The sequence below is a fragment of the Indicator indicator genome, chromosome 11 (assembly GCF_027791375.1).
Source record: "Indicator indicator isolate 239-I01 chromosome 11, UM_Iind_1.1, whole genome shotgun sequence".
Classification (NCBI taxonomy): domain Eukaryota; kingdom Metazoa; phylum Chordata; class Aves; order Piciformes; family Indicatoridae; genus Indicator; species Indicator indicator.
The window spans coordinates 7,670,608-7,814,786 of record NC_072020.1 but is presented as its reverse complement, the minus strand read 5'-3'; the positions used below and the strand labels follow the sequence as shown (position 1 = coordinate 7,814,786).

Here is a 144,179-nt window from a genome sequence, read left to right as displayed (position 1 = left end):
ATGGACTGATCTCACCTCTCTGATTTGATCAGGTTTAGGCAGGAGTATGTGGGTGTGAATCTGTATGCAACTTTTGGATCAGAAATGGTGCAGTGGTGCATCTCACAGGTAAAAGAGAAGGGCTGCACAGCTGTTAGACCAGGTAGAGGCAAGGCATGGGAGAGAAGAATTGAGCCCAAAAGGCCTTTGAAAGATGTTTTAAAAGAGCAGTCCTTGCTTCAGTGAGTTTGCAGTCTAACGACATGTATTAGTACTCTGCTCTGGTGAGATCCCACCTGGAGTACTGTGTCCAGTTGTGGAGCCTCTATTACAAGAAGGATCTGGAGGTGCTGGAATGTGTCCAGACAAGGGACACCAGGATGATCAGAGGGCTGGAGCACCTCTCCTATGAGGAGAGGCTGAAAGAGTTGGGGCTGTTCAGCCTGGAGAAGAGAAGGCTCCCAGCAGACCTTACTGTGCCCATCCAGTATCTGAAGGGGGCCAACAAGAAAGCTGGGGAGGGACTTTTTAGGATGTCAGGTAGTGATAGGACTAGGGGGAAGGGAGCAAAACTAGAAATAGGTAGATTCAGATTGGATGTTAGGAAGAGACTCTTCACCATGAGGGTGATGAGAGACTGGCACAGCTTGCCCAGGGAGGTGGTAGAAGCCTCATCCCTGGAGGTTTTTGCAGCCAGGCTGGATGTGGCTGTGAGCAACCTGCTGTAGTGTGAGGTGTCCCTGCCCATGGCAGGGGGCTTGGAACTGGATGATCCTCAAGGTCCCTTCCAACCCTAACAATTCTACGATTCTAAAAGCAAGCTTCCAGTGGTGACAGAGGAATTCTGCTTGATCTTTGCATCTCTGGGTAGCAGAACAGAAAAAGGTAATAAAACTCAGCTTTGAAGGGTGGGACCAAAGGGATGGAATATAAGCAGAGTAAATTGCAGGGGTGAATCAACATGTTTTGTTAATTTCAAAATGCTGTTTTAGTGTCTTCTATGTATGACTGCTATTGTAAGCAGTGAAGAGAGAGTAGAGCAGATCAGATGGGTGGATGTTACCAGGAGAAGGCATGTTTGCAACAAGATTAGGAAGAACTAAACAATGCTGTTTGGCATGATGTAAGGGATATCACATGCTGAACATGGGCAGGGGTATGGAGAATCATCAGGAAAAAGCCCAGAAAATTGTGGGTTCACAAAGAATGACAAAGATGAAAAAAATCCTGAAAGTACCCTGAAGAGCATTACATAGAAGTTTTAAACACTGGTGTAGTGAGAACCATGATACAGGCAGGCAAAGCAACCTATAAACATTGAAGTGATGGAGATTCAACAGGTTGTGGGACTGTGTTTGAGGAGCATAGGATGGTGAGCACAAATAGAGAACACAGCAGAGAACTTGCTTCGATAGCACCAGAAAAACTCAGTCTGTGGTTGAAGGAGCTGGTAGGAAACTGTGGCAGGTGTGAAATGTCCTGTGATTGTGATCATGTGAACTTCAGTTCATTTCTCCTACCAAGCATGTAACACTATATTTTCTGACTTAATCCCAATTCTGTTTGTATATAACTTTGGCCTTTTTTTAGGGGAAAATGTAAAAATTCACGTGTTTTAATGGTTAACCCTTTGGGGTCTGGCAATTCTTTGGTTCTGTTGATTATCAGATCACCATCTTGTTTGCCTAGAGAATATTGCACTATTTTTTTTCCCCACATAAATATCTAAAATGCCATCAAAAAAAGTCTGTGTTGAGCTGGAGAAGAAGCTGAAGCAGCTTTTCTGATAGAAAGTTTTGATTGTGTGTGTCAGGTATTACCAGTGAGAGGGCCATTCAGCATTAGTTTACACCAAGTTGGAACTTTCTGTAATGGAGGCTTTCATTGCTAGGCACACTTGGTGCATCATCTACTGCTGAATTAGTTAACAAAGTCTCTTGGCATTTTAATGTCTCTCAAAGCTCATTTCATGGCACAATTAATTTGACAGCTGTCTGAGTTACAACAATGTGTGTTAATATTATGTTTTCTTAATACTGGAACCAAAGTTTGTCTTCCAGACCAAAATGACTGTCTCAATCTGTACTTCACAGCACTAGCTTTGGCATTGATAGTCTGATAAATTGCTCAAAACAATTTTGAACCAGTCAGAGCACATACAATTTTCTTCACTTTGGATGAATATCAAAAGTGTTTAGATCCCCATCCAACTGCTTCATCTTGCCAGCTATTACTTGATAACACAATGTCATTTTGTAGTGACAGACCATAATTTTGTTGGTATTCCAAACATTGCCCTTTACAGGATAGAGAAGCAGTGTTCAAATGCTAAAGGTCACTTCACAATTCAGGATCTAAAATAATGTCATAAACTTGCACCACGTAGAATATCCTAGTGAAGGGTTATTTAAAGAGTAGTTTCAGAATATGTGGTGCATTCTTATGCCTTTTAGATCCAGTTTGTAGGTTATATAAATTCCCAAGAAAGAGCCAATCAGAGAAGTTGAAGCAATGGGGCAAAACTCTCAGGATCTGGATTTTGGTATCATCTGGTAATACTGCACAGGGAAAATATTTTCTACAAGTACAGCTTATGTGAGGCTTCTGGAATTAATTGGCAGCACTAAAGATCATTAAATACATAAATATAAAGGTCAGCTGTTGTTAATTTATTCTATGCTGGACAAGCATGGATTCCCTGACATCCTATCAGATGCATTTTAATTTCAGTCCTCTGTGTTAACCAAAATACTGCGATCCTTCTGTAGGAATCAAAGCACAAATTCTCATGAAACTCTTGCAAATTGTTGACATTATGAAATCAAGCCATATCATATACAGTTTTTAAAAAATCATTTCCCGTCTTTTATTTTTCTTCTTGCTTCCCCTTTTTGTTTTCTCTTTCATTTTTGACTGATGTTGCAGCTACCCCCTGGAGGCCTGTATGTTTGGAGGCTGATGACAAGAGAATATCTACACAGACAATTTTCTGAGCACTCTAAATATGGATGGCAGGATGTTATACTACTTGGCCATCTGACATTTCAGAAATTTGAAATGGATTGGTCTTCCACAGAGGGGGAAAAAAACCCAACATAGAGTAAATGCAGCTGAGTCATATGTAAAATCATGCTAATATATCTTAAGAATCCATTTTTCCTTCCCTCTCCAGAATTTTCTTTAAAATACTTTATCTCATTTATTTAATTTTCTATGCACAGGAGACAGTTATAGGTCAGTCTTTTGAACAGTTTCCACTGCTTCATTGTGTTAATTGACAAGAGTTTACTTTGTAGCAGCTATCATGGGGAATAGCAATTTCTTAAATTTTGTTTAGGATCAAAACGGGACATTGGTTGGCTATACCAAATCCTATAGGGCAAATACTACAGGGTAAGGACAACACTGTGAACAGAGGGTAAATTTTTAGGACTTGCTTTCTGTTTTTAAAGAAAAAGATGCATAGCAATTATATAAAAAACAGAGGGGGGAAGTTCCATATAACTATGATGCCTTTGTATATCATGCCTTCATAAAATACTCACCATTCAAAGGGTCTTTCTCTGCTGTTCCTCCATTTTGTTGTCTTAGTTACAACAGTTCTTATTACAGGTAATTTACAGAACAACTTAAATAGGAGGTATTTGTTAGCAGAAGTTGACTGTTAACCAGGGTTGATTCTGTGCTTAAGTGAAATGGAATGTCTCGCCATGACCTGTTCCTGTCATATACAGCACAAGCATGTAAATAGCTTCATACTCATATTACTTCACAATATCTTGTTTTATAAACAGTTTTACCCTGCCTCTAGAGATGACTACATAGACATCCTGTAGACCCAGGAGTTTACTTTCAAGGAACAGGGGGAATACCTGGAGGAAATAGTATGTACAATTACTCCTATTACAGCAGCACAAATGATCAACATTCTTATGCAATCAATGTTTTTATATACATGAGGGTAGAAAGAGTTTCTGTTTCAAACAGCTTCCTGCCTAAACAAGCACTGGTTGGAAAAATTAAGTATCACTGACAAGAACTGAAGAAAGAGTAATTTACTCACTAGCTTTAGGTCCTGCAGGAAGCTGATGGTAGTGCTGTTGATTGGCTGTAAGTATTCTCAGCTCCAGTGCAGTGCTGTATTGAAAAGAAAGTCCTCATTTGTTAAACATCTGAGCAATATGTCTTGACATTCTTTTCTCTAGAAAACACTCTTACTGCTAATCTTAATCTTAACATTTTTTTTAAAGACCCATAAAGCTTTGAACTTATATTAAATTCTTGGAAGAAAGACTGAGAAGTGATTAAAAGTTGTATATATATAACATCTAAAATGCTCCTGGGAGTCAGTTTGGTTTTATTGTGTTTAGTCTGCTCAGTCCAATAATATATATCTAGTTGCAGGTACTTGCTGCTTGTCTCAGTTTGTATATTGTTGGTAGGAAGTTGGCACCACAGATATTCTTTACAAGAAGGAATGATGTATGTTCCTACATAAACCAATTTTGAACAGCTCACAGAAGCTGAAAAATGCCAGCTAATTTTCTCCTTAGGTTTCCTGCACTACTGAGAAGCAGTTCCCAGGATATTTGTTGGCTGATCTCTCAACCTGGAAGATCCTGGTCTGGTGGTACTTCTTGCAGACCATTTGACAGCCCAAGTTTGAATGTCTTATAAATATTTGAATGCCATCTGTATGTGCATGCTAATGCAATTCTCTGGTCTTTTTCCTTCATCCTGAAGTCCCTATGGTTTTCCTCCTGTGATTTGCTGAGAACATGATAGCAAAAGGATGATGTTAAAGGGGAGGGAGCAACTTTGTCTTGTCCCCATTTCAGCCTGAAGAGACATGTCAAAATGCCATTCAGCAGGCACTTTGTTGTGCAGAAGGGGTCCAGAAAAGAGAAGCTGCGCTCTGCCTCAGTGTGTCACCTCATTTACACATCTTTTGTTTATGAAATGGAATATCCCATTCAACCTGCTAAGACTTTTACAACGACGAGGAAGAAAGGGCTTTCTGCCACCAGACTTGATATGGAAGATACAATACTTTCCATCAGGTTAGCATGGGGAATTTCACAGTCAAACCAACTAAATTGGAGAATTACTAACTCTGCTGTTAGCCAGGAGCTGCCACGGAACACAGGCCCTGGCAGCCATAAAACATTTGTGTCTATTTTGCAAATAACTGAAAGAACCAAATTGAGAACTTAACACTCTTTTGCCACCTTTCTGATGCAGGACTTCAATGCAAGGGAAATTTAGTGGTGGATCTTGTAAGCTGGATTAACTCTGTTTCCTGGAAAGGAGAAACAGTCATTCATGCCAGTCCCATGTTTGACCTCAGCACTGGAGAGGTAAAAAGTTGCCACAGACTTCTGCCTGGTTTAATCTAGTTTTTTTTGATGTGCTGATCATTGTGTTATCACTTAATAATGTGACAGAATTAGTAGCAACTGCTATATAGGTGTTAGCTGAAGGATTGTAATTCTGCCTTATGAATAAAACAGGAAGTAATGCAGGTCAATCTCAGTTACTGAATTGTAGTGAATTTGTAGGTTTTCTTGTATATATATGAATATAAGACTGCCCTTAGGACAGCAAGGATATCTTGAAATACTCTATGAATCTGCTTACAGGTACTGAATTCAAAGTCCTGATCCTTTATCTCTATATTTTTATATAATGAAAGCAAGCTGTCTTTACAATTTTGAGGAAATGTTATGATACCACTGTATAAATCCACATTAGGCTTAGATCTTGAATGCTTTAAACAGTCCTGGTTCCTCCATCTCCAATAAAATTTAAAATATCTTAAGAAGTTAGAGAGATGAATAACAAAAGTAATAATGGGTATTGAAAAATTTCCATAATATGAAGAAGTTAAGTATTCTAACACTGTTTAGCCCAGAGAAAAGTTGACTAAGGGACAATGCACTACAAGTCTATAAAGCCTGACATAAAGAAGGTGAATAAAGAAACTGTTCATTGTTCTTTCCAGTGTAAAACACAGGAGACCTCAGATGAAATTAGAAGCTTCACAGCAAAAAAGGGCACTCGTGTGTGTAATGTACAGTTCAGTAAAGAAAGTTACCATCACGAGGTGCTGAAAACTTTTATGATTTTATGGAGTAGTTGACAGATTCATGGAAGAAAAATCCACGGAAGGCTGCTTAGCAGAAAGCTCTTACTTCTGCCTCAATAAACTGCAGGAAACTGGAGCAATGTTGTGGGTAAATATTTGTTTTCTTTTTCTCTGCTCTAGACAGAGTGGTACTGGGAAGTGGCAGAGTTGATGGGATGGCAGATCCAACATGGTCCAGCTATTAATTCTATTCCAGCATCCCAGAATCAGTATCACTGCTACAGTTAAGAAATGTACTCTGATTTCCAGGTAAAGAGCTCTATTTAGATACAAATTTCACTTTCTAAAAATAATGCCCTCATGAAGACTGACTTTTAAAAAATATTTTTATAATATATATAGCTAATTAGAATATCCATAGCTGTTGAATGGTTGTAGGAGAAAGAATGGCAGAACTTTGAGAGGCTAGAGCTGAGCTGTACAGGCACCTTTTCCAAACACACTCCTTCAAGTGTTTTGTTGTTACACAGTTGAAATGTAATTTCAAGGTCCTTGTGTCCCCAGCCTGGATTTGCCAAGGCACTTAGATGTTGTTTGACCTTCTAGAAATCCTTGCCTGAATGTCTGTGTGTGGGTGCTGTGTCTGCAAATTAGAATCATCTTATTTGGAGCACCTGTAAGAAAACCTGGCTTGATATCATAACAAGGCAAAGATTAACATTCATCTGGCACACACACTCTGGCATAATGAGTGCCTCTTCCTCACAGAGATACAGATCTGAATAGCAAACACTTTCTCTTTTGTTTGGATTTGCTATTCCACCTCTACTTTGATTTTACGTTCCCTAAAGATAATCCAGAAACATTTTCGTCTCTAATGACTAGCTAAATATAAAGGCAAGACTAAATCTTAAATCATTCCTCCAAAACCCTAGCTACCTCTCTGAATATGTTTCTGATTGAATAGCTTTTTAGTCCTAGGATTCATTTGTTTTTCCAGTCCTGTTAAGCCTTTTGTAGCAATTCTACAGGTACAGCTGCGTGATACGCCTACCCATCGCTCATTTCCTACAGGGCTGAGAAATGTCAGGGATTTACTGCTGGCAATAGCTTTGGAGACAAATTCATATATAAGATAAAAAGAATCCTGGTTTATAATTGATTTTACTGAAGTAACTCTTTCTAAGGCATCATTACTGTATAGAGTAGGAAATAGCTACAGCTGTTTCCTTAGAATAAAACAATTTGTGTGGCTTGTCATAAAATACTGAGAAAATACCTTCTTTACTTCACATCCCTTTTAATTACCTCCATAAAATTTAAGGAATTGCAATAAAACTTGGGAAAGTGCTTTCATCGGTCTGTTTGACAGTACTTGGGAGACTACTTGCACGGAAGAAATTATTTTAAATTATTTCTTTTTTGCTCCCTCTCCATTTTTTTAAGCTTAAAAGATCTCCCCCCATCTGTCTTTCTTGCTCTCTCTCTCCCTCTTTTTAAAATAGAAAAAAGATCTTTAAACAGTTCGCTACCTCCTTGGCATTTCTTCATTCTGCTTTTCATTTCATGTGAAATCTCCTGGGCTCTGACCAGTTCAAAAAGCAACTTTGTAGTTTTCTGTGGTAAATGACTGACAGTATTGGCAACTGTGCTCTTTGTCTGATAGACAGCTGTGCTCACACTGCTAAGCATTTCAACTGAACTTGTAATTTAACCCTACTGAGATCTTTTTCTCCTTCTCTCAGCATTGTCTGTGTTGTGCTTTCTATTATGGCAATGCTCTTTTCTGGTTTTGAGGTGACTGCATTCTTTCTGTGATCCTAAATGCAGATTTGGTACACAAGTTGCAACCTAATGAAGATGTGCTTTGTGTATGTGCTGCTGCATATATGCTAACCTGAGCCGTTCATATCAAATCTAGTTAAAAGGTGGCCCATGCTAGTAGAAATGAAGCTTGGTACTCTGATAGCTGGTGGGTGGCTGATGTGGTGTCAGCCTGTTTACTAATAAGTGCTACTAAGACTAGCAGTTTTGCAGAAATTGTAAGATAAACAGATAAAGAATGAACACAGTTATAGCTTGAATAACTCTCGTATGTTAGTGTCTCTGTGCCAAAGCTGTGGCATGTTGATGAGGTAGTTTGGGAATTTTTCAATGTACTTTAAATAGATTCACAGTGTCCCACTTAACAGAGTGCTGTACATAGGGCTAAGTAGTCCACATGCTTAAAATTTCACATGTACTTTGGTGCTGCCAGCCCAAATGCAGCAAGACCCTCTGCTGAATTTGTGGAGGGGATGGGGGACTGTGGAATGTTTCCATGAGGCTTTCTGCTTCTTCCTTGGAAGAGGTGGGGACTATCTATTGGGGCACCATGTGTTACTCTGATGGTCTGACACCTGCGCCAGGACAGGGCTAGAATCTCAACTGTGCTAACTAGCTCCATCGGAAAGGAGGACAAAGTATGTGCGTCCCTCACCTATGCTCAGACTAGGATTTACTGCCTGGATGCATCACAGAGACATCCCAACTTGTGAAGAGGTTCTCTGACTGAGATCTAGCCCCAATAATTGCTGTTTTGGTGTCAGTCAGGTCTGAATAAACGATGCTGGTGTGTAATGAAGTAAAGAGCACAGTCCTTGGTCCCATGGGAAAAGTACTGGCAATGAGTAACCCTTCAGGAGTAATTGATTCACTTTAATAATTGGGGAATGTGAAAAGTCAGGAACCTTTTAAATTAACCCAGTGATGAAATATTTGTGCATATATAAAACAGAATAAATTAGTACCGTGCACAGACAGCATGCAATATTTTCATTCCAATATAGGAATTGATGGCATTTGAAAGAAATTCTGTTACCCATATGTCTCTTTTCTACAGCATTCAATTTCAGGATATACATGCATTAGAATCTTAAGTCACTGTATTATTTGTGTAAGTTTTATCTATGTAGGTTGCAAGTGGGTGTATAAATGACTGCAGAATGTTATCAGTTATGGATCATCTCTTGCTTTGAAACAAGAAGTACTGCATTAGAAGTTTGAAGTTCTGTCCTGGGTTTGACTAGGTTGGGGTTGATTTCCTTCACAAGAAGTTGGGTGGAGCCATACCCAGGATGGCCAGCTGAACCAGCCAGTGGGGTATTTGATACCATACAACCTCAGGCCCACTGTATAAGGAGAGGGGTGAGTGGGAGGAGGTGGATTTCTGGAGGTGTCCATTTAGTGCAGCTGGCAAGCATTGACAGTGTCAGGTGAGCTGGTTGCCTTTTATATCACTCCCTTTATATGCTACATCATTTGCATCCCAGTTATGCATGTCCTTTAACAGTCCCTTCCAACCCAATGCATTCCCTGGTTCTACAATTCTTTCCTATGTTCTTTGTATTGTTTATTAAACTCTCCTTATCTCAAACTGTTTTGCATTTTGCTCCCATTTCTTCTTCCCATCCTGTCAGGGGAAGGTGTAGGGTAGAGGGAAGTGGTGTGAGCGGCTGTGCGGTGCTTGGCTATGGCTGTGTCTAAACCCACAAGTTCAAATACACAGTCCTCAGAATGTGATTTCAAGATGCCACAAACCCCATTAGAACTCCAGCTTTACTTTGCTTATATATCTTCTTATCTAAATGCAATCTGTAGACCAAAAATCTCACATTTATTCTTGCTATATCAGATACATTTCTAGTATAGATTACAGAATACCTACACAGTGCCCTGCAGGACATGTATTTCCTTTGTGTTAAAAGATGTCATACTTTGCTTCTACCTATCTAGCAATGAATTACAGACTTGGCTATCCCCCAATATACCATTCTTTTATAGTCTAAGGATGAAAACATATTCTGCTATACTTGTCTGTACTTGCATGGTATACAGAATGATTCCATACTATGCTGTAATTAAGAAGGAAGCTCAGTTTATCTGGAGATGCCTTTTAAGCATGAATGATAAATCTTCTCAGACTGTGGAATCCTCTGGTCTGCTTGAGATTCAGGGCTCTGTGAGGAGTCAAATGGCAAGAGGTGAAAGCTTGAAACTGTAGATTAGATTAGTATCAGGAACACCCTTTCCAAGCAAACATGAGCAGCTCAGAGTAAATACTGATGTCTGGAACTGGGAGATACTGTATTCGTATGCATACTTGCAATATAATAGAAAATATATTAACTATATTTATCATATATTAACCACATTAGCTATGATATCAGCAGGATATAGTTGCCTCTTCATACATAAGCCTGATAAAGACTTGAACAAACAGATATTTTTTTTTCCTAGAAACATAATTATAGTAAGATATTCGACCAAATAACCAATAAATATTTATTAATCATATAGAGCAGGTGGAGGCTACTTCCTTTTGTATGCAGCTGCTCTCATGAGCCTTCTGGACACAGAATAAGAGTGAAGATCATTAAAGAGCTCACAGACTGCTTAAAAGGATATAGCCCTGTTTCTGTAAATTGCCTGATATAGAGCTCACACACCTCAGACCACGCTATTACTAAATTACTTATTGATTCTGAATAAGACACATGAACACATCTGTGAGTCTGGTTTTATTTATGGGGTGGTTCTGAAAGAACAGCACAATTAATGCATCTATTCAGGTCAGTGGAGAAGGCTTGCAATTCTATATTACTTTCTGTAATGGTTTAAAATTCAACAGTGTTTTGGATTGTTTGTTTGCTTATTTATTTACTTTCGCATTTCTGCGTGTCCCGGTTTTCAGCTTCAGTCAACTAAATATGAACGTGAAGAATGTCCCTATTCACCCTATCTTCCTGATCTCCCAAGTAACATGATTTACTGCATTTGTTTTCTAAGCAGCATGCTACAAAAACTGCCAAAGGTATTGGAGATTTGAGAAGGTTCATGGGAGCGATGATAGCATTTTGTAGAGTTAGCCTACAATTTATTAGGTGTAAAGACAGTCTGAACTGAACAAAATGCATGGATGTGCATTAATTTTTAGGAGAGGGATATGGTAACTTATTTTCTGATCCTATGGGCAGCTTTTTTTCCAGTACTGTGCTCTCTCTGTCTTCCCACTTGTCCTTTCTTCTCCAAGGTGTTCATGCTTAATTTCTTAGCTTAGGCTGGGTTTTGTGGACTTTGAAAAGCAGAAACATTTGTTAGGAGAATGTGGCAGCTGCTCTTTCTGAAAACAACTACAAGCTGAGAACTTGTTTTTGTATGAGTGCCAAAAGAAAACATTCTGCAGAAGCCAGACCCTTGGGTGTGCTGAGACCTCTCTTTATATGGAGCTATTTTTAGTGCTTTTATGGGGGGATAGTTTTAGCTTGTGTACAGGGCTGAATTCTATTGGTTAAGTGGGTAAATGGGAAAGACAAGAAAGGATGAAAAATCAGTTACTTCAGGCAATAGAGAGATTCTGATAGGGACTTTGGGGATTTTGGGACTACTTCTGTTAGGGACACCCTGAGATTCTGTTATAGATGCTCTGTAATGCTGGGGATTCTGTAATGTTGTTATAAAGGACTTCTGAGATTCTCTACTCTCTGCATTTCTGGAATTCTGTGGTGGAGCAGCAACGGGGTTTGTGCATCCATTCGGCATAAATGGCCACTGAACATGGATCACAACAGGAAATTCAGTTTATAACAGGAGAAGGTATGGCAAAGGACAAAGATTGGAAGGAGAGGGTATTTCAAATAGGCAAAATTGCATGGGAAGCAAGTATGATGAGACAAGGAAATGAAGTTTTATAGAATTTCTTCACCTACGGCCCATGCTCGCTCCTTTTCATTACAAAATGTTAGCACTTTCTAGCTTAGTCTTCCTGAGACAAAATCTACCAGTTCTGGTTGATATCCATCCTGCTCCTTCAATCCTCTGCAACAGTGTTATTGATGTCATTGATGTTTACTCAATAAAAGAAGAAATATCTTACCTGTCTTCAGTTCTCTCCATTCAGCATGTGGTTGCAACTGGGCTTGGCATGGCTTTGAATTTGTAGCTTCTCTGGCTCTTATGATAATTGCATAGAGACTGTATTTTCCTTTCCTAATAAACAGGCTCATACAATCCCTTTGTTTCCCCAAAATCTCATATTTGCCTGCAGTTCAAAGACATAGCTTTTTGATAGCAGGTTGCAATGTCCCTTTCTGCGCAGAATGCAGTAGGATTAATCTTTTCCCATGCCCTAAGAGGTAGGTACCTCCTTGTATAAATATTGTGTCACTTCTGAGTCACATTCAGCTTGCACCTTGCTGTGTTCATGGGAGAATTTGCAAGTGGAAATAGAGCCCAGAGCCACATTTATTTCTCTTTGTTGGCTTTGACAGTTGTTGGCTGTGCATATCTTGTTTTTTCTTGTAAAACAGTGAAGCTTTTGATTAGCGTTATTACACCAGGTAGCTTAGAATTATTGTGATGGTTTTAAGACTGTCTTTTTATTTTTTCTTCACAAAGTTCGAGCAGAGAAAGTGAAAGAATGTAAATAAATCATTATTGGGTGTAAGAAAGCAAAATAATGATTATTCTAAACACCTCCATTGGAGAGAGAGAGAAATGTTTAAGAAACACTACTAAAAACAAGGTCGGGCAGTCGGACACTCTTGCAGTCTGTCTTCTCTCAGTCTGCCTGCTTCTTCTTTTCTGGCTGAAGGTAACACCCCCACATACTGACCTTGACAAGCTAAGTCTAACAGCCTCTCTGCTTCTTGACTCTCTGCCTTCTGCCAGGAGGGTCTGGGGGGAGTCCTTCTGGCTGGAGGGGGAGGCCCCTTGAGGAAGAAGCACAGCCCCTTGAGGGGAGGGGGAAGCCAGGGGGCTTGGTTGTGTTTTTCTGTTGATTGTACATATTTGTAATTGTTTTGAGTACTGTATATTTGTACATATTCATTGCATTTTATCATAGCTTGTAGTTTTGCCTGCAAAATACAGCTTCATTTGCTTCCAGACTGAGCCAGCCTGGTTATTGTCGGTGTGGGAGGGGGATTTCAGCTTACCTCTACAGTGAATATGTGGAACTATATACAAAAACATAGAGACTGTGTTTTATTATCTTTATATCCTTCCATTTTTGAAGAAAAATAAATGAAAGGCAATGAACTTCCTTTGGAAGGCCTAAGATGCTCATATTCTATGGTGAAAAGGACTTACAAATACCCAGATAGCATAAAAACACATAGCTACAAACATTTCAAGAATCTTTTCTAAAACAATAGCAACAGCACGTTATTTTTAATGCTAATGAACTGTTGAAGGTAATTTTGTCATATAAACTTATATATTGCTACCATTATGCTTAGGAGAATCTTGATTGATTCTAAGAACGACAGTTGCTAATTCTGTATTCATAGTCTATGAATGTTTTCATTAGCAATTATTTCATGGCTTGTTTTACCTGTGAAAGGACAGCTTCCCTGCATTTTCTTTCTCTTTCTATCTTTCAAAAAACACCACTATGGAAATACATCATGTTAAACTCATGGAGATTTCTGTCTCCTCCTGATTCTGCAGTCTGTTAGCCAAGCAACTGTGATTTGGAGGTCATGTTGTTAATACCCTGTTGCAAAGCTAATCTGCATGGTGCTGCAAAGATACTGACATCTGAGCATGAAGGTCTGCAATGTACTGAAATGATGTTAACAGAATTGCTATGAACACTGATTACTACATTTTTGACAGAAGTTAAGGACAGAAGGACCAGCTGACTGTTCAAACTTGAAATTAGAAGATTTCACCTCAACACGAGGAGAAACTTCTTTACAGTGAGGGTGACAGAGCACTGGAACAGGCTCCCCAGGGGAGTTGTGGAGTCTCCTTCTCTGGAGACTTTCCAAACCCACCTGGATGCATTCCTGTGCAGACTACCCTAAGTGATGCTGCTCTGGCAGGGGGGTTGGACCTGATGATCTCTTGAGTTCCCTTCCAGCCTCTGATATAGTGTGATACTGTGACTGGCAGCCCATGTAAATGTGTGTCTTGTTTTGCCCAGGCATCTCTTATGGTGGTTCATGTCCCAAGTAAACAGAGATACACAGCACCAGAAGCACCTAAAAGGAAGCACATCAAATGGCTTGCTGAGAAGTTTATGCAGGGGAGGATGTCTGCTATTTCCCTTTGGTGTGAGTTGGGATTTTTCAGTGGCAACAGTGTGGTGAGAGAACTGTGGGTTTGCTTTGGTTTGCTTTGGGTTGGGTGTTGTTTTTTTTGGTTTTTTTTTTTTTTGCAGCTTATGTAAGCAAGTTTGTTGTAACGAGTTGATATTTGCTAACCCAGAGGGCCAGCCCTTGTAATTTTTTCTAGGGTGGTAGGTGGAAGCATACTTTCCCTTTGTTCTTTTCCTTGATCTGAGTGGACTTGTTACCCTTGCCATGTCTTCAGCACTGAAATAAAGTAGTGTTCACTGATGAATGATACTGTCTTATGCTGGAAATTTTGACTCTTTTTAATTGGTTTTTTTCCCCTGCCTTCTGTCTTTTTTAATCTTCCCTTGAAGCAAGAGCAAATATCTGAAACATTTAGCTGACTGGGATTACTAATTTTTTTTTTTAAATGCTATTTCAAAACAGGTTCAGTGGCACATATGTGCAGTATATACCTCTGGTAAACAGAAATGGATCATCTACATTTCAGCTCATATTTCTTTTTCCAGCAAGGAGATTTTTGAAGGCTTAAAGAGTTGAAAAGAGCAGAGTAGGCAAAGCAAGAGATTGTTTTATCAATCCCTTTCACGCTTAGCATGTGATGTTTTTCTGTGCAGTAAGAAATTTGTTTTCAAAAGACATTGTCAAATTCACAGAGATTTGTTGACTCCCAGCAGCAGTGTAAGCTTGAGACAGCAGTAACAAGCTTTCTACCAGGACACAGCATATCACACAAAATAAGCTCCCTTCAACAGAAACGATATTTGAGTTACAGTAGCACTATGAAAATCAATGGCTGTTTAGATCACCCAAGCAAGAAGTATGCAGGATTTCTGATCAGTCATGTACAGGTCCTTTCAGCTTTGCTGGTGATACCTTCCACAGGCAGTGTTTGTAAGGGGATTGCTGGCTGCCCCTCTAACCTGTCCTTCCAGAAACTGCGGAGAGACCAGAATGGTGAGGCAATACTCAGGCATTAATTATTTTTGCCTGAAGGGGTTTGTTTGGCCTTTGATTGTGAACTAACAGTTAATAGATGGGGGAAGGGTGGCAGTTTCAGAACTGGGTGTGTTTTACAGCACTTAGAAAATGACTGCATAAATCACAGGTGCTGTTTGCAATTGCAGTGATACAGAATCTCTCTGTTTACTCTTTATTCAGGATACGTGTCCACAATTAGAAGATATATGTTCTCAATACAGTGGATGGGGTATTTGCATCAGTAAGATAAACTTTACAGGAAGTAAAGGGGTAAGTGTTATTATCATTGCAGTACAGGCAGGAACTGAGTTTGCATATGGCTGGCAAGAGGTATGTCTGCAGGGAGGAGCAGCCCTATACAGCTCTGTATGGTCTGTGTGGGTAAAGAGCCTACAGTATGGTCTGGGGCAGACGGAACATGTAGGGCTGTGTTTATACTGCAGAATCACAGAATTGTTAGGGTCGGAAGGGACCTCAAGGATCATCCAGTTCCAACCCCCCTGCCATGGGCAGGGACACCTCACACTACAGCAGGTTGCTCACAGCCACATCCAGCCTGGCTGCAAAAACCTTCAGGGATGAGGCTTCTACCACCTCCCTGGGCAACTTGTTCTAGTGTCTCACCACACTCATGGTGAAGAGTTTCTTCCTAACATCCAATCTGAATCTACCTACTTCTAGTTTTGCTCCCTTCCCCCTAGTCCTATCATTACCTGACACCCTAAAAAGTCCCTCCCCAGCTTTCTTGTTGGCCCCTTTCAGATACTGGAAGGGCACAGTAAGGTCTGCTGGGAGCCTTCTCTTCTCCAGACTGAACAGACCCAACTCTCTCAGTCTGTCCTCATAGGAGAGGTGCTCCAGCCCTCTGCTCATCCTCGTGGCCCTTCTCTGGACACCTTCCAGCATGTCCAGATCCTTCTTGCAAAGTAATGAACTTCTGGGGCTTCTGATTGTCCCTCCTGCTTATAATGGTTTGCAGCCTGGCAGTGTTCTGTGTCATCGGGATCAGGAAACAATATCCTAGGATGCTTTGCACCTCCAAGGTTTCTGCTACACCACAATGTGCAACCTATAGCCTCAGTTTTGTGCTGATAAAAGGTTATTTTGACGAGTTGTGGCAGAGCCAGCACATTATTCAAAATGCTCTGAACCAAGAATAATAGGCAGTGAAATGTTTATGCTTTCAGACTGTAAAGTGACTACAGATGACCAAAGGAAAATCCTGGGCCAAACATTCTGTAGAGTGGCCAGGCAATACCACTCAGGGCCATAAGCTTTTTTTAGCAATATGGCTAAAGTCCAAACCCTTAGCTTAGTGTATCTGAGCTGATACAAGGTACTATCTGTTATGAATTGTGTTATCTGTGGTTGTTTTATATCACTCAAATGATGGTAATACAGTGGGCAAGTCAAGGTGCTCACTGCTACTTTTGAAAATACACTAAGAGTTAAGCTGGAATCTCATCAACTCATGTGGGAGCAAGAACTTAAATTTAGGACTTTCAGACTCCCAGTCCTTGTGCTCCTCATTTCCAGAAAATGCTATACCCAAATACAGTAAAAGAGGGGGAAAAAACTCATCCAGACAAGGTAAAATTATATATTATTGTTTCTGTCATCTCAGTTCAATGAAGAAGTTCAGCATAGCAGGACTAGGTCTGCTCTCTGGAGCCTCTGGGAGCTCTAACTTTATTTGTAGTAGAAGTTGGATTGAATTCTGAAGTAGTAAGAAATGTAAGTCAGATGTGTTACTAAAATTATGTGTTATTGATGCATGAGGGATTAAAGAATTTAAAAATAATGATTTATTCCTAGTCAGCCTTGAGGATCAAAGCTTTGGCTTCACTGCTGTCTCAAGGTGGATTTAGTACCTCATGGGATAGTTTCATGGCTCAGTGCAACACAAGTAATTTGGCATTCAAAGCTGTCAACAGCGTGGATTAATAAAGCATTCACAGTATCTGTAAAGTTATTATTGCAAGCCAGCCCTCATACCCTTCCTGAGAGCAGCTGCAACTGTTTGTTTCTGAATGCTGAGAATCTCCTTACTTTTTTTTTTTTTTTTCCTTTAGGGAAAATATTCTTGAAAAGATGGGGATAGGTGATTAGAACCAACAGGAAACTTGTAGGGCAATTGTCAGTGCTCTAATCAGGGATTTAGAGACTCCAGCAGGGAAGAAGTATTTTATAAATTTATTATAAGGGTAAATAGTATTCTCACCATTTTGCAAATCCAAGAACTTAATCAAGATCATTATTTGCAGCCCAGGAGTTTTTGGTGTTTCTTTTCTTAGCATCAAGGCCCTGTCTCCAGCAGAAAGAGCAGGAAGACACATATAAACTGAACTTCTTAGCTGGGATTATCTCATAAGGCAACCTTAAATTTTTGGCAGCAAGTCAAAGGTTTATGGCACATCAGCGAAGGAAACATGAGGATGGTTCATGGCACTGCTATCAATTCTCTCTCTATCAACTTCCAAAAAGCAGAGGTCAGAGTAATTATCTTCTTGTCACTTTGGGGGTCTTTGTAGCAAATGAGGTAATCAAACTGGGCTATGGAAGAGCGTTATAATGCTTGGGTGAGTTTCAGCACAAAGCAAAACTCCTTTGCAAGGCTCCATGGCCCACACAGCAAGCTCCTGGCACGATCTCAGCTTGCAAGCAAACTATTCACTGGTCAGTGCACCTGGTTCCTCTCACTCACCCTTTTCCAAAGTGGGAAGTATTTTGTGTACTTCCTTGCCATGTGCTTGCTGAAACAGAGTTCCAGTCCCTTCAAATGGGCCTCTGAGGAGATTAAAGCACCATTTACTGAACACCTAGACCTTGTACAGATTTAGTGCCTTAAGCAGAAGAGTAACTGAGAGATGTTGTATGGATAAAATGTAATTGTTAGCTTCTAATGTGCGTATGAAAACTTGGACAAGAGAAAAGGTAACGTGAATACCTAACTATTATGAAAAATGTTTTGTACAATTATGACTATATTAAGCCTATTTTAACTGTCTAATATGCAGATCTCATTCAGGAGAGGTTAATTTGTGATAGGAGCCCTTAAGATACATAATTTTCTCTGATTGAAGATGCAATACCAAATGTGGCATTAACAGGTTTTGGAAGTAGTTTTGCTCTGAATCCATTCACTGAATATGCTAGGCAAAATGTAAAGCACCCCTTATTCTAAGCAATTAAATACTCTAATCCCTGGATTTGACTTGCATCTATGTTTTGTTTCTTTGAATTATTCTACAAGTGCTGTTGCTGTAGCAATAGCCAGTTCCGTGATGAAAGGAAGCACACTCCAGGCAGGATCAGGCAGGGTGCTTGTTAAAAAACACCTCATCTTTTCTGTTTAATATTCAGCACCATTTTTTCTCCATAGACTCACTGGTCATCACAGGGCATGTCTCTGGGCACTCTACTGGGAGCTGTGAATTATTCACTGCCCCTCTCCTCACCCCAGAGCAGAGGAAGTACACTTTGTGCATCGTGCTGGACCCAGCAAGTCCTGTATTTTGTATTTGCTAAGACACAAGGGAAACTGCAAGCTCCTAAATTCCATTGACAATGAAACAGTTACATTCATTCAAGCTCATAAGATTCTGACCCAGATCCAAAATTCATGTGCAGTGTGGATGCCCTTGCAAATGGAAGTGTGAAGTAAGGCAAGAGATAGACAGATTATTAAATTACAGTATCTCAAATGCACATGATAAAAACTGTCTATGATCAGTCTGATTGGAGAGCAACTTTTGTTTCTGCACACTATAAGCCAGTTTCATTCCAGGCTGGATGAGGCTCTTGCCAGCCTGATCTAGTGTGAGGTGTCCCTGCCCATGGCAGGGGGGGTTGGAACTAGATGATCCTTGTGATCCCTTCCAACCCTGACTGATTCTATGATTCCATGATTCATTTGCTATAAGCACAGAAATTACAGATGGATGCCAGCATACATGCTGTGCAAATTTACCTTATTACTGTAAAGTCCTGGTTCAAACTTAAAATTAGAAGATTTCACCTCAACACAAGGAGAAACTTCTTTACAGTGAGGGTAACAGAGCACTGGAACAGGCTGCCCAGGGGGGTTGTGGAGTCACCTGCTCTGGAGACTTTCAAACCCCACCTGGATGCATTCCTGTGCAGACTACCCTTAAGTGATGCTGCTCTGGCAGGGGGGTTGGACCTGATGATCTCTTGAGGTCCCTTCCAGCCTCTGATATACTGTGAGACCGTGGTATTAGCCAAACAGGATTCTATAAAAGCTCTGTCCAAAATGCCTAACTATGTGCAGTTAACACAGACATTAAATGGAATGCTCCTTTTGCCATTACAAATGACTGCTTTGCTGTCATTGTCAGCAGAGTTGTGGCATTCATCCTGTCACTAAGATGACCATGTGCATTTCTGCAGAGTGATGGCTACCCAGAGTAAGTTCCATAAAATAAAATTATGGCTTTGTGCTTTGCTACAGCCAATACATCATGAGCAGGTCTTGCACTGAAGCAAAACATGAAAACTAACATTTTGTGGAAAGAGTCTTTACAGGCTATCAGCTGAGCAGACACTTGAATTGTAATACCCCCAAAATGGGAAACATGCAAGGGTGATAGGTAATGACCTGTTCATGGGAAATTGAACATGCTGGGTTGTCAGGGACACCAGCAGATACATGTCAGGGAAAGGATGAAGGTACACTGGTGATCTTTGCTTGAACAATGGCAGCACATGAACACAAGCTATGAGACCATTTTCTGATCAGCTTCCATTTTCTGATCAGCTTCCATTTTCTTCCTTCAAGGTGAATCTCCTCAGTGCTAGTTCAGCATATCATTCATTTCCCTATCTCTGACCAGGGCTTTTCTCCAACAGCCTATTCCTTTAGCCTGAAAGGCTATCTCCTGAAAAATCAAAGCAAGTCAAAAAGATGGCTTCAGTGACCCTGTGGAGGTGGTATAGGCCTCCTTTTCAAGAGTCTGAAAATACTGTATTGGAGATTGGGATTCTCTGACCAGACACATCATTGTGAGAACTGCAAATATCTTATTTGTCAAGCAATAAAAGGCCTTCTCAGTGCTGGGTCCCCTAAAATCAGCTGAAATCTTAACAGGAGTTTTTTGTGTCCTAAAGCAGTTTTTTCTAAAGGCAGATGATTCCTGCTTTTGTTTCCTTTCTCAGCCTACTTCAAGAGAGTGATTAAAGCTCTAATGCTTTCTTCCCAATTTAGTTATCTTGAGTAGAGGATGCATTACATGCATGGCTTTGTAAATGAACAGAAATAGGTGCTAAATGAAGATGGAGTTAATGCTGTGGAAAGTGGGTATCTGAGTGTTTTGACAGTCAGCTCATGAATATTTATTGGAGTCTATAATATAGTCAGATATTTTCAATATCGTAGTAAACTAAATTATCATTTAAAACCATTTTATTACATTAAATGGTAAATAACAGTTTAAGGATGAATTTTGATCTGAATTTGTTAGGAACAGCTTAAGGTGTCTCTGATGAAAATGGGTGTAATACAGATCATACTGTGACTCCAGACATTCAGAACTGCACTCCTATCTATTTCTCTTTCAATTTTACAGTCTGTGCTTAAATACCATGCTGATTGTCATTCAAGAAATGCCTCCAGGTGGATTTTCCCAGAGGACTCAGCATGATGTCAATGGGAACAGCGCTTTAGAAAACATCAGCTTGAAGTAAGATTGGAAAAGACAATAAGCACCAGAATTCCGGTACTTATAAAAACTATTAAATGCACTCTGGGGGGAAAAGGGAGAGTAGGGGGCAATTCTTTTCCTGAATGTTCGTTTATTGTTAGACTGTATTTATTCTCTAAGGGACCACTAGATGTCAGCACATATCTAGGCTGGCACAACTGGAGGGACAACCATCTGGTAGTGAAAAATCCCCCTGCCCTGCAATGGTGTCGTTCAATCTTGCACTCAGTGGCTAAAATAGTTTCGTTTGACTTTACAGAGGTTTCAAGTACCCAAACTAACAGTGACATGAAACTAAGGAGAGTTTTATGAGTGTTACTTTGAGTACTTGCTTTTGGTTTGCAAGCAACGTTCACTATGATTTGTATTCTGTCTGTGGTCTCTCACATAGTACTTCTCACGTGGAGGTCTACCAGATGCAGCGTTACAGTGAGTATGGCTGTTGGTTATTTTATGCAAAGGCTTCGTGGCCAAATTTATTTTGAACATGAACATGACAGCTAATTCTGTTGAAAGCAGGGAAAACCACATATCTGAATAAAACTTCAAACACAATATTCATAGCATAATGATTAGCATGTTCTGTGAGATCAGGCAAAAACCCCTAGTGTATTCTGATTGTGCTCAACTCACCTGTACTGCAGATAAGAAATATTGGGGGTGGAAGGGAATTATACATTCAGCCTATTCAAAAAGCAGAGACACACTTCTCTGCTCCTGTTATTTTAAATTTAGATCAGAATCTATCGATCAAAAAATTGATCAATTTTGTCACTCAGTAGTAAGGCTTAACATTTGGCTACATATATATGTGTGTGTGTATATGTATATAGATATAGGTATAAAATGTTAACATGCTGTGTATTCATTAGTTAATATATTAGTTAATTAACATATATCTAGATCCAGTGTCGAAACAGGGAAGAGTTTGGGTAGTTTTTGCATAGTTTTGACCAGTAGTCTATTTTCCCTAAACCTTCAGGATAATTGGATATAAACTGGAAACTGCTATTTAAACAGTTTGGGTGTTGGTTTTTGTTTTTTTTTTTTTTTTGTTGGGTTGGGTTGTGGTTTTTGTGTGTTTTGGTTTTTTTATATTTTTTTTCCTAATATAGTGGAATGCAGGGTCCTTTGCTATTGTAGCAATTCAGACACTAGTACAACTGCTACTAGCAGGGGTTAGAGGACTGGATGTCCCCGGTGTATCAGGTTGTAGCGAACTGCAGTGCAACCCCTGCAGTGCTCTCACTAGTTAGTTACCAAGAAAGGGCTCCATGCTCCTGCTTCACTCACTTCATTAGAGACAATCAGTCGAAGGATGTGTGATAGTAGCAGAACAACTTGCTTCCCTTGCAGAAACTACCTGAGCTGCCTGCTGTGAAGGGCAGGTACAGCCAGAGCCTAAGGGACCTGAAGTTAGTTGGGATGAATCTGGGCCCATACCATGAAGTTAGTATGAAATGCCTTGTCCCTTGGCTCATGAGTCAGTTACTGGCATTAAAGTCCTGGTTTCTCTGATTTATCATGTCTGTGCTGTGACAGTGCTGGTATGCATGTTCCTTGCACTGAGTTAGGGAGCCCAGTGCTCCTGTGTACCAGGTATATGGAGCTGGAGAAAAAGTGGAGAGGCTTTTCAAATGGCTTTGGGTGTCCCTCTTCAGCCTGCCCTAGGATGTGACCTGGTTTGAGGGGGTGTACTCTCACAGCAGTTGCAGCCATCTATTTGCATTTAGCATGTTTTGCCTCATTTGTCCCAGTAGATGCCAAGGGTGTGTACTGTGTATTTTCAGTGCAGCAGAACGTTCAACAGATTGCCAGGCTTCAAGTGCATTGCAATAATCAGCCTCTTCCATGATGGCTGTGTTGGTAAGAGCATCAGCCTGCATAAGGTGGTGCTTCCTCCTTGCAGAGTTTCAAAGCTGATAAACAGCTGACCAAGTAGAGAGAGGGAGAAATGCAGACTAAGGAGAAATCTGGAGTCAAGAATGAGATCACGTCTGCTTTCAAATTTTGTTCATGGAAAATATAACCCAGTGGGTTTTTCTCTCATTTAGGATGAGAGGAAATGGCCTCGAGCTGCATCAGGGAAGATTCAGACTGGATATTACAAGAAGCTTCTTTACTGAAAGGGTTCTCAAACATTCTATAGAAGGGAAGGAGTTGAATCATCATCTCTGGAGGTGTGTAAGAGATGAGTAGATCATAGATTCTTGGATTTGTTAGGGTTGGAAATGACCTTTAAGATCAAGTCCAACCATTAACCCAGCACAGCCAGGTCAACATTAAACTATGTCCCTCAGCACCACATCTACACAACTTTTAAACACCTCCAGGGATGCCGACTCCACCACTTCCCTTGGCAGCCTATTCATGGGCTTTCAGTGAAAAAAAATTATCTAATCTCCCCTGGAGCAACTTGAGGCTGTTTCCTCTTGCCCTGTCACTTGTTACTCAGGAGAAGTAGAGGGAAAAAATGGCCCCAGTGCATTGTCCAAACATTTCCATTTTCTACTTTCCTTTTCAACTTCCTTTTCAAATGGAAACCACTCAAGGTCAGGCTGGACAAGGTTCTGAGCAACCTGCTCCAGCTGAAGATGTCTCTGCTCACTGCTGGGGGGGGAGCAGGACCAGACAATCTCAAAAGATCTTCTCCAACCCAAACCATTCTATGATTCTGTTGGATCTATTTAATTTATCTTAAGGTTTTTGCTGAGGTCAGAGTGTTGATATAAAGATATGTGTGACCACAGAAAGCATCAGGCCATTGGGGTTTTTTTCAGTGTACATACACAACTCTAGATACAGTTTGTGGTGCTAAAGGATGTTGTTTAGCACCTGACTTGGTAGAGTTAGATAATAATTGAACTCAATGATGTCAAAGGTCTTTTCCAACTGAAACAATGCTATGATTCTACAAATCTGACTAACCTTACTCATACTGTGCTTAAAGCAGGTTGCCTAGCAGCAGAGATCTTAGCATGATTTAGCCACAATACATTGCTGTCCATGTGTCATCTGTTAGTGAAATTTAGATGCATAGGAATTCCAAAGCCAAAGGTGGGAGACAGCAAGGTACAGTCCCTCTGGACCTCGTGCAAGCAAAACAATGCAAACCTAGATAGACTGGCTTTCTTGCTCCTGGAAAATGAAGAGTATTTGGATTGCACACACCACCTCAGCTTTTTCTAAAGAGAAATAAAGGAACTGATCTGTTTTGGTTTGGGTGTTTTGTTTTTTTTTTTTTTTTCTCAGACAGATTGCTATAAAATCTGTGTATCTGAGCAGGGTAAATAATGGTGAATAGTGGGAAGGAGCTGAGGGGGTTTAGCTTGGTTTAGAAGTAAATCACATTGTGACTGCTTTCTGTATTCCTATCAAGTGAATACTTGAGAAATCTGTGAGGAAACTTGCAGAATAAATGTGACTGTTGGAGTCTGTTAGAAATACTTTGGCTGCTTGAGAGAAAAATCAATTACTTGTGTAATCATCTTGATTTGGCACCCTGATCTATATGGCTCTTGTTTCTTATTACAACTCTGTTCCCTGGCCCAAAGAAGGGGCTGATTGTAAGCAGTGCTAATGAAGAAAGGACAGTATCTCTTCAGGTGGCCATTGAGGAAGGTAACATTCAGCAAAGGCAGAGTAAGCCTTGCAATCTTCCAATACATTTAGGAAGTTCTTCTACCTCTCTACTCTGCCCTGGTGAGACCACACCTGCAATACTGTGTCCAGTTTTGGGCTCCCCAGTTCAAGAGAGACAGAGACCTGCTGGAGAGAATCCAACGGAGAGCCACAAGGATGATTAGGGGACTTGAGCATCTCCCCTGTGAAGAGAGACTGAGAGCCCTGGGGCTGTTTGGTCTGGAGAAGAGAAGACTGAGAGGAGGTCTCACCAATGTCTATCAATATCTGAGGGGTGGGTGTCAAGTGGAGGGGGCCAGGCTCTTTTTGGTGGTTCACAGTGATAAGACAAGGAACAACGGGTTCAAACTTGAAATTAGAAGATTTCACCTCAACATGAGGAGAAACTTCTTTACAGTGAGGGTGACAGAGCACTGGAACAGGCTGCCCAGGGGGGTTGTGGAGTCTCCTTCTCTGGAGGCTTTCCAAACCCACCTGGATGCATTCCTGTGCAGACTACCCTAAGTGATCCTGCTCTGGCAGGGGAGTTGGACCTGATGATCTCTTGAGGTCCCTTCCAACCTCTGATATACTGTGAGAGTGATATACTGTGATTTAATACTCCCTGTCACTACAGTATCAGCAGGATGAACTGGCAATTTTTTTGCTCGCCATTTATCATTCTCTTTCTCAGATTTGATCTTTCTCCATGGATATCTTCTATGGAGAATCATTGGCTTCTCAGAGTAATAAATTCATGCAGATAAATAATGCTCCAAAATGTTAAGACTGCAAAAATGTAGGATGATAGTTTTTGGTGTTAATGTGGTACCTGGAAGCATTTTATTTTGTCTGGTTTTAGAAGATAGACTCTCCACTGGTAGTAGCTCACAGCATAGGCTGCAGCAAAGATATGCAAATTAAAACTGGCAGATTATATTGCTGAATATCTGTGTAAAGTATTGTGGTATAAAATACATATATGCATTGTTTCTTACTGTTGAATTTTAGACCATGAGACAGTATCATCCTAAAAATCAATTCATATCTGCCCCTATTGTTGAATCAGGCATTTTCCTTGCTGAGGATCTGTGAAGTTTTACTCTGTAGCACTTTGGTACTTGAGTGCTGTGTTCAGCTTTATCCCATTTTAGTGAATAATTGTTGGTTAAGAATAAAACCAAAACTGAGGGTGGTTTTTTTTTTTCAGTCATTCTGTTTTACCACTTAGAACAGAAAATATCTTTCTTCCTGAATGTAAAAAATTATGGAAACTGATTTCACATCCACATCTGTAATGAGATGTCTTTAGTTTGGCTATAAAGTATAGATGACCAATATGAGATATGTAGGGATCTAACTTTCCACTTCCTGACATCAGTTGTTTTTCCTGCTATAGCTTGGTGTTTACACCTGAAGGAATCAAAAAAGATAATGATGTAGCAGTTATCCATGATAGTGGATGCTGGGATTCAGAGAAATAAGGGCACTGTTCTTACAAAGAAGATAATGAATCATTGGAAATAATTTATATAGAGTAGTGGTGGGCACTTAATAATCTCTAATTTTTAAAATCAGGATTCAATGTTTGCTTTTGAAAGATCTGTTCTAGTTTAATTGTACACAGTCACTAGACTTGATGTAGGAATTAGGAAAGAGAAATCTTATGCCTTTTAGTATAAATATTATATATATTTATACTAAATTTATTTATATATTATATATAATATATATTTATATAAAATTATATTATATCTATTTATACTACATTTATTTATTATATATTTAGTATAAATATTATATATTTACTTTTTGAAATTCATTAGCCATTAGTCAAAAATCATCAGTTCATTGCTAACAGAAAATACTCTAGTAGCAGTCAGTGTCCAGTGTCCAGTCCTTGCCTCTCCCTGCCAAAATGTTACTAAAAGGGAATTATAAGATGAGATGTATTGATTAATTATATATGATTTTTACAAAATTAGAGCATTCCTCCATGTAGATCATATTCTCTTTGTATTTATGGCATTTTATTATTGTATGCATCTTGCAAAGAAGCTTATTTGCTCATAATAAGGCTAGTTTTGATGAAACAGACATGAAGGCCACATATTTTTGGACATGTCTGTTTGGATGCAGTGTGCTGCCCTGTGTATCTATAAACCTTGAATCTTTGTGTGTAATGACAGTTGTGGGCTTAGAGTGCTTTCATGTCCTAAACCAGCATAGGAATTCTGTAAGCTAAATAACTGCACTGGTGAATCCTTAGTTATGAATTCTGGAGCAGCACATGTAGCTTTCAATGATGAATCAGACAGCTGGCCATTAGAGTGCACTTGATGTTAATTGAAGCCATGACTCATTCATTTGCATTTTTTCCTTCCACAAAGAATGTTTAAGTAAGACCCTTTGCTCCTCTTAAAATTTCAAAATTTGTCTCTAGGTATATATCAGTGAACCCACTGATCATAACGGTTGATCAGAGGGCACTTTAATCTGGCATTGTGAGTAAGTATTGCCATTCCAACTCCTTCAACTTGAAAACTGAGCAGAATGTTTGGGCAGCCTGCCTTTCTGGGGCACAGTTGTGGGATACCATAGCCAAGGGTGGGTGGAATACTGAGATAGTGCATGTGAACAGGGTCTCCTTGCCCAAGGCCTACTGGTCATTCTAATTTGCTCATCATGCACACACTTTGCAAAAGTAAAAGGCAACCAAAGTCAATTTTCCATGTTGTTTTTTTGGTGGGGTTTTTTGTGATTTCATTTTTTCCCCCTCCTGATGAAGATCAAGTTACAAAGAGCACACCAGTAAATACATGCAGTAACTGACAGTCCTTGGCTCAGCAGATTTTCAATTTAAATTGACCAGGTATCTGAAGAATAGGAAGGGAAAACATTGCAGAACAGTGATAGAATCCATTGTACATTACCCAGCAGCCAGGGACCAAATAGAGATCCTGTCTTCACCAGGCAGGAATAAACTGGCTGGATTCCCTAAACATGAAAGTCTTGAAACAGGAGAAACTCTTCATAAAGAATGTATCCTCTTTCATACTCTAGAAAAAAAAATCATCCTGTAGTATTGTAGGATATAATTTTCAACCATGTTCTGCAGCTTGCTCAAATGATCTTCACAAGGTTTGTTTTGTTTACTTTTTTCCTGTTTCTATTGAATTCCAACAGACTCTATAAACTAGGGATTAATTTGGCCCATTAAATGCTAAAAGATTAACACTCTTCTAATATTTCCCACAATTTAGGAGTGAATTATGTAGTTGCATTAGAATAATTCCACTTAATTTTACTTTTCATGTCATTTTTCTCTCAGCATTAATTTTGTTCATGTTCCAGCATTCAGCTCAGGACATACCTCACTGCAGCCCATTATCTGAGCAGTTGAGCCTGCAGCAACAGGGAATCTTACTTAATTGGAAAGATGCACTGATGCAGAAAATGGACATATAACTTCTTGCACTGGCTATACTTTTAAAAAGATTACAAACTGCTACCTATTTTTTGATCTGAAAGATTTTCAGAAGATGCCAGAGTCAGAAAGTACAAGGGCTTGAAGCCTAAAACTCCTTCACTGTTGTGTTATGGAATGGATATGTAAGGGATTACTATATGGGAAGCATCAGATGAGAATTTTTAGAAGCCTTTTGAAACAATCAGCAAAATTTGATTGAAGAGTACCACTTCATTTTGTGCTTCGTAGTGTTCTCCAGATAAACCGTATTCCAATGTGCACCACAAAGTTAAATAACACAGCTACTGAAATAAATAACAGCAGAAGGAGATGGTCACAGCAAGTTACAGGCTCGAGAAACAGCTGTTTGCAGCAGAGATTTAAAATGAAATGGCAAAATTACTGTGCCTTCTTATCTACCACAGAGGCCAGATGTTTTCAACAAACTCCACCACACCTGAAAGTAGGCCAATAATAGGCAAAATTAATCAGACCAGAGGAGTGGTTGGAAGAGTTCAGTAACCTGAGCTCTATTGCCCCAACTTCATCAAGAGCAACCTGACTGACATTGGACTGTGCTTAGCAAAGAAGACACAGGGTATTGTGACATTAATTTTCTTCTTTCCGACCTTGCTTGACTGAATGCACTGGAGCACCTAATTCTTATATGCTCTCATCAGAAGGACCTGATGCAAGTATAGAGGTTGCCAGTCCCTTCTGTGACCTGTCCTGTAACTCAGTGTGAGCTCAAGCAGTTAATTCCTGACATATGGTCCAAGATCTGAGTGTCCTTTGTAGCTGGCAATTGTGGACTCTGTGTAATCTTATTTTACTTAATCCCAATACCACAGCAGGTTTCTGGGTTATCAACTGCAAGAGCAGCATGCTTCTGGAGATGGAAAGCAAACAGCCTAAAAAAATACAATAGAATTACCTCAATTTACACCTACTGAGAGGCATGCTAAAGCAGCTGTAGCTGATGAGCCTCTACGTTCTTAGGTCAGATTCAAATCACAATCAGAGACAGTTTTAAAATGTTTAACAGCACCAGGAGAAAACCATGGAGAGATATGCCATAATATTTCATCTGAAAAGGTCTTGTAAGTATAGTCATCAGCTGTTTAACAGTCAGTTTCTTTCAAAACCTATACACTTGAGATTTGACACACTTCAGGCAGAGAGGTGATATTGCTACAATACCAAGTCTCAACCCTGAAGAAACACAAATAATGCTATAAATTGCACACATTATATCACTGTCTCTCTCTTTTTTTTTTTCCTGCAGAAATGTTGATTTTGTTAGAACTTCAGCTGTCTTTTCTCTATAGTACCCTTAGCAAACCAGTAACGAGAGCCAGCTGCTTTTCCCAGCCTCCATTTAATACTTGATCAGGAGGAGTCTTGCTGTGCCCAGCATTACTTGGGCTCAGGAGGAGGAAATGGGAATATTTTTAGTCTACTTTTTAGGGTTTGCCTAGGAGCTTTGGAATTCACCCAGAGGTTTGGAGCTTGTATGTGTGGGCATTGCTCATCTACAAGACAATTTTTAAGCTATCCCCCCCAGTTTTCTCCTTCTACCACAAGGAAAGAAAACCACAAGATGCACTCCATGGAAATTCAGCGGGGGAAAAACCATTCCAGGTATGATCTATGCTCATTTTAGAGCCTGATAAATGTTGAGCAAGGCAAAGTAATCCACAGCTATTTTGCGGGACTATGGTATTGTATTAATACGGATGACTGTAAAGGGAGAAGGATATAAACTTTATACTTGATGAAGGTCTGACAAGAACACCTGTCTTTGTCAAACTGAGTGAGTTGGTGGTGTTAGCTGCATTCTGGGAATCAGAATTTGTGAAAAAGAAAATGATTTTCTGTATGTGTTGATCTTTTGGAAATGTTGACTCCTAAAGCATGGCAGTAAATAATTCGAGATGGCTTTGGCATTCCTGCAGTAGAGTCTTACTTAGGCCTAATTAATTTTTGGTTTAATCTTCCTGTGTTTGAAAAGATGTATGGACTGAATTTGGCTTGTCATCCCTCCCACTTAGCTACTTATTTCAGGTTTGAATACGAACAAGAAATCACTTTTGTACAAGAAAGATACAGTGTAATGACAGAAAATACTGTGTTATACAGGATTATTATTTTTTTTAATATTAGGACTAAAAGGATGACTGCTTTTCAGAAACTTGCTTAAAATTATTATGATATAAATATTCTACTAGGATGTAATTGAAATCAAAAGCATAATTTCAAGGGGATAAAAAAAAAATCACTGCAATGATAAAGGGAAATGCCTGATGAATTTACAAGGAAAGACATTAGCTGTATGCTGTCTGACACAGCTTCTCATTGCACAGTATCTCAAAGTCTAACTTAGGAAAGGTATGAAGAGATGGAAAATATTTGTAACCCATAAATTGTGAGGATCATTTGGGTTTATCAGAGGAGACAGAGAAACCTGATGCACTGTAAGAAAGAGTCTACTGAACTGGTAGGTGGCAGTAAGCTTTTAATAAACATCTGTCAGCAAGCACAATGTTGAAATTCATATAGTGGTAAGCAGTTTGCAATCCATAAATCTTTCTAGGCTGCATTCCTATAAACTAATTAAAACAGTTTTGATGTATGTTTGACTGGATAGCATTTGGTCACCTGTAATGTCATCTGCTTTAAAGCATTGATGTTGACATTGCTAAGTGACTATATCTCTAAACAAGCACTTATGAGAATTGAATCTAACATGGAACTGTGTAGGGGAAGAGAGGCTTTTTTTTCAAACCATGAATCTTGCAGGAGAGTGACTTTGAGGAGAATAGGATCCCTTTTACATGTCTGTGTTGGTGGCAGCAGTGGGAGGGTATATTATCAGAAAACTGTGATGGTGTAGCTAATGGAGCTGAACAGTGCTCATTGAAGCTAAGCCAAAAACCTTGTTTGTCAAAGACACCCTGTTTGCAAATACTAAGTGGATACTGAGAGCATGGTTGTGAACAATTTGTATTTTTAGCAACAGGAAAGCAGGATAGAGCACTGTGTTGCCAAGATATAATGTATGTAATATACACTTCTTCTGGAACTAATTATTATTTGCTGAAACTACTGCAGATTTGTGTGCCACTGTGACTGAAAATAGAGGGCTTTGCATAATGCTAACATCAGGAGATGCAGGTTCTAGTCACAGCTTTTGATAGAAATTAACTCTACTGGTGCTGAGCCTCCCCACTGACACTGGATTGGCTTTTAGACTGCTTTGCCCTCTTCTAAAACAGGTAGCCAAAGAAGATCAAAGTGTGTTGCGGGAGTTTTAGGAACATCTTTTTTTTTTTTTTTTTTTTTTTTAACTACTGTGAGAACTGCAGCAGGTAAGTATGATAGTTTGATTTTCTAAGGAGTCCACTTGCTTTAATATCTAATAAGATGGATGTCAGCATATGAAAGGAAGAAGAAGCAGAAGTTTTCTATGACACCAATTGTGTGAATTTCTGGATTCACAACAAAATATCAAAGCTTGCTTTCACCAAGTGTTTCATTCTGCTCTGTATATTTTTCTCAGCAAGAGGATTGCATCCCTGTGGTGCATACATAAACAACTAAAGAAAGATCTTCTGTGGATTGTTCAAAAGTGCCCAGATCTGATTTGAAAAAATTGCAAAGTGTGGAATATTTTGTGATCCTTTGAAGGCTGAATATAGAATGTGTAATCTGGAAAAGTGGGTGCTGATATACAGCAACCATTAATTGGTGAATGGGTTGCCAGTGCAGGCTGCAGTTTCCATTATGTTGCTAAAAACCACGCACAGGGAGGGGAAGCACTCAAGAAATCAAACTGACAGTGTGTGATATATCCTGCACCATCAAGGGAAGGTGCCAAAGCAGTGAGCAAACTGATATGATTCCAGCTCCTTGTGCTGCTTGCCAGGGTCTGCTGGATGTGTCAGATGACCAAATATGAATGGGCTCTGATGGGAGGGATGGCCTTTTCCTTGCAAATATTTCTTCAGCACTCATGTTACCCCTCAGCAATAATGGTTGGCTTTTTACAGAACAGTCTGATTCATCGGCAACCTTTAGGTATTTTATTGATTTAACATTTCTTCAGAGACGCAGTGAAATTTATGACCCATGGACAATGTGATTTTTTGGAAAGCTGACACTGATGTAAGGGTTATGTTGCTTCCTTCGAGCTCTGTTGTTTCTGGAGTTCATTAGAAGTTGTTTTACAAATTTTTTCTACTCTGTTTATGAACCACGTTTATGTTTGCACAGTTGGTAAGGGTGCTCTTTTGCACTGCCTTCATTGTGTATTTTAAACCCTTTGCTGAATTGAGGCTTCATGGTGAAGTAAGCTGAATGTAAGAGAGATATACCCCGGGTGGGGGCACAATGGTTTAGTATATCAAACCAATAAAAAGTAAGGAATAGGCTGGGAAAACTTGCAGCATCAATTTTATTTACTACTTAAAAGTAGTGAGGAAAATTGTAGTTGGTTGTGCACTCTGAATGTTAATCTCCTGGCAACTGAAATCACAGTGAAAGGTGATAACAGGCTTTTAAATAATTGTGTGTAGCTCATCTGAACATAAGGCTAGTTGGCAGGATACTGGATCAGAAGGTAGTGAGCAGGCAGGGCTGAGATTTGGTATGTGATGGAAGTGGATTCACCCCATGAGGGCTTCAGAAATAGAAGTGCAGACCTGAACAGCCAAGCTGGTTGAGACACCAGAGGGCTAACTGTAAAAGCTTCTGAGCATGCAGCAGCCACCACTGATCATTTGATGCCAGTGTCTAAATGTAGCTCTACTTTTGTGTTTCTATTTCTGAAAACTCTGCCCCGAGTCTTCAGGGGTTTTTAAATTGTGCTGCAAAGGACAAAGCATGTAGCAGAATTGAGATAATGGTATTCACTGTCCTTTGGCAGATACTTTGTAATACTGGCATGTCAGGCTGAGCATCCTTCAGCTCTTGTTCCTGCACATCTGTGTATATCAAAATAACATGTGATTGAAGGAGATTGTGCTTTCTCCCTCCCCTTCCTCACATTTTATTTCTCCATGCATCTCCACAGATACTAACGTTGAAGCTGCTGCTGTTTAGCCAGTATTGCAGCACAGTCTGATGTAGAGATAGAGCAAGAAGATGGTCTGCCCAGGGAGGTGGTGGAGTCACCATCCCTGGAAGTGTTTAAAATAAGACTGGATGAGGAACTTGGTGCCATGGTTTAGTTGATTAGATGGTGTTGGGTGATAGGTTGGACTTGATGATCTCGAAGGTCTTTTCCAACCTGGTTAATTCTGTGATTCTGTGACTCTTGATAAGCTTAGAGTTGCTCCTAGTCCACTGAAATCTTGAGCCATGAAGCTAGGAGACTATGTAGTATGGGAGCACTTCCACACCATGTGTGGGATGGCACTGAGTTAGCAGGTCAGAAGGCTGGACTCAGTGTGTCTGGCTGTGGTGGCACAGACAATACCTGTTGCTGCTACATGTGATTAGCAAGATGTGGTAATAACCCCGTGTAGAAACAGGCGTTCCCAAAACTGGTAGGAGAGTTTCATGCCAGAGCCAGCACTAGTGTAACACAGACTGCAAGCAGCTGGCCAGTGGACCTTTCCAAAGTCTGGTGCAAGCTGTAAATCACAAGGTTCCCCCTCTTGCATAAGCACACCAACTGTAACACGCACGGCTCATCCCTGAGGACCTCTAAATAGCTCCTCTGTCACTCCAGGTTTCTGCTGACGCCTGATAAAATTACACTGGGATGGAAATGTCACAGTGAACCTGATTGGAGCACAAATGATCATGACTTCTGCATGTTTGCTTAAAACCAGGTGATAACTGGTTCTGCAAAACCAGCAGAGTGTAAGCAAGTCTTCCTCCTCCTGCCCTCTGCAGTGGCCAACTTTTGTGGACTGTATGCACTGAATAGCTGGAAAGGCTGATTGAAAAAACAGCTGTGGTCTGTACCTATAGCCCTTCAGTGTGGGCAGCATATATAAGGCATATGAAAGGCAGCAGACGCTACAGACCCTTTAAAGTGTCTCAGAACTTGCCTGAGGACTTCTTCTGCAGGCACCCTCCCCTTTCTTTCTAACAGTCCTGCTGTCTTAGAATTGACTCTGATGTTTCAATCTTTAAAGGAGGAAGCAATGAGAGCAATAAAATTCAGTCAAGCAGAGGACTTGCTTTATCAAGTAAATGGATAGTTGTGACATTTGACATTCTTACAAGAACATTTTTTCAACATTTGCCTAATTACCTCCCCTCTTTAAAAATTATTTTTAAATTCTAGTTCAGCAGTTCACCATATAACCAGATTCAGCTTTTCCAAAGTTTATTGTTATTATTATTGTTCTTGTTGTTGGTACTGTTGTTATTATTACTGTTGTTCTTGTTGTTAGATCCTAGACATTTCCAAGAGAATATTCTATGTGGTGAAATGTTGTACTGGTTTCAGTTTCCTTTGTCCTTTTTCCTGGACTTCATTAAGAAAATATGTATTATAAGTCATTTCAGTAACCAGGTCTGTCCTGGAGAGCAATGGCAGCACCTGTATCAGAGGCCAGAAAATCTCTGTATAGTTAAAGGAACTTATTTAACTCAATTTTCTGCATTTCTTGGATCAGCCATTTACAGCAACAGAATGTTGGCATTCCAGAGGAGTGCTTTTGGCAATGAATCTGCATCACCTAATCTTAGTAGCCAGAAACCAGATGCTCATAGGGCTCCCTCCTAAGTTAATGGGGGAAGGAATAGCATGTCCAGGAGGCAACTCAACCCTGACATCTGTAATATGTAATTCTAGGATGAATGGAATTACCCTCTGAAAAATCCTGCTTCTCCCAGCTGAGAGAGGAAACAAACAAAATGGATTAGACTAAACAGTCAAGATCTAGACAGCAGAAGTTAGGTAAAATTAGGGCTGCCTGAGGGTAGTGTCATTCCGTACCTGACAAGTTTTTGCAGGTTCCAAAAGTGACACAGCAAATGCATGGTCTAGGAAATAAAAATATATCATCAGTGGTGCCAGAAGCTGTAAATTGCTGGTGACTGTTACAGTGCTTTGGGACAGTTTTTCTACATGGTAACTCTGCTCTTGTTCTCTTCCCCAAGCATTCACTTCTGACCCCTGCCAGAGGATTCTGGAAGGAAGGATCTCTGTTTGCACATGCTGTGACCACTATTCCTGAATTCCATTTACATGGAATCTTTCTTAGTATTCACCTAAGTGTACTCCCAAAGGATAGATATTGTGTGTGTTTTGAGGGTTAGTACAAACACTGCGCATAGTCTGAATTTCCTTTCTGCTTCAGATAGTCCATAGACCATGTGCCAGCCCTCTGTGTGAAGTTGGCAGTCCACAGAGTGTGAACTGGTTTTCTGAATGGTTAAGGCAGGTGGTAAGCCAAAAAAGGGAGTTTTCAAAGCCTATGACTGGAGAATGAAAGACAGAGATGTGTAAAGAAATATTCATGTTATAGATCTAGGCAGATATTAATGAATGTGTCCTAACTGTCATACCAAGGTTATAAGCCCTGCTTATATACAACACACATAGACAAACTCGATCTCAAACGGTGACAGTTCAAACTCCCTCTTAATTAAGGGCATAAAGGCATAAAGATTTATGCCTTTGCCTTTATCCAAAGGAATGAGATAGTAGTTTAGTCTCTTGTGTTCCCTTGCTTCTTGTTCTCATTATCATACAGGTACCAGTTAGAGCTGGTCAGACATTTTGATAATTGAAGTTTTAAAATTTAATAGTGAAGTGAATGTCTTACACTTTGGTTGCTCCATGAAATATTTGTGATCTTCATAATTAAATGAATGCAATGGGGTGCTAAAATACTTCAATAATTTGTCCTTGGGGTTTCCTCATTTTGATCTCCATTTTTGTTTTAGAAATCACTTTCTTACAGTGCAATTTTTTTTCTGAAGTTCTAACAGTGTTACCCAGTAGTTCAGAGATTAGTCCTGAGTCATCCTCAGGATAAGGAGTTGCAGGTGTATGATATGAATGGATGAGATTCCTCTGAATGTGCCAGCATCTCTGCCACTTGTCTCAGGGCCAGTGGAGAGTAAAGGTGCCTCCTTTAGTGTATTGATGGCAGGGCAGCTGGAGGTTTTCTTTCATTCAGAATCTAATTACCCTTTTAGAATTTACTAGTCTGTTGGAGCGATTTCATGTTGAGGCTTGTCTTACAGCTTCCAATTTATTCCAATTTACGTTTTAAAAGTCCAGGAAATATTTTGGTCCTGCTAAATCTGGTAGGAAGAATTTCAAAGGTACTCCAAAGTGGAGCTACAAACCTCTCTTTTCATATACCTCTAGCTTTGTAGAAGAGCTTATCCTTTCTCTTCTTCCTTCTCCTGCCTCCTTTTCAAATACACTCATGTTTTCTTGCAAGCATTTCATCACCTCAGCAGTCCCACAAATGCTTTATGCACTCTGCTGGTAAGTGCCCACTTGGTGGTGGTTTGTTCTGGAGTAGTTTGTTGCTACCTGATGTGCCCTGACAGGTGAGGTGATCTTCTTCAGAGAGAGGTGAAGAAGCACTGCTATCCTTGTACACAGAGATCAGTCACTTCCTTACCACTGAAGCAGTGACTTCAGTCCTCCTTCATTTCCTGCCTACTGAGACTGACAGTTCAGATTGTATACATTCAGAGAGGTCTAGGTACAACATAAAAAGTTCCCTATGCCTTGGAAGTTACTGATTCTGTTAGATAGGCATATAGTGTTTATATGAAGAAAACAAATCAGTATGTGTTTTGAGAATACAACATTGTAGAATGGAATTAATTTCATTGGAACATCACCAATGTTTATAGCAAGTATCTCTCAGGCAGAACAGAAGGGTAATATATTTCTTTTTCTCTTCATGTTGTTTTCCCTTCTCTGTGATCCTGCTGCTATAGACTAAAAAAACTTTGTGCAAAGCAGAGTTCTGCTCTCATCAGATTACTCACTGTCTAGCAAAGCTGGGTTTTAATGGGCACTTGGTGTCATGTTGGGAAAATATTATTTTGTGCTGCTCTCTGGCAACGTTATTTTCACATTCAAATCCTTGAAAATAGTGTGCTTTCATGCTGATTGGATGAAAAACTGGGTCTCACTTTTGGAAGATCTATGAATCTTTTCATAATTGCAATTCTATGTCCAGCAAAGTTGGCATACGTTCTCAAACTAAAACAAGTTATGAATCTCTGTTGAACCATATTTGCTTGAAGGAGACCAGGTAACCCCATGCATGTCATACTTTTTGGACAGTATATCTCTGCTTTGTTTCACCTAAGCAGGCAAATGGAATCAGAATGAAAATCCTCTGGAGTAAATAAAAGAAAAAAAAATCCCATGCAGTTTTGATGGAGTGAAGAGGCACAGCATGAATACCAGAAAGTATCCTGAAGGCATTCCTGCAAGTGGGCAGGCTTCAGAGGAATTCACAACACCTCTCTGTTTCAAAGCTTTCATTAAAACAAATACTTTTCTGCTTACCCATGCAGTTTTTCAAAAGTGTATTCATATTTATCCTAACCCCCTGTGAGGAATTTCAGCTCCATTCAGGAGCCAGGAAAAGGCATTGGCAACTATTTATGTCTCACTTAAAGCCTTATTTTGAAGGCTTAAGGGCAGTTTTCTCCATGGAGATGAATTTTATTCTCCAGTAGTTCTAAGTATGCTGTTAAAATTGCCTATATGTCACACTGAAGGGACAGTTCATCTCATGGTCCCTGTGACGTTCCTTCAACTCTTTACTCTGGGTAAAGGCATTTTATATATTAGAATTGCATCTTGCTTGTTTCCTACCTTCCTTCAATAATAAACAGGCCATGTTTCTTTGGTCAGAATAATTCTGGGATTTGAAATTAATTCAGCAAATTATATTGACTGAAACAAGAAAACAAAGCTACAAAAAAAAAAAAAAAAAAAGGCATTGAGTGCACCCTCAACAGGTTCACTGACAACACCAAGTTGTGTGGTGCAGCAGACAGGCTGGAGGGAAGGGATCCATCCAAAGGGACTTTGACAGGCTGGAGAGGTGGGCACAAGCCATCCTCATGAGGTTCAACAAGACCAAATGCAGGGTCCTGCATCTGAGTCAGGGCAATCCCAAGCACAAATCCAGGCTGGGCAGTGACTCGCTTGAGAGCAGCCCTGAAGAAAAGGACTTGGGGGTGCTGGTGGATGAGAAGCTCAACATGAGCTGTCAATGTGCACTTGCAGCCCAGAAAGCAAATCACATCCTGGGCTGCACCAAGAGAAGCATAGCCAGCAGGTCGAGGGAGGTGATTCTACCCTTCTACTCCACTCTGTTGAGACTCCACCTGGAGTAGTGTGTCCAGTTCTGGAGTCCCTATTACAAGAAGGATCTGGCGGTGCTGGAACATGTCCAGAGAAGGGCCACCAGGATGAACAGAAGGCTGGAGCACCTCTCCTATGAGGACAGACTGAAAGAGTTGGGACTGTTCAGTCTGGAGAAGAGAAGGCTCCCAGGAGACCTTATTGTGGCCTTCCAGTATCTGAAGGGGGCTACAAGAAAGCTGGGGAGGGACTTTTGAGGGTGTCAGGGAGTGATAGGATTAGGGAGAATGGAGCAAAACTAGAAATGGGTAGATTCAGATTGGATGTTAGGAAGAAGTTGGACTGGATGATCTTGGAGGTCTCTTCCAACCTGGTTGATTCTATGATTCTAAGTTCTTCCCCATGAGGGTGGTGAGACACTGGAACAGGTTGCCCAGGGAGGTGGTAGAAGCCCCATCCCTAGAGATTTTTAAGGCCGGGCTGGATGTGGCTGTGAGCAACCTGATGTAGTGTGAGGTGTCCCTGCCCATGTCAGGGGGGTTGGAACTAGATGATCCTTGAGGTACCTTCCAACCCTAACAACTCTATGATTCTATAAATGAAAATGTTGGAAAGCATATTTCTGGTATTTTCCAAACATGAGTATTTCAGAATTAGGGATTTGATTCAGAAAGAAAATGACATCACTTGCAACAATAACAAGGTGGTGATACTTTCATTTTATCCATTAATAGCCCATATTCCAGTGGTTCTTGTTTGTGCTTTAGATGAGGAAGTTTTAAATCCAGGCTGAACCTAACTCACAACAGTGGTTCTCACATCTTGAAACAGCAGATTGACTCTTCCTGATGTAGTATTTTTACTGCACAATAATGCAGAAGCATTTGTTGCAGCAGATAAGAGAGGCCATATAGCTTCCTTTACAAGTAAGAACTGAAATCATCCAGAGTGACTCTTGTTGTCCATCTGTCAGTCAGATGGGGAAATGGGCTTGTCTGCTGATAGGTAGATTGGCAGGCCAGGCAGAGTGCTTGCTTATATAGCAAACAAGCAAAAAAATGTTTTTCTTCTGAAATGAAGAAATGTTTTTTGGGGCAATAGGTGGTAGTCCCCTTTCCAAATCAGGACAAATATCTCCCCTAGCAGGACAGGAAAGAGAATTAGGCTAAATTCTGTAGTAAGTGGAAGGGTTGTCTCTGCCCATAGCCATTACATTAGTTATACTATTGAGGTGTTGTTGGCCAAGTCTATCCTTCAGCTGCATGAGAAAAGTAGAGTCCCATGTTCCCTAGCACTGCTCTGCACTATGTGACAGCTTTTCAAAGTGGCTTTCATTGGATTTCAGAGATGCTTGCAGCTTATTTCAGTATAAGCTCAGCCACTGTCATTGTCTTGTTTTGGAAAGAGACTGATTTTGACAATAGACTCTTTATTGGTGTTGATCTTGTGTGACTTTTCCCATTGACTTTGTGCAACAGTCACTGCAAACAACTTCAATGCCATGGTTATTTCAGTCGCCACTCAGTGATTCATCTTCCTCTGGCTAGAATGGGATTTAAGGAGCATTTAGTGTTCTCTGACATGGACTGATCATTTATTTAGCCCATAGAATGATAAGCATCTTAGACTTACTATAGATAGAGACGTTAGGCTGATGGCAAGGATTGCAACCCGAACATTTTCTGTTTGAGACTGCAAACATCAAACACTGCCTTTGCAAGAACAGAAGTTCTGCATAGGGAAGATGAGGCCACAGTGGTTTTTTTCACGTGGCAAAAATAGCAGAGGAGATGGAAAATATTGGTAAAGCTTTGTTTGTAGAGCGTGCACCAGTTAAATTGCTGCCCCTTGCTGATTGGTCTAAGCCTTTTAATGAAGCTAGGTAAGCAAAAAGGAGGCTGTAATGATGCTGATGACTCAGAGATTCCTGTGTGTGAAAGAAAACAAGCACAAGATGGTTGTCTAAACTATCTAACTCTACAGTACAGTGACTCTCCAGGTGTCCTTTTCACCTGTAAAATGGTTCCTGGATGGCAAGCTAAACAAAATCATGGGTTTCCAGTGCCCCTGGGTACAAGTGCTAGAATACAAATCAATATAATGTAAGAGTGTGAAATTTGTTATGTTTTGGCCACCCTTTGGCTTACAGCATGCATTTTTCTTAACCCTGGATTTGTGCTGGTCCCTTTAAAAATAATAATAATAAAAAGAATTATTCAGCATCACAACTGCTCAAAGGCTATGATCAGCATACAGAGATATTGAGGCATTTTATTTTGCTCTGATATTTCTTGAAACTGCCTTGATCTGAGGATTGGGGGTGGTATTTCTTTTACTCTCCTCATTGAGGGTTTTTTTTCCTTCTTCTTCTTTTTTCTACAATAATTAAGGCTTCAAGGGATAAGCTTTGTATTCAGTGATTCCAGTGAGTCCTGGAACACCATCTCTTTATCAATGTTGGTTTTACTGTTGGTTATTGTAATTTTCATTGCAAAATTTGTAGTCATTTCTGTGGACCAGGAACTGCAAACTCCCTGAGAATTCTGACCACTAGGTGACAGTCAGGTTACTTTCCTTCACCCAATGGGCTTTTAAATTTTTGTGCCAAGTGAAGCAGACTCAGCTAGAGAGATGGTAAGGAGTCAACCAGACAAATACCTATGGCAAGTGAAGGGTGTTTTTTTGTTTGGTTGGTTATTGCTGTTGTTGTTTTGAAGAGGCCAGTGTGTTTTCTGTCACTACATTTGCTGAATTTACCACTGGATCAAGGCACAAAAAGTGGGCCAGTGGTCCTTCTGTTAGCTGTGCTTCAAAAGACAGAAGTAACGCTCTTTGGACATGCTCATAGACCACTACCTGGATCAACCTTTGGCACACCAACTGATCAGACCCAGCAGGGCTTGGCATTCGTTTGCCAAGTGATGTTAAGTATCTCTGTGCAGGGCCAGAAGTGCTTCAGATACTTAGGGAACACTCACATTGACACAACAGTATTAGGTATCTTAGCTTCAGGTCTGAGTGATACATACAGAGACAAGGGAACTGTAGGTGATCTAGACTTTTCCTGCATCTGGTACAAAGTAGTTTTATCACTTGAACAACATGGCCTTCTGCCATTGTAACCTCATGCCAAGAAAAGCACAGTAATCTATATTTGGTACCAGCTGTAGAAGTTACTGTGCAAGAAAACCAGTTAGAGAAAAGTTTAGAAAACCTGAGCAATTTCTGCAGGGGATTTATTTTTACCTGCAAGGCTTAATTAGTAGGACTCCAGATTGTAACAGTGCAGTGCCTGAAAACGTGTTGGATTGCATTGAGACATATGCTTTTTATGGGATGCTTTCATATGCAAGTTTTGATGATATAGTGAAGTTGAAAAAATCCCAACCAGCAATTCCTCAGACAGCTCCAGCTCATCCTGTGATCCTGTGATATGTACTGCTTTGGATATTAGAAGCCATTTCATTGTGGGCCAGAAAGTTTCACATTTGACTTTCTTTTTCTTCATACATTTCTTGCAACAGTTTTAATTTGTCACTATAGGAATCTACAGGACCTTTACTATACTCTTAGACACTTGTAGCAGGCTCAGTACCATGCATGTGCAAAGGTACCAGTTAGGTAAGAATGTCACATGCAGTACTGGACAGCTCTGTGCTTTGCCTGGGCAGCTGTTAGCCTACTGTGCACAAGAAAGCAGAGCAGAGCATGGTGCATAAGGCTAGATGAGCACTTGGTAGTATTTTTCACTTTCTATCAATATGCTATAAAGCAAAATTGTTAGTATACACATTTTTAGGCAACCATTCATTTTTGCACATTGGTAAATACTGTAATTCCCTTCTGTTTGTCAAGATGTGCTACCTACAGGTGCAGGGCTTCAAAGGAGGCCATTTAGCAATGTTATTTTCCAATCTGGATTGGCACTTACATGCCCCCTTAAGAGCGAGTCATTGGGACTGCAATTTTCTACTAAAAGGCAGTGTCTCTCCTGCACTTACTCCTGGAAACCAGTCAAACCAAGGGAATATTTATAGCACCAGTGAGAGAATAAAGTTGATTCCTTAACTGTGAAAGAGACAATTTCAGTCCTGTCAGCTGTATCTTATCTTAGTCAAAAATCATAAAGCAAGTTCCATTCGATGGCTTTGTGCTGCTCTCTGCTGCTAGCAGAAGCTCCAGTCAGTGTCATTGTGTGGTGGTTAATAGACCCTTCTGTCTGTACTGGTTTCAGTTTGTGCTCTTGATCCCTCATCTCTTGCATCTCACATCCATTTGCCCTCTTATAGAATCATAGAATCAGTCAGGGTTGGAAGGGACCACAGGGATCATCCAGTTCCAACCCCCCTGCCAGGGGCAGGGACACCTCACACTAGATCAGGCTGGCCAGAGCCTCATCCAGCCTGGCCTTAAACACCTTCAGGGATGGAGCCTCAACCACCTTCCTGGACAACCCATTCCAGGCTCTCACCACTCTCATGGGGAAGAACTTCTTCCTCAAGTCCAGTCTGAATCTCCCCACTTCCAGCTTTATTCCATTTCCCCTAGTCCTATCACTACCTGATATCCTAAAAAGTCCCTCCCCAGCTTTCTTGTAGCCCCCTTCAGATACTGGAAGGCCACAATAAGGTCTCCTGGGAGCCTTCTCTTCTCCAGACTAAACAGTCCCAACTCTTTCAGTCTGTCCTCATAGGAGAGGTGCTCCAGCCCTCTGCTCATCCTGGTGGCCCTTCTCTGGACACCTTCCAGCATGTCCATATCCCTCTTGTAATAGGGGCTCCAGAACTGGATGCAGTACTCCAGGTGGGATCTCTTGATTGTCTAACGCTTCATGGAAGTTTTCTAGTTCATCTCTGTGTAGGAGATTTAAAGTATATGCTAATTTTATTGTAAATTATTGACAAGATGAACATGGAAAGATCTGTTTGTATAACACTTCTGATACTGGGGAAATCTGATAGGATGTTTTCCATCACAGAAGCCTCTTGTCCTGTTTTCCCCTCCTTGTATGCTTCATTGTGAGTGCCTCCTGCTTAGCAAGAGGTCTGAGAAACCAAGAACTAGTCCCCCAGTGTTCATAGCTGCAAATAGCTGAGAGGTACAATGAAGTTTAGGCAGCTCAGGCTGACTGATTAAGTTGGTGTATGCATGGTTGGCTCTGTGGTGGCTATCACAAATTCCCTCCCTGCAGGCTAGGATGGGGACACCTAGTCAGAGCTTTCTGGAACATGCCCAAAGAACAGTGTTTAAGATGGTTGGATATCATTAATTAAAACTAGTTAAACCCTTTGACCTTTCAGTTATTGTGAGTTATTAGGATTATTTTTAGGATGTTGCTAGGATGATTGTCATTAGGATTAAGGGCCTTTTCCTTCTAAAAGATAATGTGTTCAATTTATTTTAGAGTAAGGAAATCACAGACCTGTCAAAACTCATGACTGCTCAAGAGGCTACTGCCATAGACTCACAACTTTCTCCTTACTTGCCTGTCCTTTGTCTTAGGCATAAACCTACATATATAAATATATAAAAATATATTAAACACACACACACACATATATATATATATATATAAAAACACACCTTGCCCTTTCTCTTGCATTGTGGAACATGACAATGTAGGATGCACCTGGTACATGGGTTTAGAGAGGGAAAAGCTGTGGTGCTACCATGAATCACAGATATGCCCTCTTAGTGAGATTCAGTATTTGAAAGAGACTTCTAGAACTTCTTCAGCAGAAACCTTTTGCCAAGATCCCTCCCTGTTGTTGACTTAGCAGATCCACTCCTCTATCACTCACTGAAGGCCAGTAAAGGCTGTCTGATGTTTCCAGTGCTTGGAATTTGCTGGTACTACAGAGAACGGAATTTCTGCTCTTGATAGTCTTGTTTTTCATTTCTATTTACTTTTCCAAGTATCCATCATGGCATCTTTGGTTTTCACTTTCTCTCTCTCATGCATCTTCACACTTTGCTCACTTCAGGGCATTTACCTACCTGCTGATGTTAAAACAATACAAAGTGTCTTGCAGAGCCCTGGTTCAGTTGTAACATTATGAAAATATCAGTCCACTGCCCTTAGGCCAGGTATTGTAGCCTAGCTAATGACTAAATTATCTTTCCCCTTTCCAACATGATAACTGAGCCCAAATGGCTTAATAAGGACATGCCAGTACTGTTCCAGTTCCAAAACTGAGCACAGGTAGGATGTGAGAGCAGGTGTTAGCATGTGTGAGAACTGGTGTAGGAGCATGATAGCACATAAATGGCATCAATGATCATGGACCAGAACACAGATCAGTGTCCCTGGTCAGGTTACAGTACATAATGTTGAGTTTCTTGAGTATTTTTCTTGAGTATTTTACCTTCCAGTGTTACACATTGTAATGATGATCACTGTGATGGCAGGGGCATAATGATGATGATTATCTACAAGGCTTGCCAGCAAAGAAAATACCCTTTGTCATTAAAGACTAACCATTTCCAGCAACAGTAAAAAAACTTTGTGATGACAAGGTGTGAATACTACATTGGCTTTGAATTGTTTTCATATTCCGTGAAAATGAATATGAAAACCTTTGCTCCCTCATGGGAAAAAACCACGATGCCTTTGTCTTGAAAGTATTGCCTCGACTGGAATCTCAAGTAACCTCTTTGTGGAACAAAACAGTTTATTCCCATAGGAACTCTACACTTGTACATTGCTGCCCTGAGCCAAATCCTTTCAGGCTTTTGCTTTGAGATATTCTGTCCTGTAGAGTTCTGATCATGTAGCCATAATGCTGTCCTTCTGTACAAGCCCTTTTTTTCATTCCTAAAGATGTATGTTTCCCAGCTCAGTTATAAGATGACCTGTCACACTTACCTCCTGTAACCCCAGCCCAGCAAAAATGACAGAATTTCACTCTTCCAGCTGCAGGGAAAAGAATCAGAAGTTCAACCCATGGCATGTCAGGGATGGACAGAGAAGCACAGGCCTGATTAGCATTCCCTAGATGATTTTCATCCAGGTTGTGGTTTGTTGTTTGTTTTTTGTTTTTTTTTTTTTTTGTGTGTATCTTAACAGGATAGCACTTTTTTCATAGATCTGTGATCTGGAAGTCATAAGTGTCTCAATGGATCAGAGTTCTCTTCCTTTGTGGTGTGACTATTATCCTAATTTGGTTTTCTGCTTTTAGAAGATTAATGATCATCCACTTGCTTGGGTTAAAACATAAAGGCATCTGGGAATTCCATGCTGTGCTTTTTCGCTGGAAAATTGTAGTGAAACTATTTACTGATAAACAATGAAATTGATAATATCTTTGGAATATGTGAGGTTTTTAGTAATATTTAATCATTTGGAGGTAAGTTTTATTTAACCTGGAAGAGGTGTGAGGAAAGATCTTGTTATGGTACAGGTTTCTGCGTTTGTTTTCAACCTCAATCCTGCAGTTTGACCTTTCCAGAGGGACATTTCTGAATGCTGTAGAGAGGCACTCAAAGTAATAGAAGATGTTTCTGTATTATGTAAAGAAACTCAACACCTAGACCTCTAGGGTGCTATTGGCCTGCACTCACATATGCAGATGTTGCAGTGATGATGTTACAGTGGTCTGAAGGCCCTCTAACAAACTGGTTATGATCAGCTGCAAAAGGGTTCACTCAAGTGAGACCTAGACTAAAAAGGCTGGGAATCAGTGGTCTACAACATGCCCCATTAAAGACTTTTGTAACACTTTTGATTCCCAGCTGAATTGTCCACAAGAATGGCCAAAGTATTGTCAAATGCATGGAAATAGCCCTCCAAAGGGGTTTGGCATTGACATGGACATCCTCAGCCAGAAAACAAAATTCTCTCCTCTACTCTTCATCCACAATGTCTGTACAGTTTAGTAGTAGCTATTAAATGGTAGTAAGTAGTAAGTAATTAGAAATCATTCCCTCTGACAAGGGGAAGGCTCCTGACAGATTTGTTCAGAGACTGATAAATTGGTCTATGCAGCCTCCGAAAAGAGGACAGGAGAGTGTCCCACTGGGAAACTGCAGAGCATAGTCCTGAGCAGCATGTAGTGAGCAGTAGATCTGAAGAGCCCACAAACCTTTTTCATCTGGAGTTAGACTACAAATTTCCTTTAATCACAGACAGCTGTATTCAGATTTTGTCCATGCAAGGGAATGTGACAAGTGATAACATCTTATCACCCAATTTGTGAAGGTGCTAAAACTATGTGTTTGCAGCTAAGGCTAAGCCAGTTGCTAAGAAAATGTGATGGTTTAAAGGCTGTCTTTTTAATTTTTCTTCACAAAGTTTGAGCAGAGAAAGTGAAAGAATGTAAATAAGTCACTATTGGGTGTAAGAAAGCAAAATAATGATTATTCTAAACACTTCCATTGGGGAGAGAGAGAGAAATGTTTAAGAATCTCTACTCAAAACAATGTTGGGGAGTTGGGCAGTCTTGGCTTGCTCGGTTTCTGTCTGTCTGCTTCTTCTTTTCTGGCTGAAGATAACACACTGACCTTGACAAGCTAAGTCTAACAGCCTCTCTGCTTCTTGACTCTCTGCCTTCTGTCAGGGGAGTCTGGGGGAACTCCTTCTGGCTGAGGGGGGAGGCCCCTTGGGGGAAGCAAAGGGAGCTTGGTTGTGCTTTTCTGTTGATTGTACATATTTATAAATGTTGTGAATTGTGTCTATTTGTACATATTCATTGCATTTCATCCTAGATTTTAGATTTGCTTGTAAACACAGCTTTCATTTGCTTCCAGACTGAGCTAGCCTGGTCATTGTTGGTGTGTGTGGGGATTTCAGCTCTCATACTGTTACAAATGGCTATGCTGGTTTAACCTCTTATAGTCTTCTTGCTCTTTGCTACCCTCCCTCTGCCTGCTTGTTGCTATTACTGTAGGAGATCTGACAGAAAGAAAGGTGCATCCTTGCCTCTCCCATTCCTGGGCAAACCTACAGTCTTTGGTATTGCAAACTACTGGGTGCATTAGGAGATAATGTGGTTTTGTTTCAAACTCAGTGAGTAGGGTTTAAACTAACACACTTCATGCATAAATTAACATAACTTTTACATTAATCAAAAATCATGCTTTTGTTTGAACCAGTTGTGAAGTTTAAAATGTGAGCAGTTGTGGAGATTTTTTTTCTTTATCATGGAATGATGAGTTTCACAGAATCCCAGAAGGCCAGGTTGGAAGGGACCACAACGATCATCCGGTCCAACGTTGCTGCAGACAGAAGGAGCAGGTTTTGGTACTGCAGCATCATCATGTATGTTACTTCAATCTTTAATGCACCAGATCAAATGCTTCTATGCAAACCACAAAAATTAAATCCGAGACAACTGCCTTCATTAAGGTATAAGTGAAAACATTTGCTACGCTTAAAAGACATGTCCAATCTGCTTTTGGCGTAAAATATTTCTTTTAAAGCTTATCTTGGCACACACATCTCCTTCCTCCCAGTTATGAATGCCTTGGAGTGACCAAGGAAGCAATAATTCCAGCTGCTCCTGACAGGAGACGAGAGTGCTCCACTGCATGCTTTCTGATGAATGTATCTTCCCAGTACCCCTGAAACAGGCTTTGCATCAGCGACATCCACAACAAGGACTTTTAAAGTGGCTCAGGTACCTTGATAAACTGCAGAAGAAGACTGAAGGAAAGAGTGGGGGTGTGAGCACATGTATAAATGCAAATCTGCTTTTATCTTCGTGTTTTCCTCCTTGCTAGTTGATTCACGTCCCTCTGACAGCAGCCATAGAGGGAGCTTTCAGTATAAAGTGCTCTTTTTCTGGAGGTTTAATCACCGTGGCTGAAAAGTCTGATTCTTTTTACAGTTAATAGTAATTAATTTTCTCAACTCGTATGGGGGTAGCATTTCTCATTGTAATTCTCAAACTAGTTCAGGGCAGGATCTAGGTAGCACATTGATTATGCTATTTGTCCTCAGAATCATTCTTTACTATTGGCTCTGGAATTGTCTATGTGGCAATGACAGTAAGTTACTTAAGGTGAAAAAAAAGTCTAAATTAAGATGAAAAAATTCTGGAGGAAAAGGACTAAAATCTGCAGACCAAGGATTACAGTCAGCTAGAGAAAGAGGTAGATGAAAAACCTGTATTATTTTGAGTCTGGTATTAATATATCAGGCAGCCAGGTGGGAGGAGGTATTGTAAAACATCTACAGTGCAGTTTGATTCCCTAGGGTGAGAAAGGAGACGGTGGAAGCAGAAGCAGCTGCAGTCAGACTGAGAAATCTCTGCTTTTATTGTTTAACAGCAATATTGATCTTATGTTGTGTTGATGGCTCTGGTGACTGTCTAGTTTTCACTGGGTGGGCAGGGCATGTTTGGAGCCTGCTTTTTGGCAGCTGCCCATTAAGTTGGTTAATGGATAAACTGGAAGGGCCACCTAGATGGAACAGTCCTTTGCAGTATCAGACAGCCCTGTGATAAATGTTTAGTGCAGACAAGTCAACAGAAATGCCTCTCTGTGCATATCCCAGGAGCTACAGAACACTTCCCCAAAACCGTATCATAGCAGTCCATAATAAAAAAGGAAGAACCACAAAAGCATACCACAATACAGGAAAAAAACCAGAAGAGAGTGGGGCATTAGAAATGTGTTTAGGCTCTAAAGTATCATCAGATTTTGTCCCCTAAAGTAGGTCCTAGAAAGTAAACAATTTATCATGATGCTGATAGAGATGAAGACTTTCCAAGCCTTCCCTGCCAATCTGCTCAAAGATTTTTTTGGCACCCAGCCTAGTGACCAGCTTAACATTCGATGCCTGAGCAAGGTGCATCACAATTTATATAGCTGTTTATCCTCCATGTCTGTTCACTTTTCTCACTGACCTCTGTCATCTGAGACAGCTAATAAGGTTCTTTGTTAGTATCAATTATAGATGTAGTGGTAGTGAGGCACAATAGAAACAGACTTTCAGACCTTCACTCACCATTACAGAGATCTTGTGAGATCTTGTAAAAAAAAAAAAAATCTGAAAATACTTTAAAAAATGTTTGTATTCCTCTTAGACCTGTTGCAGAGTGAAGGAGAAGGGGCTCATTAGAGACTACCAAGGGAGTCTTGCTTGTTTCCTTTCCTATGGTGCCACCATACCTGTCTATCTTCTTTTTCACTGTCACTATTTATAGTAGCAAGGATCAGGTAGAAAATCTGGCTTTTCCTATGCATTTTTATAAATTAAACTTCTCTAGGTGAAACTGCTGTCAAACTAGGTTAAACTTCATTTAGGCTCTTTATCACAATGTCTCTTAAAGTTATTCTACATGGTTTCAAGGGCACTAAGGGCCATATGCTTCTAGCCCTTAGACAAAACAGAAGAAAGCAGATGTGTAGACATTGTAAAGGAGAAATCAAGTGAAAGCTTCAGCCTGTTCTTTATGCCAAGAGATTGTGCATAACATTGTAGACCAGGGCAAAGCAAAAGGGGCTGTGAAAGAGTCCATTAGTAGTTATGTTATCTTTGAGCAGAAATGAGCATTTCACACACAAATCATCAGGCCATTTCCAAATAGATGGAGTAATCTCTGAGTTGCAAACCTGTGAATGTCTCATGCTTACTTCCCAACAGCTGGAAATGAATGCATTAATAATGCCTTAACATACAAAAAAATTCCATATTCTTTTTACTGCTGAGTCGATTCTGGGAGACTCCCTGAATGCAGTCCTGTTATTTACCATTTTGCTGTAACCTTTTTATTGATTTTTTTTTTTCCCCTGATAAGGGAGAAATAATAATTAGCTCTCTCTACTTTTGATAGCTTTCCTTATTATAAAACTAATTGCAGTCTGACTTTTATTGTTGTGAGAATTTAAAATAATGAAAAGTAGCAAAATTAACAATATGAGATTTTCCTAATGATTCTGTGCTGAGTCAGACACTTACATATTTCTCCCAACAAACTTTCATTTTCTTTGGAAAGGAAAAAGAAAAGACAGTACTCCTTGGGATACTTGAGGTTTCCTTACTACAACAGTTCTTAAAACTAGCCTCTGAGAAAATGGGAGCAGTAAAATAGAAAAGATACTCCAGGCAAGAACTGTTAAGCAAAAAGTCCTGTTTCCTATCAACAGAAGTGTCTGCTTGAAAACTAATGGCACAATCATTACCTTCATCTTAGTAGTAAAAGCACTCAGGAATTTCTTTGGAGATCCAAAAAGAAACCAAAGCATCCAGAATGGAACAGAAACCCTTATTGCCACTCTGCCACTGTAATTGAACTGAGAAACAACAGACTAGGATTAAATAATATATTAATGGATTTACACAGAAGGATCAAAAAATAGTAGCAGTGCTGTCTTTTGATTACCAAACACTGTAATAAAAAGCAAGGCCTTAAAGGGTCATCTTGAAAAAACAGATACCTAATTTTGCTAAAATGGGTCCATTTCTGTTAGGTGACTACATTATTGAAATTTTGCTGAGAAGTTCGAAGCTCTAGGGATTGACCTTTGAAGAGAAATCAAATAGCTGCACATTTGAGCAGAATTCTCTGTATAAATGTAAGTAGCCCTACTTTAAAAGGCAACATGCTCATGTGAGCTACTGATTTAGCACTTCTGAGTACTGGTGGTAAGATAATCTGTTTCAATGGTTGAATGGTTGTGTTGGTTTTTGCTGTGTCTGAACAGATACGCTGACACTAAAACTGCCTAGACAAACCTTTAGAAATGGGTTGCTTATGTGCAGGATGCCACATAGATAATGTATATAATCTGATGGCATTTCATCCCTACATGTGTTAGGTACTACCCTCTACTGCTTTATGTAAATAGGACTAATAGAATATGTTCAAATGATACATCTTCTCTCTACTCAGTTTTGAACACGATGCACATTTATACATTTTAGGATCATACACTTGTCAGAAATTCCTTCTAGGTCAGCTTATTTGTAAAATGGTAAAGGTGTTTTTCTGCAAACAAGATGGAAGTTTATTTTGATTTCTTTCCATCACACTGCTGGAAATCCATGTACGATGTGAGTCACTTGTTTCTATTCCTTCTGGTGTGCCTGTGGAGTAAGTTCTCTCTACTACTTTGAATACAACTGGTTGAGTGAGCAAGCAATCACAGTCTGTGCTTCTTTACCTGTGAAATGCAAAAAGACCCCAAGAGAAAAGATGTCTTGGAAAAGAATGCCCTAGGAGTTTGAATAAAGAGTGTCTCAGGGGAAAATAAATTCTTAATGATTTAATAAAAAAAAATATTCTTGGATATGATGAATCCTTCTTCCTACCTGGGCTGCCTAATACCAGCATACCTCACAGAAGAGTCTGTGTTACAGAAAGATCCAAAACTTCAAACAAATTCCCTCAAGCAGCAACTTTTGGTTTGCAGAAGACTACATTTTGATTTAATTTTCTTCCTTAAAAAAAAAAAAAAATCTTAAAAATACTGCACGAATTGCTGTTTCCAAGAGACCAGTTCACATAATCCTAATAGCTAATAGTGATCCACTTTATGTGGAAGTGGAGAGCTTTGCCCTGTCTCTTTGTCACCTCTGCTGTTGTACTCTTCAGAGTTTATCATCTCAGGAAGATCTAGTGAAGCCTGACTCAAAAATAGCTATAAAATATTTAGGAAAAAGCCATCATGGGAGAGTCTCATTAATGCAGCTGACTGATGAGTGAAACCCTGTCTTTTTACTAATTGTATCTTCAACTTTTGAATTCTTGGTACATGGATTTTTATCTCCTAACTTCTAAGATAAACTGAGGACTGGTCTTTGTTCTGCCAGCATGCATGATTGTCTTTTACAGCCCTGTGCATGCTAACAATCTGGCTGCAGCAGCATGTACCTCTGTGTGGGCCACGTGCCAAACACCCAGTCTTGAGGAAGAGTCTGTAGCCTGCCTTGAGCATTGTGTTGCTTTTGCTACTCTTTAGCAATATCCAGGCTTGTTTTTTTGAAGATCCTTCATACATGCACCCACTAGCTGCAGTGATTGCAGCAGAGCAGTATCTGGTGTTTCTCTGATTTTTAATCTGTCTTTCCTCTGTGATCCCCTTTATCTTCCTGTGCTTTAAGTAGAATGTTTAGAGCATTAAAAAAAAGAAAAACAACCAACCAACCAGGAAAAAAAAAAAAGCAAACCCAAAACAACCAGAAACAAAACCAACAAAAAACAAAGGCAAAAATCTATGTGCACTTCTAATATCTTTTTGTTTATTGAAAAACATCATGTACAGACACATAATAAGGATGAGAATACCTTGCTATTATTAGCCATTTCCCCCTAGGCTTCTCTGTTTAGAACACAATAAAACAGGAGAATGTGAATAAAATGGTTATCAAAATATTTTTTTAATGTTATAAACCGTAAAAAATGAAGATTATGTTGTCTTATTCATTGTAATCAATGAGATCATAGGCTAAAATTAGAGTATTAGATTTTAAATATCCTCATTTAGTTGCTACAGTTCATGAATGTGGTACGTGTATTGCTTCTGCTCCTTCTTTGCTCTGCCTGTTCAAAGAGCAAACAAGCCCTGCTCTAATTGGTTAAGACATATCAGTTATTCAAAAATAGTAGTACAGTTTAGGGGCCTTAGGTAGTCTAGTGTTTAATAATGTACTTTGCAAGGCTTCTTTTATTAAACATGAGAATAATAATAATTAGAACTGTAATTATCATTACTGACTGAATCAACAAAAGTCAGTGTTGAAAGGACGCATGTTTGAGGGTTGCAAATAGCTATGTTTTGATTTTTTTTTTTTTAATATAGATGTGATTTAATAGATTTAAATACAAAACATGGATATCTAAGTGGGTTCTACGAAACCATGAAAGGCTTGCCAGAGATTTGAGCGAGTTTCTGTTTGAACAGCAAGTGGGGATAAAGCTATGAACATGAGGTTGCCATAGGCCTGAGCTGAATGTCCAGCCTAGGTCAGCATTGGAGTAGTGGGATGTCCTTTCAGTGTCTCTTTTAGGCTGCTGTTGTCTCTGCTCATCCTGCCCCTGGCACCAAGAGCAGGGACAGCACTGAGTTCTGGTATTTGATCTGGGGTCCTTGCCCTGCCTCCTGAGGTTGCAGAGGCTTTTGCTATTTGTGAACTGCTCCCTGTGCATTCTTCCACTTACTCTTCATAGTATGTGTGACCTTTGCACCTCTGAAGATGTGCTGCCCAAAAGAAGATGTGCCCTATGTGTGCCTCAAGGGAATGACATCTGACCACTCCATGATAAGAATGCATTTTGCTGCTTAAATTCAGTATTCCCTCTGCTGGCTTTGCTGTTTGTCCTGTGCCTTTAGAGTCTGAGCCTCACCTACTGATGCTCTGTTGTTTTGAGCCTTGGTGTTCTGAAAATGTGCTTTGCCAGCCAGCTAATGTACTATTGTTCCCTTGAAAGCATCAGATGCTGCAACCTGAGAGCCTACTTCTTCACTTTACTGTATAGAATGATCAGTCTTCACCTTTGGTTGGCCACCAGTACAGCAACATTATTCCATTAGGTATCAAAAAGGTAATGAATGTCCTTCAACCTCTTAGTGCTTTTTCTTCCCTGCACCAGACTACTGATATTTGAGTTCCATAGGTGATGTTAATATCAATAGAGGTAATGGTGGCACTATTATTGATGACCCAGGATCTAATTTTCACAAGTGCAGGGATTCCTGCAGGTTTTGTTGACTCCATTTGGAATTGTGAATGCTTTGTGATTCTAAAAATGGAGCCCACAGCTTCTCCTGGGTAAAAGACATAAAAAGAGCTGTCTTTTACCTGCATCTTCCAGGTTAGAGTTGCAAAACTGTATGGGAAATTTGAAAGCTTCTATCTTTAAAAAACACCTAAAAGGGCCTGGCATTTTTCTAAATAATTTCTAGAAGTCAGGACCATTCACAGAGTGTGAGGGTTTGCCTACCAAAATTAAGTAGCTCAAAATCTTTGAGTGTCTTTTGGATAAAATTCTTACCTTGTTTGGAAAGTACTTCTGGATTTTACTTTGGAGTAGTGCAACTGAAAAAAAGCTTACATGCTAACTCCAAAATGAACTCTCCCTCTCCAACTTTATTGTTTCTTTCTTTGGTAAGAAATGTATTGTTATTCTACTGTTTAACTATTTGCTTATGGACATTGGTTTTCTGCATAATTTAGAGAAGGTTCCTCACTTGTTGAGAAGCTTGTATCTTCACAAACTTCAGGGAGGGAGGCAGGCAGATGATAACAGAAAGGCTATTGAGGTGAAGATTGCCATATCAACTTTGCAAGCAGGAAAGAGAGGATATGAGTTCACATACTATAATTTAAGAAGAGTGAAAAGTTCATTAATGTTTAAATACAGTTCTTGATAGTTTATGTGCAACACAATTCAGTTGTGTGGTCCTGGCTGCTTCAGAGAGGTAGGTATTACTTGTCAGTGTCAAACCTTTTAGTCTTCACTGCATACCACAGCTCATTACGGGGGGATCATATCTTCAGGTGAGGTAACTTGATTCATTTATGCACAAGCTGGCCAAGAAATCCATAAATATTTAAAACTTATGTATATTTACTACTGTAATATTGCATACAGAATTAGTTGACTGGTTTGTCTGCCAGCATCTCAAAGCTTGCAGCTTAATTACCATATCACCTAAGTCCAATGGCTAGTGTTTTTAATTGATACATGCTTCTGCCCGTTCCTTCAGCTTCTCTTTCAGCTCTTCTGAGCTTCTCGAGAACCAGATGAACTGAAATCTTGTCAGCTTAGTGCACTGACAAATGAAAATAGGTGACAAATGTTGATTTTATTCTGTTATTTCATAATCTTCTTGTCAAGGATATCTTGTGTACTGCCATCACTTTAAATCCTGCATACTTGGAGTAGTTGTGTTTTTCAGAGAGACTGATTGTACTCAGTTGACAAAGAATATTATCCTGAGCAGATGCTCACCAGTAGCCATCCTTTCTTATATTTCCTCAGTATAACAAGAAATAATGAAGTATCATCTCAAAGAACTATTTATTCATATGGTCTGATCTCTGTAATTAAATGCCATGCATGTACAAGCAGTGAGGACAGTAACTTGCACTTGGCTAAAACCTATCTTTCAGAAAGATATCTTGTCCTGGCTGAGGCACATACACCCATTAAAAATTCCTTGGTGCCTATGTTAGCTAGTGATGTATTGCTACCTTAAGAAGAAAAATTGGGTTCTTTGAATTTGCCTGACTTTAGTTTCTACCACAGCTTCATGTTATACCATTCTCCTCTAGATTGAAGAGCCCTTCAGAATTCTGTGGGTTTTTTCCTCCATAGAGATACTTATATGCTGTAATCAAGTCAATCATTTTGATATGATAAACAGATTGAGCTCTTTAAGTCTCACTTAGCAGCATTTTTCTTCAATACTCAAATCACATTTTCAGCTCTTATTCTGCCCCCTCTCTAATTTTTCAACACTTTTTTTCCCAAAACATAGGCAGGAACACAGCCTCATCAGTGATAAATCCAGAGATAAAACTATCTCCCCAACTTCCTTCTGCCCTGATGCAGATAAATCTCTCCTGGTACCAAAGTCAGAACAAGTGTTTAAGATGAGTTAGTGACTACAACCCCTAAATCTTTTTCAGCAAGTGCCATCTTCCTCTCAGTACACAACACCTACAATCCCTCAAGCTTGTTACAGGGATTTAGTTACAGTAAATGTATTTTGTTTGATAAGGCACAGCTTGCCAGTCAATTCAGACCCCTTCACATGGTTGCTTGGTCCTTATTACCTTTACCATTTCTTTCTTTTTCATGTCCTTTTCAGATGTGACCCCTTTTTTATTAGAAGCATACCCATTCGATCAAGGGTCCTTACTGTCAGCTAGTTTTTGTCATCAGTCCTCTAGGCAAGTCACAGAATGTTAGGGGTTGGAAGCGACCTCAAAAGATCAGCTAGTCCAACCTCCCTGCCAGAGCAGGATCACCTAGAGTAGATCATACAGGAACCCATCCAGGTGCGTATTGAATATCTCCAGAGAGGGAGACTCCACAACCTCCCTGGGCAGCCTGTTCTACTGTTCCATCACCCTCACAGTGAAAAAATCTTTCCCCCTGTTTCCATGGAATTTCCTATGCCTCGACTTCCACCCATTGCCCCTTGTCCTGTCATTGAACATCACCGAGGAGAGCCTGACTCCATCCTCTTGGCATTTACCCTTTACGTATTTATAAATGAGGTCACCCCTTAGTCTCTTTTCCAAGCTGAAGTGACCCAGCTCTCTCAGTGGCTCCTCATAAGGAAAATACTCCACTCCCTTAATCATTGTTGGGGCTCTGCACTGGACACTTTCAAGCAATTCCCTGTAGTTCTTAAACTGAGGGGCCCAGAACTGGGTACAATATTTGAGATGCAGCCTCACCAGAGCAGAGTAGAGCGGGAGGAGAATCTTAGCATCTGTCAACTTAGCATCTGTTTTAATGCTATCATGGGGTACTACATTTCTTTCAGACTTAGAATTCTAATCATCGATATGGACTTAACCAAATGAGCAGTCTCAAAAAAAAAAACAATTTAAAGAACTTTGATTAGACTTGGTCTTCATAAAAAAAGACTGAAGTTCTTCCTTTGAAATCTTTTAAAATAAAATCTATTATCCTGAAGTTTACTAGAACAAGTGATAGAGCCCAAATATTTATTCTGCAACTAGGAGTAAAAGTAATCTGAGTTTGCTTTCTTAATTGTTAGCAGGCTGGAGCAGTTCTTCATAGTCCCCTTGAGATCCATCTGGTTGTTTCTTTTGTATCACAGAAGTACTTATTGAACATATATACATTTTCCACATCAGCATAAACCCACTTATGAACTGCCTTTAGTAATGGGCCAGTACCACCACGGGAGTTTCTTTTATTCCTAACACACTTAAAATATCTCATTTACCTTTGGCTATTCTAACCACAGATTTTTTTTTTTTTTTGCCTATTAACTTCCCTTATCAATTTTTGATATTGTAAATTGCAATTTATAGCAACTGTAATTGATATAATTTCTCTTTGTTTTCCATTTGATTTCTAATTGCCATCTTTGAGATTTTGTGGGGAAGTTACTGCCTTCTGACTGCAAAATCATAGCCTTTTGGCCATTTAATAGAGATGCTAATTGTTTTCTGCCTTGTCAGTTCCCCTTACTGTTTTTCTCAAGTTTGTGGAAATCCACTCTCTTGAAGCAGCAGAAATATGTAGTTTTGATTTGGGCTGTTCTTTGTCTACCTGTGATGAATACAATCAGGGCATGATGGCATGCTCCCAAGCAACTGCCAACTTTTGATTTAGTGATATAGAGCATTTTTATCTATCCAAATGAGCTTCAAATACTTATTTCTTGCAGTGTATGATATCTACTGGGTTAAAAAATTGCCTTCTGCGAGTTGAAGTTATTAATGACCTAATAGAGTCTGCAGTTGAAGCTAGAAAAGGTCTACACCTGTTTCTTTACAAACAAGGAAAAACAAGATACTGTGGGTGAATAAATTTAATTCATGCCTGAATATTTCATCAGCTTCCTAAACTTTTTGGCAAACTTTAAACGTTTTTGGATTTTAATAAAAGACATATGATTTTTAGGGCTTTGGTAATTAATTTTGAGAGCTATTCATAGGAAGCCGTGCCAAGAGCACTAATATCCTTTGTCAAAAGGGCTTTGTTTGCCTTTTTGAACTCTTTTTTAAGGAGCTAGCAACTACGAGGAAATAAAGGGATGATAATTAAAGGCGGTCTGTGTTACATTGAACCAGGCTGGTGCCCTGGAGCAAACGAATAAGCAGGTGAGCGGCAACTCATTCGAGGGCCCTGAAAGAGCCCTTAAGGGTCGGCGGTGCAGGTCCAGCAGCTCGCTGGTAGTGGGTGCACAGCTCGGCTGCGCCCGCCCGCTAAGCACTGGGCTTTAATGCACCAGGTCAGGCTTTCTGAGGCACCGAAACAAGCTCTGTCATAAGCAGCAACAGCAAGGCGCCTCCAACTTCGGAGCAAAGGTAGCTCCTGGGCATTAAGAACTCCCTCCTTATTTAACACAGCCTCCCCGTTGTCATCCTTTTGCACTTGGGGCGGCCGGGCGAGAAAAACCTGCCGGCGGCGCAGCACGGCTCGGCTCCCCTCTTTGGCGCGTCGGGCTGTGAGCCGTCACTCGCCGCCGCCTCTCACCCCCGCCACCTCCCGCGCTGGAGGAGGTGGCTGGCAGCGAGCCAGTGGCGCCGAGAGTATTAATAAGCGGCCCAGGCGCCTGAGGGTGTGCGAGGCGAAGGTTGCGGGTTTGGCTAGACCCCGGCGCAGCACGGGACGGCTTGACTCGGGAGCGGCCAGGGCTACGCCGGGGAGGTGCATCCCCTCCACACCCGGCTCCCACTGCGAAGGCGAGATGGAGGGTAAACGCTGCTGGGCTTAGAGCCGCCTTCTCCCTCTGTCCCCGCTTCTGTCGCTCCCGCTGCCTCCCGCCGCTGCGTTTCAGGCTGCGGCCGCTGGTGTTGCGCCTTGCGGGCCGTGCGGAGGGGCTCGGGCAGTTGGGCAGTGCCGCGATCTCTGCCCCGTTCGGGGCTGCTAACTCTTTCTGCCGGCCTGCGTGGGCTTCCGGAGCTTCCCCGCCATGGCTACCGCCGGGCAGAGCAGGAGAGGAACCTCTGGACAGAGGAGGGAGGCAGGTTTGGTTTGCAGCAGGTGTGTGGGAGATGTAGGGCTGCCTTCGCGGGGGTCCTCCCGGTTCAGAAACTTCCCCAGTAGCGTGTGGAGAGGAGCGGAGACACTGCCTGTTCAACATCTGTCTACAGCCTCTTTTAGTTAGACTGCAGCGCTAACGTAGCTAGAGCGGTTTGTTAAGGCAGAGTTGACAACAATTATTATTGAAATGAATGCTCCTTAAAGAGTGAGGCCCTGTAATGTGTTTTGTTTGTTTGTTTGTTTGTTTTTAGGAACCAAAATAAAACAGGTAAGGCGTTACAGTGATTTGCTTTGGAGCAAAAAGTTTCAGGAACAGATGTCAATCCGGTTTTATAAATATATTACCAAGTTAGCTTATTTATCTGCATTAATAGGAAGGCCTAGCATCACTTTTTAAGTAAAAAATAGAAGTTGGCCATATGTTTTAGGAAATTGGGAACGTGGAAGACCTATGACTAATACAATGATGAGACTTCTGGACAAGCTTAGAAAATACACAGGTTTTAGGTATGCCATTTTTTGCAAGGTTAAGAAATGAGCGATTCTTTGGTCTTGAGACTGGAAACTGGTTGCTATATCAGAATATAGAAATGTTTACAGATGGCTGTGCCTTTCCCCACGTGATCAATGTTCTTGATAAGAGTTTTTCTACATCTCAAACTGGGAATATCTTATGAAAAGAGTCAACGGGTTTTGGAAACCAGTAGGTTTCTTCTAGTTTTGCCCTGAGCATGGGTGAGAGACTGAAATGTTGTTACTCCCAAGCTGAGCAAGTTGTATAGCTTGTCTCTCACAAGTTCAGTGTCTTGCACTCACAGGTGACCCATGTTTTTAGCACTCTATTAGTGGCCAATCTCTAAATAGAATGCTTGAAAGAAAATGAAAGAAGTGTAGTATTGTAGGAACCATGTCTCCCTTTTGCTTGGTTTGAATCATCCTTGTAGTGCTAATTAGCTGGTGTGGGTAAGACTGAATGGGTATAGTGACGATAGGATCCCCACTCTTACTGCTCCATTTTTTTCAGCCTCTCTACCTTATGAGTAACATCTGTAATTAGTGTACTTTCTGTCATGAAGAATTCTTTCCATGTCTTCTCTTTATCTTTAGTTACTACCTTTTCGTGTTTTCTGCCAGGTTCTATCTGGTGAATGTACTCACATAAATGGGATGGTGAAGGAGGTTGAGCTGCATTGTAGCCTTTTCTGCAGGTGTGGATTGTTGACTTCTATTAATAAATTTGTCTGATCTGGGATCTGAGGAAAGATTTTGCTCCTGTTCCCATGAGCTGTTGAAGAAACAGCTCTTTGCTTTGAGATGTGGTGGACTCAGTGGAAGCACTCTTAAGGGGTGACACTGTTGGGTTTTTGTTGTTTGTTTTTTTTTTTTTTTTTAAACACTCCTAATGAATCTGAAAGTGAGCATTTGTGATGTTCATCTTGGGTGCCTTATCGAGCCTTATTTTTCTGAGGCATTACCACCACTTGTCCACAAGGGCAGCCTTAATGGCTTTGCAGGGATGAGTAAAGAGGATGCTCTAGGGTGTGCTTCCACTAACACAACAGATAGCAAAATCCTGTTAATCAGAGATGGTGCAAGTTGTAGTTTTCTGCTCCTAGTTGCAGAAACGGATCTTGCCTTTGGATTTTGATTTCATTTGGCATCAGGGTAGCTTTTTGAGTCTGGAGAACGATGGAGGGAGGGAGATGGTGGTGGAAAAAGGCAAGATATTCCCTTGTGGGGCATAAAGGCTGAGTGAATTATGCAGAGTTGCAAGCAAATTACTACCTGGTCAAATATTACAAACAGTAGGAACTGGAAACCACAAGAGGAAGGGAGTTGCTGGCATTTACACCATATGTTGCTTTTTAACTTCTGAATTGATGGCTGCTTGGTGTGCATATTGTATGTTTGGGGTGTTATGTGGCTTGTGTGTGCCAGCAGACTGGGGAGATGAGTCAGCAAACATTTATTTCAGGTAAGATGTTGCTGTGTTACCATCTCAAACAGATGTAATATGAAGCATGATAAGGCATACTGGAAGTTAGGTTGAATTTAAAGCTCTGGTAATGTGACACTTGGGTTAGTATTTTGGTCTTGTCTTAAGATCTCATCTGACAAAAGAAAAATATATTAGGATCTGCTAATATCACTTCATCAGAGGAAGAGAAATGGGTTTGCAAGAAATTGAGTGTGCATCAAATGAAGCCATTCTGTGTGAGTGCATTGGTTGTGTTTTAAAATTAATACAAAATTTCTTGGCAGTTAATGAATATTTAGTGAAGAGGCTTAATTTGACATTTGAGAAGTTCAATAATTATTGCTTCTTGATTAAGACATCTTTTAAGCTGTCACTTATACAACTAAGAATTGTCACTTTTTAATGCATTGGGAAATTTTATTGCATACTGATTCATCTGTTATTACCTACTAAACAGTTTAGCTTTCACATAGCTTAGTTTTTCTGCCCTTGATTATTTTAAGCTGCCTTCTTCTTTAAAAACCATTTGTATTTCCATAAGCATTTATTACATATTCAAGACACTAAAAACGGATGCATTGAAAGCCATGTCTTTGTATTTCTTACTCTACCTTCTAGTCAGATTTCGGGTGGTCATCCCAGATGTTAGCAAAACTACCTCTTCAGGCTTTGCAAAGACCAAAAGTTAAATTTTGTATGCCTTTTTTTGCCATTTAACCAAGTAGCTGGTTAAATCTAGGTAATTTGGAAGAGCTTTTAGATCTAAAGCTTGGATGTCTCTGTGCTTTGTCACATCTCACATCATGTAAGCTGAAAAGCCTCATCAATATGATATTATACATTGGCAAATGTCAGGATTTCAACAAGAAAGATTTTCTCATAAGTTACTTGGCATCCCACTAGTAGTTACACTACAAGACAGCTTGTGTCTCTTTGAGCTCCTTAAACTTATTTTTCTCAAGCAGGCATACTTCACTGCTCAGAAATTCCTGAGCCCTCTTTAGAGGCATTTACATTTACAAATGGAAAGACCAAGCAACCAATGTTGGATGTGCCTAGTATTTAGCTGCAGTGCTTATGCAGATCTCACATGGCTGACTGAAGTTTGGGCATGGTCAGAAAAAAGCCTTCTGCCTTCCTTGGAGGAAAGATGGAAGACATAGGTGCTGTCAGTCTGCAGGTGGTGTGGGGACTTGGTGTCTTTCAGCTACCTTGCTAAGGCATGGATCACATGGCTTCATTGGTGAGTCCTGGCATGGTCAGATCTGTGATGCTACCAGGCACTATCCAGGCTGTTTTCTTCAAAAATGACTGCCAGGGTCTTCTGCCAGCACTTGTCAGTAATGTATATTGCCAGCCAGCAGCTTGGCCTCTTGCAGCTTAGAAGTGGTTTCTCAAAACCACTTAGGAAATCAAGGGAGGTGTGATCTGAAGTGATGGGCCCATAGCTATGGCAGCTCCCTCATCTTCGTGACTGGTCTCTGCTGATCTCACCAGCAATGTTGTAATGGCCTGGACAAGGCAGCTTGCTCCATTTTGAAAGTGCATTGTATTACTTTGCTGTACCTAATATGCTAATAAATTATGAATGTCTATGTAGGAAAAAGTTCAGTGCAGCTAGGAGGCTGGAAAGTTACACCCTGATTTACTATGCTTTAGCTTCTCCATGTTGGTAAATAAAAGCATATCTCAGAGCAATGCTCTAGACATAAATTAGCAAACAGTAACTGGAAATCCTTTGTGGAAAACGGAGAATATGGAAATGTTTATGATGTTAAGAAAAAGTGAGAGAGGGAAAAAAAAACATGTTTTGACTTGAAAACAGAAGTAAAACTTTCTGAACTGAAATTTAGATACTTCATCTATGTTTGCATTTTTAACTTGCATTGAATCACAGAAAACTAACTTCTAGTAAGTTACTGCTTTCTTAGCTGTTTTTTTTTTTTTGTGAAAGATTGGAGTTAAAATTTGGTTTTGCTATGACTAAGAATGCATTTCTTGCATGAAATAATAGGTTATTGTGGACTCTTAAATCAAGCTGCACAACTTTCACTTGTTGGAAAACCCCCACAATTGTGTTTTTCATCCCAGTGAAATCTCTGTGATTCTTTATATTTTATGTGGGTCACAGATTGATCAATTCTGCCTGAACTCAGCCTCCTGAAGCTGTTAACTTTGTTCCATGCACAGTGCGTGTGATTGGTTTGGATGTTGCAAATATTTTCACTTTCTCACAGAAAAAGGAACATATATCCTATGTCCGTTATCAGTGTGCAACTTACAAAGCGGCTTTTGTTTTTTAGTTCTCAGATGCTTCCTACGCTGTTGGCAGATGCTAAAAATTACAACATGTGAGCTGAGAGAATCTCATTGGGCTCAGGGACTTGGGATTTCCATTTCATAGTTGACATCTGCTGTTTCTCAGTTTTACATCAAGGTGAATTTAATTCTCCACAGCCTCTCTTCCTAATTGGAAATGTTACCGCATGCATCATCCCTGCAGTTACTTACTTAGGACACCAAGAAGTTGTTATTAAATATTAACATAAATTCTGGAGGTTTGGCTGTGTAAAAATTCCTGATTCTTGTTTTTAAACTCTTGTCTGCTTCTCTCTGGTTTTATTTGTTTAATTTTTGTTTGTTTAGCCTAGGCTGCCTAGTCCTGTTTTGTAAACCAAGTGTTTGGCATGCAGTAACTGCGCATAACATTTAGTGAGTGCTCACTTGCTAAGAGAGTCCCCTGAGGGCTCTGGAAATATCTCTGAAAGAATGTCATGGACCCTACTTTCTCTGTCAGATACTCATGGCTGAGAAATCTCCAGATTTCTCTCTTTCCTCCCAACGTTTCCTTTCACAATGAGAAATTCAGGTGTGGGATGGAGAATAAGACCTGTTTGTTGTAATGTTCAGTGCTAACAGTGTCCTCAGTCTATTGAGGGACCTCTGAGTTTGGACACAAGCACTTTTGCTTTCCTCTGTTCCTGCTCTGTGAAGAACAGGTTTGCATTTTCATTGTTGAGGAGGATTCCTATGTTCAGGGTGGAAAGTGGGGTTCTTGAAGGCCTTCTGAAGGGAAGCACCCAAGTTGTTTTTATGTATAGATGGCTTTACCCAGAACACTGGGTCAGTTTATATACTGAATTCTAAGAAACCTCTGTCTCCTTTACGTGGCAACATGCTTAGGAAATCAGTTTACTGAGAAACAACATATTTTGTCTTAACACTTGAGTGGCTTCATTTCAGTCATTGACATACAGGAAACAGGGATTAAAGAAACAAAAAAAAACCTTTAAAGATTGAACACCAAAGGACTCAAGTGGGACAGTTTATGTTGTGACACTTTGCACAATATGGCAGCACAGAGGTGGTGTGCAGTATTGACACTTTTTTTTTTTTTTCCCCACTGGACATGCTGAAGGAAAATGCTGAGGTCTTCTGAAAGAAGAACCTTGACTAGATCACACAGGATGAGAAATCTAAAATTTGTTTCTGGTTAATGCTGGCAATTCTTATAGCATTTGTACGAAGTAGAAATCAGCCTTTGTTCAAAGCCAGATTTTTCCATTGGCTTGAGTGGTGCTAGTACAGCCTAAGCTGAGCAGGATTTGGCTCTGGCATTCAAGCACAAGATGCTCTTTCATAACCACCCCATTCTGTTTCTGGCTTTTCTTTGTAAGCAGTAAATCTTTCTGGGTGTTTATTTCTCAGAAATGTTGCCAGAATGTGGCAAGTACAAAGCTTCAATTTCTTTGTAGTGCAGGAATTTAGCAGTGGAAGTTTCTGTACGTTTATGGAAACACAGGTGCAGCTTTTAAACTACTTGGTAGTGCATATAGAAAGATTAGACACAATCTGAAAAAAAAGTTTATATCTTTGTACATTATTTGAGCTCAAATTAATGTACATTTTCTGCTTGAAAAATAATATAAAAAATGAAATGCTGGTTGGAAATCCTTAGGCTTCTGTAATTGAACATTTCGTTCAGGATGAAAGATGAGAATTACAGCCTTGATCTTGCTGCTTCTGAAGCCAGTGGCTAAATGCCTGGTTGTCTTCAGTTGGAGCAGGATTGAGTCTTCCCTTTTGCTAAAGGATATCTTGAACAGTCAATAATCCTTAATCTTGGATTTAAAGCACTTCCATTTGGTAAAGTTGTAGTTCTGTTTCAAGCCTGGAGCCATTTGGCTGAAATTGCATTTGATGTACTTTCTGGAAGTCTGTTTACTGAGTCTGCTTAGCAGTCTGTTTCTGTTTGCTTAAATAGAAAAGTATATCTTTATTGCAGCCACATTTCTAGATTGTTTGCCTATCATATTTAAAAAAAAAAAAGGTTTATGTGACAAGAGGCTGTTTTTACAAAGTGAGCTTCAGATTGGACATGTTCCTTCTATGCAATCAGGCACATTTAAGACAGATATGTAAAAGGCACACAATTCTTGGAAAATGTTTTGAGCCCTTGAAATATGGTGGGTTTTTTTAAAATTTTTATTTTTTAATGAGAATGTTAAAGGTATAATTTAACTTTCAATATTGTGAGATTAAAAAAAAGTCAACCCAGGATCTTTCTGGAGATTCATCTATCTAAAAACATAATAAATTTATCACAGGGTCTTTTAAAAAACGTGCTAAAAAGGAAAAAATGTTATGGAAATTGAGACTCTCATCATCTACTGCTTAGTTTTCCTCTTTAATGTATTTGCTGCAACCAAGAGGAAGCAGATTTATTTTTCAGCAGAGTTTGGAGTTGTCATAAGAACTCTAGAAGCAAGACAGAAGTAGAAGATTAAGTATCATGAGATGTGCAGTAAAATCATGAGGGATGAGAATAGTTTATATATCCAAAAGTGGTTTGCAAAACCTCTACACCATTATATCAGAAAATGTGTGTCTTTGGGGACTGTTTTAGCTGTTGTTTGTGAAATATTTTTTCCTATTAATTTCCAGTGATAGTCTTCTGATATTCCAGGGCAGAATTTAGCTCAGTAAATTCAAACTGAAATAGTATTGATCTGTGCTTCTGTAAGTGACAACAAAAATAAGAAAAAAACCCAATCAAACAAACAAAACCCCAAAACCTGAGAAAGTGGTAGATAATTGCAAGGTATATTATTTAATGAAATCTATATATTGTGGTTTAAGTCCTGAACATTTTGCTGGAGCCTCACACAAGTAAATTGCTGTTGAAATGAAGGGGATTTTTTTCCTTGTTCTCTTCCTCCTGATCCCTCTGCTTTGCCTTTCTCTTTTAAAGGCTGCCTAAGACCAAACACCATGGGATATCTTTTTTTCCCTCAGGATCCACAAAGTATCTTCTGGAGACTGTAAAATTGTGTGTACAGGTGAACAGACTCACTTGAAATAGGGAACAGTTGTTAAACGTATTACCCATTCCTGCAAAGAGTAGAAAAAGTGAATTTCTGCTTTTGCTTTTCACAGAATATCTTGAAGACATCATTGTAAAGTCATGGAAATACTAGGACCAGACTTACTGTGTTCTCTTGCTCTACTCTCTGCTCTCATAAAAAAAGGAAGTATCAACATCTGTATCTATGGTAGATAGGAATCGCCCATACAGTTTTCTTGGATGCTGTTCACTTTGCCCTAGAAACAAATCACCTTTGACATACTTGGAGATGGTAGCATCTCCAGGTGATGGTAGCACCTCCAGGTGATGTTGAGGCTGAGATTTTTAACGCAGTTAAGCTTCAGTTAATCATAGAATCGTTAGGGTTAGAAGGGACCTCAAGGATCATCCAGTTCCAACCCCCCTGCCATGGGCAGCAGGGACGCCTCACACTACATCAGGTTGCTCAGAGCCACATCCAGCCTGACTGTAAAAACCTCCAGGGGTGGGACTTCTACCACCTCCCTGGGCAACCTGTTCCAGTGTCTCACCACCCTCATGGGGAAGAGTTTCTTCCTAACATCTAATCTGAATCTACCAGTTTCTATTTTTTTTTTTTCCATTCCCCCTAGTCCTATCATTACCTGACACCCTAAAATGTCCTTCCCCAGCTTTCTTGTAGCCCCCTTCAGATACTGAAAGGGCACAGTAAGGTCTCCTGGGAGCCTTCTCTTCTCCAGACTGAAGAGCCTCAACTCTCTCTGTCCTCATAGGAGAGGTGCTCCAGCCCTTTGATCATCCTTGTGGCCCTTCTCTGGACATACTCCAGCATGTCCAGATCCTTCCTGTAACAGGCTCCAGAACTGGACACAGTACTCCAGGTGGGGTCTCACCAGAGTGGAGTAGAGGGGGAGAATAAAGGCATCAAATAGATAAGACTCAATTAAAAAAAAAAAAAAAGTCTTTGTCCTGTCTGCCCAAGGTGTGATGCCCTCTGATTCCTTGTTAATGCCTGGTGTTTTGTGTCTTGTAAAGCTGACCTATTAGCTTCTGTTTTCAGAGAGAAACCTCTTAAGACTTTTTCAAAGCTGCAGTTTCTGTACAGTGCCTCTCCTATGGTGTGCTGGGAAGCATGATGAGAATTGATGATTTTGACACCTGTGATATTTCCCCTCTTTGCCTGTTGAAGATGTAATACAGTTTACCTGCTTGTTCTATGTCTGTTCCAGAAGAACATTTGTGCCTTTCCTGTAGAAATATGCCAAAGGCTGCTGTGTTCAACAAAATTTATTATGTTGCCCATTTGGTTTAAAAATAGAAGTGATTTCATAAATAGAAGATGGGAGTCTCATTTTTGCCATCAGTGTTCTATGAAGCCATCTCATGTTAGAATTTTATCTTGTTTGTCATATCTGTCTTGATAAAATGGATTGAATAGCTTCAGTTATCAGTAAATAAAAGCTCATGGGACTGACAGGGTTTCTCTCAGTCACTGGACCTTGAATTCATACACTGTTTTAGGCAGCGTTGTTGTTCTATGTCCACCTGCTCAGGAGGAACTGCAGTTATGCTAAGTATGATGAATGTGTCAGACTGCAGTGCCTGTCAGCCTTCTGGAAATTCAGTTATTTGATTAGACCTGTGGAAAAGCCGCTCTTCTTCTGTGCTTTGTAATTGGAGCAAAAAGTGAAGCAGCAGATGAAGTTGGTTTGGGTATAGAATTTTTTCTTTGATACATTTTTACCCTTCCACCATCCTCACTGTAAATTAAGAGAGTCCTTCGGGGCAGTACTGCCTGGCTTCATAGATCAACTGTTCTAAGGTGAGATAGTGGACAGATACTGCCTGTAACCTGGATAGTTTGGATACAGTAGTTACCACTTCTCCTCTCAGTGCTATACTGTTACAAATATCTGTTCCCTTGATATCTCCAAATGTCTCACTTTCGTCTTTATCCTCACATTGATTAAAATGGAAGTCTTGATCTTGCCATATGAAATCAATACATGAAATAGATACGTTGCTGCTGCTGTTGGCTGCTGTCATCAAGGCATCTTGGATGTGCTTTCAAGAAATAATGTAAAGGAGGAAGTAGCAATGTGTTTATGGAATATGTCAGGAGAGTATGCCTCGTAGATAAAGGTGAGGGATAGGAAAGAAATCATCACTGCAGAAGTGAAGATACAAAGTAATCTGCACAGCAAATTAATTAGTAACTGATGACACTTAGAATAAGGGCAGAAAGGAGAGAAATACAGGTCTGTGATACTGATACCTTCATGGTTTGTGGACCTGTGAAACGCCTGGCAAAGGATGCAGAAGTCTCAAAGCACTAGGACTGGCTGGTGAGAAGGAGCAGCAGAAAGACAAGGGAAATGAAGCTGAAAATTGTTTCATGAAAAAAGAAGAGCAGAAGGGATGACATATGAAGAGAAACATTTTCAGTTAAAAATGCCTATTATCTTGCACTTCATTTCTATATCATGTTCTAGGCAAGAACTGTGTTTTCCTGTTTGAAGGTGCCTCACTTGCTTTCGTGTGCTATAGAAAGCAGTAGATACCATACAGGAGGCTGTTAGTACTTTATAACAGTCTAGGTTTGAAGTAACACATCAGGTTGGTTGTTTGCAAACACCACCAAAATCTGGGATTTCTGTACATCTGAAAACTCCATGTGTATTTTTTTCCTTCAGCAATGAAAGAGTATATATATATATTTTTTTTCCAGTTTATGATTTAGTTGTTCAGGTCTTATTTAATGGTGAGTTATTTGTCTTACAGTTGGTACTTGCAAGCAGGAGATGCTCCAGAAGAAGAATGCTGTTCTGGTAGATGGGATCATCTTAAACGGTCCAATAATGGACTCAAAGGCAGGAGAGAAGTTTGTGGAAGAGGCCTGTAAAATGATAATGGAAGAAGTGGTCCAGAAAGCTGATGATGTAACAGAGAAGGTAAAGCCATAGAGCATTCTTGAGAATTTGTGACAGAGATCTGGGAGGTAGATCAATTTAGTTGTGTTTTATTGCACCTTAGCCTCAGAATTGCTTCTAGTTTGTGCCTGGCTCTGAAATAAAAAGACAGCATTACAAATTGACAAAGATCATACTATAAAATGCTTTCAATGACATAATTAGCATGCATATTTACCAGAAAATAATGGATTTTTTTTATCTCAGAGTACAATGTTTGCTTTCTTTGAGATAACAAATGGTGTAGTGTGTTTCTTGTTCGGGGTGGGGAAAGTTATTTGTTTGCTCCTTAGGGGCAGTGTTACTGGAGAAGGAGGAGCAGTGAATATGGTACCACTGTGAAGGGGGAACATTATGAAATTGCTCTGGGTTTTGCAGAATCTCTGCTTAAGCATCTGTATGGGAAAAGAAGATCTGCAAATAAATTATGCTTGCATTTGGACATGCACTGGTTGCTCCCACTCCTTGGCAGAACAGCATCTGAAAGTGCTGTGATTACAAATCCTTAGCTAAAGATGAAATTTGACCTGCAGGCCTCATACTTTTCAGCCTTCCAACATTCCCCACTCTTTTTATGGTCAAGCAACGCCCAAGACTCAAATCCAAGACCCGTGAGACCGATTTACTGAAGATAGTTTCTGATGGCACACTGCCCTGCAATAGGCAGTTTTGTGAAACCAGAGCTGAATGTGGTGCTTACTTTTTATCTTTATAACCTATTCCTCCTGGCAAATCTGTTCATTCCTCCACCCTTGTCTCTAGGTGTGCGAATGGCAAGCCCCGGAAGCACTAAAGCAGATCCTTGACCTGGAAATCAGGGATGCTGGAGAATCGCATCAGAAGCTCTTGCAGCTCTGCCGGGATGTTATACAATACAGTGTCAAAACCAGTAGGAATGCTATTTCTAGAGAAGTGATTTTGTATGCTAATTTAGGAAGACAGGATAATGTTTACAGTTCTGTCACCTTTCAGGAAACTGAGGTTGTCTGTGTTTGTTTTCTGCCTGCCTCTACAAGTATGCAAACATTTGGCCCTGCTTCTGTTGTTGGACTTGAATGCTGTTCACCATAGGTTTGACTAAAAGGTGTAATCATGGCAAACTAATCCAAACCCAGTTCCTGTAATGCCATTGACATAATGGCAGATTCTGTTTTGAAGTCTTGTGGAAGTCACCTGGACAGGTGTGATTTAACAGTCTAGCGAAACAAGCAGGAGAAAGGATCTTTGTATGAGATTTCCTGCTGTCTGAGTGACTGGGGAGTAGAATAACCATCATTGTCTTCATACATTCCTAGTGATGATTACCCCACAATTACTATTGCTTTTTTTTGAGCAATTGTCTTACAGGGCATTAGTTTGCTGTTGCACAGTAATTCCTGTTCTAGACACTGAGAAGAGAGCATGTTGTGTTTCAGAGACAGTACAGCACATCTCTGCATGATTAGTTCTCTACAGATAACCTTTCTGTGTAGTACAATTCCATTTTAGTGAAAAAGGATGAACATCTGTTCAGGATATAACCCTGTGGATCAGTGGCTCAGGATTGCAGGTGTGGCATAGTTTAGGCTGTGTTTCTAGAAGGAAGAAGGACATTTCTGACATCCTTGCCACACTATTGCTGCAGTCTCTGCTGCTACAAAATAAAACCAAAATAATTTTGAAAGTCAGTGAATGCCTTTGAAAAACATAGAAAAGCTGCAGAAGTGATCTAGAAAGGGAGAGTGCTAGCAATATGCAGATATGATTGCTGAGTTACTGGAAGGTGTTTGCTTTATCTTTTACAAATTGCTTTTAGATTTTAATTTGTTACACTGTTACCTCAGGAAGCATATATATATATATAAATATGTATATAAAAATACGCTGTGAAAAGAGTCTTTGATCTAAGTATTAACATTTATTGAAGCCCTATATGCTATAAATGGAGCCATATAATATACCTGGTTTTGCATGTAAATCTTACTATCTTGTGCTTTAAAATTTAGGTGGTGATCCCATAGCTGAACAGACTTTTTATAGTCAGCAATACTATAGAGTTATATTACAGACTTATATCTTAGTGCTTCAAGGCAGGTGAACAAATTCTCCTGTCATTTTAAGTCACAGTATATCAGAGATTGGAAGGGACCTCAAGAGATCATCAGGTCCAACCCCCCTGCCAGAGCAGGATCACTTAGGGTAGTCTGCATAGGAATGCATCCAGGTGGGGTTTGAAAGTCTCCAGAGAAGGAGACTCCACAACCCCCCTGAGGTAGAAGAACTTCTCTCGACCTGCTGGACACACCTTTTTTGATACATCCCAGGATCCCATTGGCTCTCTTGGCCACAAGAACACATTGTTGTTCCATGGAGAACTTGCTGTCCAAGGTCTTTCTCTGTGGAGCTGCTTTCCAGCAGGGCAGTCCCTAACCTGTCCTGGTGCCTGCTGTTATTTCTCCCCAGATGTAGGACCCTGCACTTGTCCTTATTCAAACCATCACAAACTTCATGAGGTTTGCTGCACCCAGCTCTCCAGCCTGTCCAGGTCACATCAAGTCTGCAGCAAGTTTTGTTTTCTTTTTTTCCAAGCTGTTGAACTACCCCTCTCTTTCATTACTGAGATTGCAGTGAGAGTACAGCTACTTAGGACCAACAGGTTCCTGTATTCTACTGCTTAGCAAAATGTGGTTATTTGTGGCCATTGTGGCCTCTCAAGACCACTGTTTAAAGCCACTGTATATACTTAAAAAGATTTTTGTTGGTTTGCTGTGTTTTGTTTTTTTGGTTGTTTATAAAACAAACATTCTGTGTGCTACTTACGTCTCTCAAACCTTATTGTGGGACCTGAATGTGCTTATTAAATTTGCTTTCAAAGGCTTGCCTTACCTATAAAAAGAACAGTGAGCCCAGAAAGTGCTGAGAGAATGATGGAGTGAATTGTGGTTTGCAGTGATCTGAGAGGGCTTGCAGTGCATTCTCTTTTTCATGGATATGTTGTCACTGCTTGCTTTTCATCTGTGTTTTCAGGTCATCCCAGATTTTTTAATCAGCTGTATGCTGGAACAGATTATTACTCGTTAGTGGCTCGTTTCATTACAGAAGCATTAAACCCAAGTGTGTAAGTGGAGTTCTTTGTCCTCTTGATGACAAATTAGCATGCTTTTAGAAATAACATGATTTTTTTTTTTTGGTGGTGGCTTTTTGTGGTTTTTTTTTTTTTGTGATGTTATGTGGTTTTGTTTTTTCTTTTTTTCTTCCCTTCTGATTTCTGTTTACAGTGATACACAGGAAATAGGAATTGTGCAGGAATTTGGGAGAGAAAAACAGGCTGGATTGTTAGAGTAGCTCACCAGAAGGTTGGCTAGTCTGAGGCCTTTTTTCTAGGTTGTGATGTTGGTCTTAAGGGGAGGGATTTTGGTTTTTCAATGCTTTTAAACCTAGACTTCTCTTTTTCTTAGGGCATAGAAATTGATTAATCAGACTTAGTTGTTCATTTCCTTTGAAGTGTGCTGTACAGAGTTGAATGCAGATGGTTACCTGTCTACTGTTTACTTCCAAGTGTAAAGCCTGAAAAAAAAAAAGTATTTGTTGCTTGCAATAGATCATTACAGCTGAAATTTAAACATGTGACCTACTTCAAAAGCAAACTCTGATGTATGACTGGAGAGTGGAAGTGTCAGTGTGATGCTGTCAGGAGCTAAGCAATTGTTCTGCTGGGTCAGATCTATAATGTTTTTTAGTGTAGACTTCTGCTGATGTTGGTTGGTTGCTTTCTGATAGATTAGAGAAAGGTGCAAGAAACTTTTGTCTAGTTGAAGCAATATTCTGTGGCTTGAGTTCTGTAATCTTAATACCAATCGTGATGCTTTTATTTTTGTCCAGATATACATATGAAGTATCTCCTGTGTTTCTGTTGGTGGAAGAAGCAGTCATCAAGAAAATGATTGAGTTTATAGGCTGGGAGGAAGGTGATGGCATATTTAATCCAGGTAGGAACAGTGCAGATTTCAAGATAAATCATTATCACAGAATCACAGAATTGTTTTGGTTATAAAAGACCTCTAAGACCATCAAGTCCAACCTCCAGGCAACTTTCCAACCACTCTGCTCCAAGCCTCTTGTGTTGCATAGGGTCAGTGTGACCCAAGTGCAGGACCCAGTACTTGGCCTTGTTAAACCTCATACAGCTGGCCACAGGCAATGGATCCAGCCTGTCCAGATCTCTTTGCAGAGCCTTCCTACCCTCAAGCAGATCAACTTTCCAACCCAATGTAATGTCATCTGCAGACTTACTGAGGGTGCACTCAATTCTCTCATCCAGACCATGTTTTTTAGCTGATTCTGACAGGAAAACTGACACTGGACCACTGATGTACCTCCATAAACCAACTGATACCAGTAATTCCATGAACATTGTATAGAATATGTGAAAATGCCTGCAAACCCCCAATTATATACACATACAACTATTTAACCCAGGTTTATGTTAACTCTGTGACTCTGGCAAATGAATGAAACCAGTTCTACATTAAATACAATTATGTGGAAATTAATCATTTGTATCAGAGGCCTTTCCTGATCTTACTAACAATACCAACAGCCTCAATGGACTGAGTCAAATTGGGTGACAGACAGGGAGCTGGTTTGCCTGCTGGACACCAACAGTGGTGCCTGTGAGCACTGATCTGTGTATCCTGCCTATCAACAATGGGAGCCAGAGTTTATCCTAATGGAAGTGTCGTGATCTTAAGTCCTTTGAGTTTTGATAGGTTTTTTTATAATGTTATGATAAAGCCAACCAAGTATTTTTGGACTTGATGAGCTGCATTTCTGTAAAGCAAAATTCCAGCCCACTGCATTAGAATAATGAAGCATAATGACTTTATTCCACAGATGATTTGGATAACAAATTATTAGTCTGGAAGCGAGACTTTCTATCTAATTTGGGGGTGAGAAGAGAAATTTAGTAAATGGATTTAACCCCTCCCTTCAAAACCAAAACAAAGTAATTGTAGCCTGCATGTAAATAGTAGAAAAATGAACTAAAATCCCCTAACTTTTTTTTAAAGTGGTATGTATTTTAAAATGGTATGTATTTTTTTTTTTTGTCAGATACTGTCAGTAGAATCTTTCCTTATACAGCTAAATTAAAACTCACTGAGATACTGTCAAAAGATAAATGAATTGTACTTTTATTTTTTTGGTACTAGTTTTACGTAAGGGTTTTTCTTACTATTTTAGTTTTGTTTTTTTTGAAGGGAATAAAACTTCTCCAGATCTTAGCTTGCAGATCTTTCAGTTCTCACTCACTGTGGCTTTTTTTTTTTCCTAATGGCTTTTTTCATCCTGTAATACTCAGAGGCTTTGGTTGCCCAAGAGTTCTCCTAGGTTCTGCATGGTGCAGCCACAACTGAGCTTGGTGCAGGCAACTGAGCTGCCACTTCTTCAGTGTAAATGGGAAAGAAGTGCTGCAGGGTATTCCATGTACTGGGCATAATTCTTGCTCTTCAAGGAATATCCCCAAAAAGCTTTCAAATGCCTTCTGTTTACATGCATGTTCGAAGTTCATTTTATGTTTGTAAGTTGTGATGGCTTATCTATAGGCTAACTGTATGGTTTATTTTTATTTTCTAATAAATGGTTGAGAATGCAGATATGGGACAGGTGCTAGGACTGTGGCTAATGTTATGTGTATGTCTCTTTCTGCAGGTGGCTCTGTTTCTAATATGTATGCTATGAACTTGGCAAGATACAAATTTTGTCCTGAGATAAAGGAAAAAGGGCTTTCAGGTTTCCCACGGCTAGTCCTGTTCACTTCAGAAGAGGTAAAAACAAAACAAAGCTTTTTGAACTTCATTTTTTCAGTGTCTGTGAAGTTACACAATTTTCCTATCTGTTAGGACACTGGTGCAATAAATTTGCCCTCAGTGTTTGGTGTGGTATGTTGGAGCAAGTCAATGAGTCTGATGGTAAACATTCCTGCAGAAGCCTCCTTGTTTTCAGAAAACAAACATGGACGTTCCTGCTCTTGGAAACTGCTGATATAAAACCAGGTTTTACATGGGGCAAAGCTGAAGTGGAATGGATGTGGGTTCTCGTGGAAGTCTGCTGCCTTTGATTTCCCCCAGCATAAACTCTAGCAGGAACCATAGGTAGGTTTTGGATGTCAAAGTTATTTTCTGCAGATTTAATTTGTACTAAGCTGAGCACTTGTAGACTTGTGAAATGGCTCTCTGCAGCTTCCACTGCTGTATGTCTGGATACAGATTGGTTGTGGGGCAGAACCAAACCCACTATAAAGCATTTCAGCAAAACCAGCTGGGTCTTTAGACAGTTCTTTCAAACTAGCTACATTTTCAGTTACTTAAGTTATTGAATCTGTTTAAACTGCCTATGGGAAATTGAATTATATTCATTTATTCTGAAGATAATTTTTGTTATTTATTTATTGATTTATATTTTCTTCTCACTTATCCCCACAGTTTTTAGAGTTTATCATTTGATTGGATAGAGTTGCTACTGATTCTGGCTGCACTCTATAAGGGAGTGGGAATCTTGTTGTGCTAGAAAGTTACTAGAATCATTTTAGCTCTTAAGTCTATGCTCAGAACAGTTTGTAGTGTAAATACAAGACAGGTTTATTTTGAAGAGACCAGAGGGATGAAAGCATTGCATAAGTTGTCCAAGATGGAATATATGTTTTGGAATGAATCCAAATGTCCTAAACAAAGATTTATTTTTTTTTTTCTCTTTGCTCAGGCAAAATCTATCTATCTATCTATCTATCTATCTATCTATCTATCTATCTATCTATCTATCTATCTATCTATCTATCTATTTTTCTTTCTAATGAATGTGTGTATGAAATGACAGGCCAATTCATGCTTAATTCATCTTTTAAACTTTTAAATAGTTGAGGGGGGGGAAATGATTGAAACAGTCTGTTAATGCTTTTGAAGGAAAGCATGTAAAATTTTTATCATGAAGTAACATTTCATTGCCAGGCTTAAATAAAATGTGTAATCTCGTACTCTAAAACAAGCATTTGATTTTATGAGAAAAGAAGCTTTATTTGACACCCAGAGTAAGTTTATGTTGATGGCTTTGTTTCACCAGAAAGACCAAAACTGAAATGCAGAACTGATGAGGAAAAATAAATGGGTAAATGATTTGTGAGGCAGTGATCTTTATCTCATACTTTGCTTGATTCACAAAACCGTGTTATCTTTAGTACTTGATAATCACTTGCTGTAAAACTGCCACTTCTAGTAGTTAGACTCTGTGGCTTATGGTCTAAGATCTCATAGTGTTTATTTATGGCTGAGAGAATGAGGGAGGAGATGCACATATTCATGATATACTTATTTTAGATTCACCCGTACTGAGTCCAAGTTATGATGTAATTTGTAAGTTATAGGAGATATTTTTTACAACTTTTTCTCAGATATGTCATGCTGTGAATAAATAGCCCTTACTGAAGATATGTGCTTGTCATACAGTTGTTGTGCCTTTATACTTCTGAAGATAAAACTGGAGAAGCAAATGATGGAATCAAAAATAAAACCAACAAAACCATTAGGCTGTAACAAACTGAGTACTGATTAAGAGTCAAAATACATGGCTGCTCAGAGGCACTTCTGTGACTTTTTAGAGCTTGGCTTCAACACTGTTCAGATGAATTTTTTTTTTTTTTTTTTTTTTTTCTTTTAATTGCCAAGTCCCAAAGTTTCAGTCTGGCGCTTGTCAGATTGGAAGAGTTGCCTTGCTGTAGACTAGGATGCATGGATTTATCAACTACTTAATTTTATGTGATCTGGGGCTATGTATTTTTTGGATAATGTGACAGAGTATGTTTAATGAATACCCAAGACCCTCATGTGCTCTGTTTGGCCTTCAAGAATAAAAAGGTTCCCTGTTCTTTGTGAGTAAAATGTTTAGCTACTTAAAATTACGGAGGTAGACAATGAACACAGTTTGTGCTACTGTGGTTCTCTTGCTGCACTGCTCAGAGTGAGTCCTCTGGAGGTGGTAGCAGTGGTAAAGAAATTGTTATAGCTCCATTTCTAAATGTATGATTGGTGAATACAGTTGTAGTCATAGATGTCAGCCCATCTTTTCATCACTTTTTGCCCTTTGAATTCTATCTGAACTTTATTCTGACCCAAGAGTCTATTGCATTGACCTGAAAGGCAGGAATCTGCTGCATTTGGTGTAACTGAAGGTAGAAGAGGATGTGTAAACATTTGAAATGTGCATGCTGGTATGAGCAGTTTTTTCATATCAGTGAAACAAAACTCCTCTCCAGTGCAACTTCATGATAAAAATAACAAAGTGAGAGGCACAACATTAATGCCCTGTTTAAATCACAACAAAAATGAGCATTAAAGCAATCTCCTTTGTAATTAATATTGTAATTGCTTTATGCAATTAAGCAATCTCATATGTAATTAATAATGTAATTGTTTTATGCAATCATGTTTCTGGAAAGGTTTTGTTTTTTTTTTTTTTTCAAAATCAGAAAGTACAAATTTATCCTCTGCTTTAATGGGAACAGGGGAAAAGTACCTTTTCTCTGCAAACATTATTAAGAAATGAAAACTGTGTAGCTGTACTTACATAATACAGTAGAGCACATCTTAAAGGCCCTGTTCCAGTTTGACCTTGTGCTCAAAAGGCTTAAGTTCTTAATACAAATGGCTACTGTGATGTGTCCAAACAAAACTGGGAAAGACATGGCAAGTGTCATTGCAACTCACTGTATTTAAAATTGTTTAAATTGATGTATATAATCTAGGTAAAAATACTACTATTTTTCTGTTGGGTTTTTTTTTTATTATTAATATTTTTATTCTATTTATTTTTATATTTATTATTTTTTTATGTCATTTTGGAAGGCAACTATGAACAAGTGAATTAGTTGACAGTGTTGTGACTGGAGCTGCTAAATGTTCTCTGTTGTATTTTTTTTTTCTTAAAATGATGTGGTGTGTAATTCATCATAATGGCTTCTAGTAATGATAATGAGGAGAAGAAATTCTTGTATGTTTTTGATCAATATAACTCAGAGACAAATTCCTCATCAAAGAAACTACGTTCCAAGTCTATGTAGTAGCATAAGTCTTGTTCCTTTTCTGTCCTACTGAAAAGTTGGCAGAATTTTCCAACAGGTGCAGAAGTACTTGTGTAGGTGGGGAAAAAAAATGTATCCTGCAGCCTGTTTTGTTTTGATATTCCCTTTGTTGTTCTTTCTCCCCCTGCTTTTGGTGTAATCTCTCAGGTGCTCAAGCCTCTTCTTTCTCCCAGTCTCCCTTGTCTTTTTTTCATAAGAAGATTTCTTGTTTACTAGTGTACTTAATTTACAGGTCTGCTGCTTTCCCAGTTTGGAGCAATCTGGTTATTCCTGGTGATTCATACCTTTCATTTGAACCTAATAGATAAAAAACAGTGATGGAGGCAGCTGGTGTTTTAAGTGATTCACTGATCAGTTGAAAACACCTCCAAACTTCGACTGAACGAGACACAGTCACTCTACAACTATTATTACCATTATGGATGTAATTTGATGTAATGTGAGACTAATTATCCACCTATGGGTGGTGTTTTTCTTGTAACAAGCTGAATGGGCCCTAAAGGCTTTCTGGATGTGACATGTCATAAAACTGAGCTTGCCTAAAACTACCTGATGGTATTAGATAGTGTCTTTGCGTGCCTTTGTTTAAAAAGTGGGTGATGGTGTGGGGAAACCTTTTTGTCAAAAAGAAAAAGAGCCCTTTGAGATGATCCATCTCATCAAAATAAGCGTGACATGCTTTAATACCCTTAATATATTCATGCCCACACATTAAAATGTTGTACATTTTTCATCATTATGTTCTGCAGTAACTCCATTTGTATGAACTCTCTGGAAGAAAATCAATTAACCACCTGGCTTCACCTCCTGTATGAAAAGTAACAATTCTAGACATCCTCACAGTTGCTGGAGTATGTGCTGTTTTAACTCTTCAGTAATAAAGTGAAAAAGAGACAATTTTTATTTTTCAAGATGAGCAGAGATAATTCAAAGCTTGGATGATTTCACTTGTGAGAAGAACTGTGTAGTCCTGTGAGATACTGCATCCTCTGAAGTCTGACCCTATTGTTATGAGTGGGTAGGCATTTGGAATGCTGCAGGTTATTCACAGTAGTTTTGACATCCAAAAACATCTTCAAATTAAGAAGACTACTCTGCCTTGAATTCCCAGGCTTATCTTGAAGATGGATTAAGCCAAGATCAGCATACTCTTATTCTGGAATTAAGACATAATGTCCTAATGCTGGAATAACAGGATCCACAGCAGAGCAGGTCCTTAACAGAGTTCACAGAATCAATGTTAGGAGTTGGAAGGGACCTTGAAAGATCATGTAGTGTAACCCTCCTGCCAGAGCAGGATCACCTGTACCAGATCACAAATCTCTAGAGAGGGAGACTCCACAACCCCCTTGGGCAGCCTGTTGAATGTTAGAAATATGGTAAAATATGCCTTTGAACATTTGCTTAATCAGAAAGCTTATAAACATTATAAAATAGACTGTGGACTTGAGTATCCTTATGAGAACCATTTTACCATATTCTAATTGAATGAACACCCATTTCTAACATCCTTTGAGCAGGGGAAGAGGCCTCTTCCACACTCACTTAATGGCTTCACACACTAATGCCCTTTAGTCAGTGCAAAGCTGGTTGTGTGTACTTATTCCAAGATGTCTCTCTGAGACATCAAATTCTTTGCTGAAGTAGTGACTTCATTATGTGAAGGCTGATCCAGACTGGAACCTTTTGCAACGTTCATATTTGTGCATACTCTGTCCTAAGGTCTGCTTGGCTTCTAAGATTCCCACTCATGTGAACAACCTTCACAACATCATGATTTTCAGATTTTTTTTTTTGCAGAGATAGGACTTTGAAAGCTTTGAAAGTACAAATTGTACTGTATGTAAAGGCTTTGCTGATTTTTGGGACTTGAGCTCCTTGATCCTGTGGACAGAGCTGCTGGATCAGGCCAAGGGTCAGTGTAGCATAGTATCCTGTCTCTGGCAGTGGCCAGCAGCTGATGTTTAGAGAGAGCATATAGAAAAATTATCAGGATAAAGTGGTAGAGGCTCTAGATTGGTCATAAGATGCATCCTAGTTACAGGTCCAGTTTTCAAGAAATGGTGTTTAAAGGCTTTCAGCCCCATCAGTTGATTCTTGTCTATTGACTTCAGTAGCCTTTGGACCTTTCTTCTCATACGTTTTGTAACGTGCATTTATTGATACTTTTGACTCAGTTCTATTAAAGTATGTGGAAACAATTTATAATTCTTACCTGATGACACTTCAGTGATGTCTACTTTTCATTCTAATGCAGAAACAACTTTAAAAAAAATTGCATGGAACAGAGTGGGGTTTTGTTTGTACCCCACATTTCAAAAAGTGGTGCAATGTCTTTCTTTTTTTTTTTTTTTTTTTTTGTTAAATTTTATTTTCATAGAATCATAGAATGGTCTGGGTTGGAAGGGGCCTCCAAAGGCCATCTACTCCAACCCTCTCTGCAGTAAGTAGTGACATACTCTACTGGATAACATTGCCCAGAGTCCTGTTGAGCCTTACTTTGAATATCTCTAGGGATGGGGCTCTAAGTACCTCCCTGGGCAACCCGTTCCAGTGTTTCACTACCTTCATGGTAAAGAACCTGTTCCTAAAATCCAATCTAAATCTACTCTTTTCTAGTTTGAAGCCAACACCCCTTGTCCTATTACTGCAGGCCTTTGTAAACAGTCTCTCTCCATCCTTCCTGTAGGGTCCCCTTCAGGTACTGGAAGGCTGCTCTTAGGTCTCCCTGGAGACCTCTCCCTCTCTTTTCCAGGCTGAACAATCCCAGCTCCCTCAGCCTGTCTTTGTAGCAGAGTTGTCCCAGCACCCTGATCATTTTTGTAGCCCTCCTCTGGACTTTCTCCATCAGGTTCATGTCCTTCCTACACTGGGGGCTCCAGAGCTGGGTGCAGCACTCCAGGTGAGGTCTCACCAGAGCAAAGTGGCAGAATTACCTCTCTGGGTCTGCTGGCAACACATCTTTTGATGCAGCCCAGGGTGTGATTGGGCTTCTGGGCTGCAAGTGCACACTGCCTGCTCATGTCCAGCTTCTTGTCCACCAGCAGCCCCAAGTCCTTTTCCACAGGGCTGCTTTCTATCACCTCATCCCCCAGTCTGTACTGATAGTGAGGATTGTTCCAGCCCAGGTGCAGAGCCCTGCACATGCTCTTGTTGAACCTCATGAGGCCCACCTCTCCAGCTTGTCCAGATCCCTCTGGCATATCAGCAGCACCACTCAGCTTGGTATCATCTGGAAACTTGCTGATGGTGCACTCGATCCCACTGTCTATTTTCCTCAGTCTTCAGCATGTGTCATTGTCAAACACACAAAGGTCTTGGTACTGTGTAGCTTTTTCAGTTTGATTTTTGTGTTAGGATATGCTGTTTACAGTGCATACTCTTTTTTTTTTTTTTTTTTAATGCCTCTTTTATTTAGTGTCATTACTCCATGAAAAAGGCAGCCTCCTTCCTGGGTATTGGTACGGAGAATGTTTACTTCATCAAAACAGATGACAGGTAAGCGAGCAAATGCCATGGCTGTGGCCTCTGAGCCTTTTTTAAAATGCAGTACTGCTGTGTGTTACCAACCTGCTTGAATGTAGTAACTGAAGAAGTTTTAAATCTGTCTCCTTTAGAGGTAAGATGGTACCTGAGGAACTGGAGAAACAAGTCCAACGGGCCAGGAAAGAGGTGAGAGGGGGAAAGAGAGCTTGAAAGGGAGACGAGAAGCGTATGCAGGCTGTGTGCTTGTGTGAGAAAAAGAAAGACTGAGAGTGAGCAAAAAAATCTTAAAAATAGGGCAGTTAATGTTACCATGTCTTTCTCATAGATCTAATCTGTTTGCCATGAACTTGTGGAGAAAGCTAAGACTCTTACATTCTTACGAAGGAGAAAGATTCTGCAGGGTGGAATGGAAGTCTTGAGTACATCACCACTCTGAAATATTTAGTGCATTTTGTCTAGGATTCGTTTTGTCTTTGATCCCTTCTTAAATGGGTGCAGTATTTGTTGTACCTAAATGTTAGAGGGAAATTGCAGGTCTGTAAGTTAATTACAGCAGATAGTGCTGTAATTACAGCAGAGAGCGCTTCTGCACTCTGCAGAACTTGTAACATGTGGCTTAGTCTTCAAAACTGTCCTACAAGTTACCAATGTTAAACTCGGTCCTTTCTAATACTTTAGCGAGAGTACAGAGATTCCACCCAGTGCCTCTGTTACCCCTGGGACCTTGCCAAGTGGAAAGTTAAAGGGCAGCATTTGGAAATGCACTGATTTGCATGCACTTGGACAACATACACTTCCATAATCTGTAAGACAGCACTTACTGCAGTCAACAGGATTGATTCTAGAGAGCTTGGAGATCTGAATGTGAATTCTGAGGCACAGACTCTCTTCTTTTAGCTTAGTTAGCTCACCTGGATTACTTTCAAATTGTGTATCAGAGTGGTACAGTTCCCGTGGGGTTCAATGCTTAGTCCACGATCTGTGAATACCCAGAGCCTAGTGCAGATGCCATGGTGTGGATGATACCTATGATGGAATGCTACCTTGGGAAACCTATTTTTGTGGTTGATAGAAAAGCCATGGCAGTGCTGTCCTGTCATTCACTGACATGGCCACAGCAGCTTTCACTAAAAGGCGGTTTATGTACATATCTGCCAAACAGCCCTATCTTCTTTGACTTTCATGCTAGATAGTATAACTGTTGATAGATGGTGGTCCTAATGACCTAGGAAAAGTGCTTCCCTCTTCCTGTGTTTTGCATTACCTGTGAAAGACAACCTGTACTTTACTTGTTTGAAGAAGCTGGGAGGAAAAAAGGGCCTGAAATAAAATGCAGCAAGAGGAAGCAGGCTGATAGCAGAATGAGCTCTTTGCTCTTGCAAAAACAGAGTTTTTTGGCTTTTGGTGTAGCAGTAATTTTACTGGTTATTTGAAAAACTCTGTGGCATTTATGATTTTTCTTGAAATATTTTTTTAAAAGGTCAGTCTCAGTATGGTGCTCTGCAATTTAAAAACATCTTCTATGTTAAAATGCTCTGCTTACCAGAGAACACTTTCATTGCATTTTAACGGAAATTACAGGTGTATTGGAAGGTTTTAGTTTCATCAAAGCTTCAGTAAGTGTCTGTCCTTGATAAATTGGTACTTGACAACTTTTTACTGAAGTGTCCTTCTGTAAATTACAGTAAATGTTCTAATGTCTAGACAAAGGAGGATGCACTTGCTAGTAATATAAGCACCAAGTGATCACTGACTAGGAAAGCCTTAGGCTTCTTTTAAAAGGCTGTAGTCAGGAAGATTTATTTAACTATATTTTCAAGAAGAATAAGTTTGATTCCCTTCTTGGTGTGGAAGTTTAATAGTCACAGTCTTTGGAATTTGTAGAGGTCCTAGTTTTATTCCCATATTCAGTCATGTTACCTACTGCTTTTTCGGGGACCTTTGACTTTGTAGCTGTGGGAGAATGGTGTAGCTAACAGGAACTAGGTGCGGCTAACAGAAACTAGGTGCAGCAGTGCCTCACTTGCAAACATTTTGTACTTGATCTTCAGGCTGATTTTTAAGTTTGATTGACTTCTGTGGTAGATTTAGCTAGTAATTCTTTGTGAACAGATGGGATAAATTTAAATTCATTCCAGGGTTACTTTTCATCGCCATAACAGTTTCTAAAGAAATATAAAAATCCTAATAAATCATAATTATATACGATACCAACAGTCCTGTGCACTGTTGAAGTAAAAATGTCAGTGTAAACCCTGAATCAAGCTTGTGTCTGTTTTAGAAGTAGTGAACACTTTTATTTTTTTGCTAAGAGCAATCACATTTCAGCTGAAGTTATGTGACTCCTGTGTGGAGTTTGATTTTTCAGCTGATGTCTCCATGAAGCCTCAATTAATCAACAGAGATTTCCATTATCTGAGAGATTTAATTCACTGCAAATGAATCCCAGGGATCCCTGATTGTACAATTTAACTTCAGTAACTGTGTTGTTATGCTGTGGGCCAGATGCTGAAACAAGCAGAGAGGGTAAGTTCCCTCAGCATGTTTACCAATAAGTGAAACCACACAGACTTTGCTAGGGCTAATACCAGCAGTTTCATGGAGCTGTTGCAGATTTCATCAAGTCTGTTGTTTCAGTTTCTGATCTGAAGTAGGTACAGGAAGGTATATCTGCAATGGTACATGGCATAGTCTGCTATTGTAATTGTCACCCCTGCTATTAGCTGAGTGGGAAAGCAATCAGCAAAGCCACTGAAACCAAAAGAGATGGCTTCTGAGGGTTGTCTGAGACTGCAACTTGACAAAGGTTTTGCTTATCCCACCTGTATGAAATACTCAGTGGTCTGTCTCCTAACCTTCAGTTCTCTACAAACCTTGCATTCTAAATGGGTAAAAGCAAAAGAACAGTGCTTTGCTGTGGATCAGGCATGGTGACTCTCCTAGTGGTGGTATGTGCCAGTGCTACCAAATGCAAACGGTGTTCCCCAACAGAAAACGAGAAAAGGGGCAGTGTAGAGGCAATGCAGGTGGAAGCCCTAGAGGGATGAGCCCTTTGCTTGCATGGACAGCCTGCTGGCTGACCTAGTTGCTTCATTTTGTTCTGCAGAATGGCAGCCAATATGGTAGTAAAATGTAGAAGACTGAGAACTGAAAATCAGTGTATAAAGAAATACCAAATACCAGATATGTTTTGATGCTGACAGAAGTAACATCTGTCAAAACAATCTGAAGGTGAAGCCTGCCCTGAGATGATATTAACTGGAAATGGAAAATGCTTGTGTGTGGTTTGGGGTTTTTTTGTGTGTTTGTTTGTGTGTGTGTTTGGTTTTGGTTTTGGTTGGTTTGTTTGTTTTTTAAAGAAAGTATCGACACTTTTAGATACACTACCTTCTGCTGGGAAACTGAAACGTAGGCTGGCCTAGTCCTTGTTATACTTTATCTCTGCAGATGCACTGGAGGAAATGAGCACTGCAAGTGACATTTTTTTTTGTTTTGAATACTGTTGCAGGGGTCAGCGCCGTTTCTTGTCTGTGCTACGGCAGGCACAACAGTGCTGGGAGCGTTTGATCCTCTGGATAAGATTGCCACTATCTGTGAAAAGCATGGCCTCTGGCTTCATGTTGATGTGAGTTTTTTGAACTGTGCAGTTTTGTTTGGCATTGGGGGTTTTTGTAGTTGCTGTTTTTCTTTTGAGTGTCGATGTTTCCTGCAGAATTAAGTTGGGCTTTAATAACGTCTGGTTTATATGCAAAAGCATTAGAAGTATGTTCTAATTTCTCTCTGTTACATGTAGTGAAAAACAGTAAATAATTTGGTTGTGACAAGCATTCAAAGCTATTTTGTAATTTTCCAGTTATTTCAAAACAACTTAAAACCCAATTGCTTCTCTCAACCTCCTAAAAATGTTTCAGGGGTGATTATATGCAAGTATAACTTTGAATTCTTTCAGTGTTCTAATGTGTCCATTCTCCAATAGGATTGTGGTGTGTTTCAGAGAGGTTAAAGGTAAAGGTGCATTTCTGATGCACCCAGTCCTAAATTACACTGTTTCATATTTACCACTTTGAGTTTCCTCTAGATTTGCTTATGTTTTCCTAAATTGTTCAGAAATCTCTCTTACTTCTTCACAAGTTTACATTTGGACATTAAAATTATTTCACAAACCTTTATGGAATAATTGGGTCTTTTTATTACCTGAAAGCTGTATTTCTTCATATTTTTGAAAATTGCATTCTCTTTTTGGTTTCAATGCCACAAATCCAGAATACTTAGATTAAAAGCCACGGAGCGATGAGGGAATCTGGAGCAATGTTAATGGAGATTTTCAGACCTGCTTTAAATTTTTGAAGTGTTTGTTTGATGTTGAATATCAAAAGAAAAATCATGTAGGCAGCCATGTGTTTCAAATAAATGTCTCTGTATGTGCAAGTCAAAAGGTTTCTTACTGACTTGGAAGCAAAGATGCAGCATTTAGCCTTAGTGTTTAAGGTGTCTGCAAAGCCTCCTCATGGCTGTGTGCTAGTGAGAACAACTCAGCAGGTTTTCAGAGGTACAACATGCAGGTGAGGCATTGGCTACTCATGTGTCTATGTAGTCAGTGGAAAGAGGGATGTATTCACAATCCATGTTGAATCTGTATGAGTTGAGTAGACTAGGCTGGAGCCATATCTAGTGTCTGTAGGACAGCAGTCTCCTGACATACTCCCTCCCTGCAGCTGAATAACTAAAACTAGGTGGAATGAGCCTGGGCCATATGCTGAGCAATATACTCCATAGGAAGTTAGAATCATAGAATCAATGAGGTTGGAAGAGGCCTCCAAGATCATCCAGTCCAACCTATCACCCAGCCCTATCCAATCAACTAGACCATGGCACTAAATGGCTCATCCAGGCTTTTCTTCAACATCTCCAGGGACGGCGACTCCACCACCTCCCTGGGCAGCACATTCCAATGGGCAATCACTCTCTCTCTTGTAGTGTTTTGTAAGAACTGTTTCCTTCCAAATTTGGATAATGTCAAACTAAAGTAAAAATGTTAGTGAATAACTTGAAGTTAATTTTCTGTTTGAACAGTGGCTGTAGTTTTCAGAAGTTGAGTTATTTCCAATAGAAGGACAAATACCCCATAATAAAGTTTATGGTTAAGATGTGATAGGAGTTCTATCAGTATTTTTTCCACCTTTCACCCTCTATGAAGAGTTGAATGGATAGCTTCCTTTATTTTGTTTAAAATTTCTGGCTGTATTTGAGAGTAGGGTATGGGAAAAAGACTGAAAGCTTTCCGTGTCAGTGGCATCAGACATACAGGTGTATCCAAATATGCAATGATAACACAGACTGTGTTTCATAATGTGACCCTTTTTTCACTCAGCAACATAAGAAATATAATATGTGGAAAGGCAGAGTGAGACCAGGCATTTGCCATTCAGAAAGTGTCCAAGAAATACAGTCAAGAGTTGGATTCTTTTTTCCCCCTTTGTTTTTAAGCAAGCATACCTCCCTCTGGCTTTATAGGCAAGACTTTTTGAAAGTTTTGAGGATCTGCATTCCTTCAAAAGGTCTGGTTTCTTGTTCAATGATTTACATGTTATGCAGTCTGAGTTACAACAAGTGAGTACTGCTGTTTGGGCCTCTTGTAGCTTTGGAGGAGGAAAAGATTACAGTACAATTAAAACCAAGATAAAAATATAGGGAACATTCTGTCTAATTTAGGACTTCTTGTGCATCATTTGGAATCAGCATTATCTACTGCAAATGGTCTCAAGAGCTGTTTATAAGAATATCTTCCAAGAATGTCAGTGGTGTTATTTCCAGATTTATACTAATGTATCTAATTTCAGAATATTTTTCTGATCCCCAAAATTGATATCTTTGCCTTAGGGAACCTCTGTTCATTAAACATGAAATGATAAAGCTCATGATTCTCAGGAAGTGCAAAAGGGAGAATGTCAGTATAAAATCACTGGGCTTCAGGAAGACAAATTTCAGTAAAATCAGAAATAGTAGATAAGCTCTCACATGGAGACAAACCTAAAGAGGAAAAGGCAGTTAAAGAATAAGCCCAGACTGTCATGAGTAAAGCTGTTTAACAGCCCAAGTGCAGAGACTATAACCAGGCTTATGTTGTGCATATTATGGTATCCATACATGCATTCCAGTTGCTTATTGCATTCTATTGTACAACTATGATGCCTTTCTTAAATACTTATTTTGCATCGTTAGTATGTGCTCAACTTCCAGCACTTGTGTGTCATCTGTTGTGTTCATGAAGCTTTAAATACTACATATGAATATTTCTTCCCTGCTGGTCCTTACTTGTTTTCTCTGTGGCTAGGCTAGTGCAGAAATTCAGGTTTGATCTATTTTCTTGTGCTGATGTTGTTAATCAGTGCAAATGCTGTGATTCCTGTTGCTCATCTCTAAGCAGTTTATTGCATGTGTAACAATTGGTAACTAGGTATGCGAAATCTACTATATTGCGTGGGACAGAGGTGATAAGCTTTGTGTTTTGAGCTACCCTGCAAGGCTCTGAGTCAGTCTAGTTTGATCAATTTCTCTTCCTTCTGTAGCCTCATGGTTTGAGGAGAATATCTTTATTGTGTGTTTGCATTATCTCATCAGAAAGATTCACAGAATGTTAGGGGCTGGAAGGGACCTTGAAAGATCATCTAGTGCAACCACCCCTGCCAGAGCAGGATCACCTATGCCAGGTCACACAGGAATGCATCCAGGTGGGTTTTGAATATCTCCAATATCTCCAGAGAGGGAGACTACACAACCCTCCTGGGCAGCCTGTTCCAGTGTTCTGTCACCCTCACAGGGAAAAAAAGTTTTACTTATGTTTCCATGGAACTTCCTATGCCTCAACTTTCACCCATCGCCCCTTGTCCGGTCGTTGGGCATCACTGAGAAGAGCCTGACTCCATCCTCCTGGCGCTCACTCTATGTGCCAAGCTGCAGCTGTGGTACTGAGTGAAAACCTGGCTTGGAAAATCATACCCAGAGAGCAGTTGCAAATGGTCCAGTGCTGAAAGGGGAGAAAATTTTGAGCAAGATTCCACTAAGTTCTATCCTAGGACAGAATTTATCTGGTATTTTCAATAATAATTTGGATGAAAAAAGAATATGCTGGCTAAATTTGATAATGAAATAAAACTCTTGTAAGAGGCAGTGGAAGGACTGGATTAGAAATCTAAAAGATCTTGACAGTTTGAAGAAAAAAGTTTAAAAACTAGACTACAATAAAGATACAGCTCTAAGTTTAAGCTGTAATAGTCACCTGTACAAACATAGGCAGGGGATTGTTGGCTAGAGAGATATTCAGAAAAAGATCTGGGGTTTGCAGTGCATCACAAATGACTGATAGTAAGCATTTTCTAATAGTGATAAATGTTTTCTCAGAACTGAATAAAGAAGATATAATCCTCTTTTTCTGCCTGGTCTATCTAGATTGCATCCAAATAAAAAGCTGCGTTTAAAGAAGGTTAAGGATCTACAGGAGAAAGATTAGAAAATAGTAAGGCAGTGAGGATTAACAAAACTGTATCTAGAAGCTATGAGCAATGAGGGAAGATGGAAAGCACTGATATTATTTAAGCTAGAAAAGACAATATGTAATAGTCTACAGATGCTTTAAAAGCTACTGCCAAAAGAAAAGGAACAATTTGTTCCTCTCACCACTGCAGGTATGACGAGAGGTAATGTTCAAAAGAGACATTTTCAATAAGCCCAAATGAAGTGGTTAAATTGCACAGCCTCTGTCGTTGGAGTTCTTTAAGACCAGACAAAGCCAGTGGTTCTTAGTCTTCTTAGGTGCCTTTTATCTTTTGTTTTTGTGGGGGGTAGTTTTTACTGGTTTGGCTTGTTTGTTTGTTTGTTTTGCCAGCCCCGGTTCCCCAGGAACTTCGGGGTAAAGAATCATGGAGCTCAAATTCCTTTTTAGTACTGTGGTTCAAGGATTTTAAAACACAGGCAGGAAGTAGCATCAATAATGCTGAGCTGGCAGCAGTTGTTGATGTCTCTCTGCACCTGGCTTTCCACTTTAATCACAAACCGGATGTGTTCATTGATTAATAATCTCTAGAAAAGACAAGAGTTTGACAGAAATGGGATGAGTATGGCTGATCTTGCCTGTTGAGGTGACCTTTTGAAGGCCTTTTTCTAGTCCTGTTTTTCAGAGGCAGTGTGAACAGACAGGCACCTTTGGATGCACGTTTTGTAAAGATAAATGATATTTCAGTGGATTGTTTATGGGTTGTGAAATTCAGGGCATAACTTCAGTGACTGTTTTGACTTTGAATCCTAGACTGAGAAGAGTAAAATTTGTCAGTGAATAGGAAGTTCAGTTGGATTGGCTGCCCACAACATGGCAAATTTAGGCTACTTGTAGAAACTGAGTTTCAAGTCACGGTTCCACCACAGGGTTACTGATGTTTGAGATTAAATAACTTCCTGCCTTAGGTTTCACCTTGTAGATTGTGCAGCACTCCTTTCCTCAGCAAGGATGTTGTGAGCATGACAACACAAAATATGATGGGATGCATTAATCTGCTTCATTAATGAGTATGGCATGTGTTAAGTTATTAAACTTTCATGCCCTTTGGACTGTGTAAATAAAAATCTGAGTCCACATGTTTTGTGGACTAATGCTTCCTCTGCATCTGAGGAGCCTTGATTACTACTACACAGGGAATTTGCTCAAGTGGATTCTACCTGCATGAACATTGACTTTTTTTCCTTCATATTTAACAAGTTCTCAAATGCATTGTATGGCATGTTTCCTGTTTATTATGTGTTCTGCCCACCCCTCCCCTTCAGTTGTTTGAGAACTGAAGATTCACAGCACCTGGTGGGTGAATTCCTTGCAGAATTCATTTATAAGAATCATTGTTCAGTCACCCCAAAATGTGACTTGTGTAGTAAAAGCTGGTTGTCTGGGTTCCTTCTATAGTCTATGGAGAGACATATCTGCAAAAGGTGTTGCCTAAAGACAGACATCTAGAATAAATGAAATGACACTTGATAAAGGATTTCAGGAGAGAGCTCCTCGCTGCAGAGGCAGCCTTAAATGACTCTTAGGCCACACATTTAGTTCTTAGGTGACCTGAAGGAGATGTGATAAGTCTTACTTAATTTTAACAGTTGGATTGCTCGTAACAGAAATGCTGCTGTTGACTACTCACTATCCAAACTGCGGAAAATCTGACCCTGGACTTTGCAATTGGTGGACATTATAGTTTTCCATTATTTCCCTTGGGAATGTCTCAGAAAGGAAATGGCTAGCAGGAGGAATATAGGCAAACTGAGGCTTTCTGCTCTCACTGGCTTAGGTTTAGGGTGGGAAAGGGAATCACCTCTCATTCAGTGTCAGGAATTGGTCTGGTTATGCAAGGACACCTCATGCTCTTGCTTACACAGAAGAGACAGCAAAGTTTGTGGCTCCTCTCTTTTAGACACTGCCCCAAGCTGCCACCTCTGTTTCAGTAGATGCTATTAAAGGCAAAATTTAGACCATCGTGTAGTAAACTAAGTTTTAAATGATAAGAAATTATCAGTTGAGGCATTATCAAAATAACTTTTCCAGAGATGAGACAATATAATTTGTATAATTTTTCCAACAGGCTTCTTGGGGTGGCTCAGCTTTGATATCGAGCAAGCATCGCAGACTTCTTCATGGCATTCACAGGTGAGTCAGCTTAGTTCATGGACACACTTACCAGGAACTGAAATGGAAGTTGTGTGGCCTGTTTGTCCTCATGAGAGATGTGTTTTTCAAAATGCATATTACTATTAATTGGAGAGATTTCTGAACCTGTTGGTGTGTATAGAAATCGGAGATCTTGATTTTTTTTTTTTTTATTTTTTTTTTCTTCTGGCCATTTTGATTCTCTAGTACCCATGATTACAGGTGCCCCTTTCCACCTTTCTTTCTCCAATGTATAAATTTTGCAGGGCTGATTCTGTTGCCTGGAATCCCCATAAAATGCTGCTGGCAGGAATCCAGTGCTGTGCTCTTCTGGTGAAAGACAATTCTGTAAGTCCTCCTGTCTTTTTTTTTTTTTTAATTATTTTTTTCTCATGTTTTAATGCAGTAAAGTGTCATTGCTATAATATATAAGTGGGAATAATTAGAAAATAACTGCAAGTCAATTTTCCTACATTGCAGTGGCAGGGCTGAATTATATTATTTTGAATTTCACCACAAAATTAATAAAGGGTCAAACTGATTGAAGTCATCGTACTCAGCAATGGTCAAATTTTGCAGCTGGTGCCCTTGCTTCTCAATTCTGATCACAAATCATGTACTGGATTTTGTCACCTGGGTCTACAGCACTTAAAACACTGAGCTCATGCAACTCCTCAGAACAGCTCTCATCCACTGGGACTGCAGCAGTACTGTGCCTTCAAAATAGGCAGAGGTCCTCTTTGCATCCCCTTACATGGGTGCAACAGAGGAGGAAAGGAAAAGGATAGGAGTCAGTGTGTGTGCAGGTAAAAGTGCTGAGCATTCTTCCCTCACTCTGCTAGTTCTTCCTCATCGCTCGGATGCTTTAGACTTTCTGGAAGCCATGACTAATTAAAAGGTCTAGCAAGCAAACAACAGACAAGAGAGTTCTGGTCTCAAGTGGCACAAAAGTAAGATGAGTCTGAAATGTGGTGCTAGTCTCTGCATATATCTTTGTGGAATTCTATCTGAACGGACCTCTTAATTCTATCTGAACTGACCTCTTTATTATTTCAAACTCAACCCTGCTGAAACACATACCCATTGTCCACTAAAAAAGGTGAGTTTTAACTTAGGCTTTATAGGTTATGAATGGCTGAACACTATGAAATTTGAAGTCCCTGAGGTTTGCATCACTATTTTGTGACAACAGTTTGTAAATCACTTTCATAAATCTCTGTCAAAACAGCTGACAGTTTCTGTTCAGCTGCTAGTGGATAGCTGTCCATGTAATTGCTTACTAACATCTGGTAGTAAGGGATGATGAGGACCAAGGAGCATAGATGCTAATCAGTGCTCTCTCAGTGCTCATTGCTTCAAGTCAGTGGTAAGGTGCAGCAGGATAGCAAGGAGAGTCTATAGTCTTGAAGATTAGACTCCAAGGCTGCTTGTCCATCACTTCGTTCCAGGGTGAAAAAGAAGCAGAGTGAAGTTTTGACTACAATTAGTGTTTTGACTTAATTGCGAGCTTGGACACAGTTCAGTGATTTGTTTGTTTGTTTAAGTAATTAGGCTCAGTGCAGAGATAGTGCTGCACAGTGGAAATTTCTTAAAAACAAAGAGGAAAGAAACTGAAAGTAATTAAATGTTCTACCTGCCCTGGCATTTAGAGTCACTTTACAAACACTGTTCCAACTTCAGGGCTCTGGCAGCCTTTCTGTATTCTCTTTACACGGAGTGTAATATCTAGTAGAGCAATTCCATTCCACCCCTAAATCACAGCTGGGCAGTGATGTGCTGGAAATATTTTTAGAGCTGAATTGTAGGCCACTGAGGGGTGAAAACACAGTATTACTGATTGTGCAATTGGATTCTGTTGTAGGTTGAGACATTTTGGAAAGCAGCAGATTTCTTTGTGTGGGGAGGAGAGGGTGTTTTACTCTGTTTAATTCCTTGGATGTTGGCATCATTTGCGTGTTTTCTGTATGTACCAGCACAGTCTTTATATGCAAACAGACACATATATAAATCTGTGTAAGTACTTAACAGCTTTTTTGAAACTGTTGGGAGTATAAATCCTTAAGGAAAAAAAAGGATCAAAAGCATACTTAAGACAATTTGTCAGAAAGGCCTTGCTTCACTTTGATCCTCTCCATACCAGAAGAGGCAGCTGAACCCAGTTTCCTATTACAAATGCCTTTTTCACATCAGTAAGAGAAGGGAAGAGTACATGTGTCAGTTTCTCACTTTGGAGCTTACTTAACTGCTCCTGAATTGCATAAATACCAATGGCTACAGACAATCCACACATTTGTGAACGTAGTTCCTTGTGAAGGAAGGTTAAGATGCCTCAGTGAGAGCTGGATGAGTTTGGCACACATTGCTAGTGAATGTTCAAGGAACCTCAGGTAGTTTTTTGAAGTGGATTCATCTGCAAGAAATCAGAGGAGGAAAATGTTAAACATAGATGTTGTATCTCATTTGTGAATCAAGTCCTAGCACCTTTCAAAGGTCTGCTTAAGGAAGTTTTGTTAGCCTGTTTCTCTGTTTGCTTTGAGGTCAGCTCAGTATTAGCTAGGGGATTATAAGTGGACAAATAATTCCTTTCATTTCTTTATTTTTTATTTTTTTGTTTAGAGTTCAGGTCCTTTAACAAGTCCAAGCTTTGTATTTTACTTTATATATGAAAAGATGGTCTATAGAAGGAATCATCACATTTCTGATGCAGTGGTAACATCCTAATTTACTATTAGCAAAAAATCAAAATAACTATTTTGGCTAGGGATTTTTTTTCTTCTTTTGCCAAATAGCATCAGTAAAGCTGTGTGTTTTAGCAATGCTAATATGCTTAAGATATTGCAGCTGGATTATTAGAATGAAGCTTATTTAGGTATTTTCCTGTACAGATTAAAACAAACCCCAAAAAACCTGCAGGGAAATTACTGGTAAGAGTATCTTCCAGCTTTAGTGAAACAAAATTGGAATGATTTCCAAACAAAGTAGAGATAGAAAAGAGTGTGTTTGACTTGATTATAAGGGAGAAGCATTTTCACCACAGAAAAAGAGAGATTGGTTAATCTTCTGTAAAAGCTCAGATCAATGACAATAGTTCTATAGTGCTTAAAGCACTCAAGAAGTGCACATCTGTCTTTTTTTCCACTGCTATACTCTCATAGCTTCTGTAATAAGATAGACTCAAAAAAAAAAAACCCTTGTATTGCTGTGTCATGAATTGTGGTGGCTCTTTAAAACTCAAAGCTGGGTGGACTGATACTCTCAAAACATCAGTGAGTCGACTTTATGTTCTGTTCTTGAAATGCTCTGAATCAGTTTTGTGTTGTACATACTTCCTTAATACCACAGAGCTACTCCAGTTTGGTTTTGCTATGATCCCTATAAATGTGAATATTAACACCATAAAAATAGAGAGCTGAAGTTGTGTGACTCAGAGTGTAGCACTAAGTCAGGTAATTAGCTATCAATTCTAGGTAATGAGCAGAATTTTCACTTATCAGTTAAAAATGAAGTCTCAAAGAATGCATCTAATCTAATCCCAATTTAACACAAAATATAACTGATTGAAGTGATCATGGTAGCCATCTAGAGTGCAATCTCTTCCTCATCATTAGCAGTGTCACAAAGATACCTACTTCCTGATTCCTTCCTAGGGCAGCTGCAGGAAATACTCTTCCCATTGCTTTCTGCCTGGGGTTAGTACAACTCAGAGCTCCTTCTCACCTCTTGAAGTGAATTACAGACTTGGCCTCTTGCCCTGTACTGCTTTGGAGAATTTTCAAGTATGCCATTTAAAAGATTGTCCTTATTGCTTCAGATGAGGCAAATCACAGAGAGGTTTGTCTTGCGGGGAAAAAGAAGTTAATGAAATTGAAATTCACTTTTAACTAGCAATGGCAGTGGACAGGAATCAGAATGATTGCTGCAAGTAAGTGTGTTCAGTGAGAAAAATGTTGAATTATGTAACCAGAGCTTAAAGTGTCAGTATTTAGCTTAAAGTGTCAGTATTTTTGTCATTAATTAGAACACACAGCACCTATCCATAGATTTTAAAAACAAAGTCTATTCAAAACTTTATAGTAGACTAGGGCCTCAATGAAAGTAGTGTTTCCATTTTCTAAACTTTAACAACCCATTTGAAGGCAGAGCACGGCCATTAGTCTCTGTACAAAGGGTAAAAAGAGAAGATACTGAATCTCAAACTTGTCTAGTGGGGCAGTTCTTATGAAAATTTTGCAGTTCTTCTGACCAGAGCAGCTCAGTTACTGTGTGGAAAACTGTCGAGGACTTCTTGGAACTGAGTATGTTATTGGCATACCTCTTTCCATATTTTTCTTCTACTTTTCCATAATTTGATTTGGAAAACTGAGGTGTCTCTTTTTTTTGTCTTCAGCACATTTGAGTCCATTATTTTTGAGACCACAGCAATCAAGAAGTGCTTTCTTAACTATAAAATTTATGTTGGATTTTTTTCTTCTCCTGTTGTTCTTCCCACCCAAGATCTAATCTGAGATGTTCGGTTGCTCTTCCCTTCTCTTTCTCCACTTCTTACACTGGTCTGTCATTTCTTTCTCACAAAGTATGATTTTTGTTTCTTCTCCTGTTTGCTCTAGTGACACAATGGAAAATGTCACTGTACTTGCCTCTGGAGATTGACAGTGGGCAGCATCTTCAGCAGGATTGCTTTAGTGTGTTGCTTTATTAGATAAGCAGATGGAAAAGGATCAAACCAAGCACATCTTGACAACTTTGGATACATCAAGCAAGTAGGGCAGTACCCTCTTTTTATTTAAAAAAATGGAATATATTCCTAGGATTTGAGTTCAGTTGGAGATATTAAACTATTTGTTCATGTTATGTTTTGACTTTAGAGTGTTTGTTTTTAAACTCAGATTTTGCAGCTGTGTTGTAATCTTCAGTGAACTTCTCAGTCTTTCTGTAATATAATAACTGAGTTTAGGTTTCTTGTGACAAATAAAAGCTGTTATTCTCAGACAACAGGCATGAAGGGGAACTAATATCCTCTAATGTCCTCTGTTGTGCAGCTGTGTTATGTTCTGATAAGGTAGAAGATAGTCTCCCATTGATCACCTGTGCTATGCACTCACTGCAGAAACATTGTGCAACATTTTAAAGTAGGAGACAAAGCAGTTAAGGCAGCAACAACAAATTTTTAAATACCATGTTTAGTAATATTTTATTTCCCCTGAAAATCAAGGTATGGAGATCTAAATGAATAAGGCACAATTGTTTGATTAATGACTCCTGTTCCTGTTGTGCAGCTGTTAGGCAAAGAACACAAAGACGAAGGATGGATGCTTCAGTGCTTGACTTTTCTTTGCTTGCCAGTGTCGCCTTCTTGCCTTTCTTTTCTGAGAATGTCAGAAAGCAAGTGTGAGAATTTTGTATACAGTTGGAAGGGATCCCATGAGAAGCTTGCATGGAAGATAGAGGAGTTTGTGAGTGCTGGGAGGTTTTCAAGAACACTCACCTAGAGACACAAAACCAGTTCATCCACTCTAAAGGCAAAGGAATTAGGCAGAACAAGAGATTCCCTTGGCTTAGGTGTGAGCTTCTGGGTCTGCTCAGAGCCCAAAAGGAAGCATAGCAGAGACAGAAAAGTGGCACGTTACCTATTGAAGATTACAAAGGTACTACCAAGAAGCAAAAGCTCATCTTGAACTGGAATTGCTGGGTTGCATCAATGAGGGCATTACTAGTAGAGATAAAGAAGTCATTGTCTCACTCTACCCAGCTCTTGTCAGATCACCTGGAATACTGCATATGGTTTTGGTCTCTGCTGTACAGAAAAGATGTGGACAGGTTGGAAAGTGTCCAGAGAAGGGCTGTGAGAATCATCAGAGGACTGGAAGACTTGCCGTGTGAGGAAAGGCTGAGACCAACTGGGTTTGTTTAGCCTTGAGAAGGCTTAGGGGAGGGTGTATTACCACGTTCCAGTATATAAAGGGTGGCCACCAGGAGGATGGAGACTCTTTTTACAAGAGTTACATGGAAAAGACAAAGGGTAATGGGTACAAGTTACTCCTGGGGAGATTCTGATTGGAATCCAGAAGAACATTTTCACCATGAGAACAGTTAGAATAATCTCCCAAGGGAAGTAGTGGATTCCTCTACATTGGACAGTTTTATGACTCATCCTGACAGGGTGCTGGGCTATCTAATTGAAGCTATACTATTACCTAAGATGGCTGGACCAGATGGTCCTTGGGGTCCCTCCCAATCTGACATTCTGTGATACTGCAAAAAAATTGTGCCAACCATTGGCTTTCCAGTTACAGCTGCCATGTGCTGCAGCAACACATTATGACGCTGATGACTGCAGAGGGAGAGCAGCTGCTGCCCTGGTGTTATGTGACAACCCCAAGTTGTCACATAAACTGTCTTTTCACAAGGCTGAATGTGCTGGTCATGTGTGTAAGGAGTTCAGACTGAATTTCCTGTCATTTTTTTTTGCAAACCAATCATCCTATGATGGGATTGTCAAATCCCTACACAATTTGTGGACACATCTTTGGAGTTCTTCTGTACTCTAGAGATAGGCACGCCGGTTAGTTTTCTGTTTTGATTTTAGTGTTATTGGAGGGAATTGAAAAGGCTGGGAGAGAAGGAGACATTCTGTGTATGCCAGTGGATTATTTCTCACTTGGATTTCTATTGCAAGCTCCAGAGTTACCAGTATGGTAGTGTAGATCAAGAATTGTATCTCTGTTAGGGGAATGTGACACTTTAAGATGTCAGACACTGTCTGCATAAGATGCAGAGAAAATTAAATGTGAAATGCTCTTTCAATTGATTCAATTGGAAGACTGATGTTGAGTTGGAAAATGGCTTGTGCTCTGTCAGATACTGTTTAGCAAATTCTGCCACACTCTCCACTTCTGTTCTTGAGTCTGTTCTGCACAGAAAGCTTCTGGTTCAGCTGTCACATGCATGTTTGCAGATCTGAATCAGCTGCTGTAGCCATGTTTTTAGACTCATCTGAATTTCTGTTCTAGTACTGTTTTGTAGATTGTGGTTTATTTTTCTTACCTGCTTTCAATATTTCTGACAAACCTATAACCTGTTCTGTCTCCTAGGCTACTTGTAGGCCCATGAATCATGTGTCTTGCAATCTGTGTTCTGAGAGACCTCTCTTCTTCATAGTATTACAGACTATACTTTGATGTTTCATTCTTACCCTGCATCTTTATGCCTTTAAGACCCCCTGTGCTGTTTCCCAGCTTTGTGCTTTGCTGAAACTTACTGTTTATTACTCATTTATCTTTGTTTCTGGTGCTCGTCTCTGCCCAAGCAGCCTATCAGAAGTTAGAGGCTGGAGACTGATGAATAAAAATAATTCCGTTAACAAACCCTAACTAATGCTAAAGTATCTTTTGTGAGGTTTATTTTCTAATGTTAAAATTATCTGGTCTGTGCAAACAGACAAAAATTTGGGCTGTATTAACTTCCTTGTGGTATTTCCACTAAAGTGATAGCCTATACTAAATTCTCAGTGACTTTATTTGCTGATAAGGGATAAATGTTTGTCTTGGGGCTAAAATCCTCCCTATCTGCAACTAGCTGTGCTGTGCTGTATATAAAGTTCTTTGACCAAGAAATAATAGATTAGGCCATTTATGCATATGTAGGAAGGTCCTCGGGCATTATTTTTCCACTCTATAGATGGGAGTGGTGGATGTAGGCACCAGCTTCTTTCTCTTTCCCACTCATGATATACCCTTGGGTAACTATTTCTGTGGTACCCTCTCCCATAGTTTCTCGAGATCAGATTCAGAATTCCTCTTCAATCTGCAATTCTTCTGTGATGTTACGAAGAAAAGAGTAATAATAATAATAAAAGCTTTCCTTTTGTTAATACTTATTCACTGGGTTCAAAGTAATTCAACGTTCTTAAACTACACCAAAAGCTTTGGAGAGTTTCCTGCACACCCTGTTCTGTTTTATTAAGCAGTTGATACAGAAAGGAAAAATAGAGTTTGAAATGCTTGTCAGCAATCTAAGTTTCTATTGTCTCTCTAATAGGGCCTTCTGAAGAAGTGCTACTCTGCCAAAGCTGCATACCTCTTCCAGCAGGACAAGTTCTACGATGTCAGCTATGACACCGGTGACAAGTCCATTCAGTGCAGCAGGCGCCCAGATGCATTCAAATTCTGGCTCATGTGGAAAGCCCTGGGAACCACGGGCCTGGAGGAAAGAGTGAACAGGGCTCTGGCTTTGGCTAGGTACTGCCTCACAATTTTGAATCTGTCTAGTCTGTTTAATCGACTGAAATGTTTACTCTGCTGATGCTCTGTATCCTGGAACAGACCACATCACTACTCCACTCCCCCGTTTAGTTTGTGTATTATCATAGGAGGAAAGAATAGCAGTAATTAGATTATTACATTTGCTACAATACTTAATAGTAATTTTTACTTTGAACATGGAAGTCCAAACAAGACTGTCAAGCTGCCTGGTTTAACTTCCATGTTACTTGAACCAGACACAGGACAGATTTACCAGTACACCCTCTTATAACTCAAAACTCTGTTCCTGTTCTGATGTTAATGTGAAGCAGTCCTATGCACCAGGCTCTGAGCTATGTCTAGGAAGGAGCAAATTAGTCATTCTTCTGCTCATTCCTCATTACTGAGAAAACATGGAAAGCAAATGATGTGGAAAAGCTTCTGTGAGGACACTGTTAATATTAGGATATTATTCTGCCCTGGTGAGATCTCGAGTGCTGTGTTCAGTTTTGGGCTCCCCAGTTTAAGAGGGACAGGGATCTGTTGGAGAAGGTCCAGCAGAGGGCTGTGAGGACAATTAGGAACCGGAGCACTGCCTTAGGAGAGGCTGAGGGACATGGGGACTTTTAGTCTGGAAAAGAGAAGACTTAGAGAAGATTTAATAAATGTTTATAAGTACCTGAGGGCTGGGTGTCAGGCGGGAGGGGACAGGCTTTTCTCACTTGCTCCCTGTGATAGAACAAGGAGCAATGGATGTAAGCTGCAGCACAGGAGGTTCCACCTCAACACAAGGGGGAACTTCTTTACTGTAAGGGTCACAGAGCACTGGAACAGGCTTCCCAGAGAGGTTGTGGAGTCTCCTCCTCTGGAGAATTTCAAGGCTCGCCTGAATGTGTTCCTCTGTGACCTGAGCTCGATTGTATGGTCCTGCTGTGGCAGGGGGGTTGGACTCACTGATCTCTTTGGGTCCCTTCCAACCCCTGACATCCTGTGATCCTGTGAACAGAGATATCTCAGAACAGTATTCAAAACATATACTACTTGTATTTTCTCCACAAGTTCACTGAATTTCTTAATGCTTACAGTATGTTCTACTAGGGACTAAAGCACCTTTTTCTTTAAAGCTTCTCCTCACCTGCCCTGTTTAATTTTACTGTTTAGTTTTTGGTCTTGCAGAACTGAGTTTCACAAGAGAATTCTGCAAGGCTGTTTCTAAAGTGATAGTCTCAGTTTCCGGGAAGAAACTTTCATGTGAGTCTTCTGATAGAAGAAGTAATATTGAAATAAGATATTGTCCCATTTAAAACAGTTTTCTGGAAGTATTACATTTGCTCAGAATTTATACAAGATGAACCACAATGAAATCTTCACCAATTCCTGGGCTAGCTGCACATTCCAAGTGACATCATTACTATTGAAAAAGTCACCCATATTACACTGCCATTTTATTTTTTTGGTATGGATTATCAAGGTGAATGCTTACTCCAGTGAAAAATCAAAGGAATAGTCTCACTTTTAACGATTTCACTTAAAATGAAGGTAGAAATACTTAGGATTTAAACCCAAAACAGATTAGAGATGAATTAAAGGAAGAAGCAAATCCAGAAAAGCTCAAATGAGCTGTGGCTTTTTTCTCTTTTTCTTTAAAATCACTCATTGTTTGGCTGGTTAAGTGTTTTTTAATATCTTCTGGTTAAGTTTGTTCTTTTTCTGAAACATTGTGCTGTTTCTTGTCTGTACAGAGTAATTCATTCCACTATCAGTAGGAGAATTCAACCTTATCAAGGTCATTGGCCAAGGTTGTTTGAGAGTGTAATGATTAATGACCTTTCTGGGATCAATATTTCTTTCAACATTAGGATTCAGCTGGTAGCACCTCTGTGGAGTGACTAGGTTGTCTATTTATATATAGTATTTTTTTTTCCTCTTCCCTTTAACAAGAAATTTAACTCTTAGTCATTTGATGAAATATATTCTTTACAGTAGCTGCATTGCTGGCTGGAGTTTGCATGGACACAGGCACTTTGCAGCTGAGACATTGGGTTTACTGGGCACTATGCCAGGTTTCCTAACTACTCAACAGCTGTGAAGCCCTTCTGATTTGTTACAGTAGGTGTTTCTTTGATGTTGCAAAGATACTATTTCAGCCTCCTGGACACAGACCTGGATTAATTCTGGGACTAGTCCACTGGCTGTAGAGCTTTAGAGCAAGATTACCTTTTATTTTCCCAGGGCCAGACATCTGCAAAGATTTGAAGGTGATTGCAAGCATGTATTTCTGTTGCACTGAAGTTTGCTTACTGGCCATTCCATTAATATCTTACTGCTCTGGAGATTAATTGTATTTTCAATGTATTAGGTATCCTGTGAACATTGTGATGTTACCTATAGGGAAAGCCTTCTTTGTAAAATACAGTAGAGCATTCTGCTCATCACTTCAGATACTTTTTTTTGTCCCCCCCCTTTTTTTTTTCCTTTTCCCCCTTGTTATTTTTGATGCAGGGATGTTGCTTTATGAAGACCGTTAAAAACAAAATAGAAGTTGCTTTTAGAATACAACCTAGCCACCTCTGCATCTCTGTAGTTTTCCTGCCTGATTCCTCTTCTGACACCCACTCCTAGCAGCCATACCTCTACTCTCACTGCAAATCTGCACCCTTCATTTTCTGCAAGGTTCAGTCATAGCACATACCACTTCTCTGTGCAGCTCCAGTCCTCACTGAGACTAAAGCCCTGCTGACACTCGACAGCCATGACATGATAATAACACTCATCCGTCAGTTCTGGAAAGGTGCTGTTTCCTTCAGCTTTTACCCACCAGTGCTTTGCTTTGTGTCTGTGCTGGAAAGATGCAGAGTAAATTGCTCCACTGCCATCAAATGGTCCTGGCAAGATGGCTGATGGATTTTCTGAAGGTTGCCTTCTTAAGATATTGACAATATAGACAAGAACATGGGGAGAGTCTGTTTACAAGGGCCTGTGGTGACAGAACAAGGGGCAATGGCTTCAAACTGGAGAAGGGCAGATTTAGATGGGCTATCAGGAAGTAGTTCTTCACTATGAGGGTGGTGGAGCACTGGAACAGGTTGCCCAGGGAGGTGGTTGAGGCCCCTTCCCTGGAGGGGGCATCCAAGGTAAGGCTTGATGAGGCCCTGGGCAACCTGATCTGGTTGGGGATGTCCCTGCTGACTGTGGAGGGGTTGGACTGGATGACCTTTGGAGATCCCTTCTGGCCTGGACTGTTCTGTGATTAACAGTGTTGTGAGCTTGACTAACATCAGATATCCCATATCAGATGGTGATATACAAAACAAAAAGGACAAAAGCAAGATGCAATGGTAAGAGGGAAGGCTATTATGCACTGTAATACACCTTTTACCAATTCAAGCCTTCAAAACAAAAAACAACAACAAAATAACCCCCCCACCCCACAAAAGACCAAAACCCCAATAAACTAACCAAAACAAACAAAAACCAGAACTCCCCTCAACAACTAAGCTAAACAAAACCACAAGATGATCATAGGTAGGTTTCTTTTCCATTATTTATTAAAAAATAAGGGCTGCTGTGAGGAGCCCTTGTTGATTTTGCTGAATGTTTGGTAGGGTTTTTTGGTTGGTTGAGGGGTTTTGTTTTGTTTATGTGTGGGTTTTTTTGGCACAGACAAGTATCTTCTAATCAGTAGGACAAAAGCACTGAGCTTGTTTTAGTTAAAACTATCCCTCTGCAGAAACAGGTTCCCTCCAACATGCTCGCATAATATCTATCTACCTTTCAGCATGCCTCTCTCTCAAATTAAACAGTAGTGTGAGCATTAACAGCCAGATAACAAACAAATGCACACAGTAGGATCTAAATGGTCACAACAGAAAAGATGAAGAGCCATGACTTTTAATAGTGGGAGGAAACATCTCAACAGTGCACAGTGCGTCACAGCTCATGGAGCTGTGTGCTGTGGGAACTGATACTCGACCACTGTGATCATTTTGCAGGGATGTGTACTCCAGGTAATGAGTTCCATGCACAAGACTTGTTAATAATAAACAGCAGGACAACTCCCCAGGCTCTGTTTTGAAAAACATATACCATCTAGGGTATTGTTCACTGCCTCCCTTGCCAACCCGTTTCTGCAACACATCTGCCAAGTACCAGGTTTTGCAGATACAATAGTGCTAGAAGTGTCCCTGTGAGGGCAGGTTTCAGGCATGTGCAGACCAGCAATGGGGTTATTTTGACAAAATTTTTCTTCCTCAAGTGTTGGATAAAAGTATTTTGTGTGATGACCAGTAATGTAGTTGCAGGGAAATGGCAAATAAGTACAACAGAACAGACTTGCATAAAATCAGTGGTTTAACTATCTCAGTGGTATCAGACAGCAAAATCTTCATGTAGAAGACATGGAAAAGCTGTGTGAATGTGAGCTGTCTCTTTAGAGTTTTCCTTGGGAAGGCTGGGGAGGGAGAGCAATAAAGAGAATCATAGAATCATAGAATCAAGAAGGTTGGAAGAGACCTCAAAGATCATCAAGTCCAACCTGTCACCCTAAACCTCATGACTATCTAAACCATGGCACCAAGTGCCACGTCCAATCCCCTCTTGAACACCTCCAGGGATGGTGACTCCACCACCTCCCTGGGCAGCACATTCCAATGGCCAACCACTCTCTCTGTGAAGAACTTTCTCCTCACCTCCAGCCTAAACCTCCCCTGGTGCAGCTTGAGACTGTGTCCTCTTGTTCTGGTGCTGGTTGCCTGGGAGAAGAGACCAACCCCCTCCTGGCTACAACCTCCCTTCAGGTAGTTGTAGACAGCAATGAGGTCTCCCCTGAGCCTCCTCTTCTCCAGGCTAAACAGTCCCAGCTCCCTCAGCCTCTCCTCATAGGGCTTGTGCTCAAGGCCTCTCCCCAGCCTCGTTGCCCTTCTCTGGACATGCTCCAGCAATTCAACATCTTTCCTAAACTGAGGGGCCCAGAACTGGACACAGGACTCAAGGTGTGGCCTAACCAGTGCTGTGTACAGGGGTACAATGACCTCCCTGCTCCTGCTGGCCACACTATGCCTGATGCAGGCCAGGATGCCATTGGCTCTCTTGGCCACCTGGGCACACTGCTGGCTCATGTTCAGCTGCTGTCAACCAGTACCCCCAGGTCCCTTTCCACCTGGCTGCTCTCCAGCCACTCTGACCCCAGCCTGTAGCTCTGCATGGGGTTGTTGTGGCCAAAGTGCAGCACTTGGCACTTGGACTTGTTGAATGCAATCATGTTGGACTCTGCCCATCTGTCCAGCCTGTCAAGGTCTCTCTGCAGAGCCCTTCTACCTTCTAACAGATCAACACTTGCTCCCAGCTTGGTGTCATCTGCAAATTTACTGATGATGGACTCAATCCCCTCATCCAGATCATCAATAAAGATATTGAACAGGATGGGGTCCAGCACTGATCCCTGGGGGACACCACTGGTGACAGGCTGCCAGCTGGATGTGGCACCATTCACCACCACTCTCTGGGCCTGGCCCTCCAGCCAGTTCCTAACCCAGCACAGTGCTGCTGTCCAAGCCACAGGCTGACAGCTTGGCCAGGAGTTTGCTGTGGGGGACAGTGTCAAAGGCCTTGCTGAAGTCCAGGTAGACTACATCCACAGCCTTTCCCACGTCCACCAGGCAGGTCACCTGAGCATAGAAGGAGATCAGGTTGGTGAGGCAGGACCTGCCCTTCCTAAATCCATGTTGGCTGGGCCTGATTCCTTGGCCATCCTTCAGGTATGCAGTGGTTGCCCCCAAGACAATCTGCTCCATGATTTTCCCTGGCACTGAGGTCAGGCTGACAGGCCTGTAGTTCCCAGGTTCTTCTGTTCGTCCCTTCTTGTGGATGGGTGTCACATTGGCCAGTTTCCAGTCTTCTGGGACCTCTCCAGTGAGCCAGGACTGGTGGAAAATGATGGACAGAGGCTTGGCCAGCTCATCTGCCAGCTCTTTCAGCACCCTAGGATGAATCCCATCAGGTCCCATGGACTTGTGAATATCCAAGTGACTCAACAAGTCTCGAACTAATTCCACATGGATTTCAGGAGTACAACACTGCTCCTTGACCCCATCGACCAGCTCAGGAGGCCAGTTATCCTGAAGTCCTCCTGCCTTACTGTTGAAAATGGAGGCAAAGAAGGTATTTAGAATCTCAGCCTTCTCCTCATCCTTAGTTACAATGTTACCCTCCACATCCAACAAAGAGTGGAGGCTCCTCTTGCCCCTCTTTTTAGCATTAATATATTTATAAAAATGCATAGTCCCAGCTATGTCAACTTGTTCTCTTTGCTTCAGAATTCCTGTAATGCGTGCCATGGCAAAATTGAGGTCCTGTTTTAAATATGAATTGAAGCTGTTTGGATGTAAAGTTTTGATTCAAACCTATCTTCCCATTGAAGGGCTCTCTGGTTTTGGTTTGTGTTTTTTTTTTCTTTTTTTTTTTTTTCATAAAGAAAGGTGAAAGAAAAGAAATTCTTATTTCAATGCATTGTTAGTATAGAATACCCAGGAATTATTGTGCAGTGGCTCACTGAATGGTAATGTGAGCTGTTCTGTACAGTGTGGAACAAGGACAGTTACTGGGAAAATTGCTAGGCTTCAAATATGTGGAAACTTATAAATTCTGGGCTGAGAACAAAGAGGTTCCAGTGCAAGAGATGTCAGGGTGACCATGAAATAGTATGGCACCACAGCATTTGTAGAGCAACAACAGTGGAAATTTGTAGTGGGAAGGTTCACAGCCTGATGGAAATAGGATCAATTTGTGTCATGTGGCCCTACTGAAAAATCTGTGCTTGAGGATAGAATTTGGCCTCTCCTCAGTGCTCCTTGGATAGCTGCAGTATTCATTTGTTTCCAGGAACTGATGGCTACTGCATTTTCACAGCAGGTAGAAATAATGTTTGACTCTATGGTTTCTTTACAGAGTGGGGGGAAGGAAAAGGGAAAAAAGAAAGAAGGAAAAAAAAGCATACATATGTTCAAGATCTTTCTAGTTCTTTGCACATATTGTTTTGTTCTGTACTTTAAACCCCTGCAATTTTAATTACAGATACTTAGTGGAGGAAATTAAGAAAAGAGAGGGATTCCAGCTTCTTTTGGAGGTAAGTGAAAGTAGAACTGAACTATTATTGTTACTGGAAGTGTCTATTGTTTGATTCTGTTCCTTTCAGGCAATTACCAATTTGTATTTGAAGTATATAATTCAGTGATTTAATGTGTTGGAGATACACAGATACAACTAAGTACACATAACATTCTCCCTACCATTGCTCTGTATATTTTCTGTCTTTGGGGCCTGTATTGCCTTAGGTGGCACTTTATGTGTGTGTGTGAAAGTGAAGAGTCTGGTTGCAAAAAAGCGGTGCTTGCCAGACTTGGGGAAAAGACTGCACCCTGGATGGAAGAATGTTTTGATCCTAAAAATGGAATTCTGTCATTAAAGTCCACTTTTTTTTCCTCTATGCTATTTTTTTAAACCTATCTTCCTAGAGACTGCTGAAAAATCTGTAAGTGACCTGCCATTTTAGAAAAAATTTATGGATTGTTGGAAGTGTATGTGTGTGAAGGAGAGCTGGGCATGTAGCATGGGGAAGAAAAGAGAAAAATACTTTATACCATTCATGCAAAATAAACCTCTCTCTTTAACTTTGAAAACTGCTTATCTGAAAGTGCATACTGAGAAGCTTTTCATGGAGTGAGGAGTTGGGGACTGGCAACACGTGATTGGGTTGCTAAAGTAGCAAGCCTGTCTAAAGCTCTCTATTTTCTGTTGCTGTGGAGTTTAGCAAAGAGCTCAGATCTGCTGTAGATGTGAAATCTGTTGGTGAGAGCAGAGGCTACTGTTTTGTTCCTGCAGGACCAGAACACGTGAAGAAAAATTAAGATTGGAGGTAATGCTGTAATACAGGCTATGAGAAAGAAGTTGAGCAAGGATTAAGAAAATGTTTTCAGGATTGCAGTGGGGCAAGCAGTGCAAACTCTAAAAAAGTCTGCTGGGAGGCAGCTCAGCCCAGTTATGCAAGCCTCTGAAAGGAAGTTGGACCTAAGACAAGAAGTTCAAGAACATGATCCTCTAATGCATGTAGTGAGGAAAGTCCTGTAATGAGATCTGCTCTATGGCCTGGAAATGCTACTTGTGCTTGAGTCATCTTGAATTCTTCTGTGGTATAATTGCTTACTTTCTTGGATAAGAGCTGCAACAAGATAACCAGAAGTAGAGTGAAGCACGTTTGAGGGTAGTTAGGTTTTTCTAGAATCAATTGGATATTCTGAGGGGGATGAAATATTTCAAATGTGAAAGGAAAGTGAGATAATCAAGAAGGCAATGTAGGCAAAGGCAATAATATGAAGATATATGCCATCTGCTTACTTCTGCCATCTGATTTTAGATATTGTAAAATAAACCCTGTAACACTAAGCTAGTGCTTGTGGTCATGAAGAAGTCACTGCCTTTTCAGGGTCTGTGTTTGTGTGCTCAGTGCATGCTCTTTGGGGAAAGAAATGGCACTTCAAGAGTTGAGCTTTAATTTCATTCAGTGGTAGTAGGTGACTACCACTGCAGCAGCTCTCTTCCTGCTGACAACAATATTCTTCTTGATGGTGAAATTGTATTTAATGTATTCTTTGAAGTGAGATGGAAAATGATACAGGCAGTTCCTAGCACCCTTTCTTGAAAGTATCTCAGCTGGTGGGCTCTCCATGTGCAGTAGACTGCTTGGGATTGTAGTAGCAGCCTCATCTATGATGAGACAAAGAGATGGTGTGACCCAGCTGCCAAAGCTTTTAACTTCTTTTCTTGTTTTTCTTTTCAACCAGTACTAATGAGAATGGTATGTGGTGGGGGAGACAGATGTGTGAGTGATAATCCATGTTGTAACATTAGAGCTCGGTCAAGTACTGTGAAAATAATGTAGGTCAAGATTGGCTGAGTGGTTTTATGGGTAGTGTTGGATGGGATTAGAAGGCACATCTGTTCCTTCTGCTATTGCTATCTGTACAGGTGAAAAAAAAAAATGTTCCAAATTAGCAAGAATTGTAGACAGATTCTGGACTGGTCAGTTGGGAACACTTTCTAAATTATAAATGAAAGACAAACCTGATATGCACAAAATGTCTTATTTTATAATGCATGGTGAACAGCTGTTCTTGTTACGAGTCTTGCAGCTAGCTCTTTGAGTTTAAAGGCAAAACTTCTCTGGAGGGAAGCAGAGGTGTGGAGTATCAGCCTTTGTTCAAAAGTCCTGCTTAGATACTGGACAAGGTATATCCAAGATATGCCACATATCCTGCAAGGGATCCTATGTTTCTTACAAAGTGAGGAAATTGATAAAGGCAACATTAACTCCAGCACCATGTAGAACACAGCACTGTCAGAAAAAGTGAATTGGAGAAGGATGTTTTAATGGAAAGAGTATAAACTCAAAGGCTTTTTTTTTTTCCCTCTACCAAAAATAAAGCTGAACTCTTTGATAGCTCTTTAATAACATATTTGTGTCCTGTTTCTTACATCTCATAAGCAATCACTTGTTCTCTTGTTTAGCCAGAGTATGCAAATGTTTGCTTCTGGTACATTCCACCAAGCTTAAGAAAAATGGAAGATGGACCTGAATTTTGGCAGAAGCTACACCAGGTGAGTGTCATGTCAACAGCTGTTATCAGCAGTGTACTGATTTATCTGTGTGTCAGATGAGAATCTGAAGTAGCCCTTGACTTTGCTCACTTTTGCTACCTATCAGTAGAATGGGGATTTAATCCTTAAACAGACCTTGGCAGGATTTAAGTTTGTTCTCTGTTTAGACAAGGCTAAATTGTATTCTTTCTCTTAAGGTAAGAGGTGCAAGCATTTACAAGTACAAGGCTTACTATCAAAGCTACTAGCAGCTGGCAGAACTGAGAGAAGAGGAACAGAGTTGTCTGCATCTCTTGTCTAGATACAGTATCCATTACCCATTTCAGGCACTTAGCACTGTCCTTGGAACTTGCATTGTCTGTGATGAAGCAATGAAGTGCTTAAGAATACACTTCTGATGTTAACCCATAAATAACAATAGGAATACAATAGGGGAAAAATTTTTTTGGTGAGCATTTTGATAGTTCTGCCATCCTGGTAGAGAAAATCATGAAAATCTTGAGGCGGTGGGGAAAAAAAAGGCATCAGTAAAATGTTGAACTCACTAAACTCACTAGTGGGGAATCAGTAGTGAAGACTTAAACTCATAGAAACAGTGGTGTAATCTTCTACTGAATAAGCTGTTCTGTGAGGAATTGAATTTAATGAAGTGTTTGCTCCTCGCTGTAGCAGCTTTGGTGTTCTGCATTTATTTTTTTTTCAAAGAATTTGCTGTTAGAAATTTAAATTAGAACATAGATGTGTATATCATATGCATGCTTGTGTGTATGTTTTATATGTACTATATATACATACATTCTTCTTACAGTGTCTGCTCTCCTTCCAGCAGCTTCCCTTCAACAGGAATTGCTTTCAATTTATGCAGGATGCTTGGTGTCTTTAGGGGCAAGGTCTTCCTTAACCCTGTGTATATTGTTTTGGAAAGTGTATTTCACTTCTGTCATTCATAGCCACAGCATGGATATGAAGGCATTGCAATTACCTTGCTTTCACAAATCATGGGTGGGTTATGATCCTTTCACATGGGGTTTCCTTTCCTCCTGTTAGACTGGAAGGCTCTATCTATCTATACTCACACAAATATATAAATATATATATATCTCCTCACTTCCATGTATAACAACTTCTCTACCCATGGAAGAGTGGTGATTTGGGAAAGCACAGAAGAAATAATTCTCTCTTTTTATTTATATATGCCATGGAAGGGACTGAGGAGGGAAGGGATGAGCACAACAAACGGCTCTTGAGCACATATATTGAGAGCCTCAGTGAGGATATAACTTACTGAATCTTTGCTTGGCTGCTCTATAGTGCCTCTAGTCAGAGTGGGGAATAGATGGCTGGCTTAATTTACTGACACAGGTGGACTGATTCTGGAAAAGCAGATTTCCTAAAGAGTGTTCTGTGGGAAAGAGCTTGTGTGCAATTCCTCCTCAGAACTGAGCATAGCTGCAGATTGCAACCCTTCTTTTCATGTGCAAGGTAACATTTTCCTGGTTCTTATGCTTTCTCTCGTGAAACATAAAGAAACCCAAAATACTTAAAACCAATTTACCTTCTCCCCATGAAAGCCCCTTCAAAAAATCTGTCACAAACCAGACCAAAACTCTGTAGCAAAGTAAGGCACTGAATAGCACATCTTCCTCTCTTGGAGGAGACAACGAATGGTAATTGTTAGTTGCATTGCTTTAGGCACTGCTGGGAAGTTCTTGAACACTGCAGAAAAGAGCCTGTTACACACTTAAACCCTGCAATTTCATCTCTCTGCTCCTCTACAGGGACAGGTCTGGGGTTACTTTGGTTTTTTGGATGCTGAGTGCTGGTTTAGGGCACAACCTGTAGTAGCGAGCACACGAGATGACAACGTTGGGTCACAAAAAATAAGACTGACTTGACTTTTCCATCTAATGTCAATGTGTACTATCGTTGTGCATGGTCTTATTTGCACTGATTAATGTGTCTGGGCAAGGAGGAGTGCATTCTGATCAGCAAGGTGTAAGTGATGAGGACTGTCATTGACAGGCAGATAGGGATGTGTACAGTTTCCTGACTGCTAGTGTTCCCTCAATACTCCCATCACTCTACTAATGTGAGCACTAAAATGCTTTAATTCACAATTTGTCTTTTCACACATTTTGACATCACAATTATGCTGGTTATCCAGAAATCAATCTTCCTTTTTGTTGACCTGCATATCTGTTAATAATTAAGGAAATGTGTGTCTTAAAAATCCCTCAAGCAAGTAATTGATTTTATTCAACTGCTTGTTCAGCAATGTTGTTCAGAATAATATTCTGTCTTCTAAGGTTAGTTATGTGAATTTTAGTACTTGTGGAAGTTCATAAGCAAAAAGCTCTGATCTCAAGTCCTCAACTTCCTGAATAATTTGCATAATCCTACCAAAAAAACCCCAAAAAAACAACCACCAAACCCTGAAGGTTTTCTGTTGTGCTGGCTCTTCTCCAGCTTTTGTGGCCCACTTTGTGTGGAAGTGTGTCAGGGCTGACTGGATCACAGCATGATACCTGATTCTGATGGCAGTCTTCTAGCTGTCCTACATAAGCTTTGTCTCTCAGAAGCTGCTGCTTGCTTGCTTTGTTTTGTTGTGGTAGGCTCTTTGTTTTAAAGCCTTGGGCTTTAGGCGTAGAATTTGCCCTCTTAAGACTCTCCCAACATGCAAACCATGAAGGTGGTAGGTAAAGGTGGCTTGAAGGATTTGGGGCAGCCACTAGCTGATCATTTGACTCATCACCTGAACAATTTAGGAAAGGTTAAGCATCATGGTGATGGGGAAGTAACAGCACAAATGGTACATTCCCCTGGTAGCTAGTGGAGCTGGGAATTCTCTGCACATCCACAGTATTACAGCACTTTCATCTTCTGGTTCTATAAACAGTAAACAGCGCAGCAAATCTCTGAATCCAGTTCAGTGATTGAAGATAGTCCATGCCCTGAAAATTTTGCAATATGCAGAGGGCATAGTAGGTGTAAAGGAACCTGCAGTGTAAGGTGGTTTTCAGTGGTGCTCCTCAAGAGAAGAGGGATTTCTTCTTGTAAAAAAACATACAAATGGGGGCACTCTCTGGTAGCTGGGGAGCTGCTATTACATTCAACTGGGAATACTTCTAAGTGCTGTTATTTTGTCGTTGCAAACTGAGGGCAGTTAGTTCTCTCACTCGGAACTGACGTTGACTGACTGAATGAGGGAGCAATTGCTAGTGCTGTATGTGCCCCCTAGTGGTGTTTTATTACTCTTAGGACACACCAGAGATACGCTTTTTTAGTGCTGACGATGGTAACGATGTCACAAGGTCACAGTGAGAAAAGCCTAACTGGAAAGTATAAGGCAGATGTGGAAGTGAGGCAAGAAATAAAAAAAAAAAAAAACAAACCCACCTTAAACTCAGACCATTCCAATTTTAATTTTTATTATTTTTTCCCTATAGCTACAAATATCTATGCACTTTCTTAGATTCCCCTCCCCCCCCAAAAGAGAGGATGGCTGCAAGTTTCTCATCTTATGCTGAAGTATCTCCAGAGGATGGAGAGTTAGCTGATTGGTACTAATTAATGTCTCTGGAAAACCTGCTGGCAGCACAAAGGATGCTAAGGCACAGAAAAAGATTTGGAGGGATGCATCTAGAACTACTGCCATCCTGTTGCTAACCCCAGCCATTCAGCCATGCCTTGTGCATTCTATATGGGCTTGTAGTCTGCTCTGACTCAGTGTGGTCTAGAAGACTAAGGAGGAGACAGAGAAGTAATCATCTTTAACAGAGCCTTATACCTTCAGGGGCCTGGCTTTGTTGAAGGATCCTGGAGTGTAACTTCAAGTAGACTACAATGTTGAATACTGCTCAGTAAGGAGGGCTAAGTACCACTCTGGATCCCAAAATCTGGGTTGAAAAGCTGTCAGTAGGTCCCTGGTAGGTCTTTTATGCTTTACTAAACTTTGCCTTGTCTGTAGTTATAAAAACCATGTGCTGGAGTATCAGATTTCCAGTGGGTCAGTAAAGCTTTTGTGCACAATTGTTGGTTCCAATTACTCAAAATTCTAGCATCTCAGACTGTGTGTGGTGTGCTTGCATTTTTTTTTAGTTTGCTTCCTGCATTTTTGTGGATTTTTGGCCAAATGAGAAAGAAATATTTGCCATATTAGATGACTCAGGATAAAAATTTATACTAAAGCCTTTATAGCTTGAGATGCTGTTTTTGCTCCTCCTCTCTTCCCTTTAGTAAGAGGCAAGCTTGCTCCTGGCTTTTCCCCACACTTAAGAGAAAAATATAGCAGTCTACTGTCTGGAGGTATATTTGTAAAATAGCCTGTCATACTGACTGGTGTTGGGATACTTTTATATAAATGAGAGCTTTCTTATCAAAGCAGAAATATAAAGGAGGTTGGAGTGCTGTTGTCTTGGCAACCTCTGAATCTTGTGCTCTTTGTGGTATAATCAAACACTAATCAAGGACCTGATTCAGTATTTATGTATGCAAAAGACCTATTGACAGTGGTAAAAGGTTTGAATGGGAAGGGAAAACTAATTGGTTCTACAGGTAATGTTTGCCCTCTGTTTTGGAAGAACAAGAGAAAAACTGCATGGATTATAACCACAACATTAAAAGCAACCAGCCCAGGTTTGTGTACAAGAAAGATTTGCAGCACATTGCTGCAAATGTGTTTCCACTTGGGATTTGTGTGCAAAATATTGTAGTGTACTTCAAGTTTTAATTACACTTGAACAAGAAAACAATTAAACAATGATTTGATGTGTGTGTTTGAAGAGTGATGATAGAGAGAGACCTGTTTCTGTGAACTTTGCTTACATGAGAGATTTTTGTGGTAACAAGTAGCTACTAGCATCTGGCTCTGACAAGTTGTTGTAGAGGGCCACATCAGATGATGGGAGAATCAGTGGTAAGGTTTACACAGAAGTGTGAGAGTTAGATTGGCTAAATCATTGTGAGTAGCAGATCTGGAGCTGTTTATCAGTCATAGAATCATAGAACCAGCCAGGGTTGGAAGGGACCACAAGGATCATCTAGTTCCAACCCCCCTGCCATGGGCAGGGACACCTCACACTACATCAGGCTGGCCAGAGCCTCATCCAGCCTGGCCTTAAACACCTCCAGGGATGGGGCCTCAACCACCTCCCTGGACAACCCGTTCCAGGGTCTTCTGTGTCATCTGTGAACATAGTATGCTTATCTAATTGTTTCTGATTCCACATGCTTTCTTCTTGCATTGAGATAATGTAATCATTGTATTTCTACATTTGGGAAAAAAAGAAACAAAAAACAGAAAGAAAAAGAATGAGTCCAAGTTCTGTGGGTTTTGTATCAGCATGGCAGAATTGTTAAGAGATGGTGCCATCCATTAACCTTTTTGTCTTCTCTTAAAACAACCTACAAATCTGTTGTGGACTTCAAGAAACAAAAATCTGCAAGTGGAAGAGATTGCTTTTGTATGTCTAAGAGAAAGACCTTGCAGGGGGAGATGGATTATCATTTCAGCCAGTCAGATAGAAACCTCCAAAGGGGTTGTCTGAAGAAATTTGATTTGTCAGGGAAGTGCTCAAGGTCAACAGAAGCTCCAGATTAGTCATACATAACTTGAGGTGATTACCCAATGAAGGCTATTTGATGGGTTGACACAGTTTCCCTCCATCTTCAATATGGGAGAAGGGGAACACCCAGATCTTGACTCTGGCAACCTACAGTCAGAAGCACCCTTGTGAAAGACCTGCCTGTTTGCATCATTCAGGAGGGCAACTTCAAGGGTGCCATAATCCTCTCTGGGCTGCTTTAGTTTATGAACACAAGAAGAACCCAACACTAAATCCTCAGCATGCAGAGGAGCAAAAGCTCCTAATTCAATGGGCCCCAATTGGATTCTCAGTACTGTATTCAAGAGGGATAGAAATGCAGTGTTCCTGGATAGATGAGACCCAGTGGAGGCAGGGCAGTAGGGAAGAACCTTAGGGGAAGAGGGGTACAATAAGCCCTGAAACCACAAAATGAGTAATACAATAATAACCAGGAATTGTACTGTAGTGTGACCATTCCTCAGCAGAGGATGGTGCTCAGAAATGTAATAATAAAATAAGTGGTCACTTGTTAAAATAAGAAGTCTTACACAAGAAGTCTTACTTCTCAACTGAAAGGACATAATATACAGTAGCAGATTAATAAACCCCTTGGAGTTTAGCTTTATATAGATGACTGCTATTGTTAGAAAGAGAGGTACAAGCTCTGATAAATGAGGAGTACAGTGTGATATAATAGTAGGGAAAATGTTTCTGTACCTTGTTAATGAAGGATTTGCACACTTGCCTTTTAAATGTTTTCTGCAGTTTCATATAACTCAGCAGTACAAAAGTGACTGTTAATTAAAGATACTTAGCATTTGTTTTAAATGTCTCCTCTGAAGATACGAGTAAGGGCACAGGAATAATATGCCTTTAAGAAAAAATTGTTCATTTAATGTAATTCACAATAGAATATTTTGGTTTGTACTGCATATCTGCACATAACTGGAATGTGTATCTTCATTCTGTTACACTTTATTTCCTGCATGTGTGCTGAAGTAGCAGTGCTAGACTAAGGGGCAAAAGTCACTCAGTCTCCATCAGGAAAAGTTAAAGGCTTGATGCATTTCATCTCAGTGCTAGCAGCTCTTCAGTATGTGTTTTACAGTGGTGGAGTTGTACAACCTGCCTAACTTTCAGCCACTTAGAATAGTTTGTGAAACTAAGCAGATCTCATGCTGCTGCTTTCATGGGATGGCTGGCTTATCTGAGGTGTGTATGGGAATGGAAAGAGGCTGTATTCATATGACTGTTGTAACCTACAGTAGATGTAATAAGACAAGGCAAAGATGTGACTGCTTTCAGTTTCGTGCTTTCTATTATAGTCCTAAGTGATAGTTTAATCATTCATGATATGGCAATTGCAGGGATTTCTGTTCTAGCTCTCAGCTTTGCCTTCTTCCAGAGTAGCTTTCCAGGAGTAGGAAGTATCACCTGGGCTCCTGTTAAAAGCAGTCTTACTCATGCAGAAATACACTGGTGGTGTTTTCTTTTTTGTTCTTGTTTTGTTTTGTGTTCGTTTGTGGGTTTTATGTTTGTTTTGTTTTTGTTTAGGTTGATGTTACTATTTCAGTTGAGGCAAATAAGAATCAACATTGCTAAAAAACTTTCCACATCATTTTAACCATCTGATTTCTATCCTTTTGGATAGATAGGTATTTCTATTCAGTTCCTCAGTCCCTTCCCAGACTTGTAATATCAGGCAACAGCCTGAACAGGCAATTATTTACATCCCATCCAGCAGTGCTAACACATCTGGCAGCTCTGTTGTAAGAGCACTGTTACACAGCTGCCAAAACTAGCCCTCAGTTCTTAGAACAAAGAGGAAAAACCCAGGCTTTGCTGCTGTATGGTTTGCTAGATGAGAATGCAGGGCAACTTTTGTCAGAGACTTAACACTGAGCTGTACATGTTCAAGGCCCACTGAGAACTGAGGTCTGTTTGAACCCTAGTGCTGAGCCTACAGAAACAATCAAAGCTGTAGGGAGGGAGTCTGTTACAGCTCCATATGTTGCATTCAGGCTGAGCAAGGATTTCATCTTCCTTAAGTCACTGGCAGAGAAAGATTGCCCAGATCTCCAGAGGTGAAGTAGTTTTCCCACTAGTTGTTTCTTGCTTGAAATCCTTTTAAGTGTAATAGAGGGTCCAATCATTTCTCCATGCAGTAATACACATAATAGCATGGAATGAAGCTGCAGGGAATAGGTAAAGTGGAGAAAAATATTGTGAGGAAATAAAATCAGAAGAGATTGACAGATTCAAAGTAAAGGACTGAACTTTCCAGGGAGACTGATGCAAGGTTCATTTTCACTACAGTATGCAGTGCTCACTGAAGGTACCTTAGCTAGCTGAGATATTAGGAGTGCTATGATCACATGTAAGTATGGTACTTAATTAAAAATAAAAGCTGTCCTGCAAGGACTGGTTAGCTAGCATGACCATTCTTTTGAGATTCAAGTAAATCACCTAGAGTAGTGGGGTGTGTAGATGTACTCCTTTTCTTACAGGGCAAGCATAGGTTCCATTTGACCAGTGTCTTAAATATCTTGCATGCTGCCTTTCTAAAACCTAAGGGTCATTCTGCCTTTCAGTTCAGCTAGAGAAAGCAAACAAGCTGTTTTCTTTCCAACATTAGTGTTATTAGAAGTTTGACACAATAAATCTTTGTTTGCCTACAGGAAGCATCTAAAAAGCCTTATTTTCTAACTGAAAAATGACAGAAACAAAGGCTGTGGTGATTCAGTGGGATTGCATTCTCTGCTTTATTACCACAGATTCAATGGACACTAAAGGATGCATAAGTGCTTCTTGATGCTTATTTGTGAACAAAGGCTGTACTATTTAATTTGTATGGCTTTCAAATAGATAGAGCATGTTACCCACAGCAGTGGATGTTTTGCATCATTGCTACAAGCCTCACAGCTAGTAGCAAGACCAAGAGGGCAAAACTAAGCCCCATTTCTTTTCCAAAAAAAGTGATATAATTTTTTTAGGGTGTGTGTGGGAAGCTTAAGTTCATGTGAATTAAATAGGCAGCTGGGGACATACCTCAGAAAATCATTCTTTCTGTTTTGGGGAAGAATTGAAAAAGATACCTGAGTGCTCCTAATCTAGACATAATTGTCATCTTGATTGAAGGATTATACTAGGGTAAAACTCAAGCTTTGCAATGGTATTTCCAACTATGAATGGTAAAGATAGAAAAGAAAAGGAAGAAACATTGCTGCAGACACAAGAGCAAAGAATAATTAAAAAAATGTTGTTATTATTAGCCTGTCCTTTTGTTAATAGTCAAACCCAGTTAACCTGAAAACTATGTCAAATCTATGACATATTTTAAAAGCAAACAGTGAACTATTTTCAACCTGATCTAGTGTGAGGTGTCCCTGCCCATGGCAGGGGGGTTGGAACTAGATGATCCTCGGGGTTCCTTCCAACCCTGACAATTCTATGATTCTGTGATTTTCAGAGTGTAGGAAGCCCAAGGGAGTTTGCACTGAAGCTGTGTCTAGTGTATACATATTGTTACATATTTGAAAGGGAGGTAAACTGATGATGCTGCATCAGGTGTGCTTTCCAGCTGGATGGCTCCCTGCATTTATTGGTGTATGGGGTTGTTCCTCCCCAGGTGCAGGGTTTGCCATTTTCCCTTTGAACTTCATAAGGCTCTTGTCAGCTCTTTTCTCCAACTTCTGTTTTCTGTATATTCCAATTTTTCTTAAACATGGTCAACGCTTTTGCTATCTTGATAGTTCTTGACTACTTCTGGGGGGAAAAAGTACCACCAACCCCACAATGCTACAAATGCAACAGAACCTTACTCCTCACCATATTCTTTGCAGTGGTGGCCTCTAAATCTGTAGTTTATTCTTTGACAAAAATACACTATGCATTCATAGCCTACTTACAGTCAAATATTTCTCATTCTGAGCTGTGGCAAATTGCTATGCTCTTGATGTATTTTGTTTCAGCTAGTGCATCCAGGTTCCTAGCTGCATAGTATGTGTTTGCCAAAACAACACATATTTTCCCATGCTTAAATAGAACTAATTGCTCTTCCTTTCTTCACTTTGCAGTCAGAACATATCAACTAATATTTTCAATGTCCTTTCATGCCTACCTGTAAAGAGAACTGCTTTTAATAAGGAAGCAGAGTTTGAAGACACAATTAATTTAGTTGACCTTATTGACTATGTTCTTATAAAGCACCACTGTGCTTCTGCACATTTGTGCACTCTTTCATTATGTTCTCTCAGTGCTATATGCACATTAATAACCAATGATGGAAGGAGAAAAAAAAAAAAGTTTGAGTTACAAGATGAACTCCAAACTACAGCTTTCCTGAAAGTGTCATAGATCATTTTTAATAGCCTGTGGATCAAAATGAAACCCCATATACATCACAGGGGAGCTCAATAATTGAAGTAGCCCAGGAATGTCTAAATACTACAGTCCTGAGGTCACTAGAAACTTCAGTCAGTTCTTGGTTTTTACCTGAATAAAAGCTGTCTCCTTCCTCCATCCTTTCATTTTGTTACAAATTGTAATTGTATTTTAAGACACTGACTTGAATTATTTTACCTGACATCTATGGGGAACAATTAACTCCGTTTTATTTCCCTTCTACCTCCTAATTTTCTGGGAAATGAGAAAAACATCTACTCAAAAGCATTTCACTGTCTCCAGTACACTCAGGTCAGGGCTATCTGCTCTCTGTGCTGTGTGTCTGCAGGACTGTTTCCCAGGGGCATGTTCTCTGGGTCTGTGAAGCTGATCTACACACCAGCTCTGGAGTGAACTCTTCATGTGAGAAGCCCTAGGGCTCTCTGAAGGATCCTAACTGTCCTCTTGGTGAGGAGAACATAGTAATTTGCAACACTGGGCCTGCATAGGTGGTATTAGGCAAATATAGAGAGGATGTATAGTCTTAAAACAGCATTGACAGAATCACAGAATACGTCTGGTTGGAAGGCACCTCAAAGATCATCCAGTCCAACAGAGCCACACAATCACTGAGGTTGGAAAAGACCCTTTGGGATCATGAAGTCCAACCATTAACCCTACTCTACAGAGTTCACCCCTAAACCATATCTCTAAGCACTATATCTAAATGATCTTTAAACACATCCAGGGTTGGTGACTCAACCACCTCCCTGGGCAGCCCATTCCAATGTCTGACTACTCTTTCTGTGAATTTTTTTTTTCCTAATATCTAGTCTAAACCTACCCTGTTTGGGGCCATTCCCTCTTGTTCTATCACTAATTACCTGTGAGAAGAGACCAGCACCAGCCTCTCCACACCATCCATTCTGATACTTGCAGAGAGCAATGAGGTCTCCCCTCAGCCTCCTCTTTTTCAAACTAAACAGCCCCAGCTCCTTCAGTTGCTCTTCATAAGATTTATTCTCCAGGCCCTTCCCCAGCTTTGTTGCCCTCCTCTGCACTGGCTCCAGCACCTGCACATCTCTTCTGTATGATACATCTTCATTTCCAGCAATATAGCAGCACACTATTTACTGCATATGAAGATACGCTACTTACTCAAAACTTGCTTAGTGTTACTGTATTGCTATTTTGTGTTCCTAGTTTTTTGTGCTGTTGCTGTGTGAATTGTTCCTGCTATTTTTCATCTAATTGGCTGCGTAAGGCCTTCTTATTAATGCTTTAAGTGCAAGTAAATTATCAAGAAAATCTGTAATACCAGCAAATAAGGCAGGCTGACCCCCAAAAAGTAGTCCTTGGCAAAGATGTAAATGAACACAAAAATCTAAATCCATTTCTAGCAGTTTTTAAGTGACTTTATATTCTTATCCTTTAATTAATTATAAATTGAGTGCTGCTTTTGTTTAACTTTTATATTGACCTCAGTGGGTCTCCCTCCTCACCACTTCTAATACTGGTGCTTGTTTTCTGAAATTTCCATGGTATGCCCAAATTATCCAAAGATTCAGTGAGCCTTTTTAAATCTTGAGTGCAAGCCACCCAAACCTGTGGATCTAAAAAAAATTGCCTCAGTAGACCTGTAACACTCTAATAGCTGCTGGTAGCTCAAAGTTCTTCATATTTGTGGTAGGAATCCCTCCTTGCAGAAGCTGAAAGCTTGTTACTGAGCACTTCTGCTTTGCCTGTGTTTTCAGTGATTAACCATAGGCAGGGCTTGACTCATCGCTAATGTACATACTAAAGTGTTTCTTCTTTCCTTTGTCTTGTCAATGAAAGATTTCTTTTCCTTATGATAATTTTTTCCCCCCATGTCACGTTTGTATCAATAACTATCTGATGTTTCCCCCTTTCAACTTGTCAAAGACTGCTTTGCCAATAAATGAGGATGAGCTTTTGATAAAGCTGTCTTCTTTTTTGATTGAAGTATCGCAGCCTTTGGCCATCTCATCTCTTCTTAAAGAGCTTTAGCCTTCATCTGTCTTTTCCACCTGAAGATTTTTGGAAATTAAGTCTTTTGACCGTGGTGACTGAGACTATCCTTTTGCTTTGGCTGCGAGTGGCTGTAATCAGGTTGTGATCAGTTCACAGAGGCAAGTGATGATTTATAGACCAATGATTAATTTCTCTGTGCTGCTATATGCCTGGAAATGAAGATGTATCACACTGGGTCCACACCACCCCTGCTGGTGCATTGGGAGGTAGAATACATTGCTGTACAAAACTGATTGTTGCATGAAGTTGAAGACTGTCAGGACATGCTAGGTCAGTCAGTGTGTGTTGGAAGGCACAGCTTGTGCTGGATATCCAGTTTGAGCTTCTTCATTGATGCATCCATTGGAGTAATATAATGCAATTTTCCACAGAGACTCTGGCTATACAGTAGCTATGAGGTCCTGTTGACATGGAGGGCTCGCTGTTCAAGATGACAAAGTGCTCTCCTGGAAGTAGTTAGTGATGGTGGTTAGTACCTGGCTGTACCAAAGTGCTCTCCTGGAAGTATTTAGGGATGGTGGTTAGTACCTAGCCGTAGGACCTGCCCTGCATGCCCAGCTCTGGGTAGCACGTATGGGAGAGCTGCAGTGGCGGTAGCCGGCTCAGAGCTCAGATCCAGCCGGATGAAGGGCTACACGTGTATTTGGGGATCGCTTCCGGAGCACAACTCTTCCGAGAGGGGTTTAACCCGCAGCTGGTAATGCGGGCAGGTGACCGTTGGGGGGCGCCCGAACGACAGCGGTGTGTTGGAACCGCTAATTAGCGCGCAGGCTGTTAATGTCTGTTTGGTGCAGTCGCGGGGGGGGAGGGGGGGGGGGGGAAAGGTCTTTGGAGGGGGGGGGAAGAAATGTTTTCCGGTTCTTAAATCAACAAACTTTCCTCAGCGACACTGCCAGCTCTGTTTCGAAAGCATGAGCTGTGAAAGAATAAATTGGAGCAAGCATAGATTATCTCCCACTTTGCAGGCAGCACTAGTGCTCGCTTGCTCTCTTTATTTCTCTCCTTCCTTTTTGTGTAATATTATGTATTGCTTGCAAGGTTTAGACTAGAAAGTTATTTTGAATAAGGTATTTTGAGAGATCAGTGTCTAACAAAATAGGAAAGTGCTCATAAAGATTTTACAGTTCTCTCCTTCCTAGGCATTTAAGTGCCTTCTATCAGTTCTGAATCCAGTAGTGTCTCAGGAGCTAGCAGATGGTTTTAATAGCAGTTGAATGTAGGGTTTTGTTTTGGGATTTATTTTGTTGTTGTTGTTTTATTCCTGAGAGATAATTCAGTTGATGGTCTGGATTTCAGATGTGGAAGGATACCTAAAGACCTCTCTCCTGGCTAGTCGCTCTAGGAGAATTTTAGCATAGGTAGATATTACACACTATCTACAGAATTGTATTGTTGTACAATAATAATTTGTGCAATAAAAGTCTGCAGTAACACACAAAACACCCAAGAGTGGCTATAGGCTACTGGTAAGTCATAGTGTCAAAGTGTCTTTGCCTGCTTCTTGAGCTGGCCTTACAAGACAATGGGGCTAAGCAGTATTTTTCCTTTTAAAAAGAAGGCTCTTCTCTACAGACAAAGGCTTCCTCCAAGTGTTTCCTGAAATGCCTCCTACTAATCTTTGATGAAGTTTCACAGTATTGTTATATACTATTGAAAGTGTGACTCCGTTTTGTTAATGGTATGGAGTTTTGCTTTGTTTTAGCCTCTTTAAGTTCCTCAGTGTGAAGATAGTTTTTGTGTGTTGAGTCACAGTGTGCTTCCTGAAAGGCAAGGCTACTACTAGCCTTGGAAAGCATTGCCTAAGTTATTCTGAGTCATTTGCAATGATCAAAAACTGAAGCTGCCAGGGACTTTCATCCCCAGCGGTACTGATGGTCTTCCTTTGGCCAGTTGTTTTACTGATTTATGGGCCTTGGAGTGGCCATTGCATGGATGAATGTTGAAGCACAACTAGAACATAGGTTTTGATTATAACAATGTACACACTAATTTTGTGAAACCATAGTGAGAAAAAAACAACAAGTATTTTGACCTGAAAAAGATACTACTTCACTATGCAGGTCATGCTTTCTTTGTATCCCACAGAATCAACCAGGCTGAAGAGACCTCCAAGATCATCAAGTCCAACTGATCACCAACCCTAACTAATCAACTAAATCGTGGCACTAAGTGCCTCATCCAGTCTTTTCTTACACACCTCCAGGGACATTGACCCCACCACCTCCCTGGGCAGCCCATTCCAATGGCCAATCTCTCTTTCTGTGAAGAACTTCTTTCTAAGATCAAGCCTAAACTTCCCCCTGCACAGCTTGAGACTGTGTCCTCTTGTTCTGTTGCTGGTTGTCTGGGAGGAGAGACCAACCATCACCTGGCTGCAGCCTCCTTTCAGGTAGTTGTAGACAGCAATAAGGTCTCCTCTGAGCCTCTTCCTCTTCAGGCTAAATACCTCCAGCTCCCTCAGCTGCTCCTCTTAGGGCTTGTCCTCCAGACCCCTCCCAGCTTTGTTGTTCTTCTCTAGACATGTTCGAGCAACTCAACATCTTTCTTGAATTGAGGGGCCCAGAACTGGACACACATCATAGTCACAGGCTACCAAAAAATAGTGTAATCATGAAACATCTGTCTTTCATCAGGCAGGTAGGGCAATCTGGAAATCCCTGCTTTTTCCAGTTCCCTAAGATTATCTGAGATCTTCTAAAAACGATAAAAAAAGAAAAAACAAACCTCAAACCAAAACGTGTTAATCCTACTGCTGCTCAACTTTAAACCGGGAAGTCGCTCCTTAAATTTGTGCAGTTCCTCAGTTTATGCACTAGATGGTGATGAAGACCAGCGCAAGGTCTGTGCTCTCATCTCCTTCCCAAAGTCACAGCTGACAGTGGAAAATGAAATTACGACACCGACCCTCCCTCCTGCCAAGCTTTTAGCTGTTTCTCTCTCTTCATGAACGATTAATCTATTTAGCAGAATCCTCGTAGAATGCAGTAGAAATGATTTGGTGGTGCTGCTAAATTAATATTTCCCGTTGGAACTGTGCCTTTTAAATATATATATATAGATATATATATAGATATATAGATATATATCTATATATATATATATATATATATATGTATATATCTATAAATATTTTTTGATAAATACCTAGGAAGTACTTCTGTGTGATCACAAAATATCTATAAAATATCCCATATCTTTAAAGATGGGATTAGTGTTATTTCTACAAAACAGAAGTTCAAATATACCAGTTCTTAAAATAGTTGCTACAGACTGAAACTCAGCCTCTGAAGGTATGAATTGATTTCCAGTGGTTGATATGAAGTTATCATGAAAAAAAAAAAGGAAGAGCTACTCTATAGTGATTTTTATTAGACTGAAAGCAAACCAAGGAGGAACCATTTCTGTACTGCCCACTCTGTACCTTGGGAATACTACTGGCTTCAAAGGGAAAGATTGCAAGGTTCTGGATTCTGTAACTGGAAAAATACATTCCACTGAAAAAAAAATCAGTTAAAAAATATTCCTTTTACTAAAGAACTGGATTTTGGATTCTGTAACTGGAAAAATACATTCCACTGGAAAAAAAAAAAACAGTCAAAAATATTTCTTTTACTAAAAAATCAAGTATAGTTGTCAGGAATGGAATCTGGCTGCTGCCAGTGTGAGAGAAGGCTCTGTGGGGGATGGCTGTGGCAAAAGATACCGTGCTGTGCAGACACCTTTACATGTGGAAAGACAGAGGAGATCTAGGGGTGTGTTGAGTAATTGCATGGCTTAAATTAGGCTTGAATTGAGAGTCTTCATTTTTTTGTTTCCTGAGCAGAACAGGCCTTATGCCTAAGGATGAATGAAGAGATTTCCCTTGGGCAATGATCTCGAGCTAGATATTTGTGATTCTTTGCAATTTTTCCAAGGCAGCACTACCACAGAGTATTAGTGGTTATGAAGCTGGATAACAGCAAATAAATATTTGCTCACAGGCAATTGTGGGGTTAAAAACGGCAAAAGGAAATTCCATGTAGCCACAACATGTTTTACACTGGTGATGGATGTAACAATGAGGAAATGCATAGAAAACTAAGATTCCAGACAACTGAGTTGATGATATGATTCATACACTGGCTTTTAAACTCAGCACTCAGCCCAGTTATAATGAGAATCATTTGAGGGAAGGAAAATAATAGCAGTTTGAAGCTTGTGGGAGGGCAGTAGCCTGTAGCCATGGTACAGAGTCAATTGCCCTGTAGCACATTGGAGAAATGGAGGTTGTGCCACATAGTACATTCTTTTTGTGTGTGTGTGCTTGTTGTTTGTTTGAGAATTCCATAGTAACTCTGACTTTTGTTCTAAATGAGTCCCACACAGTTGCATGCATGCAATTAATCTGTGATACACGAGGAGTGAATCTTTGCATGTACACACAGCTAGCTTAGCAGCAGTGCACCAAAGGGGTTTGTATGCACTAAATGTATAAAAATTGGCTCTGAATGTGAGAGGGAAATACGTAAAGAGAGCTGAGGCATGCCCTTAGCATGGTGTTAGCACATAATCTCACAACTGTTTTTAAAGATGGCTTTTCCTCAAACAGAATCAAAAATGCAAATCTCAGTCTGTAGTGGTCAAGTGCAGGATTCAGCTAGATGAGTATAGTGACCATCAGTGCTGGAGGCCATGTGTCTGGGTAGCACAGGATACACAGCTCAGTGCACTTAGCACTCCCTCTCAAGCTATTGCTCCCCTTCTGTGTGTGACTAACAGAAATAAGCAACTACCACCTGTAAACAGTGCAGGTTCGTGTGGGAAAATACTGTCAAGCAGCAAGTCAGTCAATATACAGAACAGAAGCTTGGGAGCTGTAGTTTATATTACTGATGTGTGTGGCATAAAGAAGATGGAGCAACTAGGGTTTAATTTTCTATGATCCCTTATTTATTTAATTTTCTATGATCCTTATTTAATTTTCTATGATCCTTACTAAGCCTTCACCAAAGGTGTTCATGCCTGCCAGGAGCCTTAAGTGTGCACTGCCAGTGCATGGCTTGCTAACCACTGAAGGAGTTGATATCTGCATTGCAGTAGGCACTCTGCATTGCACCTTAATGCCTGAGATTGGCTGTGGTTCCTCCAGAAAGGAAGCCACTTTGACCCAACTGGCTGTGAGTCGATGTGTATTCTACAAGAGCTTTTGCAAGATAAATTTGCACTAAGAATAGCCTGCCTTACTAATGCACTTGAATACTAGCTTTGCCATGGAGTCATGATTAAGATCTTGGTCATTATTTCCTTTTCGTGTGCCTCAGTTCCTTCCAGAGATTAAGATGAAGATGATAGCATTTCCTTTTATCTATGAAGTACATTGAAATCTGGGATGGAAAGCACTGTAAAATGCTAGAATAGAAGGAGGTTTTCACTTACCTAAGAGCAGACTCATTTTTCCTTTCTCTGTTCCCTGACAGTACCGCTTACTGATTTGTGTCCTTGCTCCATACCTGCCTATTACAGGAATAGCAGATGGATGTGGCTTTAGGAGTATCAGATTTTTAAGACAAATGAGAAATTTTAGTAAATGTTGTAGTTCAGACAGAGCTTTTCATTCCTTTGCTGTGCTGATCCTGGCAGAAGAAACTGGGAGGAAGGTCTACAGCAGCATGAGAGAAAAACTCAATGAAATGTACAATAATATAGTCATGGTAGAGAAAAAAAGGTATTTCTGTCCCCAGATATTTAATTTTATTGGAAATTACATGATTTAATTATCAAAGCACAGTAATTATGACCCATGCAATACTAATGACTATTGGCAACAAGGCTCACGAGAACATACAATCTAATTAGCTTTAATGGGATGGATTTAATAATATATTGGATTAGCATTTGTTAGAATTGAATATCAAGATTTATTGTTCTCTGAATAAATACTGACCTCTTGCTCTCAGGTCAATAAATCCTAAACTTACTTCCACTTAAATGAGTATCTTATTATGTTAGCACTCTTCCGTTTCCCATCACGAGCTTCAGTAGAAGGAGAGGGGAGTTGCACTTCTCTGCTGCTGCATCAAAAGCTTCTTTAAGAAATTCCAGCAAAATGCCAAATTTGCAAGTAGAGGCAAAAAAGGCTTAGGTCCTGAACTCTTTGTTCTTTCATCTCATAAAACTATGCTTCCTTTTTGTTGTTTGATAAGAAGTTACAGAAATATTCAGGGGAAAAAAATCGATTACAAGTAATGCCACAGAAAAAGTGTGCAGCTTGCATCATCTGCAGTCTTCATATTTTGTGTAATGTTGTCACTGTCGTCAGGAATATCTACAAGGCTTCCAAAATTTCTTTTAACTGAGAAGAGTATCAAAGCCCAGAAAATACTTGAAATTGATACCCATTCAGCAGATATCTAGACCTTCCTTTTGAATTGGATAGCATTATAAGGAAATGTGCATTAGTCTAACTCTACTGCAGATGAATTCAGCTATACATTCACTGTAATTTTGATGACAGACTTCTGTAGGTAAGTGTTGATTAATCTTATAATCTGTAGAGAATCTTTTCCAAAGCTATTCATCAATCAGGGACTTTATAAACTTTGTAAGAAGATTATTTGTATTTATTGAGTTTTGAGGAACCTCTTCATTAAAGGATTAAAGGAAGTGAAATCTAGCAGACTTTAATGAAGGCATTTTGTACAGTCAATTGTATCTGTTTCCAATGATCAAAAGATTGCTCTTGCTTGTTCTCCGATAAAAATATCTATGCTGGTGTGGAAGTCTGACAAAAATTACTTGCTGTTCCAGAGTTGAATACCTGGTCAGACTGGGGAAAGAATAAAGTTCTCAAAGAAATCCAAGGTATAAAATCAGAGGATTTGATTTGTGCCTCTGAATTCTGAGCCATGTCTATAGGGTAGGCTCAAGGTCGGCAGATTTTTTTTTTCTTCATTACATACCTTTGAGGTTACAAATACCTGCGTAGTGGATGCTAAATTTTGAGTCCAGTGTACCTTTCTCTCTCTAAGTGCACTTAAATTATCTGTGGATTGACTGCAGTCCAGTTCTATTTAGCGAAGGCATTTATTGGTCATAATTCTGTACAATGTGATTCTTTCATTTGCAAATACTTGTAGGTACGAATAATTTACCCTTCACTTTCCACCCTTTCAGACTGCAAGAAAACGTATGAATCTTGAAACCCTAGAGAACCTGCTTTGTTTTGCCAGTTTCCTGATTGAATGTGCATTTAAGCACAGAGGTTTGTAACATGTTGCATTTAAGTTATAGAAACAAAAATGAAAATGCATTCACTGGAACGAGGAGAGAGGAAGGCTGAGCTGGAATGAATCTTGTCCGCGGACAACATTTCCTTTAGGAAAAGTGGAGGGATTTAGTGGCTTTTATTTCATGGCCACACTGGACTTTAAATAAATGAATCTCAGGCAGGCAAAACAATTCTAATAACTGACAGTTATTGGTCCTGTATTTCACCAAGTAGAAGGGGGAAAGGGGCATCATTCTCTTTGCTAACCCGGCTGCTCAGATTAGACACCAGCCTTACTCTTATGGTAGCAGTCTGGGTTGTGGTAGACATCATCCCCTTGTCCCCCACAAGAGACTGTAAACAGCCTCTAAGAAGGTCATTAGGATGTTTTTAAGAGGAGAAGGGGCAAAAAAGGGCAAAAGATATATCAGGTTTTGTTGAAATACTCATTTTTCTTTAGATCTAGTTAATACGAAGAAAGACGCATTACTGTTCTTTAGTCCTCACTGTAACGCAAATACAGATAGTGCTGCTACCTTATGCCAGAAGCTGACTTGTGCAAGGGGTAAATAAGATCTTAACAATTTGGAATCACTCCAAGTTTCTAAAGCAAGGTTCCTTATTGCAAACCAGAAGTGCATCGAGTTCTTGAATTTGTCACCGCATGATATAATCTTCCTATCGTAAAGTGCTCCTCCTAGCCGCGGATGTTCACACTGCACTCGGATGTCCTTCTCAGCAAAGCAGAACACAAGCTCATCCCAGTGCTTTCAAAATGACAAGCTACCTCTTCATCCCAAATGGAGAAGGGGGAGCTTGTCCTTGGCAGGGTTGAAAGTCTGGAAAACAGTTACTAAAATGAGAACTTAAAACATTAGACAGAAGAATGTTGTGTACGTCATAAAAGTTTTCAAAACAGTTATTTTTTTATAAACCCAGTAACAATCAACTCCCTTGCAACTATTTAAACAGATCAGGGTGCTGGATCTACAGCACTGTGTGGTATCATTTGGAGGTTTTTTTAATGCCTACACCTTCCATGTAGTTTGTTAATAAGACCCTTAGTGATGCACCACAGAAATGACAGAAAAATAATAAGAAATCCACATAAATTGTCTTGAAAAGCCGTGTGCTCAGATAGAAGATGACATGGGAGTGTGCACCTAGAAAGCTGTGTTGTTCACTAATGTAGGCCTTTGCTGTGAGTAAAAAATGAGACAAACATCAGTAAGTGCCAGTTCTATTCTGCATGCTTTTCGTTCTGCCACCTCCTTTCCAGAGGCTAATACCACCTTTATCTGAAGGCTGTTTCTTTTGTTGTGTAAACAGCTGGCTGAAGAAGTAATTCTAGGATGTCAACATCCAAGTCCAACCCACCATGTCCTATTAGACTGGGCATTTTCAATTATTTGCAAGGCTCATTAATGTGTCTTCTAGCAACAAGCAATGGCTGAGAAGACTATATGCAAGATATGATAGCATAGACATGCTGCAGAGCCCTGAGCTGAGAGTGCATGGAGAATCTCAGTGCTGGGACAAAAATACAGCAGCATCTGCTCTGCTTTAATGTGTTAGTTGCTCCAAAGAATGTGGAAGTGGTTACTGCTATTTTGACAAGCACAGTTATTTCTCCTTTTGTTGCTTGGTGTGGCACAAGGGGAGCACTGGTGCAATAGTGTTCGGCAGTAATTTATCAGTGGTTTAGGGATGTGGGCCCAGAACAAATTCTAGACAAAAGAAAAACATGTTTGGGTTTTACAGAGAGCCTTGGCTACAGGAACAAAACTGTGATTGGATGTGCAAATATTTGGTATGTTGATTGTCCCGGTTGGGGTGACAGCTGACAAATGGTCTGAGTTTGGTTTTAATTATCGCCAAAAGGGGAAAAAGCCTGTTGTTTTAGAGCCAGGAACTGATGGTGCAGCACAAGGAAGGCAAGAAAAGAATTTTAATAGTAGAGGATGTACTTTCTCAGTGTTATAGATGTCGAAAGTACTACTTCTTCCAAATATTTATACTATTTAACTGGTTTTGTGATTGCAAGCAACCGAGGAAGGTATTTTGTTCACTTGGTATTGCATCAAATGATCGATATTAAAACGTTAGCTACCGTTCTTCATACTGACTGGTACCATTGATATCAAAGCTATTTTCAGCAGTCACACTGGGAAATGCAGCAGATAGGCTGTGCCAGATGTTTGTCAGCCCTGTTTGGCACAGAAATTATTTAATATATATCGTAGTAGCATACGGAGCACCTAGGAGGTAGCGGGGCCGATTACAACAGATGTATGAGCGCACAGAGACTTCACTGCCTGGAAGGGTTCTATGCCTTCTGTGAAGGGGAAGAGAAACATGTTACCCAAGAGAGATGGAGTGATTTGTCCAAACAGCCTCTAGCAGGGTTAGGGACCAGTTTGATTTGTTGAGTCTATATCCAGCATTTCAACCACTCTGCTGTCATTTAAGCGAGATAAGAACCAATCTTGTCAAGATCTGGTGAAATTAGTATCTCCTATGTGAGATATTATTGCATCTAAATTAAATTAAATTTGCATCTAAATGCTGATTTGGGGGTTCATTTACTTCTTTTGGTGGCAATTGCTGTGTGATAGTTATTTTCTTATGAACATAAGTGAATCTGAAATGGTCATTTGTAGCAGGAAGCCTAACTTGTCAGACTTTGGATAACCAGTAAGTTGCCTTTTAAGTAGCAATCACTTATTTCCAAATGAAAATTTGACCCTTCTTGGGGAGCCAAGGTAGATTTTTGTGGTGAGACAAGAGAGCCTTTTCTGTATAAATTTTGTCTTCCATTGCAAGGAATAGTTGGGGCAAGAACACAAAATGTGTTTTCCATTTTTCTGAAATCATGAGACTGTGATCTTTCCATTTTGTCAAAAGGGTGGCTTTTTTTTTTTTTTTTTTTTTTTGTCTTCTAGCTACAGATCTTTAGCCAATTGCTTGTGCACTATTTGGTACCTTGGAAATTTTCAACAGGACTGTGTTTGAGGAAGAAAAATAGATTGAGTTGCTGATACGCTCCTGTTCTTCCAAGACTGTCTAGCCTGCTTTTGTGGATCCCTAGAAAGGTTATTGATTTACTGCAAGTGTGGCTTTCTCTAGTCAGAGCTCAAGGCTGGTTGTAAACTGCCACCAGAAGCAGACACACAAGCAGGAAATTCAGATAATTGTATTCTGCTTCCATTGAAGTGCGAGACAATTTTGAAATGAATTCCAGGAGGAGCAAAAGAGGATCTGATGACTGGGAGTTGCTGCTGCCAGCAGCTGGAAGAGCTTCTCAGCTTTGTGTTGCATAAATGTTCAGTGACCTAGGAACTGTCTAAAAGGTTTGGAAAAAATGTTTTTGATAGCAATTGCCAGTATTAACACCACTTTTTATAGGCATTCTGCCTTTGTAGCATTTGCTGGGCTAGCATGTTTAGAGTCATCTGCACTACTCAAAGCAGATTGAGTGACATTCCCAGCCAAGTTTTGCTAACAGAAGAGGGAGTCCTGTGAATTTTCTCATGCTTTCTGTCTTTTCTGGGGCTGAAAATCCTACGGATGTTTCAGTTAGGTGTCAGCACTTTTGAACTCACATATTTATGGTTGTGCAAATAATGTCGGGTTTTGGTTGTTTTGTTTCTTTTTGTTTGTTTGTTTTGTGTGTTTTTTTTGTTGGTTGGGATTTTTTGTTTGTCCACTGAATTCAACTGGAAGTACCTCTTGGGTTTAGGTGACCACAAAGAATTTTATTTTATTTTTTTTTCCAGAGAAGCTAAAATGAACCAATTTGCTTAGTTTTGACTTTGTCAGCCCTTTTCTAGTTGCTGCAATAAAAATGGGTTGATTTCCAACACAATGTAAGTTTAAATTGAAAATAATGTTTTGAAAAAGGATATTCTAAATAGTTTTAACAATTTAGAAAACTTCTAGGCTTTTCTGGCTTCTTTATTTTTGTGGCTAATGCCACCTTTTCACTTGGGCTATTTTTTAAATTCACTTTCTTTTTTTTTTTTCCTCCTACTGAAACAAAATATTTTTGTAAATCCATTGTTTAGCAGAATGTATTTACCCATCACTGTTACTAGTTCACAATGCCTTAGTGTTTAAATACAAAGTTTTCAGAATGTTGCTTTTAGAGTACAGCTTCTAGCCTATAGTTTGGGCAGTATGTCAACATCTGGTATGACAAGACAAGTGTGACTGGAGTCTGTGAGAATGACAGCAGTATGAGAAGCATTCAGGTACCAGAAGTACAGTGTCAGCAGCACAGAAAGTCATTTGTGATGGGACAGGTTGAAAATACTGGTTTAGGTCTAAACCAAAATCCTCTACAGATTCAGGGAGGGCATGGAGAAAGGAATTCATAATGATGGCTGGACGTAGTTTTCTATTTTCAGCAAGGTATTTTGCAGTTGAACAACCTGAGCTTTCTTATACTTTCAGAATATCTCTTAATTGTAATTGTCAGAGGCAATGTTAAAGCAGAAAAATAACAGTTAATTAAAAGCAGTAGGTTATTTAAGCAAGAAAAACAGGGTAGCTCTCCTTTGCTTTAGGACAGCTTATTTGTCTGTCCATACCCAGCAGCATTAGTGCAGTTGAAGCTGAGGGCTAAGTGGATTTACTTACTATGGGGTTTTTTGGTTTGGTTTGGTTTTGGGTTGTTTGGGGTGTTTTTTGGTTGTTCATTAGTTAGAATCAACTTTTACAAACTCATATGAAGGTCAGCTATGGCCTTCCATGCACTGCACCTCTGCTCTGCCTTCCTAACATAAAAGAGCACAGCTAATGTGCTGCTGCAATGAGTGTTTGAAATCATCTCCAGGATGGATTGGCAGGGGAGGCCAGTGGTGGGAAGGAAGTGGAGAAGGCAGCAAAGGAGAGGACATGTCCGAGGATACGTTACACTTAAAAAATCTGCGACTGTTCCAATGATGAACAACATAAAGAACAAGATTTACAATGTGAAGTAGTTCCTTAGTAAAACAATTGGACTGGTGAAGCAATCTCACTCTTACTAAATTGCTTTCTGAGGAGTCTATCCTGAATGGGACTGTGCAGCTCCTTCTTGGACATCAATGGGAATTAAACTGATTGAACTCCTCACTAGGCAATTAGTTCTTTATGGGTCTAATTTTTCTAGCTGCAAAGTGCTACCTGCCCTTACTTTTAGTTAGCAGTCATACCCTGTGATCCTCAGGTTCAAGCCCTAGCATGTATGTATTGCTTAATGGTTCTTTTGTGGGAGTGTACTTAAGCATTTCTGCATGTATTCTGTTCCTTACTGCTTTCTCTGGATAGGATTCTCAGCAGTTTTGTTACACTGACTGCAGCACTTAGCAAACAGAACATGCAAAAGACTTTGTGGAGAACCTTTCTAAAAATAATCCTGTCAAAAGCCAAAAAGACAGTTTTCTGTTTTGTTTCTATTAAGTAAGAAGTGTTTGCCTTGGCATCAAAAAGAAATGAATGCACTTCAAATGAAGAGGACACATTCATTAGCATGGTGGATGAATGAGATAATAAGCAGTAAAATGAAAATGAATCATAGAATTGTTAGGGTTGGAAGGGACCTCAAGGATCATTCAGTTCCACCCCCCCTGCCATGGGCATGGACGCCTCACACTAGATCAGGTTGCTCAGAGCCACATCCAGCCTGGCTTTAAAAGCCTCCAAGGATGAGGCTTCTACCACCTCCCTGGGCAACCTGTTCCAGTGTCTCATCACCCTCATGGTGTAAAACTTCTTCCTAACGTACAAAGTGAACATACCCGCTTCTACTTTTGCTCCATTCTCCAATGAGATTTTTTTTATCTTTGTTTCCTTTTCATGAAAGACGACCTGCTGAAATGCACTGTATTTACGGTCCTAAAATTACTGAAGCTCTAAATGTTTTTTTGCTTTTATTGTCTCTATTTGTGCTACTGCGTGTTTTGGGATGATGGATTGTGGAGCAGTGGGTGTTGAGATGAAGAAAATGAATAGTGTGATACAAAACATGAAATAACTCTGATAGAACATCAATAAAGGCTAAAAGTTGCCATAGAGATTTGCATCCTAAAGAAGAGCTTGAGAAAGTATATTAAGAACTCCTCACTTCTTCCTTTGCACTCGTAGAAGCCACTTGGAGGTTCTTGTTGAGTATGGAGATGGAGAATTAGTTTCTTCTATTTTCTGTATCTACATGGGGCCCAGCATAATGCCTCTGTGGCATGGCATCTTCCAAGCATAGTCAGAGTGTCATTGCTATCTCAGGCCATAACTGGTGTGAATAATAATGGAAGAGTTAGAGCTCTTAGTAGCCTTGTGTGTTGCTCAAGGGTGCTACACATGCAAATTGAAGAAGTAGGAGAATTGTTATGATGCTAAAGTTATTCACTGTTTGAGAGAATATGTATAGCAGGTCCAAATGTTATGTATAACCAGGAAAGTTCCCAGCCAAGGGTCTTTGACACTTGGAAAATGTGCAGTTTTTCAGTTTTTCCCTGGTATTATCACTGTGTAGTACTACATTTGGTTGTTAGGATGCAGTTTGAAATACCTGATCTGAAGCAGAGAGGATTTTACGGGTAACATGGTTTTCAGGCTGAAGAAGGCTGTCTTATGCAAAATAGCTATCATCTTTATCCAAGCAGGACTCCAGTGTTTGTTGTGTTGTTTTGCTTGCTTGTTTTTTTTTTTTTTTTTCCTCTCCTTGAACATGGAATAAATGAGGTTAGTCTGAAGCTATTCTGAACGATAAAACAAGAACATTGTGGAATCCTTGAATGATTTGCTAGGCTGGCAGAAACCCAGGTGGGTGATGCTATATGAACGTGTTTGATGAATTCTATTTTTAAATGATACATGTGTTGCAGATACACAGCAGAAGTGTGATTTTGTTGGCAACTTTCATTAGGATCTTTACTCAGGAGGCACATCTGGAGTTTCACATTAGATTTTATGGGCATTATGAAAAAAAGGTGCTATTGGACATGGCTGAAGGCACCACACTATGCTGCTTTTTGACTGTAATTCTGAGCTTTCCTGTCCTCATTGTTGTCTTCTTGTTTCCCAAAATGTCTAACTTTGGCTTTTTTAGCTCACAGCAATATGCAAAACCCCCAAATTCTGATTGCATGTTGCAATCAGATAGGAGATTCATTGCTTTCATCTGCATCATTCATGTTGATAACACACTCTGGACTTTGGTTAGAATTCTGACTCCATCAGCCTCATAGCTTAAAAAAACAAGCAATAAATAAACCAGCAATAAACTAAAATTAGAGAGGCAAATTGTGAGAACTATAAATACACCTCCTCTGAATTCAATCTATATTCTCAAGCAGCAGAGGCTGCTAGTGTTGAAAACCTTAGCTGTTTGTCTAAGCAAATTGTACAGGACTTGTCTACTGAAATGTGCCATGTAAAAATAAAACTATTAAAGTGAGCTTGGCATCATCATTTTTCTACTGCAGATCGTACGGTAGTTTCTGACACTAACTTTTAGAGCTGAAAATGAATTAATGCAGAAACCAAGGTTGGATCATACACTTACTTGCTTAGTTCAAAGCCCACACCATCACAAAAGGAAGGAATGGAACACACTGTTCTGAAATACATTGATGCTATTAGTAATGTATTAAAAATGCAGCCCATTTTTAAAATACTTCTTCTGTCAAAATACTTATTGATGTTGATTTCTGTTTTCCATGAAATGGAGTACTTCATCCAGCAATGCATTTAAGCTTATGACTGATTTGAAGCACGAGAACACAGAATCACTCACTCACTTAAAGTTAAGCACAAGATAAGCTGGAGAAGGTTAAGAGCCCTGCTGGGCTGAGACCACGTGTTCAGCTGTAAAGGCTTGACTGCCAGTCTTACTCATGCTGTTTTTCTGTGGTGAGACACCTGTGAGGTTTCATCTCATTTGACACAAGTGATGTAGCCAGATGCTACTTAAACCTTCAATCTCAGAGATGGAATCTTAAGTCTCAGCATCAGGCCTTGTCCCTTAATATTGTGTTGCCCTGACTTCTTTGGTAGCTTAAGTTTCTTTGGGATACAATCAAGAGTGTCCTTTAAGGAGAGTGGCTTTGCAGATGTGTCAGAAGGAGGACCATCAAGCCAAGTGATCAGGCTTAGCCTAGTTAGCACAAGAAGCAAAAAGCCTACCTTTTACTGGCTGCAGTTGATGCTCTTCCTGAGTTCAAATTTTTGATGTAAATTCAACAGACTAGAGACTTAAACCCGAGCTTTCCCATGCTACAGATGAGTGCCCCAAGCTGCAAGTTTTGGAGAGTTTTAGGTCTTATCTTGGTTATACCAGGAGTCTCAGAGCACAAGCTGCCTTTAAACATGCAGGTCTGAGCTTTAATGTTTGTTGGGGCAGGTAGAGGGGAGGGCAGGCAAGAGGTGTAAAACTCAGACACTTGAAAAAAAAAACTTTATAAGTCACAAAATACAGTTTGTGCCCAAATCTGCTATATTTTTGAGTGTGATACCCACCCTTTTTTTTTGTCTCTACCTCCAGGTTGCTCCTATAATTAAAGAAAGAATGATGAAGAAAGGCAGCATGATGCTTGGGTACCAACCTCACCAGGGCAAAGTCAACTTCTTCCGCCAGGTGGTGATCAGCCCCCATGTTAGTCGAGAGGACATGGACTTCCTGCTGGATGAAATCGAGCTGCTTGCTAAGGATTTGTAGGTGGAGCTCCCCAGCACCAGCCACTGCTCATGTGAGATGTGCAGAAAGAGAATGGCAGCAGTGTTCTGCTGCTGTTTTGGGAAAGGTAGCCAAAAGCTTGACATACACGTTGGAAACTGTCATTTTGGGTGATGTGGAGAGCTTTGCAGGTAGGACACTCCCTCACAGGAAAGTATTTGCTGGTGGGGGTTGAGACAGCGCTTGCAGCACCACTGCCATTGTGGGAAGTGCTTCCTCAAGAAGGGAGTACTTCTGGAAATGGTGTCCCAGGGAGGGTAGCTGGTTTTGAGGTGCCTGTGCACAGTGTAGCTCCAACTAGTTATTTATACATGCAGGCAACACTCCTCTGCTGTTGCTGTTAGAAGTGGACTTATATGCTAATTAATGCTCTGTCTACTCAGTTAATGTTTTAGTTTGGTGTGTGTTTAAAGATAGAAGCCTGGTTGGTAATTACACTAATAAGCTGGGAAATTGCAGACTTTCAGAAAGAGTTCCTCAAGGCCCCTAACTAGGTGGATTGCCTGATTTTTTTTTTTTTTTTTTTTTTTTTGCTATGAGCACAGGCAGAGTGGAATGGGACTTGGTGAGGCTGTGTCACCATCCTGGGGCGATTGCAAGACCCCTGAGCAACCAATATTACCTTTGCTTTGAAGAGACTGAACTAGGAGACCTATTAAGATCCCTTCTCACCTACAGGATTTTGTGATTCAGTGAAGCACAATCATTGGGCCCCATCAGTGTTTGCCAATGTTGCCCATCTGAAATATCACCACCACTTTAGCAGCACTGAAAATAGTGGAATAGCACTTAGAGCTTTTTAATTCTCTGTTAACAGGAGTTACCTGTGATTTCTGAGTGGCTGTTCACCTTCCTCTGTTGTCTAAGTGATAAGATGTATTTAGCAGCTTTTAGATGCACTTGAAAATCATAATAGAAGAAAAAGAAATAAACATTTAGCTGAAAGAGAAGTATTTTTTTTAATGCATGGTGACTATATTTTAATAATATAGCAAAATTACTTGTCATTGTTTGTATTTTCCTACAGATTGGTGATGGCTCAGTCTCATGTTATATGTGTATAATTTGGTTTTGACACTGACATTAAGGTGATACAGTGATCAAAGAAGGCCTGCTTGTGATTTTTAGGATATGAGCAGCCTGAATGTTTTTTGGTCAATCTTAACTTGCAAAATGAGGTTCTAAATTTTGTCTTTATCTTAAGAATTACACTATACTTTTGATCTGGTTTTATTCTATTAAAAAATGATCCATTTTACACAGATAGCAAAGTGTTTTTTTGGGTGAAGTTCTTGCAGCAAGCTAACAGGAATAACCACATCTTTCACCTTGTCATCAATGTCTACTTAACTTCAGTATTTTGATGCTTGTTCCTTACTCTATATTTGAGGTAGTACTGACCAATACAAACCTTTCTAGCATGGTTTCTGTCCTACTGTAAGCTGTCTTTAAACACAGCACTTTGGCTGTTTTCATTTCCTACATTGTGTTAGGATCCACCACTGCATAACATTCCTACTTCCAGTCAACAGGATGATAGTGTGGAAAGCCTAACAAGGTCATGATAACTGAGGAGGTCACACTATCAGAGGAGTAGATAGAATCAAGAGTCACCCTTGCAGCATTTGACAGATGCCTTTATTAACAGTGTCCTGGAAGTGAATATTCTTGTGCTATTATAGTGATCCCCTGGGCTTTAAGCCAAAACTCAGGTTGACATTAATATAAAAAAGAATATCACAATGTGGCCCCTGGATTCTGACCTGACATATCCCTAGGTCACTTTATCATTCATTGCTGTCCCAGCCATTATGAGCTTGGAAAGCCCTAACTAAATTCAGGGTCTGTAAGACTTATTTAGCATCCCAGCCACTCCAGGTGGAGTGAAGAGTAACACAAGGCTGCTGTATGGGTGGGATGAATTTGCTGTTGCTTCTTGAGTTGGAAAGGACTGTTAGCCTTTCATCTTCTCTTTTAGACCTTGAAGGGAAGGACAGGATACAGTGTCAGGATGTTTTGGTAAGTACTGGATTTTTTGATTCAGGAGGAGCCACCACCTTCTGTCAGCTACGAATTTGAGTCTGTGGTGTTTTGTGACACCACTATTGTAAAAAAAAAAAAAAAGTGTTACTGTCTTCTCTTCATGTTGTCAGTGTGTTTCTCTGTTTCTGGATACTGTGACACAGCACAAAGCAGACTGAAGCAATACAGTTCCATTCTGTAGCAGTAGTGGCTGTAGTATTTTTAAATGAGAGTTAAATGAAACTTTTAGAGTGTTTGCAGAAAAGCAGGTTTCTGATCAAGACATGCACTGATTTCTTCAAAGGTAGAGATTAACCTTCCCATGTGATGTGTGTACATTATCTAATCTCCATATATTTCCAGTTATTTCTGACCCCTTGTCTGTCATGTCCCAGGTGTGCAATATGATGGTCTCATTTCAAGACTAATGTAATTTTCTTACAGTTGCCTATTTAAGACTGATACGTACAAAATGTCTATTTTGTAGCTGGTGATTTGAATAAAAACTGAACTAAATGACACCCTTATAAACACAAGCTGTGCTTGTCCTTTGTCAAGATAAAACTGGAGAGATGTATAAGCAAAGTGTCTATGAGCACTCTAGACAAGAGCACTAAGAACCTGCCAGCATAGCTTTAAAACGTGAAACCTAGTTTAGCCCTGCTCCAGGATGGGGTTTGTACATGCCCATATCATCTTTAACAAACATCTTGGATGAGAATGTGCCAGAATTTATCTTACTCTTGCTTTCAGATGCAGAAGCTAAATTGTGTTTGCAGAAATGGCCTTATTTATTTATTTGTTTGTTTGTTTGTTTGTTTGTTTATTTATTTATTAGTATGCTAGCTACCTGGAATTGGCCCATGAGCTCCTTGTGGTTGCTGACAAGCACCATCTCTCACAACCAAATTCTGAAAGTTGTGAGGTACAGGTATAAGTCACTGTAGAAACTGATCTGTTTCTTCTGTCTACTTCTAATATTTCTCTCTCTTTTTTTTTTCTTTCCCAGTCAACAAGGAAGGAAATATTTAGAAGGGATGCTGAGGCAGTTTTTGCTCCTAGTTAGTGCATGCACCTTGTGAGAACATTGGGCATTTTCTGCTGGGTCCATGTGCAGAATCACTCACACAGAATCATTGTGCCTGGAACAAGCAGTCCTTGTCTCAGGATTTCTAATATGATTTTATGTGATAGATGAATACCAATCACTAGATTCTGATCAGGTACGATTTTAGTGTTTCTAACTCCCACTGATTTAGTTAGAAACTGATCCTGAATTTTTATCATGAGTTTTATGAGTTTTATCATTGGTATCTTTCATCCCAGTACCAGCAGTCTGGCATTCAGAACATCTCAGTTTATCTACTCAAGGTTCATGCCTAGAGATTTAGATTTATCTTTGTGAGACTGAATTGAAACATATTTTCATTTATATCCTTCACTGATGCATTAAAATGCTTTTCAAATATCATTTGACCCTTAAAGGACAGGAAATATCCTTTAAGAAAAGTCTGGTAGAACTGGTAGTTGCACTCCCAGAATGCCAGATAAGAGCATGTAAAACCCTATTTTGAGCCTAAGGCTTCCTCATACACACAGATCATACCATTAGTTCATGCTCAAAATCACTCTAATTTTAAGTCTCGGGTAGTGTGACTGGGCTTGCAAAACTGATATGAAATGTTGAAAGCAGAGGATAATTCAGAAATACTAAATGCTAAGTCTGTTTTCTCCTGTTATGTCACACATGAGCTCCATGACAAAGCCAAAGGTAAGCTGAAAGTGTCATTCAAGTCCCTGGGTTTTCAACAGTGCCAAACCTGTCCAGTCTCTCTTCCCTGCTGACTGCTTCTGTGAGATCTCAGTGGGAAAATGAAGCTCGTTCATCCTTGAAATCAGTTGTAGGTAAGACCCATTCACACATCTGCCCTTCTTCCTATGGCTTGATTGGTAAATGCTGATCAATCATTTGAGCTGATCAGCACAGTGTCTAGTACAGTAACTGCTAAATATTGCTCCTGTTACATCCTGAAATAATGCAATTGCACACAGTCATTATGTCTTAATTGCACCTTCTAATTGCAGGTTAGATGCAATCAAAGCAGCACTGCCTGGCAAACGCACTGCACAAACCATGAGAAACCCTGATGGAGGGGTTTTCTTGCTTTAAATTGAATCTAGTCTCCCACAATTACATGGTTTGGCTTCAGATGTGCAATTAGATGTTATTAATCTAATTCTGTAACTACGGAACAACCAACAAAAAAACCCTACTTTTGAGAAGCAAAACAAAACAAGGAAATTTGCGCAGCGAGAGGTACAATGAAGAGAACGTCAAAGGTTTGGAGGCAAACCCACAGAAGGAAACAATGGTGGTGGGAACAATTAACTGCTGCTAAATCTGCTGCATGGGAACGTGCCACAGGGCTGTGCTGCAGGAGTAGAGCACTGAAGCAGTACCAGTTGTGGAGTCACCAAAGAACTTGCAGATGCGCTGACACTGCAGCAGTCTGCCCCCACATAGCATGCATGGACATGGTCTTAGACAAGCTCTTCAAGAAGGTAGAGGACTTTGTGGTACAGTAATTTTTTTTTTTTTGGTATATAGCAGAGTAAAGTTTGGTTTAAAGCAGTCTCAATAATAGAAGTGATACTGAAGGGGTTATCTTGAAAAAAAAGTCCAGCTTGCATACAATAGAAGTACAACTGATCCTGTTTTTAAAATTCATTTAAGAAAGCAAGCAAATAATAGAAAGTGAAGGACATAGAGCCTTAATAGGGCTGCCAAGCACAGATGTTCTGTTTTGATGAAGTAATTTCTTTCTTGTAAGTAACTTGGAGAGCGTTAATTTCTACAGAGCTATTTAAAAATGGAAAGTATGATGGAAGTGCTTGCCATGAACTAGCAGAGGCCCATGGAAAATAACATCTGCTTTTGGGACTGTGCAGTCTACATTGTTTTCTGCACAACACTTCCAAGAAACTTTCACCCCTCTTGTCATTCTGGGAAATGACTCCTTAAATCAAGCAGGCATTGAGACTGGCAGCTTTATACATCCTTCCCCTTTCGTGGCAGGGGATTTTTACTTTTGCTGCTGTTCTGTGCTCTCTCTCATGGCTGGACATATATTCAGAGAGACATTTTCAATATTTGTCACCATGGGAAAAATGTCAGAGTAGCAGAAGAGGGGAGATTGAAAGCTGAATGAAAAGCAGTGCTCAGGTTGATACCTTGAAGTGACAATTTCTCTTCTCTTTCTCAGCAATGGGTTTGTCCAGATGCTCGGGTGATGATCACTCACTGTTCTGTCAGAACTATGGTAACACCAAAATTCAGACTTGTTAAAACGCGGGAGACTAGTTTGGCCTTGGGAAACTAAATAAGAGAAAGGGTGGAAGAAAGAAATGTCAGTTTTATAGAAGAACCGATGCACAAGGAACTTAAAACTTTGGATTTTGTGAGAACTTGCTCTGTGGCTTTAGAAAAATTGTTGGAGTCCATACTGGGGAACATTAGTGAGAGAAAATAGGGCATAATGTAATACAGGCTAACTAGAGAGCTTTCTTTAGGGGAAGGGACAAAAGAAAAGTACTTTTCAAATTGTACTCTTGCAGTATTTGATGTGGAATCAGTTGGGAAAACCTACATAAGGTGGGAAGCAGGTGGAAGACGTCAGGTGAGTAGGACTACCTAGTGAAAGATGAAGTGATGGAGAAAGAAAGGTACCACCTAAGTACTGGTATTGATTCTGGGCTAATCAAGTTTCGTACTATCATCACTAACCTTTTCAGAAAGATCAGATATGAAATTTGCTTATGAAACTATGCCGGAAGTTTTAGAGTTTGACATGCATGCAGAAGCAGGTGATTTTAAGAGCTTGTAGCTGGAGAGGCTGTCAAACTGTGCAAAATCCTTGGGGACTTGCAAAAAGCTGCAAGACCTTGATTAAAGGTAGGAATCACTAAGCACTGGGAAATAGAAAATAGTGGGGATGCTTATAATGATGACATAAATATAAATGTATGAGCTAAGCCTAAATGCCATATAAAGTAAGTTAGCCAGTCACAAAATTCAGTGATAAACATCGAGGCAGATCTAGCCTCTCATTTGGGCATAGCATCAAGGAAACCCTATCTGGACAGCAGACCCGGTAGCTGTTCCAGCCCTTCATCCCCCAGCTCTGTTGTCTCAAAATGTGAACAGGGAGAATATTGAATTGGTGTTACAGAGACAAAAAGCAGCACTGCCTGCTTGTATGCTACATCTACTGGTGTGCCCTCTGGTAACCAGCTTGTGCCACACACAGGATGTCTCTTCCAAAGACAAGTCCTGGATGTCTCACATGTGACAGAGGAGAGAATTGGAACAAACAAACACTTGAGATTTTTCAGACAGAAAATGTTGCTTTGTTTTAGGCAGTCTCCTGTGAAAGCACAGGATATCAATGAACTTTAGGGGAGGACCTGCAGACTTGTGATGCCCTAAGTGGTGGGAATGTGTTTCCATGCTGTGTAACCCATGAAAACAGTGGTGTGTTTAAGGCATCTAAGCTGAGTGATGTACAGCTCAGGGTGCCATGAAAAATGTACTTCCCTGATTCTGAGCCTCTCAGCTGAGCAGTGATTCCTTAACCTTGCTCTTTATCAAGGTTAAAAATGGATTGAGGAGCATGCAAAATGCTTTTAAACTATGGCCTCAGAGGGCTGAGTTTCCAGGCTTGATTTTATTCTGAAGGAATCTACCTGTCTGGAGTTTTCTTATATTTACCTTTCCATGAGAAATCTTGATGTTC

General features: G+C 40.0%; 1 protein-coding gene across 1 annotated transcript; it reads left to right on the top strand.

Moving 5' to 3' along the window:
• The first annotated feature begins 60,870 nt into the window (after positions 1–60,870).
• Positions 60,871–137,346, top strand: GADL1 (glutamate decarboxylase like 1). The gene is made up of 15 exons (XM_054385130.1): positions 60,871–60,895; positions 69,009–69,193; positions 69,974–70,100; positions 72,218–72,308; positions 73,073–73,179; positions 74,900–75,015; positions 81,739–81,818; positions 81,938–81,992; positions 85,315–85,431; positions 91,427–91,491; positions 91,758–91,839; positions 99,529–99,728; positions 106,803–106,854; positions 109,293–109,382; positions 137,173–137,346. The coding sequence occupies exons 1-15, from the start codon at positions 60,871–60,873 to the stop codon at positions 137,344–137,346; spliced, it is 1,566 nt and encodes a 521-aa protein (XP_054241105.1).
• Positions 137,347–144,179: the final 6,833 nt, after the last annotated feature.

Excerpts from the sequence above, each read along its gene's own strand:
- GADL1 (XM_054385130.1), top strand. The coding sequence starts at position 60,871 with ATGAGTCAGCAAACATTTATTTCAG. Across the intron at positions 60,896-69,008 it reads TCAGCAAACATTTATTTCAG|TTATTTGTCTTACAGTTGGT; the intron begins GTAAGATGTTGC and ends TTTAATGGTGAG. Across the intron at positions 81,819-81,937 it reads TTCATCAAAACAGATGACAG|AGGTAAGATGGTACCTGAGG; the intron begins GTAAGCGAGCAA and ends TGTCTCCTTTAG.